Genomic DNA, 112,900 nt, shown 5'->3' with positions numbered 1-112,900 from the left:
TTGAAAATGCCAAAATGCATGATACCAATAAATTTAGATTCCTTGTGAGATGAGCTTTTATTTGATATATCACATGACATAAGTATTGACAAAATATCTGTGTATAATCATTTTAATGATATTGGTGGCCATCTTGAAAATGCCACAAGGTAGAATTTGCAGAACTTTGTACTTTACACATGGCAATGATGTTCTGAATGTTTCCTGAAAAATTCATCTTTCTACTATTTTTTTCCAATGTTACCTACTGTTTGTGTCTAATACTCCTGGCCTAGATGATGTGGTTGGAGACGACGAAAGTGTCCGCAGCTTCACTGACCAAGAATTTTGTACCCAAAATCCCCACATCGGGGCACTTCAGAACAGGAAAGATGTCTTCTTTTATTTCCTTCAACTGAATTATACAGGGAGTAACGAGCCATGGTACTGTGATTTGATTCATCAACCTGTTCCCCACTCGTCATCCAGTGTCAATATGGACGATGTTTCAGAGGAAAGAGAGAGATTACGACACTTGCCACGAGGAGGCTGATCTTCGCGAGTGTCTGGAAAATATAGGAAAAGCTAAAACAAGTCGATATTGGAACATGCAATTTACGACAAATGACAACTCCATCCGATCATTCCATCAACATTCTTTGAACATAGATTTTCAATATACTTTGTAACCGAATAAAAGGTAGATTTGTGGAAAGTATACTGCCTATCTGAATGCTCATGTCTAGTATTATAATCTCAAAAGTCACACTGACCAGAGATTAAACATTTCCAGTGACTACGTGCTGCCATGTTGCCACCTATTTCGGGCTTCTAAATATACATAGCGAGAAATCGTGCAGGAAACTGCAACAAATACCTGTAGAAGTCATTTCCGTGACTCCGTGGTCCACATTGTAGATATATATAACAAATATCTTCTGTACAAAAAAAATCGTGCTATTGTCACGAGCTACACTGTATAAAGGCAAAGGTAGTGGATACCTGGAAATTCATTCATCCGCAATGAAAGCAGTGTTTCTGATTCTCCTCGTCTCTGTCCTGCTCATTGGATCAGCATTTGTCGGTGAGTGCTCCAACAGTGCTATCTCCAGTGTACTCAATTCAATTCATTTTGTTAATTCAACATGTGTGGTCTCCGTCCCATATACAGATGAAACAACCAGCAGTTTGGAATGTGCATGTTAGAAACTTTTTTCATCGCAGATCGTAACGCCGTAGCATAATAGTAACGTTTGTATCATTAAATACCATAAAGTTCATGAAAGCCGTTTTCATATAGGATGTACAAATAAACGGTAGGTATTTAGATATTAAACTTTCATAAGTTGAACAAACACGCTCACAAATAAAAGTGACGCTATCTTATGTAGCCTTAGCATGCATATTAAACAGTCAAAGAAACACAAACTTAAGGTTCATGTTTATGTCTTCTACGTGAAAACTAGACAGAAACCAGAGATGCCCTAAAGTGGTTTAGTAAACCAACGGCGCCCGTGGAAGCATTCAGTCATTTCTCCCATGTTTACTTCACTTTTGTTTCTCTCCTGGGATCTACATCTACATTACTGCATTATAGCTGATGCCCAATGCAATGGGATTTGCAACAACGACGGTGACTGCAAGCATTGCAGCAGTTGTCACAATGGAGGTCATTGTGTCCACCATGCATCCGCGGCTGACGGAACATGTTCCTGTCGTTAGTAAGTACAGCAAATGCATGTGTGAGTGAATGATTTGACATCGAAATCACATCATGTCACCTAGAGTTACCCCAACAAAATAACTTTGGCATTTACTGTTGTTTGCTTTGTTTTGTTTCTTTGCGTGTGAATAAAAATATGCGTCACTCTTTGTTTTAATGTAAATTAAAATAGGAAATTGAAAGCAATTTAATTATTTTATAACTATGGGTCTTCCAGGGGCTTTCTTTAGTAGCTATGGTCCCAATAACTTATACGTGATTTGGCATTCATGAATTTTGCTCCAGATGCTGTACCCCAGGAAGGAATGCTGAAACAGCTGTTACCTTGTAATGAGGGCTAATAAAGTCATGAAATGTTGTTTTGTTTTGTTATTTTCAAGGGAGATTTTGTTTATTTAACGCATCACTAAGCAATACTGCAGCTGTATGGCGGTGGTCTGTACATAACTAAGCCTAGACCAGACGATCCAGTCTACAGCATGAACATTGGGATACGTTCACAGGCCCTCGTGTCTGTGCACTCCACCCTTTCTGCTTTGCCACTCCCTACGTTACCATTGTATGAAATCGATTAAAACTTAATGTAGCTGTAATCATGGATGATTGACCTATCGAGCACCATCCGTGACACCTACCAATTCTCAATTGCTTTTTCCGCAAGTCGTTTGAAACCTGAGGGTAAGGTAAATTAGCTATCTTGACCCCATGACCTATGACGAACTTGAGGACATGACGTAGGATTCATTAGTTAGATGCGACTATCTTTTTCCCATGACCCAGGGCCCATGGCTTGGTTTCATTTGTCTGATGGAAGCATTTCACGTTACCGATGGTCGTTGTTGCGTACTGAGACGTTGTATCGAGGTATATCCACAGGAGATGATCCTTACAACTGAACCCTTACTCGTAGTGGCTGACTGATGAAGTCTGCCCTTCATGACTGGATTTCGTTACAATACTTGGTACAGACAATGGTCAACGATATTCTAACCATCACGTTAACATCATGCATACAGATAACACTTCTACCACAACAAGTTTTTCAGTTATTCTGAAAATAGGTGTGTGTTTGTGTGTGTGCATGTGTGTGCGTGCGTGCGTACGTGCATACGTTTACCTTTCTGTGTTCTAAACTTCAAGAAGTCTGAAAACTAGCAATGTAGATAATATCCACAAATGTACTTCCCATCATAAGTTTACACTCATTAGTGTAAATGTAGTCTCTTACTGCAGTCAACTGTTCAAAGCTAGATTTTGCAAAACATCCCACACTGTTTCAAGGTTTTATTTACACAAGAACTGGTGTATTGTGAAGCATTTTTTAATGTTGTAAAGATTATTGTCGTGAGTTCAATAAATGATAAAAACCCACACTGGCAAAGTCTTAACAAACCTTTACACCAAAACGCAGCTCTTCACATGCACGATATTTGCACATGCTTTTCCGCAGTTTGATGCAGGATCCTCGTGTCATTCATCTGCATACGGTTGGCAGTTACTTCCCCAAAGAGAAATTCATCTTCTATGTAAGGATATGTGTATAGATAGCACACTTCTGTTGGGTAGTATATGATTCAAAGCTTTGTTTATATACTACGTTCCAGCCTATGTCCTCACGTTGTCATCGCCAGAAAACCATCGTCTAATACTATAGGAGTAATATACGGGGTAACTCGAGTCATACAGTAAATATGGCTATAACGAACGCAGAGGAACATTAAGTTTAATTCGCGGATTCATACCATAATATGTGATTACAAAATACATTTCATTTTCAACATTCTGAATTACATGATTAAAAGTGGAATGACTTCCACATTAGGAGCATGTATATTTTGATAAATCTGTGCATACTGAGTTTACACCCACAGTTATATGTCAGCAGAGACCAGCCTGATGTTAAAATATCAACAATTCCAGTGAATATATTGTGCAACCGTGAAACGTGAAGCCTAATTTTCGGGGTTATTGACATCAAAATCTATTCATCATTTCATAACTAAAAGCAATCAGTTTCTAAATGCTTAATCGAGTTTTGTATGATAATGACTGCAAAATCTAATAAGCTGGAACTATGCCCGAACGTTCACTTGCCTTCATTGCAGCACATATCATCATATTGTTATTTGCACCTTTCTGCGTTTAGTTTCGTTTACTTTTAACCATCACGATTTGGGAATTGGTATGTCGCTTGGGCGGTATTTACCAACCCCCGTTTCAGAAAAATATGTGATAATAAATGATTTGTGACCACGGCAACTTACAGACACCATCGGTCAGCAATGATCTCTTACTGTCAGTGTGGCTTCCAGAACAATAGATGTTTAGGTCGTAAAACATTCTCTGAAGCCTATCACTTATAACGAAGTTCCTCTAATGCATTGAGAAGTATCATGAGCATAAATACACGACACGTTTCCATGGATAACAACTTATTTTCTATGTTATACTGACTCCTTGTTGCAGCATAAAATCCTACTTAATGCTAAAAATATTCATTCAGTTAATACTCAAAACCTGTGTACATATTATTTAAGGAACAATGGCTTCTCGACCCTTCAGGTGTTAGGCAGTTTAACTGCGTAAAATATAACCTTTACAACTCACAAACATTTCGCAAGAACCTTAAAACCACGGAAATACGAGTGTACAATTATCACTTTACAGCTGATAATCACTTTACAGTCATTATAGATTACTGAGGTATGTCACCATCTGTCAATTAACAATTTTTAACAAACTGACATAAAAGATACACCTAGTGTTTTGCGAATATTTTCCCCTAAAGGTCACAACAAGACAGATATAATTTACATTGGAACATCATAGAAATCGCGATCTTGTTGAATCATTATTCGCCAACATTTGCTTTAGACATTCCTCTTACAGTTCAGCGTATTTGAACTGGATGTTGTAAAAACTCAAATGAGTCACCATGGTAGCAGAACAGTCAGGTAAAAAATAATGTGCTTTGTTGATATACGTTTTGACTTTGCTGAAATTCCCAGGATTTGATCAGGGCGACAATCAGTTTCTAATCCTAATTCAGCTAGAAGAAGGTAGTGGAAAACGGATTTGAGTATCGCTGATATGTTTAATTCAGGTTGTGTTGAAAATAATGACGTGAAGCTGTTTGTCTTAAAAACATATACACTACACATGCTAAAGCGCATTGCTGCACGAATGGCATGATCAAATTTGAATATAGACAAACCTGTAGTAGTCAGTGTCTTTCTGAAGTGACTGTCCGTGATAGATATCCTTAATAACAATGCATGTGATCGACTTGACGCGAACAGATTGCAATAGTAACAAGAATATAATCAATTAAGAGGTAAATATAATATTTACAAATCCGTATTTACAGATGGCTCCAAGGATGGTGGGGCAGGTGCTTGTGCCATTGTCTTTGGGTCCAAAACAATATTTTCTCGATTACCAGGTCACAGATCAATGGTTCACAGAATTCTTAACAATTCTAAGCATTTCTATCAATCTCTTAAAATCGATGTTTTGCCTCAACATATTCTAACTTTAGCATATTTTCGTGGTTGATGAGATTTGTAATACTGTTTGCCATAGTCAAATCGTCACCATTATGTTTTGGGCCCTGTTCAGTGCATTTGGCACTTTGACTAAAACCACCGAAATGGAAATTTTCAGTCTACGATATCTGGACGCAAAAAAATGTTTTTGAATAATTTGGTATCTTTGTAAAGCATGACATCTGATTTTGATTCTATCACATAGAACATGTCACTTGTTCTGCCTTAAAATCCGATGGAAATCGACGCAACCTTGTTGAATGTAATGAACACTTACTGGGTAGACCTTTGCTACACGTAGTGCTGTTCTCAGTAGACCATCGTCACTATCGTCGCAATACACAGTACTGTTCTCAGTAGACCTTCTTCACTATCGTCGCAATACACTGCACCGGTCTCAGTAGACCTTCGTCACTATCGTCGCCACACACACTACCGCACTCTCGTCGCCACACACAGTACCATACTCAGTAGACCTTCGTCACTATCGTCGCCACACACAGTACCGTACTCAGTAGACCTTCGCGGCTATCTTACTCAGTACCATACTCAGTAGACCATCGTCACTATCGTCGCAATACACAGCACTGTTCTCAGTAGACCTTCGTCACTATCGTCGCCACGCACAGTACCGTACTCAGTAGACCTTCGTCACTAGCGTCGCCACGCACAGTACCGTGCTCAGTAGACCTTCGTCACTATCGTAGCAATACACAGTACTGTTCTCAGAAGACCTTCGTCACTATCGTCGCAACACAGTGCACCGGTCTCAGTAGACCTCCGTCACTATCGTCGCCACACACAGTACCGTACTCAGTAGACCTTCGTCACTAGCGTCGCCACACACAGTACCGTACTCAGTAGACCTGCGTCACTAGCGTCGCCACACACAGTGCCATACTCAGTAGACCTTCGTCTCTATCGTCGCGATACACAGTACCGTACTCAGTAGACCTTCGCGGCTATCGTACACAGTACCATACTCACTAGACCTTCACGGTTATCGTACACAGTACCATACCCTGTAGACCTTCACGACTATCGTACACAGTACCATACTCAGTAGACCTTCGCGGCTATCGTACACAGTACTGCAATCAGTAGACCTTCACGGCTATCGTACACGTTACCATACTCAGAAGACCTTCACGGTTATCATACACAATACTATACTCAGTAGACCTTCACGGCTATCGTACACAGTACTGCAATCAGTAGACCTTCACGGTTATCATACACAGTACTATACTCAGTAGACCTTCACGGCTATCGTACACAGTACTGCAATCAGTAGACCTTCACGGCTATCGTACACCGTACCGCAATAAGTAGACCTTCGCGGCTATCGTACACAGTACCATACTCAGAAGACCTTTTGCACTATCTCAGGCACTACCATAAGCAGTAGAACTTCGCGACTATTATGTGCAGTACCGAACACCGTAGACCTTCACCACTTGTCGCGATAATGCAGTTTGGGTGTAAACTTGCGTAAATTTAAATGTTCGTGATGCGAACATCTGTTTGCTACTTGTCACGACGTAAGTAAAAGTGCATGACTGATAAGACTTGCCTCCTCTCACCTGTTGAACACACAAAGAATCACAACACTAATAAACAGGGATTGTTGACATGAAATCTCAAAGCTGCATTCAGATTCATAAATGCGTGTTCTCTGCTTTTCTATTTACCGTTAAACCTTAATTATTTTGAGGGTGGTGTTTGTTTTAATCATTTCGGGTTGTAGGGTAGCCAAATGGTTTAAAGGGTACGCTCGACCCGCCGAAATGGATGACATAACAATCTAATGTGCTGCAAAATGTTGTGTAGGAGTTAGCTCCAGGCCGTGTCACGATCCTAGGATCGTGTGTTCGAATCACAGTGAAGCGAAATGGAGCTTAACGTCGTACTTGAGAACATTTCACTCATATGACGACGTGCATGCGCGTGTATGTGTGACTGCTTGTTTTAACACAAACTTCAATTGGTTTTATAGTTTTATATCATCTGTCCTGCAGTAAGATATTTAGTATGACAGAGATTTAAACTTCTCAAAAGTCTAAAGCCTGATTATTTATAAACAGAATCCCCAGTTTCTGCCGGCTGATTACATAAGAAGCACAGGATCATGCTGCTTGTCTAATACCACTTAATATGAGGGTCCCATGTACAAGCACTTTTTCAGGGCATTATCATTTGTAGAAGCCCGAGGTCTTTTAATAACTGCATTAATCTTTAATAAAAGAAAAACAAACAAGGGTATCGGTTATGAAGTATGTATTACTAGCAACGAACGACTGAGATCACTGACACATTTTTTACAAACATGGATACGTCAATGAATAAAAGGATGACGTCACTGATGTGAGTGACATTTGATACTACCGGCAGCCGATTTTTTCAACAACATTAGAGATCCCGTCGCTATTTTCATTGCTGCTTGTTGAAATTTATGCCATAATTGTTAAGGTTGGCTCCTGCAAGACAGTATGTAATCGCGAAGGTACATGTGACGAATGTGAGTCAGACATATCGTCAATAATGAACCCAAGGTCAAAAGAGACGAATGTCATTGAACATCAAGAACTGAGCTCCTTATGACGTTACCTGACAACGGGCCTGCGAATTTCTGACTACGTTTTAATGATAATTCTATCCATTTTCGCTACGACGTTGGGTAGACTTTTATCAATTCCCGAAAAAGGAGCAGCTTTTAAGAAGGGTGTTCGGAATAATTGGGGTGGGTTACGAATCTACAAATAACATAAATACAAAACATGGGTTGTTTGTTGATCAAATTCAAGCTACATGCCAAGAAATAGAAACGAATGACACTGACAAACAAAACACTTTGGGACACCTGGCATACTAGAGTTGGACTTTAAAAATGACGAACCTTGCACCACTAAGATAACTATGAGTTGAAAAGCCCCAAACATTAAAACAAAGCTTTGGACTTATGTTACCATGTTCTACTCTTAGTATTATGGTGTACATCACAGATAGTGACAACACACTGTGCCAGACAGTGACAACCCACTGTGCCAGATAGTGACAACACACTGTGCCAGATAGTGACATAGTGACAACACACTGTGCCAGATAGTGACAACATACTGTGCCAGATACTGACATAGTGACAACACACTGTGCCAGACAGTGACAACACACTGTGCCAGTGACAACACACTGTGCCAGATAGTGACAACACACTGTGCCAGATAGTGACATAGGGACAACACATTGTGCCAGATAATGACAACATACTGTGCCAGATAGTGACAACACACTGTGCCAGATAGTGACACAGCGACAACACATTGTGCCAGATAATGACAACATACTGTGCCAGAGAGTGACATAGTGACAACACACTGTGCCAGACAGTGACAACATACTGTACCAGATAGTGACAACATACTGTGCCAGATAGTGACAATACACTGTGCCAGATAGTGACATAGTGACTACACACTGTGCCAGATAGTGACAACACATTGTGCCAGATAGTGACATAGTGACTACACACTGTGCCAGATAGTGACAACACATTGTGCCAGATAGTGACATAGTGACTACATACTGTGCCAGATAGTGACAACATACTGTGCCAGACAGTGACAACACACTGTGCCAGATAGTGACAACATACTGTGCCAGATAGTGACATAGTGACAACACATTGTGCCAGATGGTGACATAACAACGACACACAGTGCCAGATAGTGACAACACACTGTGCTAAAACAGTTATTGCAGTCACAAGCCACGGTGTATAAAGGCAAAGGTAGGGATACCCGGGCATTCATTCATCCACGATGAATGCAGCGTTTCTGATTCTCCTCGTCTCTGTCCTGCCCATTGGAACAGCGTTTGTTGGTGAGTCCTCTTATCTTTATTGTGTTTCTCACCATTCGTTGTGGGCGGTCATTTTTTGCACCAAACATAGAGTCATCAACCAACTATTGAACATTCTTAAATTTCTTAGAACTTCGTGGTGAATGCCTTAGTTATGACAATACCCGTAAGAACGTCGTTTACAGTGTTGACTTACCAAAACTAACACATGTGAACGTTTGTCATGCGCCATTATTTTACATCAACATTTACTATTTAGAATGGGCACTGAGAGTCATCAGACAACTAATGCAAATTCTCATAGACTTTATATTGCGGACTAAGGAGTGATCTGGTCGTTAAAGCGTCCGTTCTTCACGCAGAGGACCCGGGTTCGCTTCAGCGCGTGACGGATACATGCTGTGAAGCGCTTCTGGTATTGTCATGATATTGCTGCAATGTAGGTAAAAGCGGCTTAAAACCATACTCACTCAATGTACTTTGGAATGTTTCTTGAAAGTCGTTGACCAGATATCCACACAGGACATTTCCCATTTGTCTGTAATGTGATTTACAGTTTAAATATTACGTTGACATGAAATCTCTGCAGATACGAGCTGTGATTGTGCCATGCAAAACGCGTCCGTACAAATGATGTGGTGGAAATGAGTCTACCACTGGTAATACAGGAATTACGACATTTCACAGATTTTGAGAAAGGAATTTTGATTTTGCTAGTTAGTAAGAAAATGGCCATCGATCATTTCAACCGACTCTTACATATATACACAGATAGTTTGCACAAAGTTATGTTTTTATCAAAACAGATTGAACTATACTTTTTCACTGACAGTCTACTGTTTACAGAAAAAGATCAGAACTGCGCTCCAGACTTTCTACCATGACTTATAAATTTGTGACCTTTTCTGCATTTAAGCTGATGCACAATGAAACGGCTTTTGCCACAACGATCATGATTGCCAACATTGCAACTGCCACAATAGTGCCAACTGCGACATCGCCCAGGTTCTCCCGCGGGGGACTGTACATGCCATCCATAGTAAGTAGGGAGCGGTGGGGTAGCCTGGTGTTTAAAGCGTTCGCTCGTCACGATGAAGGTTCTACTCCACATATGGGTACAATGTGTGAAGTCGATTTCTAGTGTACCCAGCAGATATTACTAGAATATTGCTAAAAGAGGCGTAAAACTAAATTGCTTAGGAAGTGGACCAAGTGAATGAATGAATTTACGACATGACAGTTTTGAGTTGGTTCCGTTCTTATCTATAATTGCAAATCTTCGGAAGCGTATTAGGGCCACAGTGAAAATTATTTTATTGTGATTAATGACAAATTCTTTTCCACCCGGGTCAAGTCAACTTGTAGACAATTACGAAAAAAATCACAAACGAGCGTTATATCTTATCCAACCTAGACTCATATGAAGACAAGCAAAACTTTCGCAGGACGTGTCATAACGAGAGTCTCATAACTTCCCCCCTCCTCTGTGTGTGTGTATCTGTGTGTGAGAGAGATTGAGGGAGAATACACATAAATGCACTTAACTGCACACACACAAACACACACACAAACACAACATACACACACACACTAACACTAACGCTAACACCAACACTGTGTAGTAACACTGCGTTAATGTCATATGCATTAACGTGCATTTCTACTTTCTAACGTCCTGCATAACCAAACATTTCTCAATTTAATAACGACACTTCATAATCCGAACCTTTAAAAGGATATATTAACATGTCCTACGTAGCAGATAGTATGTCCTACGTAGGACATAGTGACACCCAAAAACTTTTCCACCGCGTCCCTACTACGCTTCCGTACGCCGCCGTATTTAACAAACGAACATACATTCAAATCGTTATTACTGACTTGTATCACAAGGGGTTAAGAGCAGCTGTTAGAACATTGAAACAGGAGCACGTGCGGTACGTGATGAGCGTTAACTTCGACCAACTAAACTTCTTCTCGGCGTTTTATATAATGTGCATACCACTTGTAATATAAACAAAAAAAGTAATTTGAAAGTATGATCGTTTGTTACACAACAACTTTCATCCTAAGTTGAATAACATTCTAAGAATCAGATGTTCAATTGACATGGTAAAATTATGAGAATTTGCAGTCTCAATTTCACTTTATTCCATTTACTTTTTAGCTTAAAGAGACATTCATCTGTGCGTTTTTACGTCAAACAGACTATAGTCCCAGAATAACACGTGAGTGAGTCACGAATGCGATGAGCAGTGATAAGCACATTCCCACCCACAGACGACAGTTTCTTTTAACTCATTTGCATTGAATGAGCCATACACCTATGTCACTTTGGATTTAACTTGTATTTTAAAGTTACAATGCGTCATACCTGTATTGTATTAGCCGTTGATTATGTTTCAATTATATTGTCCTACTAAATAAATCTGTAATTAATTAAAGAAATGTTTGTTTCCTTTTGTTTAAATAGAGAATATTGCCAGGTCTTACTTGGCTCACGCTAAATCAGAAAACATGTCTCTGTACAAACACTTGTGATTGAGGTGTTTTCATTAGCTTTAACCCTTTGTTTCGGATTCGGCGCCTGGGATTAGGTTGCGTAAGGTGGCTGATTTCCCCTTTGTCGTTTCCAGCTACACACAAAGCGCAAGCGACTGAAGCCCGCTTGGAGTCTGAGCACCGACTCACACAGACGTGAAATATTCGTCGTGGGGACAGAAAGTCTTGAAATCCTCGAGAGATAAGACGACTTCAAGGAGTCTTCTGAGGGGTGACAGAGGAACAGACAGGCAGGCACTTCCAACTCTATTTGAAAGAAAATATGCGCCTTCATGAATGTTTTGTTTAGTATACAGTGCACACTCATTCTCTCATAGTATACAGCCATTTAGGTATAGATGGGAAAGGTTTCTGCATGTAAACGGAGTGATAGTGTAGCCTAGCAGTTCAGTGCCAGTGTTCGAGTCCACACATAGATAATATGCCTCACTCCAACTTCTGACACCCGTCGTTGGAATATTGCCGAAACCGAGATAAAACCTCACTCAGTCGCTGTTGTTAAACCAATCTACATACGCGAGAAATGTGTTCCTGATGTTTATGCATGACTCATTTTCTTTCAGACGCAGGAACCCTGGCACTTTCTGGATTTGGTGTTGTGTCCCTCTAAACCCATCCATCCAGACTTCAGTACACTGGCTTTCCGAGGGACCGATGGGATGAGCTTTTGTCTCATGGTGGCTCCATAGTACATCCGCTCTCCGCGTAGCCCCCCGCCGACTGTACATGGAGTAGGTTCGGTGCTAGGGCCTGATTGTACAGTCAGGATGGTTGTTACAGCAACCCAGCTAGTTTAGGGTTGGCACACTCTGTGGCCCCAGTCTTTTCAGCATCCCCAGTAGACCCAATGCTGACTGCACTTGACTGGTAGATTTAGGTGGTAGTGTAGATAGGGCCCCCTTCGTGCATGCCCTGTACGATGCTATCTATAGATGGCATAACTTAGTGTTAACCCACCATTCCGTCCTTTACTAGGTAGTTCGAGACAAAGCGAGTCCCGGATGGTCAATTTGAGGGTCAGTGTACTGGCCATCTGCTGGTAAAGTATTTCAATATTTAAGTTTAAAATTTAGTTTAAATTTTGTTTTTCACGACCCGACATACTTGTTTTGCATTTAAATCTATGGCGATCGTCGGATAATCGAATGGTTAAAGCATTCGCTCATGGCGTTCCAAACAACACTAATTCTATTTCCCACATAGGAATGATGTGTGAAACATATATTTGTTGTTTCTCACCATGATATAGCTGGAATATTGCTCAAAGAGGTGTAAACAGTACACTCATGCAGTCAAATTCTGTGTGGGAAGCATAAATTCCGTAAAGTGTTCTTTGAAGTTTTAGTAGAACCTTCGCCCCTGCAAGCATCTGTTTCTTTCACACAGTCTTTTGAAGAAAACACAAAATGGAATGCATCCTTGTTTACCATGAGATCTACGGCAAAGTTACAACTTGAGGTTCAGGTTTGACCTTTCTTCACGTATAGGTATATAACTTCCATTTGTATATAAGGTGAGAACCGTTGATGTAAAATATATTCACTTTACTATTAGGAAGAGGGATACCATGGACCTGGGGGTGGAAATGGACCCTGAAGTCCCCCAGAGGTAGGACGACTGCCGAGAAGACACTCCATGGACAGAAGTGGACCACGGATTCTCCGGAAGGGCGACAGAGGACCATACAGGCAGGTGTTTCCAATTGTATTTAGAAGAAGATATGCGTCTTCATAAATGTCTGTTTAATATACAGTACACACTCATTCTCTCATAGTATACAGCCTTTTAGGTATAGATGGGAAAGGTTGATACTGGTTTCTGCATGTAAATGGAGTGATAGTGTAGCCTAGTAGTTCGAGTGTTGGTACGCCATTTTCACTTCCTTTGTTTGAATCCCCACTTAAATACTCTGTCCCACGCCCACTTCTGACACCCGTCGTTGGAACATTATCCAAAGCGGCATAAAACCACACTTACTCGCTTTTGTTAAGCCCGTCTACAGACGCGGGAAATGTGTTTCCTAATGTTTATGCATGACTCTTTTTCTTTCAGACGCAGGAACCCTGGCACTTTCTGGATTTGGTGTTGTCCCTCTAAACCCTTTCATCCGGACTTTAGTACACTGGCTTTCCAAGTGACCGATGGGATGAGCTTTTGTCTCATGGTGGCTCCATAGTACATCCGCTCTCCGCGTAGCCCCCCGCCGACTGTACATGGAGTAGGTTCGGTGCTAGGGCCTGATTGTACAGTCAGGATGGTTGTTACAGCAACCCAGCTAGTTTAGGGTTGGCACACTCTGTGGCCCCAGTCTTTTCAGCACCCCCAGTAGACCCAATGCTGACTGCACTTGACTGGTAGATTTAGGTGGTAGTGTAGATAGGGCCCCCTTCGTGCATGCCCTGTACGATGCTATCTATAGATGGCATAACTTAGTGTTAACCCACCATTCCGTCCTTTACTAGGTAGTTCGAGACAAAGCGAGTCCCGGATGGTCACTTTGAGGGTCAGTGTACTGGCCATCTGCTGGTAAAGTATTTCAATATTTAAGTTTAAAATTTAGTTTAAATTTTGTTTTTCACGACCCGACATACTTGTTTTGCATTTAAATCTATGGCGATCGTCGGATAATCGAATGGTTAAAGCATTCGCTTATGGCGTTCCAAACAACACTAATTCTATTTCCCACATAGGAATGATGTGTGAAACATATATTTGTTGTTTCTCACCATGATATAGCTGGAATATTGCTGAAAGAGGAGTAAACAGTACACTCATGCAGTCATAATCTGTGTGGGAAGCATAAATTCCGTAAAGTGTTCTTTGAAGTTTTAGTAGAACCTTCGCCCCAGCAAGCATCTGTTTCTTTCACACAGTCTTTTGAAGAAAACACAAAATGGAATGCATCCTTGTTTACCATGAGATCTGCAGCAAAGTTACAACTTGAGGTTCAGGTTTGACCTTTCTTCACGTATAGGTATATAACTTCCATTTGTATATAAGGTGAGAACCGTTGATGTAAAATATATTCACTTTACTATTAGGAAGAGGGATACCATGGACCTGGGGGCGGAAATGGACCCTGAAGTCCCCCAGAGGTAGGACGACTGCCGAGAAGACATTCCATGGACAGAAGTGGACCACGGATTCTCCGGAAGGGCGACAGAGGACCATACAGGCAGGTGTTTCCAATTGTATTTAGAAGAAGATATGCGTCTTCATGAATGTCTGTTTAATATACAGTACACACTCATTCTCTCATAGTATACAGCCATTTAGGTATAGATGGGAAAGGTTGATACTGGTTTCTTCATGTAAACGGAGGTAAGGTGGGGCAGCAGGGGGTTCAAACTATGTTTGATGCAATGCATCCTTGTTTACCATGACGTCTACTCCAATGTTACAACTTGATTTTCAAGTTTGAACGTTTTCCATGTGTTGGCATATAACGTGCATTTATATACACAGTAAGTACCATTGATGTAAACTATATTCACTTTACTATTAGGAAGAGGGATACCATGGACCTGGGGGCGGAAATGGACCCTGAAGTCCCCCAGAGGCAGGACGACTGCCGAGAAGACATTCCATGGACAGAAGTGGACCACGGATTCTCCGGAAGGGCGACAGAGGACCATACAGGCAGGTGTTTCCAATTGTATTTGGCAAGAAGATATTCGTATTCATGAATGTTTATCTAATATACAATGCACCCTCACTCTCTCATAGTATACAGCCATTTAGGTATAGATGGGAAAGGCTGATACTGGTTTCTGCATGTAAATGGAGTGGTAGTGTAACCTAGTAGCTCAAGTGTTGGCACGCCATTTTCATTTCCTTTGTTCGAGTCCCCACTTAGATATTATGTCTCACGCCCACTTCTGACACCCGTCGTTGGAATATTATCCAAGGCGACATAAACCACACTTACTCGCTGTTGTTAAGCCCGTCTACAGACGCGGGAAATGTGTTTCCTAATGTTTATGCATGACTCTTTTTCTTTCAGACGCAGGAACCCTGGCACTTTCTGGATTTGGTGTTGTCCCTCTAAACCCTTCCACACGGACTTTAGTACACTGGCTTTCCAAGTGACCGATGGGATGAGCTTTTGTCTCATGGTGGCTCCATAGTACATCCGCTCTCCGTGTAGGCCCCCGCCGACTGTACATGGAGTAGGTTCGGTGCTAGGGCCTGATTGTACAGTCAGGATGGTTGTTACAGCAACCCAGCTAGTTTAGGGTTGGCACACTCTGTGGCCCCAGTCTTTTCAGCATCAACAGTAGACCCAATGCTGACTGCACTTGACTGGTAGATTTAGGTGGTAGTGTAGATAGGGCCCCCTTCGTGCATGCCCCGTACGATGCTATGAACGTCCAGGAGTGTGGGGAGGAGCGGAGCGGGGTGGGGTGGGCAAGGGTAGAGTGGAGTGGAACGGAGCGCCTGAGGAGTGAAGGGGACTTGAGGGGAGTGGTGTGGAGCGTTGCAGAGTGAGGTGGGAGGGAGGGAGAATTGGTTTCTGGCCCTTCAAGGATACGCAATCCCCCAAGCGATTTCATAGTTTCTAATTTACTATCCAAAAGGAGAAACGCACAGACCATTTGTGTTTATTTAAATCTAGTAATTACCACTTGTGTTAACACAATCGTCAAAATATTTAACAAGTGTTGATAACATGATTTTACACACTTTACCTTCTATCAATAAAAGCATTCACTGTCTGGCAATAACAATCCACATCACTTTCAAAAATTGGCATTCGTTTTGAAGGAGTTTCAAGGTCAAATCACTACGTGACCTCTTGACTAGACATCGCCATTGAAAGAATGCATGCGGGAAATTACAGATCTTCTGTTGATATAATGACTTGTAGTTCGTTGCAACCAAAAAGGTATAACAAGTCACCGGTCCCGTGCAGGCAGACCTCGAGCTACCACTGCAGCCCCAGACGGGCACGTCCGGGTACTACAGTTGCCTGATCGTACACCCATTGGTGAGAGCACAACAGCCAGGATACCTCGACTTCAGACGATATCCGGTCAGACTGTACGGAACAGGTTGAAAGAGTTTGGTTTGAGAGCCAGAAAGCCTGACGTCGGTGTCGTTGTCATCATCGCGCTCAAGGTCTACGCTATCTAGAAGTATCCTCTTTGTGGTATAGACTTTACCTTCTAAATCCTTGCACTCATTACTCATGTACAATTTCGCGCACTAAAATCTATTTGTGGACGAGTTATACATGTTTTGACAATTTTCGCAGCAGATTTCTTGAAAATTCTCAAACGATAAAGCCTATGAAATTAACAAGTCCGATAACTCTTCATCACTTAAACTTTACCAACTGTTCAGTTGTTTTAATTCATGGACAAACACAACACATATACCTAATGCTACATAACAATGTTACACACGTGAAATGGGCTGTGATTAACTTAATTGTACCCGGCGCTGTTAAGGATTATTGTAGACCCCTCTTATCATTGCTGATAGTAGAACATGACACTGACTTCAGCTTTCGCTTGGGCTTTTTCAGAAACCCGATGTACTTGTTGAGGAAACTCACAGATCGCGTGGATATTTAGTGTTCTTAATTGTGAACTGTCGTACCCCAACAGGGATAATCGGCGATTTGAATATATGCATAAGGAAACAAATAAGGGATCACACGAAAGGACAAATGTTCCCTTATTTTTTCAAGTTTCTTCAAAAGCTATGTAATACAAAGATTGTGAAGCAACCTTGGGCAAATATAAAGGAATACTTGTCCTTTCGTAATCCCTTATTTTTTCCCTCAGTACATTTACTAGCTTCCATACAGTTGAATGTCTCTGAACGACAAATGTTATATCATTCAGAGTATTGACTTCGTTGTTAATGTGAAACATGAACACTGAAAGACTAATTTAATATAAAAACTGTGTTTATGAAAAGACCTCTTGAAACAACATGGATTAACAAACAAAAGATTACCAAAAGGTTCAATGTACTATTTTATACAAACAAGTAGACATCCTCACTTCCCGATTCGTGCCGATTCGTCTAGCATTGATTTTCGGTAACCAGAAAGCTGACAAAAGGATCGTGTGGTCAATACTCGCTGACACATATCATCGTATCCCATGTAGATCGATGTTCATGCTGTTGATCCCTGGATCGTGTCTTTCAGTGCCATAGAGCTGGTATATTGCTGAGAGTGGCATTAAACCACAAACCAATCGATGCTCATGATCATGACGCCTGCCTGTCAATATACTGCAGTTATCCTTCTGAAAAATGCGAATTACATACAAACAGCAGGTCCCCCTAAGTAATTGAAGGAATTACAGCAAATTTGAAGGAACTGCATCTCAAATGTAAACAAACACAGCCCACTCGTGAAACAATTGCAGCGATATTGGTAGTTTAGCAGTAATAACAGAAACACGTCGTCCCTACCGGAAGCAATATCGCTAATACTGGAAACACGCTCGGTCATCTTCGGAGATTTTTCGGTCGCGAGCGGAAACTCACGCAAAAAACATGGCGTCGTTGGAAGAAGCACCCGTCTCGGTGAGTTTGTTTTCAGTTCCTACTATAACATTTTTATACTTATCCATCTTTGACCACCCGTGTTGAATGCGTTTAGGTATGAGGTGTTGTCGGGGCAATAGCTTGTCTTTTTAGGAAAAGATTGTCACTGCAGAAGAGTGTCACAAGTCATGCCCCTGGAGGTTGTTTACATCTGAACATCGCAACAGGCATTCAAGTGTCAAGACTGTTTTGCAAATAAATAGCAGTAACTCCGTAAACACTGAAAGAAACGTCTGCTCAAGATTCTCGTGCACATTGATTATAAACGCCAGTTCTTTTTCGCTAAAACCAGTGGCATTGGTAAAGGTAGGCCGCTGAATAAGAATACGACAGAAGCAATGGACCAATGTGTCGATATGATACTTGTCTTAATATATTTTTACTAGTAACCGCAGGAGCCTTGATTGATTTATGTTGTTTGTGTGGGGACCGTCAGTACTTTTGGTACAGTCGAGACGATACATCTTGACTTCGTTGTATGCGGAGCCATGGTTGTGGTCTCCGGGTATTTGGGAAATAATGTCATTCGTTGTTGAGACTGATTCTGGTTCTTTCTGAATGGAGTTCTCCACTTTTCTCCTTGTTCACAATAAACATACAACCATTTACATGTATGTATCTTCCACCACGAGTAGTGTAAAGAAACCTGGTGTGCATTTGCCATGACTGAAGTTGTGGAACTGATAGCTCCAACATTCTTATAACATGCAAGTTTATGTAAGAAATCAAACCGGGTGGTGCATGGGTGCACACATTTTACATTTTGTAGAAAACCAGTGTCTTAAAATTAATCCTTTAAAACAAAACTATTTTCACAAAATCAAACATCAAAGGTTTGTTACTTTGACCAGGGAGCCTATGTAGATGGGGAGAAGAAACTCCTCGAAAAGCCGCTGAGCGTATATCTCGGGTCGTTGCGTAACCAGTGTAGCCAATATGGTGGCAGCGTAGTATTTAAGATTGAGACCGGTTTATTTTCAACAGCTGATTAAGTTCGCTAAGCGTTGTAACAACTGAAATCCTACATGTAGAAGATAGGTTAACTATTTTGTCACTTCTGTTTAAGTCAAATAATTGTTATTAGTGTCCGTATTAGGACAGTAGATTTGTAGTAAAGTTTCAAGTCGGTGTGTTATAGCTCACTGGCTTCTATTCTCGATTCACCGCGAAGATAGACTAAACTGTGCCGATAAAAACTTCTTTCAGACATTCGATTGATTTGTAGAAGGAAAACATACCTTTAGTTGAAAGGTATTTCCAAGTAAGAGTGACGATTTTATGACTTAAAAAATCGTGAGGATGTAATTGAGGTGTGTGAAAAATATGACATTTCGCCGATCTGCTCTGATCCGCCATTGAAATACTACACGCCGTTGTTTGAGTGTTTCTAGTTATTACTTCAAAAACATCTTTCACACACATTTAATTCATATGAGGGCAACATACTATCAGGTGAAATGTGTTTGCAAGCAATAGTGATAAGTTTCATAATCTAAAACAAAATGTTAGGGTGTGTGAAAAATAGCACAAATTGCCGATCTGATCTGATCCGCCGTTGATGCTTGTGGGTTATTGCGCCATAACTTCTTTCTTTCTTGTTGATCTTGTTATTTGACACAGCTGGAAAGGTGTTTTGAGCGTTTTGTGACACTTTAACACTTTATTTTTAGGGCAGTGTGACAGTGTCAGTTAACTTTGTGCTAATGTCCATTCCATTCCCCACATGCAATAAGATATCTGAATTAATTATTAATGTAAAGAAAAATGTCTCAAAGTAGATTTTTAAATGGACAGCTTATGTTAACACATGTGTAACACACGTGTTCTCGTGATACTTTTGTGTTTTTAACAGGTTTTGGGAGGGAAGGTCGCGGTGTATCATGTATTCTTTCATTCATTCACATATGTACTTCATTCTTTTCTCTTTTTCTTTATTTCTTTCATTCATTCACATAATTCTTGCTGTCAATTCTTACTATAATTCATCCATTGATTCATTGTAAATATATGGGGAGCAGAAGGTAGCGAGAAAGGGAAGAAGGGATCAACTTCTTGTACATGTTATAAGGTGAAAATTGCAATCGTATACAAGAAACGATTTATACATCTATCACTGAGATTTGCGGTTAGTTCGGCATAGCACCAATGCTATTACTATTGGGTAATATATTAAGGGATGGAAAAAGGAAATAAATGTCGAACAACTGAACAGAACAGATTCGTCAAGTAGCAATTAAGTCTGAGTCACTGATTAGAATTAAGGGAGATTTCCAATCATGAGGTACGACATGAGACCAGGGAATGATGTAACTTCTAACGAATCAGAGAGATGGTAGATGGTCATGTGACAAGGGTGGAGCAGGCTCGAACACCTTAAAAAGATACCGTCAGCACAAAAAGGTGCGCGGTGCGGTGCGGGTTGAAGAGACAGTAGAACGCTCACATCCCGAGAGCTTGCCCTACCCTGTCCAGGCCAAGACCAATTGTTATGAAGAGAGGGATCGAGTAAACCGATGTGAGTATAGAAACTTGTGTTGAGTTATTCATTGTATGCCTCAGTGCCAGTACACGAATGATATGCGCTAGTTAGGAATCCCGGTCGTCAGACCAGTTATTCCTAGATGTACCCCCCCGGACAGACCAAGCGAGAATGCCACCAGAGCTGGCAGCACCCCCAATAAGGCAGAACGGTCGTCGTAACAGGTAACTGGTCAGAGGGTTTACTAACACCCAAATCCCAGTTACGACATGGTGGAGATGGCGGGTTTTGTCTTGAACATAATGTTTAAGACGTTCCCCTGCATTTGTTTACACAAGACCGTTCATACCTTTTCATTCGCTCGTACTGACGTTTGACGACTGTAGATTTCTTTTCGCCGTTTGAATATGGTATCTGCAGTATTTTTTCCACCCCTCTTGACTTGTAATGTCTCAACCAAATGATTCTGACTTATCGACGTCATATGACAGTACGATCTTTCACCCCATCATTTCTAACATTTTTACTAATCCGGCCCGCCTAGGTTTAATACAGCCACCGTTACGATCTTCCACCCCCCAGGATCCCCAGAATCTGCCTCCATCTGACGCTTCGGGCTCAGTTCCACCTGTTCTTCAAAACTTTCCTTATTCTGTTTCTCAGGACTCCCTCTCATCCCTTTCTCAGGAGGATTTAGAATCTTCAAGTTCCTCTACACATTTGGCAGATGTAGACATTCTTGTAAGTTCCAATTCTGAATTCACGATGGGCGATTCCACTTTAATGCCAGAACATTTTACAGGTAAAGATAGTTCTCATGCTGAGGAATGGCTTGATCGTTTTCTCCATTTTGCTAATTTCAAACAATGGAATCACGCTCAGAAAATACAGGTTTTCCCACTCTTTTTATAGGATTCGGCATACTTGTGGTATAAAGACGTGCTGCAGACATCAGACAATGAATTCATTCTGTTTGACGAAGTCCAAAAGTTGTTTAAGGACAAATATGTCCACCCAACCGATCGATGGTCTCTGCTCGAAAAGTTTGGATCACGTAAATTATTACCAACTGAAACCATAGATGTGTATTTGGCAGAATTAACAGAGACAGCTAGTCTGTTAGGTAAGACAGAAACGGACATACTGGACGCATTTGTTAGGGGACTGGATGATAGTACACGGCAACACGTGCTAATGAAACAGCCTAAAACTCTCAATGACGCTGTTTCATTTGCGCGGCTTGCTCGATCGATATTACCTCAGGTAAAACAGGACCAGGGAGTGAGCACGGCAATCGATACTCTGAGAGAACAGATTGCTGCTCTATCGGCGAAACTGACCCCGTCGCCACGGGTCAATACTTTTCAGTACCAACAGGACAGGCGCTCCAAATCTGCCAGCCCACCCAACAGGTATCCATCAGGACCGCCCCAGCCACTACACCCTCAGTTTTGGCAACAGTCATCTCCAGAGCCATACTATCAACGGAGACAACAGCCCCTTCCCCAAAGAAACAACTTCAAACAGGGACGCAACATGGGCCGGAACCAGCAATGCTATCGATGCGGAGGTGAGTATGTTTTTTCTCATGCTGATAAGTGTCCGGCGCGAAATGCGAAATGTCATTTTTGTCAGAAAGTGGGACATTTTCATCATGTATGCAGAGCTAGGAGTCGATCAAACACTATCCAACGTCAATAGCAATTACAGTTTCGATCACGTAGGCAGTTTCCCCGTTCGGAAAGGCAAAGTTTCTCAACTTCGAAATTAAAGTCGCCACATCCTTCTGCCCCATCTTTCAATGAACGCCCATCTCCTTTTTTCCAAGTAACACCAAAGGTTGATAACAGGCATAGGATACATGTCATATTAGGAGACCAACTGATTTCTTCTATAGTGGATTCTGGTGCTGCTATTAGTGTCATAACCTTAGATGCATTTAATGCGTCAGGTTTAAGAAACAAAATTTCTATTCAACAATCAGATGTTATATCACTTCAAGGAATAGGTTCTACTATAGTCCCGGTCATAGGACAAGTTCTACTTCCCATCACAATTGGTAGTTTTCAAACAGAACACTGTTTTCAGGTTGTTACAACGTTAGCGTCGCCTATGTTCTTAGGTTTAGACTTTTTGACCCAACAAGCTGCAATTCTGAATTATCAATCTTTCACATTGACACTTCAAAATGGGTTAACAGTAGTTCCGGTTTGGTCACATAATAGAGAGCCCCTTCCTGTTTTGGACCATCCCAAGGAATCCGAACAGATACCGGTTCGTTCATTGACGGCTGTCACCATTCCCCCTCAATCTGAAATTATTTTTCCAGTTTATGTGAGTGGATTCCCGTCTGATCATGTAGGCATATGTGAACCTAACCCTCTCTTAGCAGAAACACATCAGGTCTTAGGAGCTCGTTGCGTTGTTTCCGCAACTCCAGGAAAATCTGTGTACCAAATAATCAATATTAATGCTTATGCTGTAGAGATCCCCAAAGGCCATGAAGTAGCTCATTTTACCATTGTCCCGTCAGAGGAAATTGCGCCTATGCAGTCCTCTGCCTCACACAAGGAGGAACCGCCCCTTTCGCAATCTGAAATTGATGCAAGGTTACGTGATTTGAATATTGATTTTTCGGCATCCCCTCTGTCCCAGGAACAACAGGTTAGGCTTGGTCAACTGTTAGCCAAGTATCGATATTGCTTTGCTATTAATCTCTCGGAGATAGGTTTGAATGATTCTGTACAACATGACATTGACACAGCAAATGCCCCACCGGTGAGACAACGGTTTTACCGTACTAATCCTGCAATGCGTGCAGAGATAGATCGTCAGGTTCAGGAATTAGTAGACTTAGGCATTTGTGAACCAGACCATACTAGCCCCTGGGCCTCTCCTGTTGTTATGGTACCTAAAAAACAGCCCAAAGGTTCCCCTCCATCTTGGCGACTAGCGGTAGACTACAGAGTTGTAAATTCACTCTGTCGGCCAGTAGTGTTTCCAATGCCCAGACTAGAAGATGTTCTTGATGTCCTAGGTACATCCCATGCCCAGTTTTACACAACTATTGATTTGGCATCAGGGTATTGGCAGATAGCTTTAAATGAGGATAGTAAGCCTAAAAGTGCTTTTGTGACAGCTAGTGGCACCTACCATTTCAATCGTATGGCCTTTGGTCTGGCCTCTGCACCAGCCACTTTTCAAAGATTGATTAATGACGTTTTCCGCAATCTAAATTGGCGTAAAACAATGTGTTATTTGGATGATGTATTGTGCTTTTCCCGAGATTTTGACACCCATCTGAAAGATCTAGAAGAGGTTTTCTTGTGCTTGCGCAAAGCAAATTTAAAAGCGAAGCCATCCAAGTGCCAGTTTGCGAAATCATCTGTTGCATATTTAGGCCATATTTTTTCACAAAATGGTGTACAAGTTGATCCAGAGAAAACTAGCGTGATAGCAAATTTCAAGACCCCCAAAACACCCAAGGAAGTCAAAAGTTTCCTCGGTATAGTAGGATTTTATCGCCGTTTTATTCAGGGCTTTTCAAAAATAGCTGCTCCTCTGCACATCCTGATACAAAAGGACAAACCATTTGTATGGACCGACGCCCAGGAAAACGCATTTCAAACCCTTAAGTCGGCTTTACTCAAACCGCCAATCCTAGCGTTTCCGGATTTTGACAAACCATTCATTCTGTACACTGATGCGAGTGATGAGGCTTTAGGCTACTTATTAGGTCGGAAAGATGGAAATGGCAAGGATGTAGTCATTACTTACAGTGGTCGTGCTTTATCTAAAGCGGAGAAAAACTATGGAATAACAGAAAAAGAATGTTTGGCAGTCGTGTCGGGAATTAAACATTTCCAGGTATATCTGACACACGCTCCATTTACGGTTGTGACAGATCACAGGGCTTTACAATATTTGAACGACAATAAGGACCGCTCAGCTAGGTTGAGCCGCTGGTCACTTTTGTTGAGTGATTTCACTTTCACCGTTCAGCATCGACCCGGCAAGAAGTTAGGTAATGCGGATTTTTTATCCCGTTTGCCGCATCCAGAATGCCCACCTGACTCAGATGACCCACTTTCTGATATTCCCTATCTATTTGCCACCGACGTGCATCGTGTATGCAACGCTGCCTCTCCCTCGCCGGACAGCGATAGCGATCATTCAGTTATCACTACACATGAGGATTCATCAGACTTGTATGACAAAGACATTAGCAATAATCCTCTTAGTGTAATTCCAGAGTTTCAGGGAGATTATTCAATAGCACAGAGACAATATGATGATCCTGAGCTCAAACCATTGATTGACTGCATTAAGTCTCATGCATTTACCAAGGATGACAAGACTACTCGTGCACTGTTGTTACAAAGTCAGGATTATGTCATTGATGATAATATACTATATCATTTGTATGCGCCGCCTGGACCCGGCCATAGAAAAGACAGAATTATTCGTCAGCTAGTGATTCCTAAATCTTTGATAAACAGTGTTCTTCAATCATATCATGATAGTTTGTTAGCAGGACATGTTGGTATTGATAGGACATTCAATGCTATTAGACAGAAATACTACAGGTCCCACATGTTGGATGACATAAAGCAATACATTATGTCATGTACTGCCTGTCAAGTCAATAAACGTGATTTTCACAAGAAACCTGCTCCATTACAACCCGTACCTGTCCCAGGTAAATTATTTGATCGGGTACAAGCTGATTTCTTGGGACCATTATCGACTACGAAAGCAGGACACAGGTACATCTTTTTATTGACTTGTGCATTTTCGCGATGGAATGTAGCCATCCCTCTTTCAACACTGGAAGCGGCAGAGGTGGCTCAGACATTCTACTCCAAGTATATTTGTGTTTATGGAATCCCAAGAGTGCTATTAACTGATAATGGTACTTCATTCACCAGTAAGCTGTTTACTGCAGTGTGTTCAATATTAGGGATCGAAGCTTTGAAAACTAGTAGTTACCATCAGCAGACTAATGGAGCTTGTGAGAGACTGAACTCATTCATTATGCAAACGCTCCGTATGTTTATCAATGATAATCAAGACAATTGGGATGATCTCCTCCCTAGTGTTATGTTTGCGTATAACACTAGCCCCGCAACACAGAGTGCGGGATTTTCCCCATATTTCCTCCTGTTTGGTCAAGAATGTTCAGTGCCCATTGATGTTGAATTACAGTCAAGTGAACCTCTTCCACAAACAATTAAACAAAGACTTGATGCTATTTTACATCATGTGGAGGTTACTAGACAATTGGCACGCACCAATTTACAACAAGCACATGAGAAAGCTAAGTGTTATTATGACAGGAATACTTCAAACCCTATTCTTCAGCTGGGAGACAAAGTGTGGCTCCACGCAACCGCGCGTGTTGTGGGTAAATGTCGAAAGTTAGGACAGATTTTTCATGGACCTTTTTACATTGCTGATGAATTGCCCCACTTTACGTACAAACTGCGTCGTTGTGATGACCATAGATTACTTAAAGTGCCTGTCCACGCGAACCGCTTGAGAAGATTTGTCAATCCTAAGGAGAGATTAACTAACGTCATTCCTCGTACGCAAACTGACATGCCCCTTAATCAGTCTCAGCTTGATGCGTCTGAGTCGGACACAGACGTGACGAACACCGCGTCACAGCAACAGTCAGCAAAACAGACAAAAGATTCTACTTTTGATTTACACGATGATGATGTCTTCATTGTTAAACGAATCTTGGCTCACAAACTGGTTAATGGAGAGAAATACTACAAAATCCACTGGGAAATTTTCTCGGTGCAAGAAGCAACATGGGAACCTGAATCCAATATCCCACAAAGCTTAATTCGCGACTACATGATTCATAAATCATTGCGGAAAAAGAAGAAGCGCAAGCATTAGCGTGTGCAATACAGTTTCGCAGCGCCTACAGTTTGTTTGATTTATTAATATATTTTGTTCCTTTTTCAGTTTGCCACAGCAATATCAAGTTGGAGAGGGCCCCTCTAATATTGATTTTTGCATGTGTTTTATTGCAGGAAAATACCTAGTTGATGCTATATGCATGGAGCACAGCTCATATCGATACATGCTATAGATCATTCATTCATTATAATGTTACATATGTCATTGTCCCAAGGTAACAAGACAACAGAAATGTTTCCATATATTGATGTATGTATTGTCTTGTCAAATGTCTTGTTGTGCACATTCAGAGTACTTGGACTACATACAGTCACATGTTGGTTGATGATGAAAAATATATTCCTGTACACGGATTATGATTAATGACCAAACGTTGTTAAGGTTTGGGTCACGTCGCATACTACTACTTGATGAATACATTCCCGAGTTACTGACCACAAACGTGTAGGTCAAGTTACATATAGTCCTACTATTTGTCCGCGAACGATTATAAATCGTGTTGTCCAGAAGAGACGTTGTACATATTCGCGGACTATTACAAAGCAATTCGCTATGTGCGTATACAGTTGCAAAAAGAAATGAACTACGCTATACAGAGCTCTGACGATAGTGCGTTGCGCGACGATTCAGTATACTGACAAATCCGATGATATTCCGTGCGAACTACAGTGAAATCGATGTTTTCAATGAAAAACGGTGCAGTACGTTGATGTGCAGTGAAATACAGTGGAATGCGTTGATATTCAATGAAATACGATGAAATACTATGTCGCTCAATGAAAGACGGTGATGAACACAGAATTACAGTTACACGACTCGAGAGAAGTCAAGAAAAGTCTGTGTTCAATGATTCTATTATGCTTACATACATATATTCTGTGATGAAGAAATATTTGCATGAAACAAAATGTTGTTTGTTCGCATGCATCTTGGTGGGACACTACTGTTACTTCTGTGTGACGATTATTAACATTTTAAATACTGTAACATTAGATTTACTATTCCTGGTAGCAGATATAAGGTGAACGTACTTTCACTGTGACTATTTTTCCAATCCATGGAATTTCCTAATAATACTATTAATAACATATATCATTTTCTTTTACATTTCTGTTTATGATTCGTGGTTGACTTTCTTTCTGGCGCTTGTCAGCATCCAACACCAAGTTGCTTCTGTTCATACAGAACTTCGACTGCCATGGGGAGTCGTATTCGTTCATACGTCGCGTATTGACATTGCCCAAAATAAATGGGTTCATGTATGTAAATACCAAATACCAGATTTAGTGGGTATGGGCAATGGACCCAACTACCAAAATCTATGTGGTGAATATTCATTACTGGCTCTTTTGGATTTTCTAGAACGGGAATTTGCTTTCCCTACCTGCCATTTTATTCGTCATATCGATACCACATTCCCGCTAAACCACACTTTTATCGGCCATCTGGTTGACAACACTCGCCGTGGGTACCAAAGATGGTCGCATCAATCCTCTTGCGTTTTCTGCAGAAAGTCTATTCCTTTCGTAGCAGGCCCAACTTTTAACATTTTACCGCTCCCCTGTTGCTATGCAACCATTCATAGGGGTTGCGCTGACCGTTTTCGGGCCTTATCGTCGGTGCCGGGAGATATCCCATACATATATTGTCTTGACTGTGGTACTCCGTACCTTAATGGGCGTGTGGTCCTCACCCACATTGTCAGGTCAATGCCACCTTTGCGTCTTCGTTGTTTAACACAACATCAGGTGGCTCCCCGCCCAGCCAGTGCACCGCCTCTAATTTCTTCTCCTTCAGAGCCCACTATCCCTCCACTTTCTCCTTCCAACCTTTCACTCATACAACCACCGCGGTCCCCACGTCACCACGAGGATTCCTCGGACGGTGGGTGGTTATCGAGCGGGTCAGACGAGCCTACCCGTCGCTCAAATCTACCTGCTCAACCGAATTCACCAGCAGTATCCTCTGAATCAGAATCATATTAAGACTATCCACACATGTCCAGAGCAGCCTAAAATAATGTCGTACATCATTTCTATATCTATATATATATATATGTATTGCAAACGTATTCCATTTTAACCTTTAGTATATGTCTGTATTTACAATTACTCGATCATATAACGTCCTATATCTTGTACATTTACATTCTACCTATTTAACCATGTAACAAGTAATCGATATTATCTCATTATTATACTCTCCATATTCTTTCTTAGATTAACCTTGTATATTGTCAGATGGTTATAATTTTATTGTTCATACAATATGTTACACGCATAGTCTGGAGAATTGGTAATTCTTTCACTTTCCTGTACCTGTACTTGTCTATATGTAGTGTTGATAATGTTTATCTGTCAATACAGATAACACTCGATTCGCATCTCTCTTTAACGTATTCCTATAATCCCTCACTCGAATTTCTATGTTGTTTGTTAAAGTATGTTGCACCACAAAGTATGTGTCTTAAGTGTTTATAATAATATCTTGTCGATGATTACAACCACATCAACGTATTCTCTTAACGTGGTGTGGGTCGCTCGTAAGCTTAAGCCCAGTACACACGGGTTAATGCGTCGTTTGTACCTTGTATCGTACTTTGTCTTCACAAGTTTCTTACTTGGCTACATACCTCCATGGAGCATAATATCCAATTCAGGTCGTTGTCATCCATATTACCATGTCTCTAGAACTTCACTACTGTTTACATTATGTCACAGAGGTTGGTTGTGGTTTAACACTTTTTCTCAAGTGTTGCAGCTCCATAACCGATCAACGTTCAGTTGGGACAGAAGTTACACACGTCCCCTACTGTCATCGGACCCCCGCCAACATCGATCATCTGACTCCACACTTCAGTGCGCTCACGTCACAGCCAATGCACACGCCAGACGACTTAACACACTACGTTGTCCATCATCGCCTAGCATCGCAGATGACATTGTTCTGCCACCCATCCATGGCACGATCGTTCAACTTGATCTGCTGCTCGTCGGGTAAACAACATGTTTGTCCAGGCCAATCTACTGATGTGCGGACATTTTTCAACTTCTCACGAGGTTGTCTAACAAGATCATCCTGTTGGATCTTACCACGCTGTGTGTTTCATAACTAACTCTTCGCTGTGTGTACAATCTAACATTCGTTGTGGAGTTCGGTAACAGTGCCGGGCAGTTTATGCTGAACTTTTCCTGCCCAAACTAGTGACAGTAAATTCGTTTGGGGACCGATGACCAGTGAACTTTGTGACATTTGAGCTTGATCAGAACATGTCTGCTCATACACAGTGACATTTAATCGTCGTTATTATTTTTTTAACTTTATCGGAATAGGACTTGTGCTGTTGTGTACATGCTTTTGGTGCTCGTTCGAAGTAACACAGGAGCCATTCTCTTTCGCTCGTCAGTTAGGTACCTTTGGCATACTGGTCGCTTTTGCGCTTCATATTAAAATTTCGTCAGAAAGATTCCACATTTACTCTTCGATTTACGTGCTCCTGTATTGCTTCGTCTCTATGTTATGTTATGTCTCCTTACATCCCTTCCATGTTCTCATGTTCACTTATTCCGAGCTGTGGGCAGCTCTTGTCCACAAGCGGAGGATGTTATAAGGTGAAAATTGCAATCGTATACAAGAAACGATTTATACATCTATCACTGAGATTTGCGGTTAGTTCGGCATAGCACCAATGCTATTACTATTGGGTAATATATTAAGGGATGGAAAAAGGAAATAAATGTCGAACAACTGAACAGAACAGATTCGTCAAGTAGCAATTAAATCTGAGTCACTGATTAGAATTAAGGGAGATTTCCAATCACGAGGTACGACATGAGACCAGGGAATGATGTAACTTCTAACGAATCAGAGAGATGGTAGATGGTCATGTGACAAGGGTGGAGCAGGCTCGAACACCTTAAAAAGATACCATCAGCACAAAAAGGTGCGCGGTGCGGTGCGGGTTGAAGAGACAGTAGAACGCTCACATCCCGAGAGCTTGCCCTACCCTGTCCAGGCCAAGACCAATTGTTATGAAGAGAGGGATCGAGTAAACCGATGTGAGTATAGAAACTTGTGTTGAGTTATTCATTGTATGCCTCAGTGCCAGTACACGAATGATATGCGCTAGTTAGGAATCCCGGTCGTCAGACCAGTTATTCCTAGATGTAGCCCCCCGGACAGACCAAGCGAGAATGCCACCAGAGCTGGCAGCACCCCCAATAAGGCAGAACGGTCGTCGTAACAGGTAACTGGTCAGAGGGTTTACTAACACCCAAATCCCAGTCACGACATACAGGAATTGATTTTCGAAGAGACTGAAGCACATCACCGCAACTTCTCCATGTGCTGTACAGACGTTTCGCACGAATGGATTTGAAGTCTCCTGATTGTGTTGACCTCCTTCAGAGACTATTTTACTTACTCAGGTCTTGAAGGAGTTGCTGCTGGACTCAACTTGAGATGTACTCGCAAGGGAAGATGCAGACTTCAGAGTCTATTCCAGTCAGAAGCGGAACATTTCCGAGGACTTCTTTAGTCCTTTCCGGTTTTGCTTGTCTTGAAATCTCTTGAGTTCAATAGGGCGGAGGGTTACCACCCCGGACCTCCTCAGAACAGATTCACTACATCGCTTACTCATCTCCTTTTCATGGATGACATCGAGCTCCTTGCAGAATCAAGACAAACTTCGGGCCGAGTATAAATCTCGCCTAAAGAAAATACGGAGTTCAGAGCTAAAGGTCTAAGCCAATACTTGTGTTGTGCCATTTCTTTCCTATTCCTTTGGAGGGGCGGTGGGGTAGCCCAGTGGTTAAAGCGTTTGCTCGTCACGCCGAAGACCCGGGTTCGATTCCCCACATGGGTATATTGTGTGAGGCCCATTTTCTGGTGTCCCCCGCCGTGATATCGCTGGAATATTGCTAAAAGCGGCGTTAAACCAAACTGACTCACCATTCCTTTTGAGCAGTTGTTTGGACAAAACAAGACATCCGGAGTCTTCACGGCCTGACCAGAAGGCTCATGTCTGATAACAAATGACACGATGGCACGGCCCATTTGACTTCCCTATCCGCCATGCCTGTGGGCCATCGATCGTATGTATGTATGTATGTATGTATGTATGTATGTATGTATGTATGTATGTATGTATGTATGTATGTATGTATGTATGTATGTATGTATGTATGTATGTATGTATGTATGTATGTATGTATGTATGTATGTATGTATGTATGTATGTATGTATGTATGTATGTATGTATGTATGTATGTATGTATGTATGTATGTATGTATGTATGTATGTATGTATGTATGTATGTATGTATGTATGTATGTATGTATGTATGTATGTATGTATGTATGTATGTATGTATGTATGTACCGGTGTTCAATCACCCATGCTTGCCATAAGAGGGAACTAAAGGGATGAGACTCGATGACTTGGTTGACACTGATCATCTTATCCCAACCGTATAGACTGATGCTCTTTAAGTAGATTGCTGGATTGTCTTGAATTATTTACACACCGCCGCCTTATAGTTGGAGTATTGATGAGTTTGTTACACATCCAACAAGTAAACAAATTAAACCTAATCGCATTTGGGATTAGGTGTTCATTTGTCGGACTAATATAAAGCATGACTTGATAAATGAACATCTGTGAAACTGGGAATGGAAATCGCCTTCATACATTTACGTCACTGCCTATGCTTCAGAGTTGTTCTAAATGTATCCGTTGCTCTCCTTAAATTGAAACAATTTAGCATTTATGGATATTTTTGTTTCAGATGTTGTAACCCAGGAAAAGGGACTGAACAAGCTGCAGCCTAGTACTGAGACATAATGAAAGAGAATTATATTCTGTGAAAATGAGTTATGTTTAAGGTCTATGTGTGATATTGTGTGACACTGTATATAAATGAAAGTACTTTTCGACACCGCGAATGTGTGTTCTGTGCTCACGGGTTCTAACCACACATTCGTCCCATTTGATACTTGCCCAGACCACCACCACACTTATGTTCATTCTTCACCACAAACCTCCTTCACACAAATATGTCTGTTCAAATCTGGGCGGTGGGGTAACCCAGTGGCTGAAGAGCAGTGGTTCGTTCGTCACGCCGAAGAGTCGGGTTCGATTCTCCATATGGGTACGTTGTGAAGTATATGCAGAATTGTGGAGCTATTTCCGGTGTTCCCTCAAGACAGGAAAAATTAACACAATAGGGCACTTTGTAACAACATGAACACACATTACTCAAAAGAGTGAGTGTTGTTTAACGCCGCTTTAGGCAATATATGGTAGAACGTTATTAACCACCGGGCAACCCCTTGCCTCATTTTATGTGACAATGTATGTGCTACTACAATACTGTTGTATTTGGGCCAACGATATAAGATCTCAACGTTACCCTTCATCTCCAGTAGGAACCTTCCTTTCCAACCCATGATATTTCCCGGATGAGCATATCAGTATTTAAACAACAATCAACGTTTCTAAACTAGAAGCAGTTATAATACCATACACTACCCATATACATGACAGGTTCTGGATGTTGACTGAAAGCCTTCATTTAGAACATTTTCCATATTTACATAAGCACATTAAAACATTATCACAATGAGGATATGCAGAAACGTGTGTTGAGACAGGACACATCTCCAGAGTTCATCGAACATCCTTTGTTGAAGTAAACAAGCGGTGTTACAACATTATCAGAGTACACCTGGCACGACCATTATGACAATGTCGATTTACATGCGAACTCACAATATTTTAGGTCAGAGGCTGCAGTTTTATGAAGCTTTCATGACACTTGTCTCTCAACTGTCGGAAACACGACGGATCACAATACAGACAGGCAGGGAATGCTGAGATAAGAAACTAGAGCAATCTTTGTATGACACAATCACTTCTGATACATATAGTTAATGTCAGTGTAAGTTCACGATGTTCAGATTCGTAGTAATCTGTTGTAATGAAGATAGCTGGATACAATCATGTGTTCACTGTAAGATCATGGAATTGCGCATTTCTGAACATATGTACTGAACAGCAAAAGTAAGGTTATTTTCTGAAAAATGAAATGAAAAGTAAGCGTTCATATTTATGTCTTCTATTTAAAAACTTGACAAAAATCCAGAGTTGCTTTTCTTTTGCTGGTCAGTCGATATTTATCACAGCGTCTTTATTTTTGTAATAGTCACCGGATTGCCTGGTCCAGACTCGATTATTTACAGAGCGCCTCAACATACCTGGAATATTTCTGAGTGATAAACAGCAAAGTGCTTTCTGTGCAGCAGTTCAGACATCTCCTATTTGAGATCATACGTAGAAACACAGAACAATAGTTAGTTCGTGGGACTGCAACATATACAAGCTACAAAACATGAACGCTGGTCTAGGTAAACTATGGCCCACATTTTCGATAATGATAACACCTGGGTAACCATATCTAGAGCAAATAGTGGCTGTTGACCACAAGCAACAATTTAAATCCAAATCGACTTTCACTGCCAAATTAAATTGTCAAACGCACATCACTAGGTGAAGATAAGTGCCACAAATTGATGGTTTGTCAACGCTACAGTGATGCAAGAACTGAACCACCGTACCTATATTAGTAACCCGTGTAAACAAAAAATTTTAGGTCTGGTGTCATGTATGGATGTAGGTGTTTTGACCAGTATTGCTAAATCCTGATACAGGCACTAGAACTTATAAAGGGATAAATTGCAGACAATATTTGGCATACTAAGGCACCAAATGCCTGTCTATTTCTTTAAAGGCACATGTTCTAATGAATTAATGCAACGTTGCCTTAAATAGACTTCAGCGCTCTCTACCAACCGATCATTATTTTAATCGGACCACAGAGACTGATGTCCCTTGGGGCGGTCTTTATGAATATTCAGCACAACACGGGAGTGAAACCAGTTGGACAAACACCGACAACACTGCGTGAGACAGTTTTCGGTCTGTGGAACAATTGTTTCCATTCCATATATGACAAGTGTTTTGAAGCTGGTCGCCTCGAAGCTTCAGTTATTGATTATTACAGGCAAATCATAAGGGTGAGTGAGTTTAGTTTTACGCCGCACTCAACAATATTCCAGCTATATTCCGGCGGTCTGTAAATAATGGAGTCTGGACCAGACAATCCAAATCATAAGGAGTAATAAGTCTTTTATTGCATCAATAGGGATGACTTGGTGGTCATCGTATCCCAGTTACGTGGATCGATGCTCGCGGTGTGTTTCACTGGACTGTTTGGTCCAGATCCAGCGATTTACAGACCGCCACCATGTTGCTGGAACAGAGCTTAGTGCAGCGTAAAACAACAAACAAACAAAGAAGTTCACTAAATACATCTCAACCCCTCTGTGTTCACAAAAAGTTTAATAGACACTATACAATGCAGGGCGATCATTGAGTCTTAAATTCAATACACATTTATCCCACAATTAAAACACGCATTGTTGGTTGTAAATGTGAGAATATGATAATTCACAACGCAGTGCAATATATGTTAATTGTAAGGGGACTCTTCTAAGCTGTTGAGGAAGCCTCAAGTTCCGTTACTATTCATATCACGTATCATTCAGATCACATATTCAGTGATTGTCACCATCCGATACGAACACAGAGCACGTGTTCACGAATCACTGTGATAGTGAAGATACTAGGAGTTAGCAAAAAGATGAGTGTATCCTGCCCCTCTGGTGGCACCCGTCATAAACATATGCTAAGGCTAGTCATTCGGAAAAGTCACTGAAAACGGGCTGTGATTTCATCATTGGCGTCAGCTGGAATTGCTTTGCAGATAACCGTTTATGCGTCAACCTGAGTGAATGTGTTTTTGAAACACCATCAGAGTATACTAATTGTCGTTTCTTGTTTCTGCCGAAATCTGTAGGGCTTCTAGAAATAGGAGAATGCTTCAACATACTCGGTAAATGCAAGAACTATATATCAAAATGATCCCCAGAATTTGCTTATTATGAATCAAAACGTTTCTGGCAAAACAGTTGTACATTATTGATTCAGAACATCTGAAAGAAGAGATTGTGGATGGATTCTGGTTACAAGGCCTTAACCTTGGCCTGTTGGTAACAGCTTTCTATGGTATTTGTGCAAAAGTAATGTTGTAGAAAGATTAGAAACGTTTTCATAATTTCATAGTCATTATTTGAGAAAAATCAAACATTTCACCAATTAATTTTTTCAGGGTGTTAATCATTACACGACCAACGATGTAAATGAAAAATTCAAAAAGAATGTTATAATTTTGTTTGGTTGAGTCGCATCTAGTATTCGAACGCACAACCTCAGAGTCAGCCGCCCAACCATCTATGCTGCTTATTTTAGGAATTACGTAATTACTGTGATTGATATAAATGATACGAATACATTTCATGTAAGTATCACATCAAACTGTCAAATATGAATGGCAATTGTCCCAATTTTCGGTCAGTTTCAGCTGTCGGAAAACCGATTTGATCAGACTACAGATATGATATTAAACAGTATTTACACTTTTAAAATACCTACAGCATGGAAAGTATGAGGCATTAGAACACATTACGTGGCATTATGTTGACGATGTAAATCTCAGAGTCAGAGTTTATTTCCAGTAAAAGTTACAAAGTACAGTCTCCCGGAGCACTATGTCCTTTCAAAAGTGTATATAACAATAACTCTTTTACCATGAAATAGATACGAAGCAACATTTCACACGCAAAATTTGAGTTAGAATTCTCTAAAAGATTAATGAACCAAAATGTATAAACTCTATGACTTTTTAAAGCATTTTGTAATGTACCCCTCTCTCATATGTGATTAGGATTCACAAATACACAATATATGGAATTCTTCTTGAAAATAGCTTATTAGATATGCATGATGCACAAAATCTTTGATTACAGTCATTGTTGATACAATGCCCTGTTTCCACAACTATCTTAAAATCAGTACACCTAAATCGCGTTAATGCAACTCTTAAATGGGCAGTAAGGTCAAACAACGATAAATAACATTCACCATTTAATACTGACTTAAAATACTGATAATAGTTACATTTTGAGGAGTTAATCAAGGAAGTGTACATGGTTCAAGCAAATATATCCAAAAAACAAACTATAAGAGAATACTTTAACTTTTGGTGCCTTTGTTGTTCTATCACTATCACCTAATGACTTAAGCACAAGGCAACTTTGGGTAATCTGTCATGGGCAGGTTGTTTACTCTACACCGATATTTGATTACATGGGTCATATAATTGACCTCCAGGGGCAATCTTGGCACCCAGTGCCATAGAATTACAATATTACCTGTGTATTTTAGGATAATTTTTGCAATAAGAAGGTCCCCTTGTTTTTGAGCCAAACGTGGTGTGATCAGTGAATATTTGTCTAATACATATGTAAATTAACGATTAAAAGTGTTTCTTGAGAATGATTAACTGTTAAAACTGCAAAGAGAGAACAGTTTTAGATTGATTGTAAAATACTAGTAGTTGGTTTTAAAAAAGAATGTTTGATGCTAGTAGATTGTATAACTGGAGATAATGTTCTTGTGTTCTTTTAGGAGCGTTAGGAAATAAAAGATTTGAGATCTGATCCATCATCAAGTATCAATTTGGCAAAAATGTGTTACCAAGCCTCTCAACTATTCGTTGACATGATTGTTAGAATGGTGTTTACAGCTACTAATTTGTCTTTCTATTTGTGTTGTAGCTGTAACCTTTTTTAATTGAATGTACATTTGAAGATTGTACGTTATCGAGAGTTTTCTGTTGTGTGTACATTAAACTGTGTGATGAAAGGAAGTAGTGAAGAACCTGACATGCAGTCAACAACTTGCAACCGTAATAAGAAACGCATATACACTGGGGTTATACTTCCGCACGTGTCCCCTCTAACATGCAGTCAACAACTTGCAACCGTAATAAGAAACGCATATACACTGGGGTTATACTTCCGCACGTGTCCCCTCTAACATGCAGTCAACAACTTGCAACCGTAATAAGTAAAGCATATACACTGGGGTTGTACTTCCGCACGTGTCCCCTCTAACATGCAGTCAACAACTTGCAACCGTAATAAGTAAAGCATATACACTGGGGTTGTACTTCCGCACGTGTCCCCTCTAACATGCAGTCAACAACTTGCAACCGTAATAAGAAAAGCATATACACTGGGGTTATACTTTCGCACGTGTCCCCTCTAACATGCAGTCAACAACTTGCAACCGTAATAAGGACAGCATATACACTGGGATTATACTTCCGCACGTGTCCCCTCTAACATGCAGTCAACAACTTGCAACCGTAATAAGTACAGCATATACACTGGGGTTATACTTCCGCTCTTGTCCCCTCTAACATGCAGTCAACAACTTGCAACCGTAATAAGTAAAGCATATACACTGGGGTTATACTTCCGCACGTGTCCCCTCTAACATGCAGTCAACAACTTGCAACCGTAATAAGAAAAGCATATACACTGGGGTTATACTTCCGCACGTGTCCCCTCTAACATGCAGTCAACAACTTGCAACCGTAATAAGTAAAGCATATACACTGGGGTTGTACTTCCGCACGTGTCCCCTCTAACATGCAGTCAACAACTTGCAACCGTAATAAGTACAGCATATACACTGGGGTTATACTTCCGCACGTGTCCCCTCTAACATGCAGTCAACAACTTGCAACTGTAATAAGTAAAGCATATACACTGGGGTTATACTTCCGCACGTGTCCCCTCTAACATGCAGTCAACAACTTGCAACCGTAATAAGAAAAGCATATACACTGGGGTTATACTTTCGCTCTTGTCCCCTCTCGATTTTAACGGTAAGGAAATATATCTCTGAGTGACATTCTTAGAAGTTCGATACAATCAACGACACATGTTAAAACGCATTTTTATCATATGAGGAATGTGCGTGTATATTCAGGTGATACGATTAGACTGGAAAGCACATGACGGTGCCAAAGATGCAACATAATTCAACAAGTTCTTTGAGGGAGGAGAAGTTTCTCTACCTTTTTGCAAACAGCCCTTGGCTTTTCATTTCAAAGCTCTTTGAATGCTAGTCTTATCACTAAGTGATTGGTGAAGCTTCAGATTGGACTCAGCTGTGCTTTTTTACACTAAATTAACTTTCTCATGTCGGTATTTTTCAGTGCCATCCAGTTTTTTATCTGTATTGCAACACATTCACTCACTTTTGCCCGCGGTATAACTGCAAATGGACGTAAATCAAAGATTATTTATCAGTAATGTGACGTAAACATGGCCCTGTGTAGTATCGCACAAACAGCTGCTTCCTTTGTATTCTGATTGGTCAAAAATACCTTGCAAACATGGTGACTCAATGCTTTAGAAGGGTTCTCCATTTCAAGGATTCTGAATAATTAATCTGCCAGTGATTTAAGAAGAAACGTTTTTAATAAGTTTTATAAATAACAAACTTATTCATAACACCCTAACTTTGTGTTCACCAGATATGTTGTCAAAGCACCATGGCACAATTGTGGGGTTCGGCTCACGGCCTACTAAAGTTTGGTGTTATTAACAAAATGAAACCAATAGCTGCAATCCTGTGGAAAAAATGTACTTTATGCTGTAGACAGAAAAAACAATACCCAGGAAGGTTTTAAACCATTTCTAGTATATTTGTGTTATTCTAGGTACACCGACGACATCGAGCGTGAAAGAGGAAAATCATGTTTTTTTTGGTGAAAACTGGTCTGGGATAACTATGGTCTACATTATTGAAAAAGATAGCACTGTGTCTTCGATAAAATATTATTGATGTCACGAGCCACGGTTCATAAAGGCAAAGGTAGGGGATACCTGGAAGTTCATTCATCCACAATGAAGGCAACATTTCTGATTCTCCTCGTCTCTGTCCTACTCAGTGTGCTACTCATTTCAGCATTCGTCGGTGAGTAAATCCTTTCTCTGTTTGACTCCTAAACTGTTGTACGTCTGGAGCGTTAGTAATTTTTTGTAGCCAGTATAGAGAGTGAGCCTGTCACTGGTAATTATTTTGTAATTACAGAAAATTCTTCAAATAATAAGGAAGCGAGAGAAGTCCTTTGCTTTGACATTACCCATTCGAACACTTCCTAAACAGTGTTAGCCAGTCAAATCTAACGATAATGTTAGTTATCTTTTACTTATTGCTTTTTAAAAAAAACTTACTAAAGAAAATTAGCATGATATTTTTTTTTTAAATGTGCTTTGTAAGTGGAAAAATTATAATTTATAATCGGTAAAATATGAAGGGGATTAAAGTAATAATTTGTTCTCCTGGGTGTCCCAAAACTTTCAAAATATCAGTTTTGCTCTGCCAAACTTCTCAATCGTTGAATATTTGTTCTTTCAAATTATGACTGAGTATCAGTGCACTCGCCAGCGGCTGAAGGAATGGTGTCAGTTCAGCTAAGATCCATGCAGGTAGCAAACGTACTGTAAGTCACTGGTATGGTGATCGACCTTCAGTTACTATGATCTATAGTCCGCTGTTATATTGTATTGTCCCATATAGGGAATAATTTCAAGTTCAATGCTTGTTTTAAATCTCTATCTGCGATATACTAATTGGTTTACTGTCCCTTGGTGATAGATTCTATAATTTATTAGAACATTATATAAGTATTTATGGTTGGACTGTTTTAGTTTATTAACTTACGATATGGATGAAATGCCAGTAACTATTTAGAATATTTGATCCATACTCTAGAAACACAACCTTAACCTATCATCTTCGTAGGCATAGAAACCGTGAAGATCCGGGTTAGAATTGAACTCCAGAGTAACACCCGATTTACACCTGATCTGCTAAAACAATCAATTCTGGACCAGAAAATCCAGTGATCAAACGCATGAGCATCATCTACGCAAATGGGATACGATGACATGTGTCAATCAAGTCAGCTAGGCTGACCACCCGATCCTGTTAGCAGTTTCATACAGGCAATTCTAACCAGGACATACATGATGAACAATGTCAGATGAACAATAACATCCAAATGACTTTAGAATTGATCTTTAGATTACTTTGGGATGTATTTTTGCTTTCAGATGATTCAGACTCATGAAACACATGCCAAAAGTGTGCAGAGAGACACTAGTTTCTCAAACCTGGTTAAAATAAGCTGTATGGTTGACTGTTTACACCTTGTCCTTAAAAGATTATTGAGCCATTTCTACAATAATTCCTTTGTGGCTTGTCACTCGTTACTTTCTGTTTAACTCTACGTTTTGAGTTGAAGCTGATGCCTAGTGTTACGGCATTTGCCACAACGACCATGACTGCAAAGGCTGTGACCATTGTCACAATGGACATCACTGTGTCCGACAACCACATGACGTTGCTGGAACCCGTTCGTGTCGCCATTAGTAGGTAGAATATAAGAAGTGGTTAAGTTATAGGGCAACCAGGAACACACGGTCTAGGTATTGTACCACACACCTTCACCGTGGTACTGAAAGACCTGTCCGTTTTCTCATCAATATATTAAATAAACTACATTTCATTTGGTTATTATGCATTTCATTTGGATGCTTACACAGAGCACATGTCCACGCAACTAGTGTATGAGCAAGGCGCTGGTATTTTCCCCCTCGATCATTTGATGCCAGTGTCAGCTGCACATCGTGTTGTCAGCCTCAGCTCTTCAAGCCGCCAGTGTCAGCTGCACACGTGTTGTCAGCCTCAGCTCTTCAAGCCGCCAGTGTCAGCTGCACACGTGTTGTCAGCCTCAGCTCTTCAAGCCGCCAGTGTCAGCTGCACACGTGTTGTCAGCCTCAGCTCTTCAAGCCGCCAGGCGCACCTGGTTATTGGGACTTTCCAGTTCTTACGAGGTACCCATTCACAGCTGGATGGACTGGTTAACAATCACGGCTTTTTGTCCCGGTTTACTGCACGTACAACTAGGTGTTTCCTCGTAATCATGTAGCCACCATCTTGTTATATACCAACGGAATCGTAGGTTCTTTTAAGTGCTCCTACAAAATGAAATTATATTTTTGTTTTCTTATTTATGTATTTATTTCTTTTTGTGTTTGTTTCACGTGCTCTATCCCAGGAAGAAACTGGTGAAACTGCCAATACATTGTACTGACAGTTAATAAATGATATAAATGGGAATTGTGTCCCGTGAAAGAGTTATTTGAATGTTTTAGTTGAGTGTTTTTATTTGAGACTTTGAGGGCAGTTATGTTACTGTTTGTTATGAGTGACTTTCCACTTTACATAAGAAGGGACCCCAGGAGACGCCATGACTGTACTGGTGAAGGTGTATGCCTTCGCCTGGTCTTGTGCTGGAGTTTCAGCATCTCTTACACCACGTCAGGCTGACACCAATGAACACATCGTACCAAATGTCATTTACATCTTCTCCGTGTCAGATTCACTCTAATGAAAACTTGATGTGTGAAGATTTTGTCATCATACAAAACTGCAACTATGCCAGACTTGACTCACGCACATTATCGTACTCTTCAAAGTTGCAAACCAGTGTTACTGTATCACCCAAGACATAAGAAGCTAGTAAGTTTCTAGGGCAATCGCGGACTGGCCACCAGCTTTAACACGCCATTCGGGACCCTGTGTATTGGTATACGATAGTTCTGTACTTGAGTCAGTAATTCAAGGCATCTGTAAAATGCACCCTCCATCACCAAGCAAACACCGTTCCCATTCAACTCATGGACTTATATTTCTATCTCTAGAAACAGGGAATCCTTGTAATCTACGAGAATTTATAACGTGTGTAAGTACAAAGATATTTGGAGGTAGGGTAACTTCTGACCAGGAAGCAGAAATGTTTCATCTTTTGGATTGGGTAGTGTTGAAATATACACCTGATACACTAGTTACACACTAGTAGTAAACAAATAGCACACCAGTTAGACATCTATAGATTTTCCGTTTCCATTTATTTTGTATTTGGGTACAGTGAGTAAATACATAGGGAAGAGCTACACGTCAAACCTTGTCTACCCAACTAATTCACGTATCATTGTAGAAATACAGTAACTGTTTATATTAACCATTTTGAGCGTGAGTAGGTGATACGGACAGAGGTAGAAACAAGAACAAAGAATTCATCAGTTGAAAACATCTTCTTCAGGTTAATTCAACGGGACACCTTTGATGCTTTGCCTTTGGTGCAAGAAGTACATAGAAACGAATACTTTTGCCTCACTCTTTAGCACGCGTTGACTTCCGTTCCTCCATCACGGTCAGATGATTTTCTGCAAATTGCCGCAGTCAGACTCTCGTTCCTGTCCTTCATTAAATACAGACTCTAATTCCTGCCCTTTGTCATACTCTGTCCTTCACCACTTCCTGACTCTCTTTCTTTCCTCCATCAAAACCTACTTACCCCGTTTTTCATCATACCCAGACCCTCACGAAGAGCACCCTCCTCGTGGTGGGTCAATTACAAACGCATCTCTCTATCATCATTGACCACGGAATATGTAAAAAATATTGCACTTAAACTGTGCTTGAAATACTCTATGACAGATAAACGTGCCGTAAACCACCAACGCCTCTGTACGTCCACGTGACCAAGCATTTGCTTATATTTTGAACAGAATACTTTACATACTACCATGTTTAACAACAGTTTAAAGAGAAAGGACTGTTTCATATCTTGAGGCTACTCTGTCTACGGGTAAGGGACTGCAAGGTTTGATTGTCACAATTCAAATGTCATGTTATCATAACGCCTAGGTCGTCCTCACTCATGCAAGGAACAGGTTCATGCCATCGTCCACAACAGCCACGATTCGTGGGGTTGTCATCTGTCCGCAGACACCGATTACATCAACTAGGACTACATGCATGTAGGTGTTCTTTCCCTGACAAGTCTACTTTACATCACAGCCTTAGTAACGCTGATTAGGGGTGGTAACGTTATGATTTGAGGAGAGATTAGTAGTCATAGCAGGACACTGTTACGGTTAAGAATTTGCCGTGACAAACGATGTAAAAAATCGCCCGAGAACCAGCAAAACAGAACAAAGACAAGTCATAAACGTTCAAATACTGTATTATTATGCAAAGAGAGCAAGGTATACAAAATCACAAGTCAATTTAACAATACTGATTTCAAATGCAAGTGAGACAAAATCTAAGATATAATATAGCAAACTCACCAAAGTCTTAGTGCGAGAGAGAATATGCAGAATGTAAACACAGCGGTCTGACAGCGGGTAATGTAGATTCAGGCGTTGACGGATTGTTGGCGATGATGTATATCCTCCAGTGAATATGAATGTGTGTGTCCACCTCTCAACACGGCGACTAGCCTTTTTAGATAGATTCAGGCATTTCCCGAAAGTTCGGGCACATACGACCATCGCCAACACTGTGGAAATCTCTAGCAGTCTCCCGGAAGTAGCAAATAGAGATTGACCATCTATTGTACGAAATGTGACCATCATAATTATTATAAGTTGCTTGTGTCCTGTGATACGCCAGACACTACAGATCTACCCGTGCCTGATCCAGCTGACGTGGACGAGATGACACGCTCTATACTAGACTCTCCAATAACACAAGATGAACTTTTTGCTGCTATCAAAGTGATAAAGTGCGGCAAGTCCGCTGGAGCTGATTTATTAATTGCTGAATTTTTTAAATATGCTTCAGATATCCTAGTACCTTACCTTACAATGCTATTTAATATTATGTTTGAAAATGCATATTTTCCTGAAGCCTGGTGTGTCGGTGTTATTGTGCCCTTACATAAAAGCGGTTGTATCCATACTCCATCCAACTATAGAGGTATATCTCTGCTGAGCGTTATGAGCAAACTGTACACTTCTATTATTAACAATAGGTTAACCTACTGGTGTAATGTATATGGTAAAATCGTAGAGTCTCAGGCTGGGTTTCGGCGTGATTACTCCACTATTGATAACATTTTCGTTCTCCAGTCTGTTATACAAAGGTATCTTGGGAAGAGTAAAACTAAAATATATGGTCTCTTTGTGGATTTTGCCAAAGCTTTCGATAGCGTTAAACATATGAAGCTGTGGTCAGTTTTAAAACAGCAAGGTGTTTCTGTTAAAATGATTAGGCTAGTACAGTGTATATATAAATCTGTCAAAGCTTGCGTTAGACATAACAACGCCTTTTCTGAAAGTTTTCCATGCTCAGTCGGTGTTCGTCATGGCTGTGTCCTTAGCCCCCTTCTATTTTCTATTTTTGTTAATGAGTTGGCAGTTGAAATTGAGCAGAATTCGGGTCCTGGTATACAGCTACATCCTGATATCACACAGTTGTTTCTGTTACTATTCGCTGACGACGTTATATTGCTTTCAGACTCCATCATAAGGCTACAGAGACGTATCGATGCATTGGAGAGGTTTTCTGTTGAATATGGTCTTAACGTTAATTTAGATAAAACTAAAGTACGTAGTTGTCTTTAAAAGGGGTGGATCTTTATCTCGGAAGGAAAGATGGTTCTATAATGGGAAAAGGGTAGAATTCGTCAATTCCTACAAGTATCCTGGCATTACATTTACTAGAACTTTGGCTTGGTCTAGGCACTTTATAAGTGCTTCTATTCAAGCTAAAAAGGCTCTGTTTGCAATACTACATTCCCTAAAGCATGGGTGTATCTTCAGATTTATTCTTTCGCATTGTCGACGCTAAAATTGCTCCTATCCTCCTTTACGGTGCAGAGGTGTGGGGGTTTTATCAGAATGACTATATTGAGTTTGTTCATACTCTGGCGTGCAAGAAGTTCCTAGGAGTAAAACTAGCAACATCCAATAATATAGCTCGGGGTGAATGTGGTCGTTTTCCTACGTACATTCAGGTGTATGAAAGGTCAATTAAAATTTGGTTGAAATTAGTGTCTATGCCAAATTGTCGTTATCCCAAAAGGTGTTATAATATGTTAGTGCAAGCTTCTAAATCCGGTAAAGATAATTGGGCTACTAGGTGTAAGAATTTATTGTACAGTTTAGGTTTTGGCTATGTTTGGGAACAACAAGACGTTATTAATCCAGGTGTATTCTTATCGGAGTTCACTTCTCGCTTGAAATTTGTTCATGAACCGAATTGGCGAAATTCACTCCAAACCGGTAGCACAACTTTCATATATTCTTGTTTTAAATCGTATCTTTCAAAGGAGTCTTATATAGAGTGTGTAAATGTAAAGAAGTTCAGATATGCATTAGCTCGTTTCAGGTGCTCCTCTCATCAGCTCCACATTGAAACGGGGCGGTATTCAGGTATTAGTAGAAATAATAGGGTGTGTAACATGTGTAAGCTTGGTTATGTTGAGGACGAGTTTCACTTTCTTTTAGTTTGTCAGTCTTACAAGGAGTTGAGGCAACAATATATACCTTGTAAATATTATACCTTTCCAAATATGGAAAAATTTAACATTATAATGTCAACTGCTAATGGTGATCTGATAAGGAACCTATCTATCTACATCTATAAAGCTATGCTCTTTAGATCAGTATCCCTGTGTTAGCTAATGCAACATTTTATTGTATGTACGCCTTGACATGTCACAGCATGTACTGTAGTCATGGACCGATGGCCTACACTATTGGAAATAAATGAATTGAATTGAATAATTATTATTCAAAAGACTAAACTTTGTGACCCCATAATAATTATTACTTAATTAATAACAAAAATATACAAGAAATACACACTGGGAACAACACATCTAAGCATCTGTCGAGGTCCAGGTGCAGATCAAACTTATTGGTTTGAATATGGTAAGAAGTAAGCTAGGAGTTCTTCCAAAACCCATAATGTAATGAAACACAATCTTGATAATAAATAAACAGGGGACACATTGGCATAACATTTTGACAGAGTCTCAGACCTAATCATAAGGAGTGAATGAGTTCGGATGTCCTCCGTTTTTAGCTATATTCCAGCAGTATCACGACAGGTGACACCAGAAATAGGCTTCGCACATTGTACGGACGTGGGGAATAGATCCCGGGCTTTCGGTGTTACGAGCGAACTAGTATACCCAACCACCCCTGGGACATTTTTAAAGTATCGAAAATATTACTTTTTAAGAAGATAAACATGGGAATTTAGACACAGAAAGTAAAGAAGATGTGCAATTGAACTACGGCTTGAAGAGGCTTACATGCATGTTTTACATCTATATCAGTGATATTCTAGCTGGTTTACTGTCCTCCGTTGACGGGTCTACAACTTTATGTGTTATGAATGTGGTGCTTGTTTTAGTCACGATATGGCAGGAATACTGCCGATATGACGTAAAATTGTAACTCACTCACTAACCAGTTAATGTTTTCTGGATTATCGCTTGATAGTCGATGGATGACTTTTATCATATTAGTAACCGAGAATGTATCCTCAAAAGGGGGTTAAGTATTGTAAGGTATTGCACTCCATCTACGAACACCCCTCACTATCTATTCTTATTCCCTCACCCGCATCCAATCTGCCAGCACCCCTCACTATACTCCCATATTCCCTCACCCGTACCCCATCAACCGACACCATTCACTGTTCACCCCTTTTTCCCTCATACCCCCATCTACCAGCACGTGTCACTGTCCACCCATATCCCCTCACTCATACCCTGTTTACCCACGCGCCTCACCATCCACCCGTGTTCTCCTCCAAGGTTTCACATGTCTGCTGTTCGGGGTAGCATGATATTGAATAACGTGTATATTTATAGCGCCAAGTCAGTACCACGTGTTTGCCTCAGTGAAGGCACTGACCTAGACATCTTCAACCTTTCAGCTTTTGTTTCACGCGTAGGCGTGACTATTGTTCTTCGTCTGTAAGAGTTTGGACGTCTTGTTCACAGATTCACCTGTGTCCCCGCAAAATGACTGTCATTCAGACAGCATATGACAAATATGCGTCTATTTAAAGCGCCAAGTCAATGTCACGTGTTATCAGTAGTGAAGTTGGGGATATCAAATTGTGTGTCATTTCAACCTTCTGTTACGAGTAAACGCGACAAAAGACACAAAAGACGGGTATATTTTGCAGGGGGGTTGTCCGGACAATCGTAGTAGCTGACTGTCGCTTTACCTTCCTTACGCCATGGACTCACGAACAGTAAAATATGTTTTCACCATCGTCCTGATGTTGTCTATCCAAGGTAAGTTATATATTTATTTTAAGTGTGCTCTTGGGTTTTTCGTCGAATGTAAATATTCTCAGATTTTACTTCATTCTCTTCGACCCATGAAGGTTCTGGGTAGAATAGGCCTTCAACAACCCATGCTTGCCATCAACGGCGACTATGCTTGTCGTAAGAGGCCACTAACGGGATTGGTTGGTCAGACTCGCTGACTTGGTTGACACATGTCATCGGTTTCCAGTTCCGCAGATCGATGCTCATGTTGTTGATCACTGGATTGTCTGGTCCAGACTCGATTATTTACAGATCGTTGCCATATAACTGAAATATTGCTGAGTGCGACGTAAAACTAAACACACTCACTCATTCTCTTCACATTTGAATATTTTATCGATGATTAGGGACAATGATGTAGTTCACAATGTACGGACTGAAGATGTTTTGATTTACTAAAGACGTAAGCATAGAGTATCATGATTCAGTATGTGCTCAGATTCCTTGAAATATGACTATATGTCATGACAGTAAATATCGTTTCTGGGACGTTTCTGTTCGCCGGTACATGATTATCTTCATGTGTTTGTGTGACGTCCGGGCTAACTCTTTCGTTGTTTCACGTCGGGAATGACGGATATATCTGTATATGCATTTAAACCCGTGAAGATCCGGGTCAGAACTCATCTTTAAGAACCCATGGTTGTCGTGAGAGGCGACTGCTTGGATCGGGTTTCGTTTGGATGAAACCCGCACAAACTGGTTTAGTGCTCAACACATTGACGTGCCCAAACAATGCAATTCTCTACCCTCGTACCCCCGAGCTCAAAAAGCCACTTTGTGTCTAGTGGTCACACATGAGAATGTTTGATATGGAAGACATATACCATCCAAACGCATAGGCGATTTGTATTTTTGATAATTTATTCATTACCTATTGTGTTCAAACAAGCAAGATATGTAACAAAAGCGTTGATAACATGACTTTACAAATGCAAAGCCAAGGGAAGTTGTCCATTGAACAAATAGAACATACCCACAGATAATATGTGGGTTTTCATCCAATGGTGCGATTTTATACAACTTCAGACCTAATCATAAGGAAAGTGTGAGTTTAGTTTTATGCCGCCTTTATCACTATTCCAGCAATAGCAAGGTTTGGGAAACCAGAAATGGGATTCACACTTAGTACCCATGTGGGTAATCGAACCCAGTTCTTCGACATAAGGAGCGAACGCTTTAACCACTAGGCTAAACCACCATTTCTCTAATCAGAAGGCAGCATCTTCATATTCGTTCATATTTATATTCGTTTATGTTTCAGTTCGGAATGGAGAATTCCGAACTGTGAGGAGAAAACGACTGGTCCCGATTATAAAGTTCATCACCACATTTGCCGTGCAGGAATTGATGTCCTTTGGTATCGATTCTCTGATAGATCACGTGGAACAGCCCGGGACGACTGAGAAACTGGAAAACATTTTGCAGATTCTCAAATCGATGCAGGTATTGTCTCTTCAACAGGCACCATGACACAGCGTTACTAACTGTGAAATACAATCGCAACAAACATTGCGTTATTTGGGCTAGCCAAGAGTCTGAAGCAGTCGCTCGTCATGCGAAGACGAGATTTCTGTTCTCAAGTCTGTGACGTCCATTTCTGATATTGCAGGAATGTTGCTAATAGGGGTGTTTAAAATCAATAACTTACTCTTTGTTACCAACCATAGTCCAAATTTGGTTTAGCTTTTCCAAATAACTGATTTTTCATTCATTTCAGGAAACACATAAAGATTTCCTAAAAATACTTAATGAACTGAAGGAACTGCCAACTATACAGGATGCAGAAAGGGTCGAACGAAGTCTGCATGTTATTTTTCAACGTTTTGACACATTCACTAAAGCTTCTAAAGCGTGTTTGCAGGCAAATGCAACCAACAGCTGTACCCAAACCCTGGAGAACGAAAAAGAGACCCTGGAAAACGATCTGAGAACAATACCAGACTTGTTAACAGAACTGCATTTGTTAATCAAGGGGATCAGCGTAGTATCTGCAGGACGAAACTCTGGCCTAGCATGTGGTTATGTTAGACACGTTCTCAGGGAACTTGAAGCAGCCACGACACAAAATTACAATCTTGCAAGAAGTCTGACCGATATCAGCAATTATAAAGAGAAATTGATGAAACTTCAGGTTAACTCTTATCAGCTGTACAACCTAACCTGTACTTCAAACAACCCAACCTGTGGTGTAGTGAGGACAAAACTGGAGGAACAATTGCGAGTTCAAGCTGAAAGATTTACGAGATGCACGCCTCAGTATTTCTCACAGCGGCGGAACATAAATATCGTCCACCCTAAAATCGGCACTGTCTTGTTTACCAATCAGAAGAGATCTATTGTAATTGGTGGTACTTTTGATTGGGATAAAATCGACAAAGCACAAGATGCAGGATTGCGATGTCCAAAAGGAGATTCTAGTGAGGTATTTTCGTGGGAGGATGCGTCGCCCGATGGTAAATCTGGCTTTTACTTGAGACAGAAGAGTGGATGCTATTTGAGTGTCGACAGACCATTTCTGCACTATAAGAAAGCGTTTCCAACTTTATGGGCAGACAAAGACAAAATCGACAGGAAGGAGTTCCTGATCTGTAAACCCTCCAAAGAAGATGCAGTAACATTTCTAATAACAGCTGCTGAAGCAGACATAAACACAACATACAGCTTCAAAGAAGTAGAAACTGGAAAATACTTGAACGTTCACACTGAAAAAACAAGTGTTTATGATGAGATTAACAAGAGGCTGAACTTGGTACTCTTTCTCCACAAAGACCAGTTCTACTGGAAGCTGGCACAGAGTGGATCAGATAAGAGAACATGTGATGGTAAGATATCACAAAAGGAAGACTTATAATTCACATGATCGCAGGAAGTGAAATCACCAAGTATATATTATCATAATCGTTTATACATGCGTACTTGACATCTACAAAGATTGCAACACATGATATTATGCATGTGCAACATAATCTGGATAGTCTCGCTGCCTACCCACTATATTAATCAATAATCAAAAACGACCAAATGGTACAATCATTTATGACTCGTTTGTGCTGATTGTTTCAGAAGCATCAGTTGTTGAAGCAGCAGACACATCTGATGGAAGTTACCTCGGTCTCATCATCGGAATACCCATCGGAGTGGTTGCTCTCATTATAATAGTCGTGACCTGCTGCTGTTGCATTTACAACTAACAGACTCCAGACCCCAACAATATGATGATAGATCCAGCTTTTAGTTTCAGCAATTAACGTAAGAATGCATTGTAAAACGCAAACATTACATATTTTAACTTTGATCCTAAATGGTAGGTAGGTTAAATGCTGATGCTATTTGTATCCCTGAAACAAGAAGGACTGTCGGCTTACATTGTGGGCGATTATTAGGCTTAAGCAGACTACTTGTTGCTGAAATGTTGAAATGTATGTCAGCTGGCTTCAAGGCATTAGTAAATTTATGTTTTCCGTCTTTTGTGCGTCCTGAATGTTCGTTTAAAGTTAACACAATGATTTTGGATCTGTTTCCCGTTTGGGTACATCTTGATGTGACACACGCGTAAGAAACAAAGAGCTAGGTCAGCTTCTTCGGCTACATCTGCAGACGCAGAGCGACTTGATCTACATCACTATTACCAAGCGATCAAAGTTTTAATATTTCAAAGACCATATTGCACTATTGAAACGTTTATTCGCCCACTCGCTCTCGTTATTTGAGATTAGACACAAGGAGCGCAGGAAGTATAAATGGTCCAATGTTGTGGATCTACAGTTGCACCCGCGGTGTCACAATCTGATTGATCCCCGAAAAATGTCCTTTTTGGAACACTATACACTAGCTCATGCATATATTCAGAGTAGGTCACACTGTTGAAATTTGAAACTCTCATCAGCTTATATATTCCCTTTGTGTTTACACATGATTCTTCAGGATTTCAGACGTCACTATCGGTTTTCTAAACCGTGTTTAAGCTCACTACCCTTTGTCATGTGTATTCACGATCCAACTCTCCAGATACCTGCAAATGTAGACTCTTCTTTGTTCGGTTAGTTTACAGTAGTCTGTAAAAGGGAATGTCTTTGCCTTTGTAGAGATTGTAAAGCAAATGTATGCTCATGCTAGTGACCTTTGCTTTCATAACGTTTGTACACAATACTGTGACAGTGCACAATTTATCATTATATTATACATATAGGTGTATTTTTCTGTATGTATGTATTTTGTATATATGCTTGCCACAGTTGCCACTTTCTTTGTAAAGAGTTGCTTGTGTTGAATGTCACTTTAATTATCCTTCAGGTCATGGCTCAAGCTGATGTAACGCGCATCGCAAGGATAATTAACAAGATCCATGTGATATACATGTAACATTTAACGTGTCAGCTTAAAACTCAACCTACTTTTTATTGCACCAGTACAATATACCGCTGTATAGACGTGCAGACAATTAAACTATAATAAATCCAGTCTGATTAACCCTAATTGCTATTGTGTCACGGTCATGTAACATCAGATATAGGAACTAGTTACAGACTGATCTTGAGAAACAAACCGTAATTAAGCTGGTGTAACAGTCCTGTCCTGTAATAGTCACGTGACTACACCCCCCCCCCCCCCCCCCCCCCCCCCCACGGCTTGTTTTGGCTTGTCTGATCATATGATGCTCATATGCAATAAAGAAGTTGCTATCCATAAAGACTCTTACCCTCTTGTCACTCACAGCTTCTAATAATGCCAATCAAACAAATTGTCCAATCAGTAACTATACTTAAAACATATTTGATCCATGTCAAGCTACCAAAATCGTTGTTAAAAGACCTATCGTATATTTTGGACAATCGCAAAAGAATACCAACAATATTAATGATCAGTGAACTTACGGACACAAAAAGAGGTCGGTGATTTCCAACCATCACCTGTCGAATACCCCCATTGTGCGTGCGACGTTAAATCAAGCAAACGACTAATTAACCTATTAGCACACTTGGCCTCACAATAAAAGTTGACACATCTCCTTGACTAATCCTTTATCTAAGGAATACTACATTCTATTTTAAGGATTTAATCCTGTTGTCCCAAAACGAGCAGGGTAACGATATGATTTTGAGTGTATGTTATGTATCCCGAAAAATAAAAAGAGGTTGTTTCCGTGAAATGTTTGAGTGAAACAATGTTATCATCATAGAAGAAGGCCAATTCAACATTTTCCCTTAAACAATGGGCAATGTGCAATGTTTGAGTGAAACAATGTTATCATCATAGAAGAAGGCCAATTCAACATTTTCCCTTAAACAATGGGCAATGGGCAATGTTTGAGTGAAACAATGTTATCATCATAGAAGAAGGCCAATTCGACATTTTCCCTTAAACAATGGGCAATGGGCAATGTTTGAGTGAAACAATGTTATCATCATAGAAGAAGGCCAATTCGACATTTTCCCTTAAATAATGGGCAATGTGAAACTGCTTCAGTTTTAAAACTATCGCTTAAATCAACATGCAGGAAAGATCCAGTAGTATGTTCAGTTAGTTTAGTCGGTAGTCGATAATATTTTTTGCCAGTTTTCACAGTGGAAAAGCAAATCCAAGTCTTTGTTTGTGACCTTTTTATTTGATAATGTTTCCACGACACCACCGTTTTATCTCCATCCGATGTAAACGCACTAACCTTTGCCATGTGCATTTACAGGGAAATACCCCAAATACTTCCAAGTATAACTCTGACATATTCAAGTAGCTCTCCAAACTGTTCAGTTTGTTTTCCCAGTACTCGACACAATGGAAGTTGTTTGCAAATTTATGTTGACAGTAGAGCAAATGCATGTTTATGCTTGTGGAAACACTACGGACCGCGCTAAGCAATCATCATAGATGAAAATCAATTCAACATTATTTCTGTGAACAACAAACAGTGTGAACCTTTACAGTTCGTGGGATAAATCGATTTGATCACCATTCATTAGAGATCCAGTTGTATGTTCGGTCTATGAATGTGATCTTTTGCTTTCATAATGTTTGCACATATAGGTGATATCATTAGCTAAACATGATTTTATTTTTAGACTTGTACAGTTTTGAACTTGTGACATGTTACGTCTTTGTTCTCATAAAAGTTATTGTTTCAAAAACTTCAGTGGTTTGTGGTTACTGCATATGGACGAAATGCATAAACTATATGTCACGTGTTTGAATGCCTCTGAAGTTTCACAGTATGCTTTAACGTTCAGGTTCTCAGGATGTGTCTCGCCTGTTTAAATGGCTGCAACACAACTCCTGGTTATACCAAAACAGTCGAACTGAGTGAGTTGGGTTTGCCTCAGTTTGAGCAATAACACCATGATGGATACCTCAGATGGGCTTCACACATCTTATCCACGTCTCCGGCATGGCGAGCAAACTGTTTAGCCGCTACTGTCTCCTCGTGCCCACACAACAGTCTCAACTGTGAAAGAGCACAAACGCGTCTCTCGTGGAAATGAATTATTGGATTCTTTATAACTGTAGTGAGTGAATGAGTGAGTTTAGTTTTACGTCGCACTCAGCAATATTCCAGCTATATGGCGGCTGTCTGTAAATAATCGAGTCTGGACCAGGCAATCCAGTCATCAAGAGCATTCTGCGTAGTTGGGAACCGATGGCATTTGTCAACCCAACTGACCACCCAGCCTATTCACCCGATCGCGTTGGTTGCCTCTTACGACAAACATATTCACCTTTTGTAGCAAGCATGGGTTGCTGAAGGCCTATTCTATCCCGAACCTTCACGGGTCCTTTATAACTGTAAATAGAATGAGTATATATACATCCTACAGCAGAAGGATTTAGAAGAGGTTAAACAATACACGTTGCAAATGGTTGCGTAAAATTATCATTTGTTATCAAAGTAATCTTTTACATATCAAAGAGAAAACACTACTGATCTCGTAAAGTAATCATCACAGAAGATATTTATATCAGCATTATATTCCTGGGACAATGAATAATGTGAAACTACTACTCTGCGACGAAATGTCGATTATGCCAACATAAAAGGGAACAAAATATCAGTTATGTCAAGAAAACGGACAGATCTTTCAGTACCATGGTAAAGGCCGTGTGTATCGGCAGAGTGATATAATACCTAGACTCTGTGTCCTGGGTGCCCTATAACAGAACTACATCTTCTTTTCTACTTATTAATGGCGACATGAACAGGTTCCAGCAGCGTCATCACAGTGATGTCCATTGTGACAATGGTCACAGTCTTGGCACTCGTGGTCGTTGTGGCAAATGCCGTAACACTGGGCATCAGCATCAAAGCAAACGGTAGAGTCACACAGAAAGTAACGAAAGTAACGAATGACAAGCCAAAGAGGAAAAAGGGTTCTATAGCGCAATCAATCAAATTGGTCCGTGAGTTGAATAGGAATGATATCAGCTGAGTGGTACAATACCTTGACCCTGTGTCCTGGTTGCCCTATAGCTGAACTACTTCTTCTGTTCTGTTTACTAATGGCAACACGAACAGGTTCTAGCAACAGCATCTGGGTGTAGGACACAATGAATGTCCATTGTGACAATGTTCACTCGTGGTCGTTGTGGCAAATGCCGTTACAGTGGGCATCAGCTTCAATGTAGAAACATAAATATATAGAGATAACAGATCACACGGTAATAAATGAAAGGGAAGTCACACTTTTAAGAATTATAGTACAAACTGAGTGAGATAGTGAGTGAGTTGGATTTTACGCCGTTTTAGCAATATTCCTGCAATATCACGACGGGGAACACCAGAAATGTGCTTCACACATTGTACCAATGCAGGGAATCAAACCCGGACCTCCGGCGAAGTGAATGCTTTCATCGCTTTTCCTACCCCACAGTCCCTAAAAGAGTTGAGAGGTCTCATAACTTCTTTCCGACAAGTGCATCTGTGCACACCCTCACAGACACGGTATTTTAATCGGTCTGAAAATGTATATCTTGTAGCAAACTATCTCTGTGTCATCCATTCAAAGCGTTTGATAAAACTATCTATGATCAAAAGTGCATATTATCCCTAAATAGCCAAACCATAAATATTTTAACTTCATTGAGTGGCATAGGGGGGATTTGGGAGGTACAATATAGACACACTTTATAGATAACAACTTCTTTGCTTCGTGGGTGCGACGTTTCAAGGGAGATTTTGTACCGTTGTCCTGTTCATACTTTTCTCCAAATCATGAATGTATTGTCATCCCTCTGTTAACAATGAATGATTCATTCCATTACACCTATGGGATGTTTCATGACACAGTCACCAGTATGACTGGTGAGGTCATATGTTAAGGAGCGGGGTCGTAGCTTAGTGGTTAACGCGTACGCTTGTCATGATGAAGACAGCTAGGTCTATTCCCCACATGGGTACAACGTGTGAAGCCCATTCATGAGTATTGCTGAAATATTGCTAAAAGCGGAGATAAGCTTAATCACTCACTGTACCACACATTCCACGTGAAGACAAATGACTGGAGTGTCAATAACGACCAAGACGCTTTCTAACGGGTAATGTGAAAGAATTGGATCTCTTATTCCAAATAGTCAACGATTCAAGATAATTTAGTATGGCACTTATGACTTAGTATGACTGAAATAGTCGCCACGTCCACAATACATACGAGAGGTGTCCCATGAAACTCCAGGTTTAAATTGGTCGTCAGTAACCCATGCTTGTCGTAATGGGTGACGAACGGTATCGGGTGGTCAGGCTTGCTGGTTTGGTTTCAAAGTGTGATATTGCTGCGATATTCCTAAAAGCGGCGTAAAGCCACACCAGAGACCCCAGAATTTATTACATGGTCTCTGGCCATACTCAGACAATGGTTCTCCACAAAGACCTCGGAAAATTACGAATTTTAACATTTCATTGATGATTCTCTATACCTATTACAAAATTGTACTTGCGTTCCTGAAGCACAACGTTGTATGAGCAGAGTCAAAGAAAGAAACAAGGATTTACTCACCAACAAATGCTGACCCAATAAGCAAGACAGAGACGAGGAGAATCAGAAACGCCGCCCTCATTGTGGATGACTGTATGTCCAGATGTCCCCACAGACGCTTTTATGCACCTCGGTTCGTGACAACAATCATCTGTCCTTGTACACAACGTGATATCTTTTTTTCAGAAATGTAGACCATAGTTATCCCAGACCAGTTTTCGCAAAAACAGGATGTATTTCTCCCACGCTCGACTTTTCCTCTGTTTTTCTTGGAATGACCTAATTAAATCACAGTAAATTAACATTTGTTTAATAATATTTTTGGCTTATGCTTCGAGTATTATCACCTAAAGAAAGAGAGAGAGGGAGAGAGAGAGAGAGACATGTGACAAAACACACCAAACATTTATTCCGATTTGGGAACTACACATTTTCCTAGACAGGTTTATGTTGAATATTACCTTGAATCTGTTCATTATAAACATATCTTCTGATCTGTATTCTGCACGTCCTGGTAACGGATCTGTTCTGTGTTCTACACAGACTGATCACGGGCCTTGCCAGCGATCTACACATCATGATGGGCTGGCCAGTGTTCTGTGTGGCCTGATGACGGGTCTGGTTAGTGTTCAACACACCACGATGACGGGTCTGGTTAGTGTTCTATACGTCATGATGACGAGCTGGTCAGTGTTTAGAACACGTCATGATGACGGGGTGGTCAGTGCTGTGCAAGTCCTGTTGACTCATCTGATCTGTGTTCTACATGGACTGATGATGGGCCTCATCAGTGTTCTGCACGTCATGATGACGGGTCTGGTTAGCTTTCTAAAAGGCGTGATGACGGGTCTGATCAATATTCTGCACGTCATGATGACGAGACTGGTCTGTGTTCTAAAGGTCCCGATGACGGGTCTGGTCAGTGCTCTGCACAGTCTAACGAAGGGTCTGGTCAGTGTTTTACACGGCCTGATGACGTGTCTGGTCTGTGTTCTGCACATCATGATGACGCGTTTTGTCAGTGTTCTGCAAGTCATGAAGAAGAGTCTGGTTAGATTTCTAAAAGTCCTGATGACGGGTCTGATCAGTATTCTGCACGGCCAGATGAAGGATCTGGTGTGTGTTCCATATGGCTAGATGATGGGTCTGGTCGGTGTTCTACACGGCCTGATGGTGGATCTGGCCAGTGTTCTGCACTTCATGATGACGGGTCTGATATGTGTTCTACAAATCCTGATGGCGGGTCTGATCGGTGTTCTACACGTTATGATGATGGATGTAGTCAGTGTTCTGCTCAGTCTGATAACGGGTCTTGTCAGTGTTCTACACAGCCTGATGACGGGACTGCTCTGTGTTCTACATGGCCCGATGATGGGTCTGGTCAGTGTTCTACATGTCATGATGACAGATCTGCTCTGTGTTCTACATGGCCTGATGATGGGTCTGGTCAGTGTTCTACACAGCCTGATGACGGGACTGGTCTGTGTTCTACACGACCCGATGATGGGTCTGGTCAGTGTTCTACATGTCATGATGACAGATCTGCTCTGTGTTCTACACAGCCCGATGATGGGTCTGGTCAGTGTTCTGCATGTCATGATGACAGATCTGCTCTGTGTTCTACATGACCTGATGATGGGTCTGGTCAGTGTTCTACACAGCCTGATGACGGGACTGGTCTGTGTTCTACACGACCCGATGATGGGTCTGGTCAGTGTTCTACATGTCATGATGACAGATCTGCTCTGTGTTCTACATGGCCCGATGATGAGTCTGGTCAGTGTTCTGCATGTCATGATGACAGATCTGCTCTGTGTTCTACATGGCCTGATGATGGGTCTGGTCAGTGTTCTACACAGTATAATGATGGATGTAGTCAGTGTTCTACTCGGCCTGATGACGGGTCTGGTCAGTGTTCTACACAGGTTGATGCTGATGTTGATGTTGATGTTGATGTTGATGTTGATGTTGATGTTGATGTTGATGTTGATGTTGATGTTGATCTGTTCTGTGCTCTACATGGCCTGTCGCGATCGATGAGTCTGGACAGTGTTTTGCATGTCATGATGACAGATCTGCTCTGTGTTCTACATGGCCTGATGATGGGTCTTGTCAGTGTTCTACACAGGTTGATGTTGATGTTGATGTTGATGTTGATCTGTTCTGTGTTCTACATGGCCTGTCGATGAGTCTGGTCAGTGTTCTGCAAGTCATGATGACGGGTCTGGTCAGTGTTCTTCACGTCATGGTGATAGATGTAGTCAGTGTTCTTCTCGGCCTGAGAATGGGTCTGATCAGTGGTCTACACTGTCTATTGACGGGTCTATTCAGCGTCTTACACAGCCTGATGATGGGATTGGTCACTTTTCTGCACGGCCTGATAAGCTTACGAAAACCGGCAGCCCTCCCTCTCTCCTCTACCTCAAGTAAATGTGTAGATTTGTTGCAACAGTATCAGTATTAGCTACGTTTCATTCTTGGAGTCGGAGACGATATATGCCATAAACATACAACATATAAATTTTGTCATCATGTTTGTACCATTTTCGGATATTAATACAAACATTTTAAATTCAATTTGTGATGAGATGAACCTGTGTATTGTTAATTTCAATTGAATTGTATACAGTGTTTGGCTTATTAGACAGAAATGATGTGCATAAGGTACACATTCACCCACTCACAGACTTATTTCGCTCACAGACGGGATACATTGCATAGTAAAGATCGTGTAGATAACTGAGATCAGGTCATATCATTGTAACAAGGAAGGCGGCATCATAGAGTGTTAAGTGTAAATATTATTCCTCGACAATGTAAATCAAATGTTATATTAATTACAAATAAACCACAAACAAATAGCGATATATATTTAGTATATCCAGATGGGGAATTAATTTAGAACATAAAATTAAATTTAAAATACACGGAAATGAAAACACACCTCTTTGAAAACACGTTGAGGTTGGTGCCCAGTATAAACCCAGTTTGACCAATTTCAGTCGGGGTGGTGGCAAAGCTTGCGTTAGGGGCTACATACGAGCACTAGTTGCTCCCTCCCTGCCCGTGGGAAGGTCTGAGAGACAAGTCGTAAACCCTCTAGCAGGGGGCCTCTGTGATCAGAGGGTGGGTCACCAGAAATAGGTTCGGTGGGGTGTGTTGAAGCAGGCGAAGCCGAGGCTGATGCTGTACACCTTCGCTGTGAATGAGAGCGACTCATGGCTGGCTGAACTAAGTTCAATATGCAAGGTGGCACATCGTGCCATACCTCAATTCAGACTACTCTGCTACCACTCATTTTACCGATGACAATTTTAACCACCATTGCCGAATCGAGCTCAAACATGACATTTATTTGGATGTATTTACTCTCCATAGGTGTATTCATCAGCCTTAATCTTATGGTCCGGTGTGTCAAGACGATCCCAAACATTTCAGTTTGTGAGTGAGTGTTTTGGGTTTTACGCCACACTCAGCAATATTCCAGCAATATGGCGGCGGTCTGTAAATAATCAAGTGCCTAGGCCAGACAATCCAGTGATCAAGAGCATGAGCATCATTCTGGAACATCATTCATAGGGAACGGATGGTATTTGTCAGCCAAGTTGACCCTCAACTGACCACCCAATCGCGTTAGTCGTCCCTGACGACCAGCATATTCGCCTTTTTGTGGCAAGCATAGGTTGCTGAATGCCTATTCTACCCCGGACCGTCCCTGGTCTTTTATAAGTATAAATAGGATGAGTATACACCCTTCAGCAGAAGGATTTGGAGGAAGTTAAACAATACACGTTGCAAATGGTGTTGCGTAAAATTATCATTTGTTTTCAAAGTAATCTTTTTAATATCAAAGTGGAAACACCACTGACCTCGTAAAGTAATCATCACAGAAGATAAGTAAATCAGCATTATATTCCTGGGACAATGAATAATGTGGAACTACTTCTCTACGACGAAATATCGATTATGTCAACATACAGGAGAACAAAATATCGATGAAGTCAACGTACAAGTCAACATACAAACGAGACCCACTAGTATTAGTTACAATGGTCCATTGGTTTGGGTGAGTAGCGTGGATTTGCAGCTGTGAGCAGTACTGAAATATGTGTGAGACAAGTCTGATGTGGTGCAGGTTTACGCAATTTGGTATGATGACATTTTCTTCACAAATCAAGTGTTAATTAGTGTGAATCTGGAGTGGTGCAGGTAGAAATGCAATTTGGCATGGTGACATTTTCTTCACTAATCAATTGTTAATTAGACCAGATGAAACGGTACTACAGAACCAGTACGGTTATAGTCTCCACGGGTGTCACAGCTATGCATAGTGTTGTTAGTGTGCCCATCATACAGTGATCAGTTGAAGACATAAATAAAGCCATTCTTTTTCCAGCGATGAACATAGTAAAAACACAGGTAGAGTCAACTGCTAAAACCTTTGAAGAATATGTGACCCTTTCCTCTAAAGTTACACGCCTTATTACAAACAAGTCATAATTATAGCATGCTGTGTATCTGAATCATGTTTATAAATGTATATTTGGCCAGCGGTCGTATGCTGAAATAAAACTCTGTCTATCTGTTTGTCAAACAAAAGTAGTTGAAAACCAAGAACATCCTAACACACTGTCACACAACGGCTCGCAGCGTCTCGCCCAAATATAACAGAAGAATATGCTCAATGATATCATTTATTAACTCTCAGCACAAGGTGTTGGTATTTTCGGCACCTCTTCCTGGGATGAAGCATCTAAGATAAAACATTAAATAGAAAATTGAAATTTCATTTATTAGGATAACTGTTACCAACGAACGATTTGACAGAAGTGTCTTTAGTTATTTAAATGTATGACCTACTTTCCGTTTTCTGTTTCGACAGCATTCGAAAAACGACTGAAGATTTCATTTCTCCAATAACTGTAAACAAAATGCCCCAAGCAATGCACTTTAGTAAATATATCAAGAAGAAAACGGACAGGTCTTTCAGTATCATTGTGAAGGTCGTGTGCATCAGCAGAGTACATAGACTCTGTGTCCTGGTTGCCTTATAACTGAACTACTTCTTCTGTTCTACTTACTAATGGCGACATGAACAGGTTCCAATAACGTCATCTGAGTGTTTGACACAGTGATATCCATTGTGACAATGGTCACAGTCTTGGCAATCGTGGTCGTTGTGGCAAATGCCGTTACACTGGGCATCAGCTTCAGGGTAGAAACATAAATATATATAGATTACAGATCACACGGAAATAAGCGAAAGGGAAGTCATAAATATAACAATTATAGTACAAATTGAGTGAGAAAGTAAGTGAGTTGGATTTTACGCCGTTTTAGCAATATTCCTGCACTATCAAGACGGGGGAACACCAGTATTTGTTTCACACATTGTACCAATGCAGGGAATCAAACCCGGACCTCCGGCGAAGTGAATGCTTTCATCGCTTTTCCTACCCCACAGTCCCTAAAAGAGTTGAGAGCTCGAGGTCTCATAACTTCTTTCCGACAAGTGCATCTGTGCACACCCTCACAGACACGGTATTTTAATCGGTCTGAAAATGCATATCTTGAAGCAAGCTATCTCTGTGTCATCCATTCAAAGCGTTTGATAAAACTATCTATGACCAAAAGTGCATATTATCCCTAAATAGCCAAACCATAAATATTTTAACTTCATTGAGTGGCATTTGGGGAATTTGGGAGGTACAATATAGACACACTTTATGGATAACAACTTCTTTGCTTCGTGAGTGCGACGTTTCAAGGCAGATTTTGTACCGTTGTCCTGTTTATACTTTTCTCCAAATCATGGATGTATTGTCATCCCTCTGTTAACAATGAATGATTCATTCCACTACATGACACAGTCACCAGTATGACTGGTGAGGTCATATGTTAAGGAGCGGGGTCGTAGCTTAGTGGTTAACGCGTTCGCTTGTCATGATGAAGACACCTAGGTCTATTCCCCACATGGGTACAACGTATGAAGCCCATTTATGAGTATTGCTAAAAGCGGCGTAAAACTAAATCACTTACTGTACCACACATCACATTCCATGTGAAGACAAATGTCTGGTGTACCAATAACGACCAGGACGCGTTCTACCGAGTATTGTGAAAGAATTGGATCTCATATTCCAAATAGTCAACGATTCAAGATAATTTAGTATGACACAGTCGCCACGTCCACAATACATACGAGAGGTGTCGCGTGAAAATCCAGTTTAAAATTGGTCGTCAGTAACCCATGCTTGTCGTAATGGGTGACGAACGGTATCGGGTGGTCAGGCTTGCTGGTTTGGTTTCAAAGTGTGATATTGCTACGATATTCCTAAAAGCGGCGTAAAGCAACACCAGAGACCACAGAATTTATTACATGGTCTCTGGCCATACTCAGACAATGGTTCTCCACAAAGACCTCGGAAAATTACGAATTTTAACATTTCATTGATGATTCTCTATACCTATTACAAAATTGTACTTGCGTTCCTGAAGCACAACGTTGTATGAGCAGAGTCAAAGAAAGAAACAAGGATTTACTCACCAACAAATGCTGACCCAATAAGCAAGACAGAGACGAGGAGAATCAGAAACGCCGCCCTCATTGTGGATGACTGTATGTCCAGATGTCCCCACAGACGCTTTTATGCACCTCGGTTCGTGACAACAATCATCTGTCCTTGTACACAACGTGATATCGTTTTTCAGAAATGTAGACCATAGTTATCCCAGACCAGTTTTCTCAAAAACAGGATGTATTTCTCCCACGCTCGACTTTTCCATAGTCCATAGACCTAATTAAATCACAGTAAATTAACATTTGTTTATTTTTGGCTTATGCTTCGAGTATTATGAGAGAGAGATAGAGAGAGAGAGAGAGAGAGAGAGTGTGTGTGTGTGTGTGTGTGTGTGTGTGTGTGTGTAAGTGTATGTCATCTTTTTTTTATACGAAAATTGTGACATGTGACAAAACACACGAAATGTTTATTCCGATTTGGGAACTACACATTTTCCTAGACATGTTTATGTTGAATATTACCTTGAATCTGTTCATTATAAACATATCTTCTGATCTGTATTCTGCACGTCCTGGTAACGGGTCTGTTCTGTGTTCTACACAGACTGATCACGGGCCTTGCCAGCGATCTACACATCATGATGGGCTGGCCAGTGTTCTGTGTGGCCTGATGACGGGTCTGGTCAGTGTTTAGAACACGTCATGATGACGAGCTGGTCAGTGTTGTGCAAGTCCTGTTGACTCATCTGACCTGTGTTCTACATGGACTGATAACGGGTCTGGTCGGTGTTCTGCACGTCATGATGACGGGTCTGGTTAGCTTTCTAAAAGGCGTGATGACGGGTCTGATCAATATTCTGCACGTCATGATGACGAGACTGGTCTGTGTTCTAAAGGTCCCGATGACGGGTCTGGTCAGTGCTCTGCACAGTCTAACGAAGGGTCTGGTCAGTGTTTTACACGGCCTGATGACGTGTCTGGTCTGTGTTCTGCACATCATGATGACGCGTTTTGTCAGTGTTCTGCAAGTCATGAAGAAGAGTCTGGTTAGATTTCTAAAAGTCATGATGACGGTTCTGATATGTGTTCTACAAATCCTGATGACGGGTCTGATCGGTGTTCTACACGGTATGATGATGGATGTAGTCAGTGTTCTGCTCAGTCTGATAACGGGTCTTGTCAGTGTTCTACACAACCTGATGACGGGACTGGTCTGTGTTCTACACAGCCCGATGATGGGTCTGGTCAGTGTTTTGCATGTCATGATGACAGATCTGCTCTGTGTTCTACATGGCCTGATGATGGGTCTTGTCAGTGTTCTACACAGGTTGATGTTGATGTTGATGTTGATGTTGATGTTGATGTTGATGTTGATGTTGATCTGTTCTGTGTTCTACATGGCCTGTCGATGAGTCTGGTCAGTGTTCTGCAAGTCATGATGACGGGTCTTGTCAGTGTTCTTCACGTCATGGTGATAGATGTAGTCAGTGTTCTTCTCGGCCTGAGAATGGGTCTGATCAGTGGTCTACACTGTCTATTGGCGGGTCTATTCAGCGTCTTACACAGCCTGATGATGAGATTGGTCACTTTTCTGCACGGCCTGATAAGCTTACGAAAACCGGCAGCCCTCCCTCTCTCCTCTACCTCAAGTAAATGTGTAGATTTGTTGCAACAGTATCAGTATTAGCTACGTTTCATTCTTGGAGTCGGAGACGATATATGCCATAAACATACAACATATAAATTTTGTCATCATGTTTGTACCATTTTCGGATATTAATACAAACATTTTAAATTCAATTTGTGATGAGATGAACCTGTGTATTGTTAATTTCAATTGAATTGCATACAGTGTTTGGCTTATTAGACAGAAATGATGTGCATAAGGTACACATTCACCCACTCACAGACTTATTTCGCTCACAGACGGGATACATTGCATAGTAAACATCGTGTAGATAACTGAGATCAGGTCATATCATCGTAGCAAGAAAGGCGGCATCATAGAGTGTTAAGTGTAAATATTATTCCTCGACAATGTAAATCAAATGTTATATTAATTACAAATAAACCACAAACAAATAGCGATATATATTTACTATATCCAGATGGGGAATTAATTTAGAACATAAAATTAAATTTAAAATACACGGAAATGAAAACACACCTCTTTGAAAACACGTTGAGGTTGGTGCCCAGTATAAACCCAGTTTGACCAATTTCAGTCGGGGTGGTGGCAAAGCTTGCGTTAGGGGCTACATACGAGCACTAGTTGCTCCCTCCCTGCCCGTGGGAAGGTCTGAGAGACAAGTCGTGAACCCTCTAGCAGGGGGCCTCTGTGATCAGAGGGTGGGTCACCAGAAATAGGTCCGGTGGGGTGTGTTGAGGCAGGCGAAGCCGAGGCTGATGCTGTACACCTTCGCTGTGAATGAGAGCGACTCATGGCTGGCTGAACTAAGTTCAATATGCAAGGTGGCACATCGTGCCATACCTCGATTCAGACTACTCTGCTACCACTCATTTTACCGATGACAATTTTAACCACCATTGCGGAATCGAGCTCAAACATGACATTTATTTGGATGTATTTACTCTCCATAGGTGTATTCATCAGCCTTAATCTTATGGTCAGGTGTGTCAAGACGATCCCAAACCTTTCATATAAATCAAGATGAATTATAATCACTTGAAATGATTAAAATCTGTTGCAATTCCTTATATGCGGCATGCAACATATACAGCGGGTTGTTTCCCTTGAATGACATGCCTCACTTCCGGTGTAAACATCATGTGGTTGTTTCTTCCTGGATTTCATTAGTAAACATCCATTGGGCGACTTACTTGAAGGACTTGAGGCGACATCGGTGATGGAACATCATCTGCCTTTATCACCGCATCAATGGCTGAAATAAGACTTGGCAACAAACACGGTAGCTCATTTCTGCTCAGCTTATCACCGTGTACAGTAATAATACTGAAAGTATGCGCGAGTTAAAGTCATGTATTTCTGTCATCTGGAAGCAAACAAGGGCTGTAATATGGCTGATGACTCATATTACTGCTCATGGCCATTTCGGGAATATTTCAAATATGGTGCAATTGCTTTTCTGGGTTTTCATACCTCAAACATGCAGTTACAGCATTTATCAAAACTTACTAGCGAAGAGAAACAGATCAGCAGCAAGCAAATTAAATATTGGTTATTGATACTTTTGATTGTCAACAGTAACACATTTTTTATCATTTTATTTCGTGAAGGTTATTATTTACTTAGTTGATACACTACGATAGTTTGGGGGGTTGGTTAACATGTTTACGCCAGGCACAGCAACATTCAAGCTATATGGCGCGGTCTGTAGATAACCAGCCCTGACCAGACAATCCTGTGATCAACAGTATGAGAATTGATGTGGCAGCTGCAGTACAGTGATCTATGTCAACCAAGCTACGGCTGTTGATCGATAGATTGTGTGATCCAGACTTGATTATACAGACTGCAGCCATATAACTGGAATATTGATGAGTGCAGCATTTAACAACTAACCAACCAACGTAACTTCTGAACATAACTTGAAAATCTTGCAAATTATTTCTTTTTTAAATTTCATCTTATCTGTCTTCATTCAATATAGATCCGTGAAGGTTCTGGGGTAGAATATGCCTTCAGCAACCCATACTTGCCATGAAAGGTGACTCTGTTTGTCGTAAGAGGCGACTTACGGGATCGGGTGGTCAGACTCGTCATCAGTTTCCAATTGCGCAGATCGATGCTCATGCTGTTGGTCACTGGATTGTCTGGTCCAGGCTCAATTATTTACAGACCGCCGCCATATAGGTGGAATATTGCTGAGTGCGGCGTAAATCTAAACTCACTCACTCACTCACTCACTCACTCACTCACTCACTCACTCACTCACTCACTCACTCACTCACTCACTCACTCACTCACTCACTCACTCACTCACTCACTCACTCACTCACTCACTCACTCATTATAATCTGGTGTTCTTGCCAGGAGGGGGAGATGAGAGTGATTCTAACATCCGGAGGATCACCGTGCCACACGTACAGCAGTGCTTCCACTGGGACTGTGGACTTGCCTGTGTATCCATGGTGCTCAAGTGAGTTCAACAATGGCAGAGAATGCATGATGATTTACTACATTATCATGATTATATATCATGGAAACAAATAAGGGAACACCTAAAAGTACAAGTGCGGCTATATTCTTTTCCAAGTTTCTTCAAAAGCTTTGAATTGCTTTTTGGGTGAAATTCCTGAAAGACTTGTACTTTTAGGCGTTCCCTTATTCTTTTCAAAGAGTACATTTCACATCACTGTACCCATGAAGATCAGAGGTAGAATTGGCCTTCAGCAATCCATGCTTATATGCTTGTTGTAAGAGACGACTAATAGGATCGAGTGGTCAGCCTCACTGACTTGGTTGACTCATGTCATCGGTTCCCAATGGCACAGATCTATGCTCATGCTATTAATTAGTGGATTATCTGGTCCAGACTCAGCTATTTACAGACTGCCACCATAGAGCTGGAATATTACCGAGTGCGGTGTGAAACTAAACTCACTCGATTTAGAGCGGTGATGTACTTCATTATGGATTAACTATAGCTACAGAAACAATGACCTGAACATACTTTACAAGCAGCTGCTAAGTACAGATCTAACCTTGAGCATTATATGTGTGAATATAAACTAGAATCTTCTCAATGATAAGTACAATATCAAGAATAATTTTCATGTTCGCGTGATATTTTTGATAATTGCTCATCAATCAAAAGCTTCATCTGAATACAGATTCGGCATAAATTAGGAGATAAACATCATGTGTTGGCCAATTTCCGGGTGTTATTGAGTATTTGAAGCACGTGAATGCATTTGGAACCGACGGCGTCAGCCACTGTTGATGACACAACAAAACAATTGTTTACGTGTCAATACGCGGTGAATAGTCTTTCAGTTTCCGGGCATCTAATACCATTTAATCATGTTTTTCAACCAATCAGATTACAGAACACAGTAACTTTTGGTTTACAATGTACCTTGAACTTTGATATCTTCTGACATTAAATATGTGGCAGTGCTGTGCATCAAACTATTGATGAATTGCAAGTGTTGAGTGTCCCGTAGCAATTAAGTGATTGTAAACTATCGATGCATCGATAGTATGTTTGACTGTCGATAGTTTAGTAATTGATTTCTGTTGATGAACATGGTAAAGGTGCAGTACAAAACTTTTATTAAAGATTTATGTTGTTTTGTATCTCTTTATTATTTGGTTGCAGACTTGTGGTTTCATTTAGTTTATGCTTTAACTGTTTACTTGATCTGGGTTCCAAGATCCTTGTCAGTTATTAAAAGAGACTGAAACTATTTAACCTGTTTGTTTATTACAAATTAACAATAAATTTATTTGGGAAATGACATCAAGTGAGACAATTCAAGGAGGGAAAAAACTTGTGCAATAGTGTGTTACGATAGACTATCATTATTGTAATAGTTGTGTCCCCCCTCAACAGTCACCTTTGTTATACTCTCAACATGTTTAACTTACTCAGGAGACTGTTATACATGAACTACAATGTGCTTACCTTCAGGGAGTCCTTGTACGTTCGGGTTTGTATTTGAGATGTTCCTCAGCATTTTAGTCAAGAACTGGTCGGAATATTGCCTCCATGAAGGTCCATGTTAGAATGGGTCTTCAGCAACCCATTCTTGTTATAAGAGGTGACTAATGGGATCAGGTAGTCATACTTGCTGACTTGGATGGCACATGTCATCATACAGTAATGCAGGGTGTTGGCTGCCAGTCGCAATCCAGTTTATTTCAGCAGCGAATATCAAACATTAAACTTATATCTAAAGTATATCTTTGGTCGGTTCATAGGTTTAACTCCATGGTTTTATTTGATAAAGTAAGCTCTGGCTTAGGGAAATTGAGTGTAGCCTTTCATCTCTACACAAGTTCCCTCTGACGAGTATTTGATCCTTCACAAAATATGGACTTGCTTATTTAGGGCTTTAGTGGTACAGAAAGGGCTGAGCACAAGATACTGCTGTTCAGAGACTTGCGAGACAGACTAACACATGCTGTGCCTGCTCCTGACTTGAATATTTACTGGACACTGTGGCCTTGTCTGAACACTTCTGTCTGTAGTGTCAGCATTCTAAGGATGTTATGCATTTAATCTCAGCTGTGTTGAGGTGACTGCTCCACATCTATCAAGAGAGGAATGCTGTGATTAGATCATCCTTGATTACTTTAAAAACATCTGTCAATGGCTGTGGGGCACAACGATGCTGTCAAATGGATGATTCTTTGTGCTTTTTCACAGAAGCCTTGTTAGCCATGTTGTAATATTATAATCAGCTTATGACTTTCATTTCTTTCCTTGTCCTTACATTATATATTTTCTTGAGGAAGCATTGTTATGGTGACCTTGTTTTAGTACATTAGATATCCTGCTCACATCTCAAGCAGGGCAGTATATAATGAGGTGAAGATTCTATTATTGCAGTACTTTCATTAACATATCTTTATTTTCATCCTTCCTTTTTGTAACGCTAAGGTTATATGTGTTCATTCTGAAGGTTGTCATGGTTACATATTTTGAAACTCCTGTCTCATATCTAACAGCAGTGTTTTCCCAACTATAGTCATGTCAGCATGGTATCGTATGTAGTCTGAGTAGAGCTGCCACACAAAAGCCATACAGGAAATGCATACTTTAGATTCTTGAGAGAATTTTGATTATCAAGTGACATCCTCTAATTAATACTTGTGCCAAAAAGGACCTGACATACAAAATGAAATATCCCAGTCCCATCCCATGGTATTGATGGTTTAATAACTGTTCTTGTATATGGATAGATTATATAAGAATATTCTCATTACTTAGTGCTTACTCTGACATTAAGATGCTTTTTGGATTTTTTAAAATTGTTTTAGCTGCTGGTATTTGTCATCTGGTGTCGACTTTGTTGTTTTTGCAGGTACTTTGATATTCCCAGTGACCAGGTGTACACCTCGGACCTTGACAGCCTGCAGTGTGGGGAGAGGTAGGCCACACCACCAACTCCACTCAGTGATGTAGTTGTTGCACCATGAATGTTGTGCAAACCTGGATGTGATGGTTGCACTATAGATGCTGTGTAAACCAGATATTGATGGTTGCACTATATGAATGTGATTGGGAAAGAGAGCTTTCATAATGGGCCATTTTCTGAGTTTAGAATGGGCCACTACTATCAATAGTAAACTTCAAAATTTTCATGGACTATTTTCTATTCTGTTGTGCAAAATGACCCATGGCCCCTCCCACTCCCTGTGAATGCTGTGTAAACATGGTAGTGTTGTGGTGATGGTGGCACTATGAATGCTGTTTGTATTCACAAAGACCCTCCTGTCGGTATTATGCAAGTGAGTGATGATAATGATAATAATTCACTTATATAGCGCCTAGTATCCATCTGACTAGTTGCTCACTGGACACTGTAATCAGAATCTGATTATCATTACCCCGGCTACCCCAAGCTGCCTCTTAGGCACTAGAAGGTTATAGTCACAGGACTTTATCTCACCGGGTACCCATTTTCTGCTGGGTGAACAGATGCAAATTTGAACAAACTCACTTGCCTAAAGTGAGACCACATGTTTCCCATGTCCGAAATCCTAGAAACTCTCAGGAGTCAAACTGCCAAACATGGTGACCCATCCAAGGACTGTCCAAGCTTGACAGTGCTAAACTTCAGCTGATGGTGGCCTGAGCTCTAAGCACAGGACCACTCGCCACTAAGCTGTACTTAGCTACACACCAGAAACAACTTGACTGTAGCTCACTGCAGAACATGCGCTTTACATGCTGGAACCATACATGGATTTGAACCTAGTTGCAGCTCATATGAACAAACAGTTTAACCATGGGACCAGCCTTACTAAGAAGGAAATCAAATATTGTTTGATTCATTGTTTGATTAATGCTGCACTCAACAATATTCCAGCTAAATTGTAGCAATCAGTATATAATCAAGTCTGAACCAGACAATCCAGTGTTCAACATCATGACATGAGCATGGATCTACACAATTGTCATAGGATGACATGAGTCAACCAAGTCACGCAAGTCTTACCACCCGCTTATGTGTGCATGTGTTGCTGAAGATCAGTTCTATTCAGGATCTTCATGGGTATGTTTCAGTGTGTGGACAATTGACCTGGCATATCTGTTAAAGCGGTATGCCATCCCTCACCGGTACTTCACCACCACCCTGGGGGTCGACAAGAACTACAGCAAACAGGTGGGTGGGATTCTCTGTCAAATTAGGTCTTTCTGGAGACTTCAGCCAATCAGATGTCTTCGGATCATTGTCACCTGAGAGCAGAAGTTTCAAAGAAATGAAATGAAAACCACACAGGGCATTAAGAGTGCTAAAAGAGTCAGCATGGGTAAGAAAAACAGGAACCAAATCGGAACAGAAGATTGTGGGATATTGATGACCATGTCCTCTTGTTATAAAATATGATGAGTTACTTACTGGGCTACAGTTACCAAGGGTACAGGTATATTCCTCCAGAAATATGGAACATCATTCCACATATTTCCGCATCGCAGAATTGTAATGTGTGTTATTTGGAGGGTGTTCGAAAGCAAAATAAATAGGACCTCCTGTGAGCATTCTGTCTAATGCAATAATCATGATGGCATCACACGTTTTTTCAAAATTATAAACAACTTAAATGACCATGTGATGATGTCACTGTTTATCATCAACATTTAGAGCACGGAAATAGTTTTGTGATGCTGATCAGAGCGTCCTGACATGTCCAGTCCATGGTCAGTAACATCTCCATCTTCTCCATGCAGGCCTACTACTGCCGGAACTATGACAAGGAGTCTGTCCGGGTCAACAAGGCGTTTGATGATGCAAAGGCTAATGGCATTGATGTGGAGCAGAAGTAAGTCATGTGGGAGGTAGCGGCATATTTCTTATAAGGGGAGACAACTTGTGCAAGTTTCCTTTACATTTATAGTGCAAGGTGTGACTTGACTGCAGTTTTTGTGTCTCCAGTCCGTTTGATTACGCTTTAGGTGAATTGCTCACCAACACAAAATCTAATATTTGCAGCAAAACCAAAGTTTTGCTGTCACATGACATTGACAGACCAACACTGATGATAATGATCTCATAATTATGGACACTCAAATGAAAAAGTTGTCATTATTTTCACCATTTCTTACTTATTACTAGAACAGCCAGTTGTGCAAGTTCGCATGTGTGAAATTGAAATTTCACTACACATGCTTGTTTATTATTAAAGGGGCTCTGATGCGGAGCGAATAATGTTTCTCACCAATGGTCTTATTACGAAACCAAGCAGCAAATTGGTCAGCACTCGCTCCCTGGACCGTAACGGACACGGGGACTGGGCTCCTGTCCACATTAGCAGAATTTCTTCACCCTAAAAAGTGAAGATTCCCAGATGCCCATCACATTTTGTTATTTAAAAATATCCATGGTATCCCTTATCTGATTGTAACAAAATATCCCAGCAGTGTAGTATTTTTCTGATGCCTGGATGGTATAGTGACTGATCCAATTTGATCCTATTTCTGTGTTTTTTATCTCGATATTTAAGCATGTCATGTGAAAATATGACGTCTACATACACGTAGCAAGCCATTTGTTTCATATAAGACCGAAAGATTGAAAAGCTTTTCATTTAGATAGTCTTGAGGGTTGGCCCAGCTGTCATAGCAAACATCATACGTAAATATTGGTAGCTCCGACCCTGGTTTGTTATCTATGATAATAAAAACACACAGTTGATTTATCTGAATTCGTAAAATAATAACAATGATTTTGCCATTTTCAGAAATCTGAAAATTTTCTTGCATAAAAAAAGTGATTATACCCACTTACCCAAGTATACAGCAAATGCCTATGTGTATTTTTTATGAAGTTCCATTGGTATCCTCAAAACGGTTTCAGCCCATAAGTGTTTTCAGGCTACATGCGACACAGAGATTACATCTTTCTTGCTGTAACTAGCGTTTGATGGTGTAAACCTACACATGTTATTTGTCATCATTCACTTGATGGTCAGTTAATTAATTTATAACAGGTATAATTAGTGGTAACACCGCTAAAATTAATCGACATAGGTTCCCATTTGGCATTTCTCCTGTCTGGAGTAAATACTCAACATTATAAATAAAGGTCTGTATAGGCAAACGTATTGCATGTGATGCAATATGTGCCTGTAGGTGATGCAAGAGGGTTTATCAGCTGAGTTACTAAAACAAACATTGATCAAAGGATGAACCGATAACAGACTGATTGATTGATTACTTCCACAGCGGATTTGTCAAAAAGGCAGTGTTTATGAGGGTAGATTTACTAATCTATACTGAATACACCCTGTTGTAAAGTACGAGTGTTAAAACAACATCCTTCCTACAAAGAATTAACCATCACTGCCTTGATTGATTGATTGTCACTCATTATTGGCTAACTAATGGCGGACATCATACAGTTAGTTGCGGGGTGGGCTGTCCTGGGTGACCAGTGAGATTATGTATACACTAGTGTGAAATATTATCAAATGATGTGTCACTTTTTCGCATATTAAACTGTTGAAAGACACAAGACATAAAGCAGGATTATTTACCAGCTGCAGATGAATGGAATATCGTTCTGTTATGTGGATATTGATGGATACATTCCTGAACAAGGTAATAGCGTGACATTGTTGCTATAACTTTCGTCTGTCTTAAATGTAATATTAGCATTTTGTTTTAATTTATTTCTTGTAGCATTCTGCAGAATCTGTATTACAGAAAACATGCACTAGGTCGCGAATAGAGTGTGTGTGAAATATGATTCATGTTGGTAATGTATACAAGGTTTAGATATTGAAATCATGTTAGAAATTCACTGTAAGTATAAGCAGACTGTGTGGATTTTTTCATAAACTTTCAAAATGCATACAAATGCGACAAAGAACTAATTAGGCTTATAAGAGAAAGTATAAAGACGTACACTGACTTCGATATTTTTCAGTCCTAACGTTTTTTATACCACTGGCAGATGAGTAAGCTTCAAGGTGTTTGATTTGTTGTCATAATAACAAAGTAAAATGACTTCATTTTTGTTGATCAGTATACACATAAACTATCAATTGCGCATAGGGGTGACGCAGCAGAGATCACGAACCAGTCATGAATTCTGGGATATCATCCGGGTACTCACAGGAGAAAAACAATAACAAAAGAAACAACCAGTCCATGGAAATTGCTCCGCATAAGTGCCCCTTTAAGGAAAGAAACTTTGAAACTATAAACCATGACAGAAGTTGTTTTATGTGCAGGACACTGGGCATTGAGGACATCGTCCGCCATCTGAAGACAGACAATCTGGTGATTAGTTTGGTGAACTGGACACAGATGGAATGTATTTGGTGTGACTCTGTGGTTAGTATTGATTGTCACATAGTACATGTACAAAATCTTATGCCCTATATCACAAGGCAGTCCTAGCGCTAAGGTGCTCGAACTCCAATACTTAAACGTAGGATTGATAATCATGATGCTAAGATGATCATAAGGCCCATACTTAAACATAGGCCTATGATCTTTGTAGTGCTAAGATCACTTTGTCCAACAGGCCGGAGGAAGATTAAATTTATCCTGCAAGCTGGTTTCCATGTTGACATTATGAGATGCTTGCAGGTCATTGTGCCATCATGCATTACAATCAAATGACTTCACTGTCAGCCACTGAAGCAGGTCAGCTGTATATTTTACGTACAATACCTGTGATCGAGGATCTCATTTAGAATTGATCTTCAGCAACCCATTCTTGACTAAGGTGATCGGATGATTAGTCTAGCAGACTTGGCTGACACATGTCATCGTATCCCTATTGCTTAGATCAATGCTCATGCTGTTGATCACTTGGTCGTCTGGTCCAGACTGTATTACATACAGACCTGCTAAAATGTTACTCCACTAACACAAGTTGGTTTGAATGGAGTAGAAATTTGACCTTTATTGTCAGTTATCTCCCTTTCCTTGGGAGGATAAGGTGCAGTGATATAGAGTGAAAAACTGCTGAAAGTGACATTTCTATAGCAAGTACATGTGCTCAGTATCAGATACATTCAACAGAACCAGATCCATTGGTGATAATGATGAAGGATTTTATTTCAGTTTTTTGTGAAATAGATGAATATACCTTTCTCATTCAAGGTTAGCAAAATTAAAACTTCAAATGATATTAAAGATAAAAATTACGTTTTTGTCTTATACCGTCGAAAACCCCTAAAACTGGGATATGCAGGATTACTGAGTAAACAAATGTTTATGCTTGCAACAAGCCTTGTTACTGTTAGTCACTTTCTTCCCAATTAAAACACACAATGACAGCTATAAGATGTTGGAGGACTTATTGTTACCTGCACCAGGTGAAACATGTTACTATCAGTAATGCACAGCCATTACCCATTTTGAACACAATGTAGGTTGTAAATAGCAAAATTACACCCTACGAAAAGTATATACAATTCCAGAGTATGTGTAGAAAACAAATTTTACAGACTTGAAAGAGATTGAGGCGTAATAATTCTGTTCATGTCTTGTGGATTTACTGAATCATTGTGTTGTTTCAGCGAAAGGGTTGTTTGTGTTGCTTGGACCTTTGTGCTGGATACCAAGGTAACAATCACCAGGCCCCTAAGTAATGGAAGGAATTACGTCAAATTTGAAGAAATTGCATCTCAAATGTAAACAAATGTAGCCCACTCGCGAAACAATTGCAGTGATATCAGTAGTTTAGCGGTAATAACAGAAACACAATGCCCCTATTGGAAACAATGTCGGTAATACTTGAAACAAGCTCGGCAATCTTCGGAGATTTCTTGGCTCTGTTTCGTGATTTGTCGGTCACGTCCTGAAACTCACACATCAAAACATGGCGTCACTGGAAGGAGCACCCCTCTCGGTGAGTTTTGTTTTTAGTTTCTACTGTTTTCATTTTTATAATTATCCATCTTTGACCACCCATGTTGAATGCGTTTAGGTTTAGGCTTCCTAATTTCTGACGTAAACAACCTCCGGGGGCATGACTTATGACGTTGTTTTGCAGTGACGATCTTTCTCTTTAAAATATTCTATAGCTCCTCACACCTAAACACATTCAACACAGGTGGTCAAAGATGGATAAATGTAGAAACTGCATACAAAACTCACCGAGACGGGTGCTCCTTCCAGTGACACCATGTTTTGATGTGTGAGTTTCAGGACGTGACCGACAAATCACGGAATGGAGCCGAGAAATCTCTGAAGATTGCCGAGCTTGTTTCAGGTATTACCGACATTGTTTCCAATAGGGGCGTTGTGTTTCTGTTATTATCCCTAAACTACCGATATCGCTGCAATTGTTTTGCAAGTGGGCTGCGTTTGTTTACATTTGAGATGCAATTCCTTCAAATTTGCCCTAATTCCTTCCATTTCTTAAGGGTCCTGAATCACAGTGTACTGCATTTGTTGTTCACAGATTTCATAATGTATGTATATTTGTTTGTATTACCCATGAATTACTGAAGAATTGTTATAAGAGGCAACCAACAGAGTCGAATGGTCAAGCTCTTTTACTTGGTTGACATGCATCTGGTCCAGACTTCATTATTTACAGACCAGTACCATATGGCTGGAATATTGCATAAGTCGTAAGGGTTAACAAGTCTTTCATTGCATCAATAGGATGCTAATGTGAGTGCATATGCATCAGTATGTATAACATACGTCAAAATATGGTTGAAAAGTGTGGCAATGTGCCTCTAACAGTTTAGAATCAGCTTGATTACCATGGGAGCATGCATCAGTATCATACAAGTCGCTGGAGTGTCAGACTCACTGACCTGGTTGATGCATATCATCATATCCCAGTTCTGTAAAGCAATGCTCATGATGTCAATCACTGGATTGTCTCTCAGTTATTTACAGAGCGCTATCACGTAGTTGGAACATTGCAGAGTGTTTTTTTCACTAAACTAACATGCCACAAGTAACACAATAAGATCATGATGTTATTATCATTTCAGGACATTACATTGTGTTGTGTGGGTATAACACAGACAAGGGTCACATCTACTACAGAAACCCAGACCAGGGGGGCCCAGGTTAGTACAGGATGATAAGACAGGGATGATCAAGCATGTTTCTATACATAGAAACTTGTCTAAACCGGCACCCCACAGGACAGAAATAAAACTCTGATTCAGACAGGGTGGCGGATTAGACAGTGACAGATCATTTGTGCAACAAGGCCTCCACTTATAATGTTCAATCTGTGTATCTCTATATTGCCTTTGATCTTTTGTAATTGTGCAACAAATTAGAACAATGTTGATGACAAATTGAAGAGACTTTTCTTGCAGAATGGGACCAGAGATAAGTATTGTTTTGCTGGAGGCAGTCAAAAACCATTCATGAGTGAGAGAATTATAATTAATCTTATCTAATTTGCCACTACCTTATAGATGTTTTGTCTGTGAATAATGGTTTTCTTCAAATTTGAAATGTAAAACATCATGCTTTTTCACAATGTCTGAAACAGTTTGCCTGCCAGTTTGATATCTAGCTGCAAGTTCTTTTTGATGGGCAGAGGGCAAGTGTTAACCCCAAACATGCCTGCTTGGCTGGGCTAGCCATCATGACACACAAAGTGACTGAGAAGTCAATAACATCACTGCCTGTTTATTTACTCTCTAATCTTCATTTTTGATAAGAAGATCAAGTGGTCTGGATGGCCGACTTGGTTGGCACAAGTCATCATATCCCAGTTGCATATATCGATCACTGGATTGTTTGGCCCAAACTCCATCAATTAATGACCTTATATATTTAAATAAATATTATTGTGGTTCATTGTTAGAAATGGTATTCAGAATAACCATGGTGTTGACGATGATGATGACGATGATGATGATGAAGAAGATGATGATGATGATGATGATGATGATTGTTGGCAGACATTTGCTGCAGCCGATTCAGCCAGTATGACAAGGCAAGGAAGAGCTTTGGCACAGACGAAGACTTGTTGTTCACATTCAAGAAAACAGAGGTCGAGCAGGAAAAGAGTGGGATTGAATAACTCACGGACTTCAGATGACAATCAGATCAAGTGCAGTCATGGCAATGATCGTACCTGTGATCCATAATTCTATTAGCAGAATTTATTATGATCAAAGTTGTGTATCAAACCATTCTTACCAAAAATGGATAACTTTCTTTGTGATTTTTTTTGTATATTAAAGCCATGAAAACATCAAACCTGTCAGATGTTTTGGGGATTTTTGCCTTTTTCATGACATATTTAATGGGTTTAACTTGCGTAGAATTTATGGGATGTGTGAATGGTAGGTGTGGACAGCAGGATGAGTTATCTCCCTTATTTTGGGGACCAGCTTCTAACAAGTCTATTGACAGACACAGTCCCCACTTGGCTGTGCCACCTTTGTGTTGTGTTAAATTGTAACTGAATTCTTTATTTTTTCATTTTATTTTTTTACTTGCATTTTGACAAAAAGACTGATAAATATCATTCAGTTTTATGTGTTGACATATCCATCACACTTTGGCTGTATGCAGATAATCTTTTTCCTTGAGTCTGTCTGTGGCTTTTTACATCATAATGTGATTGTAACATTTGTCAAACTGTAACGTTTACCAAATACACAAGTCATCAGCCCCCTAATGTGATCCTAGGTTAGAGCTTGTGAAAATCTGTGTTATAATTTTTATCATAGAATTGGTCAACCCATGCTTGTTGTAAGAGGCAACTAATGGGATCTGGTAGCCAGGCTTGCTGACTTGGTTGACACATTGGCAGTCCCAATTGCATAGATAAGTGCTTAGAAGACTGATCACTTGACTGTCTGGTCTGAACTCAACTATCTACAGACAGCTTGACTGTCTGGTCTGAACTCAACTATCTACAGACAGCTGTCACATAGCTGGAATATTGCTGACTACTGCATTAAACAACAAGCAAACTAAACCCCGATTACAACATGGCCTAACAGCCTTTGCTGGTGATAAGAGGATTGGATTATATTATCAGATTCTGTGATTGGATCGATAGGCTTAGTATCAGTCACTGTATTGTCTGCTCCAGACTGGAATAGTGCTAATTGTGATGTTAAACTTCAAACACCAGTATGAGTCTGTAATGCCTGGATAAGAATACGATTTAGTGACTGTCAGCTTTTACATATACATTCATCATATTCATCATAATTTTGTAATATTAGAACTTTGCTCATGTTGTTGACCACTGGATTATCTGGTCCAGATTCGATTATTTAGAGACCACCACCACATAGCTGGAATATTGCTGGGAATGATGTAAAACTAAATCCACTCACTGACTCCCCAGAAATTTGAAACCAAGTCTGTTTGAAAAGGGAGAAAAATGCCAAAGAAGAAACCATATATGTTTTGCAGAAATACTAGCACAATATTATGAAACGATCAAGACTGTAGTGTTGTATTTTATTTGAGAGACTTTAGCCTCTTTCAAGTGCTGTATTGACTGAAGCAAAATATACTCCCACTGTGATCAATCATATGTCAACTATGCGCCTTGACAATCATGACCCATGGGTCACCCAACTACATCAGACAGAGGTTACTTCTGTTTCATCCAAACTGTATTTGATGTGTGTGGTGAATAAGTACCGACTGCCATGGAATGAATTCTCATCGACAGATCATTCTGGGATCGATTTCCCAATATCCAGTCTGCACCAGTGCAGATAACTGGTATTGTCAGGTTGCACATAGTGCAGGTGACTTGTATTGCAATGTTGCACCCAAGGCAGGTAAGATCTTTTCCGCCACAAGTATGGCAGCCTTATAATTTGTATAAGTTTCCAGTATCAAATAAATTTTCTGTCAGCTTACTCAATTAGCAGAACCCGCAAACATCTGAACAAGTCTGTTTTCATGATTGTAGTACTGTACACAGTCTTATGATACACAGTGTAATACATCACTTGTAATGATGAACAATTTAATTTGGAAAAAACTCAAAAGAAGTTCAAGTTTACGATGAAATGTCACTTTAAGCAACAATGTATCCTTTCATACACAGCCTTATGTGAGTTTTGTCAGAGATCATGTAGCTGGTTATGAATATTCCTCTGGTTCTACTGATAATGAGCGGTAGGGAAGCGTAGGGGTTCAATTGTTCGCTCATCACACCGAGGACGCCAATTTGATTTTCCACATGGGTACAATTTGTCATGTGTCATCCACGATGGTGTGCAGGGACTATCTGCATCATGTAAACAGAGTTATCCCATGTCAGATGTTTCCAGCTGATTGTGTGTCTGCTTGTGTGTCTGATTGTGTGTCTGCTTGTGTAAATGCTTATACACCTCACACAATGACCTGTTTTGTTTACTCTGATTGTTAAATATATGATCATCTGAATATGTTGGTAATGTTATTTGAGGTAAGTAAATTCTGGTCAATAATTTGTTAAAGTTTTTGTGAATATTGTTGAATATTTGTGTCTGTTCGAATGTTTCTAAAGTTAAATGATGCAAATGTATAGTTTTTGCTAGCATGTCAGTCTGATTACACTCTATGTCTTATATGTTACTACAAGGACGTAAAATTGCAATGTATTGTCACTATTTGTCTTGGGATTGTTGTTGAACTTTGCACCAAATAATAATTAGGAAATGTATAGTGCCCCCTTTCTAGGCTAGACATCCTGCTCAACGCACTAAAAGCTGATCATATCCCAAGGTGCCTGTCTGTCTTTTGTTGGGTGAACAGAGGCAGTTTTGAACAAACTCTCTTGCCTTTGGTGAGACCACATGTGTGCTTTTTTGTAGGGCAGGACTGGAGTCCTAGAAACTCTCATGAGTCAAGTTGTTACATATGGTCACCCTTCCAAATGATAGAGACCTGAGCTCTACACAGGACCACACACCACCACCTGGGCCAGATGAAGTGTTCTTGCAAAGTTATCTCCCTTTAATAGGATGGCCACATCAACTGTGGACACTCTAAGATCTAAGCACTGTTTTGCATGTTAGTAATACCTAGTAATACTCTGAAACCTTTTCTGTCACCCTTCTTTTCCTTCTCTGTCAACATAATGGTATTGGTGAGGGGATGAGGTCCAATGCTTGTATGGTTAAAAGTGAATGATGATATTGAAGATATGGCAGTGGAAGGTAGTGTCTTGGGGGAAAGTGGTCGGAGCATATGCCTGTTAAACACGTTCAATGGCATGTAGGTGATGGACGATAAGAACCTTTCTTTGTCTTGTGAAATTCCACACTCTCAAACCTCAGCAGTTTTTTAGTCTCTGAAAATGAGGAAAGTCTCTTAGATCCTTTGGATTATATTTTACGAAAAACATCTAGGGACTGCTTTAAAATACGTTCATTTCTGGGACTAGATGTTAGTCTCCAGATGGACCTGACAGTGAATATACATACTGACAGATGAAGCATTGAGATATTTGAGTCCTTCTGGTTCTCTGCCTGGTTGAATTGTGTGTGCATTCTAGCCAACACGGTAACACCGTATATTTTAGATTAGCTTTATCTAATGACCTTTATGTCTTATCTGATGGACATACTCGCACCTCTTACTGTCCTGACTGGAATAAGAATTGGATGGTCAGGTTATGTGCCTTTTCCTACTGCTTATCATTGTACCCTATAGGTGTGGTATGTTATTTGTGCTGTTGACCACCGGTCTGTCGGAAGATCTGGCTTAGAACTGGTACGGTCAGCACTATTTTATGCTTGTAATTAGAGGTTAATTGTCCAGGTTACACACGAGAGGTTAGTAATGAGAGGTTACTTATCGAGAGAGGTAGAGTGTGAGCAGCCAGTTACTGCTGTTCTCTGCCATGACATTACTGGAATATTGCTGAAAGCAACATATAAGACTAAATTCAATCACTCACTGATAGCATCAGGTGCTCAGATTTTCTGGATGGGTTGATTCATGTCATTATACATACTAATTGTGAAGATCAGCTTGTGAAGATCAGTGTATGATGGCCAGCTTGTGAAGCTCAGTTTTTTAAGATCAGTGATCCCCCACTGATATAAGTCAGACATCCGGGGTTGCCATTGTGCCCAACTAATCCACATTCAATATGATTTTTATGAGGGAGTTATTCTCACTCAGAGTCTAAGCTGGAGGTCATTTGAGATGCTGAGCCATCAATCTATTGATTACCTTGTTAGCTTAAAATGATTAACATGTATAATCAAATATAATATATATATAGTCTATTTGTCCAATTCAAAAACATACGTTATCCATGAAAACAGTTCTAAGTTTATCTTTCAGATTCATGATTGTTGTAAAGATACATTTTAGCATTAAATATGGTGTTGGTGTTGGTGTTGGTGTTGGTGTTGGTAAGCATATTTGTAGCTTTCCTTATGAGATGGTGGGCAAACCTACACTGGTGAAAGTATCATGCTCAAGATTGCCATATGTGGTAAAATGTTTGATACAGAATAAACCCAATTTTAATGTAACTGTCACTATCCAAAGACAAGCTGTGCCAAATCTTGAAGATCCAAAATACCTGTATTATTTTTAATCATGACAGCTTTAAATCATACTTTTTCACTGACATGTGACATGCAGAACAGGGGCAGGCAACACACGAAAACCAGTATTGTGCCAATACGCCTTGTGTTACAGATACAAATATACATTTTGGGGGGAAAATGGACAAAACTTGATTTTGACCAAAACCAGAAAGAATGGCAGTGTGCTACCTAATTGTTATCAATAATTGTGTGAGACAGAGCGTCAATGCTAATGTTTGCTTTATGATCAGTATTCTGTGGACGGTTTACATCAAGCATATCTGTAAAAAACATTTTGTGGTTTGACATTTTGGGTAATAGTTAACATCATTGTTTTACGTTTTTGTTGCTAGATTTGTATGACATTTTGATACCATTTATGTTTTCTTTGCGAGAAGTTGAGCGTTAGGCATTATATCACATAATGTGCATCAGTCCATATTTGGGCTTAAGGAATCATGTCATACTTGTTTAATTGGCTTCAGACTTCAAAATTCAAACACAATGCATGAATACATCTGGTTTCTACCGATAACTACACATTGTATTGTGTTGTACAGTCATGGTGCGCATGCAAAGTATATTCATGATCATTCATCGACGCTGGCCTCGAAGAAGAGGGCTTGTCCCAGCTGTGACCAAGTTGTGTTATTCTGGGACAGGTCCTTTCTTGGAAGTTATTGAAAGGGCCTAGTGGTGGCGAATGGCATTTCTTTTCTTCACAAGTACAATGCATTTATTTATAAAAGTTAGCCTAAACTGAATCTTGAAGTTTCGTGATATTTTTAATAGAAGTGCAGTATGAAGGATTCTTGTGTAATGTAACAGTTAGGCAGGCACCAGAATCACTTGTAATGGTGGCTCAGGTTGTTTTTCAAGAATTAATGTTTGATTAGGGTAGCATAATTGTTTTGCTGGACATTGAGTCGTGTCCGATTTACGATCCCACCGTTCGAAGTTTTCTAAGCATCCTTTTAAGCAAGCCAATTTCACTAAATACCATGTCTTTAATGACTCATAGGTCGTGTGAAGATAGTTCCCTCACAACAAGAACTTTAGGTCAAATCCTTTTGTAACTTAGGTTATATCCTGGCATAAAGACCCTGATACAAATATATGCAAGAAAACCCATGCCAGCCTAGAATATGTGGTCAGTCTAGATTTCCATTGTTTTGAAAATGAAGTAAGTCTCAGGGTTTCCTTTTATTTCATTTACTTGGTTTTACCCTGAACTATTTTTCTCTGCAAAATATGTTAATGTCAAATACTAGAGGTTAGGTTTCTTAGATTGCATCAACGTTTGATATGAAAAAGAGAAAATAGGTAGAAATAACATGTGTGAGGTAGAAATTTCATGTTAGGGGTAGAAATATCATGTTTCAAAACATTATTTAGTGCTTTTAAAAGTTTCATTATAACTGAGTGAAAAAATGTCTTAAAATGACTTCACCTCAGATGCGTTTTTCTCTTAAAACAAAATAGGACAAGGATGGAGACGTTTTGGCGCTTATGTCAAATTCCTGAGGGTTTTGTTTGCATTTCAGAGACTAGACATTAGTCTGGGGTCTGTGTAGTATTCCTGTTTGGTCTTCAATGGCCTAATTTTAGTTTGCAGATAAATTTCATAGTACTATAAGAAGTGTAAAATACCAGGACATGTACTAATTCAAACAAATAAGGGAACACATGAAAGTACAAATGCTCCTTTAAACTTTTCCAGAATTTCACCCCCAGTGCAATACAAAGCCTGTGAAGAAAGCTCAGAAAGAATGAAGGAACACTTGTATTTGCAGGTGTTCCCTTATTCATTTCCATGTGAAAAAAGACAACATAACGAACCAATATACATGCCTATATTAAGCATCTTTGGTACATAATACCCATAACTTTTGTATATTGGCAGTATTGTCATATGTATAGATGTATACTTGTATTTATCATTTTCAGAAACACTATCTTTTGTAACGTTTATAGAAAATGGTTCTGAGAATATTTTGTTAATATTCATGAATGTCTTTCCAACCACAGCAACTAGGGAAGGTATCATTTATTATAAAATTATGTTTTGTGTACCAATGGCATTTATATGTTGTTTATGTCTTAAATATGGTTGAGGTGGTTATACAATTGGATTTGTAATAGTGATCAATACAATCATGTCTGGATAGTGCCAGCTCAAGCACAATTTGATGAGAAGTTTGGAATGGGAAAAGTATTGACCACATATGGTCGGCAGTCAATTAACTCGTTTTGGCAACAGGGACATCATGTTTGTATTTTGATGTACGTGTACACAAGTCAAAATTGTGGCATCGGGTTATCTGGAGTTTGACATTTCAGTAAGTGAGTATGTTTCGCCCAGGTTGGTTCTATCTGGAGTACTTGAGATGTCACGACTCACCAATGTATGCATTACAATTGTGGTCTGACAATGCCTCAGACCATGTATCAGTTTATGTTTTGCGATGGTAACTATGTTACCAAACATATTAATACTTGTGACATTGCCTTGTGTCTGTGGCAGAATAGGCTGTGGAATTTAAGTTAGAACAATTGAATGACTTCAACACATATTGATTCATAGCAACAGTCTCTTTTAGGTGAACCACAATGGAATTCACACAAAAACATGAAAATTGAGATTTTGCATCATGCAAGTGGTATGGTATGTACAATATGAATGGTATTGTGCCAATAATATACCGATGTTTAATGTATCATTCCACTGGTGTCACGATATGCATCATATCGTGCAATTGATGTCATAATATGTATCCTGCGATCAATGTCCTACTATGTGTTGTATCCTGTTGAGAATAGTGAGATATGTATTGTTTCGTGCCAGTTGTATCACATTACATATCGTATCCTCACCATGGCATCACGATATGTATGTTATTGTGAGTTTGGTGTATCGTGACACCTCTACTTACCAGTATGCTCAAGGCTTTTTGGGAGCGGATGCATGTAGGTGTTCATTGTGATCACATTGTGTGTTATTTCTTATGTAAAACGTATTGTTTCTAATGTAAGACGTTATTGGATGATGTCTTTTCTAGTGTTTGGGAAGAGACTAAACATCATTTGGATCAATTATGAGGATGTTTACTTGACTAAGAGTTCAGTCGAGTCCCAATTTGTATTGGCAGCTGAGAAATTAAAATAATTCTTGTTCGTTTCTTGTTTATTATTGAATACATGTATTTTTGTATATTCTCGTGAATGATGACCATCAAACCATATGTTTCCGGTTAAGGTGATATGCTGTTGTCTTTATCGGATTCCCAGATTCCGATTCCATGATTTATATTTGCAAACTAATTTCAATGGAAATCTTGTGAGATTCTAGGTTTGTCCTAAATATGAGAAAATAGTTGGCATTAGTCATTGTGCTTACATGCCAATGGAACGTAAGTCATCAAAAGTAAGACATGTCCCTAGTCACTGATTGGCCATCCTGTGTATTTTTAGGGCCAGCAATTTGGTGAACACGTGGCCTTGGTTTCAGATAGTACGAGTTAACCCCCTTACAGTTTTGCCTTCCGCCATGTCGATGTTTGAGTGGTCGGTCAAATACTACTGAAAATCAAGGGCTAGTAATTAACAATCGCAAATCACTGGACTTGATTGACGGTTTAGACAAGGTGTGCCTAAATGCAAGTTCTGGTGTTATAAAGGACAATACATTATTCATGAACGCGTTCTTTTCAACTATGGGAGACAACTCTCCGGCCACAGGGGCTTGTAACGCTAAAAACTGCCATCAACTGCTAAAAACCGCCATTAAGGTGTATATTGTCCCTGAATGGGGTCTTATAATACCCTACCAGGGACAATATTTACCTTGATGGCAGTTTTTAGCATTACAGGCCCCCGTGTCTCCGGCACGGCATGCGCAATTCCAATTAGTCGACTTGGACTCCTTATGTGTCCAGTTCGAGATGCACATAGAAAATTGCCGCAGCTTCCTCCCTCAGATTGCATTTTATTTATCAAGTTGGTGAGATGTGCAAAAGCAGGGATAATCTACAACAATATATAGTCTCCCTGGTAAAAGTGAAACTGACATCAGTTAAAACATAGCTAAGAGCTGACAATCACCACTGTAAATGCTTGATGGGCACTGAGAAGTTGGAAGGTAACATTACGTATGGAATGGATCTAAAACTTCTTTAATGTTTACAACAAATCGTCATTGTAAACACTTTTGTGACACTATGATTCCTTGGCAAAATGGTGTTGATATTTACTTCTGTATTCCATTTATATGTTGTAAATAAACAAATGCATCACAGTTCTCATTTCCTCGTTTGTTGTTACTGTACATAGTGGCGATCATATTGCCCCCATTTTGACACATGGCATGATGCATACGGTGGCGGTCTGCAAACAATCGAGTATATATGTTTCAGACAATCAAGTGATCAACAGCATGCGCGTCGTTTTACGCAACTGGGCTAACTAGCCTATACAGCCAGTCCCTTTAGACGCCTCTTGCGACAAGTATGGGTTACTGAAGATCAATTCTAAACGGATATTACATGTTCGTGGAAACTGGAAACAGCTTCCTGTGACAGCTGAAGATGACAAGTCTTAGATATAGAAATACTGTCTTTGGTGTCGATAAATATTTATCAAGTCAAAATAAGACACCAATGCGACGTACAATTTAACACGTCTGCGATCCTGAGTTGAAATATTGTCTCTAGGTTTGATTCTACAACTTTTTACACACATTTCATAACAGTAAAGATTCGGGTCAGGATGGGTCTTCAGTAACTCAGGCCTGTCGGAAGACACAACTAACACGATCGGGGGGGTCAAGCTTGCTAATTTGTTTGACCCGTCATCATACCCCAGTTGGATAGATTAATACTCTTGCTGTTCAGACTTTATTGTTTCAAGTCCGCTGTCGTGCAATTGCTGAGTGCAGTGTCAAACAAGAAAGAAAACACATTTGAACTATCAAGGGCGGATACAGCTTTTTGAGAAGGGGGAGGCACACTATTGATATGGGGGTTTCACATATGGTCATCACACACACACACACACACACACACACACACACACACACACACACACACACACACACACACTGGATCCGCCATATGTCTATGACTTATGACAAGTGTCAGGGCGACAAAGCTTAAGACCTCCTTTTCGGTCACTTTTATGTGAATCTTCAGGTGTATATGGAAATAATCGAAGACAACATATTTTTATGTCGTTGGCTTTGGATATGATCAGACACATAGTTGAATCAAAATGATTGAAAACAGTCCATGATAAAGTGTGCATTGATTACCGTCAGTCCAGTAGTATAGATTGTCGAAATCTATCAGTGACTGAGAACAACTGCAAAAAAAGTATTTATTTATTTATTTATTTATTTATTTATTTATTTATTTATTTATTTATTTATTTATTTATTTATTTATTTATTTATTTATTTATTTATTTTCATACATACATTTATATTTTTTATATATTCTTTTATTTCAGTCATTCATTTATTGTTATAAGTCCCAAACATGCAAGTGTTGGGATAAATGCTTGAGTTTAGTTTTACGTCGCTTTTAGCAATGTTCCAGCAATATTGGCTTCACATATTGCACGTTTGTGGAGTCTAACGTGACGTGAGCGACCACTTCAACTACAAACCTAGCTACTTCACGCCCCTGTTGAAATAAAGTCGAGTAAACATTCAAAAGAACATACATTTTGTATCTGGTAACTAAAAACATATTTTTAGGGTTTTGCTTATATTCGGCACATATATGTCATGTAGCGTTTCCTTTGCAAAAGCTAGGAAGAAAAAAGTACGTCAACTCGGGCTACAGGTTTTCAGTAAATTTAACTGGAAATTGCTGAATAGGCAAATGTCACTGTCTGCTGTTATCAGCATATCAGCAATGAAAGTAATATTGAAAAAAAAAGCATAAATGTTTTATATGCAACTGATTTGTGTATCAGCAACCTGCCACATTGTTTATTTGTCCATGTCAACTATTGATCTACTCTTTGCACAGTCCATAAAACGATGCGAGCCTTTGCTACCACAATCAACTGCTCACTCTTTGTCAATGAATGCTCACGAATACGCTGCCGGGAGCTTACTTGAAGGTCTCCTGAAAATAAATAGGCTGTGTTAGTTCGAACGACCAGTATGATTTGTGTTCAATCACATTTCCAGCATACCAGCCATGGCCGTAAATAGCCCCGAATACTAGGCACGTCAGCTCTGCCTTGCTTCACCACAGGCGGGAATTGTTCCCTAACGGCTGTTGTTGATTCAACATGACTGAAAATACCGTCCCAACTCTTGTACATATAGCTTGTTGTTTGGCCATTTCGACCTTATACGGATAGTCGTTACAAAATCCGACTTACGGTTAAGTGATCACGTGACGTGGCCTGTTTTGTAGATTCATTTTACATCACTTAGTAATCTCATGCCTGTTGATTTTTCACTCCAAATGTAAACTGTCTTCCTAAAATACATAATTATTATGGTAACCGGGGTAGTATTGGACATATTTCACGCATTTACGTGTAAACAGCAAGATTAAAAATGGTTGTTTAATATTTAACAAGTTAAAAATACTGAAACTGATATATTTCCTGATTCTGAAAAACGTGTAAGAAGGATGCAGGTAAATGTAACGACAGAGAGCACATGGTGTTGTAGCATTCAGAGCACATGGTGTTGTAGCATTCAGAGCACATGGTGTTGTAGCATTCAGAGCACATGGTGTTGTAGCATTCAGAGCACATGGTGTTGTAGGAGATGCTACACGCGTAAAGGACGTGGCTCAGGGGTTTTCGTTGTGTTTAGCCTGTAAATGATTGTACAATTCTGCACGTTATTTGTATTTGCAAACCAATAGTGTGTGTTTCCCGGAAATTGAACAAACCAAATTATTTATCTTCTAATTATTGTTTCAATGCACCGTTTCCACCGTTGTTTTATCGTAAAGAAACGGTTCTATTTCCCTAAGTGCATTTAATTGTATTAATTTGTCATTAAAGCCTTGAATAAACGTGTACATATTTGACCTCCCTGCCATTTGAAGCTCTGACTGCTCATCCTTGAAATGTAAGCGGAATGTTCTTGCTTCTGTCCCCCTCCAAGTCAGAAGACGAAGATTAGTGGTTAAATGTGTACCAATCACCGCTCAGTTTATGAACATTTACGATAAACCGCCACTTGGTATCACAATGGCCAAGTGTTTTTACGCCGATATGTGCTCCGACTAGTACATACACACACACTTTCTTGACAAGTTAATATTGTTTGTTCTTTACAGTTCCAAACGGAACGCTACAAATTCGCCGACATTTAAGCAAAACCCCAACAGATAATTATTTACTTACCAAGTATCTGCATTTGTAAGTTTGCCTGACTTCATTTCAGTAACTGCGTACCGCAGTAACGCACACATACACACACGCACACACGCAAGCAAGAAAATGCACGCTCGCGCACACACAAACAAACCCAGTCCCCATCTCATTGCACCAGTGTTAGTAGCAGTAGTATGAGTAGCTGTCGTCGCAGTGACGAGCGAAAGCTTTAACCTCAAAACTTCTGGGCTACTCCACCGTCCATGTTACACACCGAATGATAACAAAAGATTAGAAACGATGTGGGCTGGACTGTAATCTGTCTCTACATCGTCAATATATTAATGGTATGTTAATCTCTGTCAGCTGTTGCAACCTTTGTATTTGTAGGGACACTGAAACAGTTGTGACAATTATGCAACGGAAGTCTGGTCTTATCGTAGGATTTCCGTGCACTCTTCCCATTTCATGTGGACACTGGGCAGTGGACAAACACAGCAGGTGACTGTAGCGACTCAGAACGAAAGCCGGGGATTACCACGGACCTGAGAATATGTCCGTGTTTAGCAAGTAGGTTCCTACGATGATCCCCTGTTAGTCGACAGCCAACAAACGGCAACAGGCAGGACTTGACTTCTGGCTTGCCACCGACTCCTGGCCCATCAGACAAGTCGACTCAGCCTTACACAGACGCCGTACCGGCAGCGTGAGGAGACTTGTGCTAGTGGGGTCAGAAATGGCTTAATCTGTACCCCTTGCAGCATGGCAGGGACGCACTCAGAAGCTAATGCTCTCATCTGTGACCTCACTGACTTGTAACTTTGTACCGGGAGTTGATGAAATGGCGACCTAAGAAGATAAGGGTTAGGAATGGTCTTCAGTAGATCATGCTACGGCTAACGGAATCGGGTGGTCAGGATCGCTCCCTTGGTTGACACGTGTCATCGTATCCCAGTTGCGTAGATCGATGCTCTTGCTGCTGATCACTAGATTGTCTGGTCCAGACTAGATTAGTTATACACTGTCGTCATGCAGTTGAATTGTTTCTGAGTGTAGCCTTAAAGAACGAACCAACAGACAGACTGCCAGGTGTGTTGGTGACAGTTTTGGCAATACGGACTCAGCGGTGTTTACACTAAGTCTTGAGTTTTCCCGGGATTGGGTACACGTACATGCATGAATGATCAATATTCCTGTTCACCCTTTCAACTGTTGACATTTGACCCAGGGATATACTCCCACATACCAGACAAACCCCGATGCATTCTATAAACGCTCTGAGGATGAAGAACATGACATCAGCACATGTCTAGGTCACATTCATTTTGTTTCGCCATAGTTACTGACTCTACAAGGACACACCTAAAAGCAAGAGGTGGTGGGGTAGCCTCGTGGTCATAGCGCTCGCTCATCACCCGACAGACCCGGGTTCGATTCTCCTCATGGGTACAATGTGTGATGTCCAGTTCTGGTGTCCCCCGCCGTGATATTGCAGGAAGTTTGCCAAAGGCGGCGATCACACCTGAAAGATTGAGCTACATATGAAAAGATGATAACTACTTGCTGGTTTGCTGTATTGAACACAGTCATTCAGGTGTTGCATGGAATACAAAACCTTTCAAAACCGTAGTAAACCAGCAGTAATCAATTCGATGCTTTAATCGGATGGCTACCTTACGTGGCATGCTGCCCAGTGTTTGGAGTACTGTTAATGGTTTCAGAAAAAGGTGTAGGTGGTCCAAATTCCAATATTTCAAGGTCCTCATCAATATATAGTCTGGTTCATAATTATTGAGAATTTTTCTTCTTACTTTGAGCTATCCTAACACCTCAACTGATTCACTGATACTTAAAACTAAGTAATGGTATAAGGGAGGTAACTCATCTTGGCCCACTGAGTATAGTACAATTAGAGTTACCTCCCCTGAATTTGTAGCAGACGTCATTTTCCTCAGCACTGTCAACAATGTCTGCTGAAGATAAAAGAAGGTTGATTTTTGAGTTGTGTAATCAAGGAATTGATGATGTAAATACATTGGCAGAGAGAACAGGAACTCCTCTTTCTACTGTGTATAGGATTAGGAAGAATTTTAAAGAGGGAAAGGATTTTGGGCACCAGAAAGGAGCAGGGAGACCCAGAAAATTGGACTTCTCAGATCGCGACCGGCTGGGAATTTTAGCGTCCAGAAAGCAAAGGGCAAGCATCTCCAACATCAGGTATGAAATGCTAGAAAGGGGATCAACAGTTGTATCAAAATCTACAGTTAGAAGAAATTTGATTGATCTTGGATGGGAGAAAAAGACTGGAATTCCTTCTCCTCTCATGAAACAAGAACATAAAGACAGGCGTGTTGAGTGGTGTTTGGCACATGAAAACTTTGACTGGGAAAATGTGATTTTTACTGATGAAAGCTCAATATGGGTATATCCCAATAATGTGAAAATATGGACAAAGTCTGCGTCAGCACCGTTGTATCGACGACCTAAATACAGCCCAAAGTTTCATGTATTGGGAGGGATATCCTTATTAGGAACGACCCCGCTGTGTGTGTTTGAGGGAAATCTGACAAGTCAACGCTACACTAACATATAAGATAATTTTCTCCTTCCAAGTGCACATGTGTTTTATGGAAATGACGGGATTTTGCAGCAAGATAATGATCCTAAACACACCGCAAAACATGCCAAGCAGTGGTTTCAGGAGAAAAATGTGACTGCATTACCATTTCCTGCATATAGTCCTGACTTAAATCCCATTGAGAACATTTGGGGGATGATGAAGGAATGTGTGAATCAAAAGGGGTTGACAAAAATTGAAGACATGAAGAGAGAAGTGGTCCGATACTGGGACAGCATAACTCACGAGACACTAACCTCTCTGATAGGAAGTATGCCTACCCGTCTTAGACTGTGCCGTGAAGCTCAAGGAGACTTGATAAAATATTAAATTGTTACCTACACAACATGAAAAGGTCAGTTCACTTTCACAATACATTCAATTTTATCTGATTTGTTCTCGTTTAATAATATGAAATGCTTTAGCTATTCTCAATAATTTTGAACCATACTGTATTTGAATTTGGTCGATAACAACATTCATTACACATTCAAGTGACCGGATGTTGTCCTCATTGACATCGTAGCAGGACTCCATATCTCTTTCCTGAATGTTTATGTTGTGAATGGTGATGGCGTGAACGTGTGATAGTTTGAACTGCCTTGGACTGAGATTGTCTGAAAAGGCTAACCCTGACACCGACACAATGACCCAGACACCTTGTTTCACATAGCATCCTATCACAACACCACAAGGGTGTGCAGCAATTGTTTCACAGTTACTTGAGTTTAACAGTCACATTCAACGCTGCACCAAGCATGGCGACACGTGGACACGATGTCGTAATTCCCCGGTGTTCACTTCCGAGGATGTCTCCTAAGTTGAATCATTATCAGCTGAGGTTGGTTCAGCTGTCCTTGATGAACACAATTGTCAGGTTTGGAAGTGGTAGATATAAACATGAATGCTTACTTTTATGAGATTTCACTTGCGTTTCCTTTGCTGTTAAGTATATATGCATTGGTTGTGTAATTGAGAAAAGGTTCCTCGGTGCACTGAGCTGGATGTTCACTTGAACTGAGATAAATATACATTTACTGATGGCTTTGAGGTCTAATAGTCAGTCTAACAGAGTTTAGTTTTACACCCCTTGAACAATACTCCAGCAATATGACGGCGGGGAACACCAGAAATGGGTTTCACCACATTGTACGCATGTGGGGAACCGAATCCGGGTCTTCGGCGTGACGGGCGAACGCCTTAACCACTAGGCTACCCCACCACCCCTGGGGAATAACACTTTCATGGTATTGTACAGTGTTAATATAATTATATGAGGTATAAGTCTATGGTGTTTTGTGATAGCTGAATGAATGAGTTATGCCAACGAATGTGTGTGTGCTCGCGCGCGTGTACGTCTGTGTGTGTTCCTGTGTCTCTCTGCCTGACTGTCTGTTTCTCTGTGTGTGATCATCCATGCTTTGGTGTCTGTGTCAATATATACTGTTATCATATTAACATTTTAACATTACATATACTCTTCGGATTTGCATGAAGTTTTGCACCTGAGAGACGAAAAAGTTAACGGTGTTAAAACGTTGCGCACCACAATTCCACACAGAAAACTTGAATAATTTCATTTCTTGGGATAGAGATTCAATTACGATAGCTTTTCTTTATAATTGTAACAAACGAAGGAACGATTCAGGCGGTTTTCACTATGGACCAGGCACTCTTCCAGTGCTCATCATCTATAGTCCAAACAGAATTTGATAACCGCTGGTGTGTTTGGCAAATTATTTTCATTTTCAGATAGCAGGGGCCACATTTCACAAAGCTATCGTAGCGCTACGACAGTTTATCTAAATACGGTATCATAAACTTACGACATTCCTAGAGCTACGACAGTTTATCTAAGTACGGTGTCATAAACTTACGACAGTCGTAGAGCTACGACAGTTTATCTAAATACGGTGTCATAAACTTACGACAGTCGTAGAGCTACGACAGTTTATCTAAATACGGTGTCATAAACTTACGACAGTCGTAGAGCTACGACAGTTTATCTAAGTACGGTGTCATAAACTTACGACAGTCGTAGAGCTACGACAGTTTATCCAAATACGGTATCATAAACTTACGACAGTCTATCCAAATACGGTGTCATAAACTTACGACAGTCGTAGAGCTACGACAGTTTATCTAAATACGGTGTCATAAACTTACGACAGTCGTAGAGCTACGACAGTTTATCTAAGTACGGTGTCATAAACTTACGACAGTCGTAGAGCTACGACAGTTTATCTAAATACGGTGTCATAAACTTACGACAGTCGTAGAGCTACGACAGTTTATCTAAGTACGGTGTCATAAACTTACGACAGTCGTAGAGCTACGACAGTTTATCTAAATACGGTGTCATAAACTTACGACAGTCGTAGAGCTACGACAGTTTATCTAAATACGGTGTCATAAACTTACGACAGTCGTAGAGCTACGACAGTTTTGTGAAACGGGGCCCTGCTCTTGGCCTCAGACTTTTCCAAAGTTGTCTGATAGGTAATGATTGAGAAACAACAATATCATTATCTGTGATGCCTTACATTTTATACAAGATAATCGTTTCCGCTATGTCACAGTGTTCCAGGAGTTGGAGTCTGTGGTGTCCGCATTTTCTGTTAATAGACTCGATTGATCATAATGTTTCTATGTTGATTTCGAAGAGGTTCGAGTTTCTGCTCAGTCGTGTGGTTAGGATTGCAGTGTTCAAGTGTGTGTGAGTTCATTTTACCCCTCAATATTCAAACAATATCAGCTGTGTTTCTTTCGTTTTCAGTATAGATATCTACAACAAAGGGAATATTTTCTTCGCATAGGTTTACAGAAGAATTTTATGTAAGGCACACACAAGCAAACGTAGAAATTCTGCCGAGTTCTTTTTCTAAATTCTCCTATAACATGATCCTGACCTTTCTGACCAGCCAGATGGTGTGGCCACACGTGGGGGTCAGTCCATGGATTGAGAGTCCATGGTCCTCAGAGACGTGACAAGGTACAACTTCCAAATATTCAGGATGAAGGCCTTTGTCAATATCAGATTCTTTATCAGATTTATATCTGGCTTTCGCGCTCTGTTCTTGGTGTATGTCAACTTCGAAAAACTTTTAAAATCGTTATTTTCTTTTCAGCAACTGGTATTGACTGCTAACAAAGTTAAGATACTGTATGGATGACAACTGGGTGTATCGTGTCGGTGAAGATCTGGCCTGACAACGTATAAGAACCTATACCGTCACGTCGCAACATAATACATAAGCTGTCACCCATAAAGTATCTTATCTTCCTTATTATTCATCTATTAACACATGTAAAACATATCGTGGTATCGACTGTTGTGTATGTCTGTCCTATTGTCTGCATTCAGAGTTCAAGTCATAAAGGTTACGTTCCGTGTTGGGATGATATGTGTGATTAATAATAAATCTCTGACTCAATTAACATTTAAAAAGCATTGCTTTACTATGAGAAATAAAGGTTTGACATTACACGTTACTTGTAATTACCCGGACAAAACGACTTAAATCATGTACGGATTAGTTGTAGGCAGTTTTACGTACCAATCCTTAGTCATATTTTCCCTTCTCCATTCCAGTTTTTACATGTAACCCCAGTGCCAGGGGACGTCAGCACAAAATAGGTTTAGCTCCAAGTCTCTAATGCATATAACAAATTTGTTCAACGTACGTTTGCTCAAGAAGGGTAAAAACGTAGCGTTATTTCAATACCTTATCCAGGAGTATGCACTCACGTCAACACAAACACTACACAGCCCCGTAACAGGTGTCTGCAATGTCAACCACAACGAGAATCTCGGCTATTCGACCACTCAGCATTTTAACAAGTGTAAGGATTTACAGAGAAGGGATTATTTTGGAAGTTGCTAAAATAAGTGCTACGACGTCCGCTATCGGCACGCTGTGCGGAAGACGTGCGAGGGAGGAAGAACCCGGACTTAGCAGTAGGTTTCGCTGTGGTATGACGCAGTGTGCCGAGCAACAGGAAAGGCATCGCGGACTGTTCGGCCAGGTTCGTCATTCGGGCTACCTCGCTCACTTACACCGGATTGTATCTCGTCGGCTCCAAGCTTCGAGCATCATGCAGCACTCAGCACTGGGATTTACTATAACAATGTGTTTTCTATTTCAAGGTGGGCAAAAAATCTATTTTTTCTTCTCTTTTTCCATACTTATCAAATCATTAAAAATCATTAATTTTACGTGGTGTGTGACAGCTTTCATTGCAGGTTGTTATCCGAAGTCTTATACACCTACCTCAGTGATGATGTGATTCAACACGCATTTCTTCTGACAGTAAAAGAGACAGATTTTATTTCTAAATAACGCATTCGATATTCAATTACACGGAAAGAATTGATTTTAAATGAAGATTTACTCTTCCAGCAAGTTTTAGTCAAATGCACCTCCACTTCAATAGTTCACCAAGAGTTCCTCGAAATATTCCAAAAAAATATGTCTATGGTAAACAGACTGAAAAATTATTCTTCATAATGAGTGAAAAAGCTCATGGAAATTTACCGTAGATATGAATTAATCACTCTCATCGAATCTATGGTATAATGTAGTATGAACTTATATCACTGAGAGTCATTCAGGACGTACTTACTGGAACATACACAGCTATCTGGAAACATCAAAGACAGTCTCAGTATAATCTACATATGAGTTAAGAGGAAGACAAGGAGTCTGTGAGGACGTAGATCTTTCCGTATGGGATTACCGTTGTTATATGACACCTATGGTGATGTCACAACAGACCTATTCTGCGTGGATTAAATATTTGCTTTGCCCTTTCAAGGTTCGAGACCTGTGCAGTGACCTTTTGTGGAAATTAATTTTTACGTTTATTTTGGCAGCTCTCGAAGGTAACATATTTTTGTTACGACTGTTGGTTCAGTTTTGCTGTTTTCTGTGGGATATTGTTGAGAACAAATTGGCCTTGAATGTTTATTCTTTGAAGAAATGCCACATATTTTCAGACGATTTTACATATGTCCATAATTTACAGCATACCTGATTGGCATTTGTAAAGTAAAGTTCCTTTCTACAGATCGACTCTGCCGTGAGATGTTAGATTCAGGCAACGGAAATATGATGATTTACCGTCTGCACCTACCTAACAAATAGTGAAAAAAAAGTGAAATATTGTCTTTTTTAGTGACGTTACTCTCTGAACATAATGTCATCCCGCCAGAATCCGGGTGAGATTTTGATCCCAACGAAGTGCATGTAGAATGCTTGACGTAAGAGGAGGCAATTGCAACGGGTAACCAGGTTCTATAATGTGGCTAATTCCTTGTCATCGTAACCCAGCGACATAGACCCTTGCTCATAATATCACTCATCGGATCGTCTTGTCCAAACTCGAATACTAACACACCGCCCTGACAATAATTGTAAATATCCTTAATTCTACGATGACTTCAGTAAACACTGGATTCTGATTGTTTAAATAAAGCATCCAGATGTACATTATCACGAAATAATAACTCTAGATGTATGTTGATCCGAAAGCGTAACTTGGGGTTTTAGATTTTTTTGTTTAAAACTATTATTGTTTCCTTATATACCTCAGATTTTCCAACATAGAATGTATTCTTTAAATTTTGACACCGTTGTTATGGTAGGATGGAAATAAACATATAGTGTTGGAAAAACAGACACGTATAATGAAATTTTAAAAGTTCTAAAAGTGTTTGTTTAAGTTGCGCTTTTGGATTTACATCAAATATAGAGTTATTGTAATTTCGTCATATACCTCTGCGTTTTCAACGCAGTATGTGTATCTCCTAAGTGAGACACAGAAGAACAATGAACGACAACCATTTGACATGACCATTAATCGTCCCCGAACAGCTGCAAAATTGAGGCGTTAAGCAATACCTACTCACTCACCGAAGACGAAAAGGCTGACATCTGGTGTGTTTTTATATTTACTTACAATATTCCTTTTGTTACTGTCACGGCTTTCGTTTGAATAGAATGCAAAAACACTCACAGACCGCATAAAGGGTGCGAAAGGGGCGTCTGTTACGTCCCTTTCTTTTCAGCATTTAACATTAAGACATTCAATTCCTGTTCGTATCTGTTAGAGTGGGCTCAGGTTTACACTGTGAAACACTGTACTGTTTCAGTGGGCGTTCTCCATGATAAACTGACATAGTTACACTCAATGTATTGTTCCCAATGTTTTTATTATTATATTGCACGAAAACCATCCTTGTCTGAGTCAGTATTTGTACTTTTATCCTTCGCATAATCATCTCTGAGCGTCTCTTACGGTAGCTGTTTTGTTTCCAGAGCATGGAGTTTTTTGTCTTCAAATTAATACGGCCTTGTCCTCGTTTTGCAAATAAGTTCAATTTTGACGACTTACTATTGTATGAATTTAATTACATCTATATTATAGAAATGTAATATATGTTGTAGACGTTGAAATTTGTATCTGGTAACTTGATTTTGCCATTTACATATGTTTTATTTTTTGGAGCCACAGGCTCGGCGTACATATTTGTGTGAAACACATAACATGTGAAGGGCTGAACAACTTTCAAATAATCTCTCTTTTAGAGGACACGAAGAGAGCGAAGAGTTAATTAACCTAGGGACTTAAGGAGCTTTTAGTGACATTTTAATCGTCTGAACTGTCTGAACTGTCAGGCGACAAGTAACGCAGATCAAACAACATCAGCGACGGGAACCCCAGTCTCATTATTTACATCCATGGCAAACTTTGCCTCCTGTTTTCAAATCGAGAAAGTATCGCTTTAGTTAAACCGACTTAACGAGTCCACATAGTTTTCTGAACATGCAAAATAGTTTATCGACATTTTTCACTCGATTTGGTTTACAAAGAGACTCCGTAGTCAGAAAAGCCAACTTACACAATCAGGGAGATTATTTGGCATTGTAAAATAGTGACACTTTAGAACATTGATTGAAGGCCAAGAAAGCTGTGGATTTAAGTTAAAAGGGAATGTTGACACCCATACGATCAGCGTAGGAGGAACTCGGCTGTTGGTGTCTGTACTGTGGCACAGCAAACAGCATCACTGCGCATGTCAGTTGTCACGTGCTTGTTGACGTCTATCGACGGCCCCAGTGAAGTGTTCACACTCAATATGATACTGATGAGTAAGGAGTGTTTTTTTATTCTTCAAGGAAAAGGTTTCGTGTCATTGCAATTGAAATTTATTGTCTTTAAAGTGAGTGTTGTTTTACGCCGCTTTCAGCAATATTCCAGCAAAACCAGTGCGGGGGTCACCAAAAATGGACGTCACACATTGAGCGAGTACAACAGTCTCTAGTTTGACATTGCCTTTGAGAGCGAGTACAACAGTCTCTACTTGACACTGTCTTTGTGAGTTTGTACAACAGTCTCAAGTTTGACACTCTGTTTTGAGCCAGTACAAGAGCCTCTAGTTAGACACTGTCTCAGTGAGTCTGTACAACCGTCTCTAGTTAGATACTGCCTTTGTGAGTCAGTACAACAGACTAGTCTCTAGTTTGACGTTGCCTTTGTGAATGAAAATACAACAACGTCAGTGAACAGTCATGTCCAATCACTAGACCAATATATGTGGCTGGTATTTCTTGTTATCTACTCCCACAAATATTATGCTTCAGGGCACGTGCTTCCGGGCACGTGGTGCATTTGCCTGCATGTCTTACACTGTGTCTTCGTGCATTTCTTCCTGCACGTCTTCCTCTACGAGTGTCTCTATGTCGTATACGATGTGTGTTTCCGGAGTGAAATGTGACCGTCAAATCAAATAGTTATACTAGTATGACTATCAGTGTTGTACTTTACCAACTGATTATGGAAGGGGTGAATAACTTAGCTGACGAAGCCTTGGTTCAAAAACCTGGGTTTGATGTCCAGCTTGTGTGAAGACAAAGTCTGGCACACGCTGTCGATATGTGAAAAGGGATTAAAGGGTATAGGCCCGCTTCCTCAGCTACCGAAGATTATAAATATACAGCGACCATGTGTTAATAGCCCGTAATGAATTCTCAGTTCCAGACTATTATTTACAGGAAACTGCCATATAGTCGGAATGTTGCTGAATGCGGCGTAAAACTAAACTCACTCACACCACCCGTGGAAGTGGACCACACAGGTGACAGAAGCGTTTTCCAGGAAAAATAAAGTTATTATGACATCACATGGGACATGAAAAAAATGTATTTTCTGTGAACGTGCTTCGGGAGATAGGCAAGTGACTGACGGAAATGCTGGAATCGTTTCGGGATGGTCCAGACACAGATTTCGGAGAGACGCGACTGTGACGAAGCCATCACGAAACAACCCATCTCGTCAAACACTCCAAATATAACTGAGTGTAAACAACACTTATCCGTGAATGAGCATATGTACAGCGTCGGGGCGACTGCGCCAGGTCGATGTCATGTGACTCGCGACAGCGCCACCTACTGTTGTACTACTGCTTGTTTGACAAGAGGCTGCCTGGAGAGGCATCCTGATTCTCTGAACAAAAATTAAACATGTGTTTACATCTGCTTATTCACCTCTGGTTTTAGAATGGAGATAAGGTGACCGTTTGTATTATTTTCACAGTTAAGCGTAAATGTAACTTCTGATATACGTGTGTTATTACAATGAATATGTTTGTGATCTAATCTGTTTCATAAGGACATACGTAACTGATGCTGTCATTTGATACTGACAATATACAGCTGTTCACTGAAGCAACCTATGCTGAGATGAGTCAGTTAGGTTATTACGCCGAGTTTAGTTATATTCCAGCAATATCACGACGGGGAACAACAGAATATAGTTATATTCCAGCAATATCACGACGGGGAACAACAGAAAAGAGCTTCACACATTGCACCTATGTGGGCAATAGAACTCGGGTCTTTGACGTGACAAGAGAATGCTTTAACCACTAGGCCACCTTGTCGACCCTCCTATGCTGCAGATCACTGTATTGTCTGGTCCAAATGGCATATAGCTAAGTGCGCCATTAAATACAAACATTCTCTGATTTCACAGAAACTTACAGCAGCAGTGAGCAGATATTTGAATACTTATGCCTTAATGCGTAATGATGGTCAGTGTAATCGTTGCGTATTACATTGTATCTCGATGAGAAGCTGAAGTCAGGGCTAGTACAAGCAGCTGCACATACACACGCATGCGTCATTTGAGAGACATATTCAAGTGCAACGTTACACCTAATTTCACCTCACAACACCTGACATTACCTCACCTCACACACAAGCGCGAATATTCAATATGAGGCTTTAAAATAAATTTGTGTTATTCCTATTTATTTTATCATGTGGTTCAAAGCAGTATTACTCGCCAAACAGCATAATACCGCTTTTGATACTGCCCAGTCCACATAGGACACTGATGGCTCAGACAAACACACTAATTACCCTCTAATCCCAAAGCAGAATACGGCAATTAGATTGCTTTGCAGAAAGAATCCTACCCTGTTTACTGTCGATACATGGTGTGACCCACCCAGGCTGGTCCTACGTACACACGAACGACCCACATTACATTCTCCCAGTCAAGAAGGCTTTAAATTAACTCATTTGCTGTATCTATCCCAGTCAAGAAGGCTTTAAATTAACTCAGTTGCTGTATCTATCCCAGTCAAGAAGGCTTTAAATTAACTCAGTTGCTGTATCTATCCCAGTCAACAAGGCTTTAAATTAACTCAGTTGCTGTATCTATCCCAGTCAACAAGGCTTTAAATTAACTCATTTGCTGTATCTATCCCAGTCAAGAAGGCTTTAAATTCACTCATTTGCTGTATCTATCCCACTCAAGAAGGCTTTAAATTAACTCAGTTGCTGTATCTATCCCAGTCAAGAAGGCTTTAAATTAACTCAGTTGCTGTATCTATCCCAGTCAAGAAGGCTTTAAATTAACTCATTTGCTGTACCTATCCCAGTCAACAACGCTTTAAATTAACTCATTTGCTGTATCTATCCCAGTCAAGAAGGCTTTAAATTAACTCGTGTGCTGTATCTATCCCAGTGAAGAAGGCTTTAAATTAACTCGTGTGCTGTATCTATCCCAGTCAACAAGGCCTCGGCCTCGAACACGAGCAGCATGACTACCACTGAACACGATACAACACAACTCATCACAACACAACGCATCTCATTGTTAGGGGGCGGTGAGGTAGCCTGGTGGTGAAATCGTTCGCTAGAGCACCCCGTTTCGATTCGCCACATGGGTACACTGTGTGAATCCCACAACGTGAAGTTGCTTGAATATTGCTAGAAGCGACCTTAAACTCATTCACTCACCCACTCACTTAATGTCACCGTCATAATGAAGCTGTACATGTATATCAAAGTATACCTGTTATATATCACTGGTATTTAAAATGCTAACCTTTTAAGGTTATAAAGACCTATATCCAGTCTTATGTCACGGTAATATCTGACATGTATATCAGTGTTATAGCTAGATATGTTATTAATATAGCAGTTAGCCTTGTCATGATGAACATCATACACACCATACACACCTATTTCAGTAAATATCAACACAGTCTGCACAATTCCAGACACCAGTTTATATCAGAGTCTTTCCAGAAAACACTTACTGTTCACAATGAATAAAATAATGTGAACTGGGAATTTTTGACGTGCCTCTGCTATGTAAAAGGCACATTTTCTAGGCGATAACACACAAACTGAATATTATTACCGCGGATGACCCTGTGAGGCGCTTGAAGGTTAACATAGTCCCAACTTATCCCACCGGGTACCCATTTTTAACTGGGTGAACAAAGGCAAGTTTGAACATAAAACTTGTGGACAATCTAATATCCATTCTGTAGCCGAATATGAAAAGTGAAAATATTTTCCGTTGCAGGTTCCAGACTGTTCAGTTGTTTGACGGTTAAACACTAGCAACTGTTACACTGACTGTTGATTTTGCTCGTGTAGGTGTGACGTCACAGACGTGCAACACGACGCATGCGGAGGTGTGTGTGCGGGAGATGGAAGGAGTGCTGAACCAGGTGATTGAGACGGCGGCTGGCGAGGGGGCTGCTGTCGGCACACTCGAGAAAATATGTCTGTGAGTAGAAAACATATTTCCAATTAAATAATAACAACATGTTGTTCCGTCTTTCAAATGACTACCGTTAGTGTCTGTACAAAATGGGCACTGGAGAGTGAGCATGGGTTTACGCCGATTTGGGCAATATGCCAGCGACGTCACGGCGGGGGACAGTAGAAACTGGCTTCACACATAGTATACATATGGGGAACCGAACCTGGGTCTTCAGCGTGACGAGCGAACACTTTAACCACTATGCTACCGTACCACCCGGGCGCTGGATACTAGTAGCGGTTAGAGCGTTCGGCATGGGCTCAACGTTTGACGTCACTTTTTATGTAAGCCTCTGCCATTATGTGTCTCACATACGTCTTCATTGCTAAACGTGTTTCCAAGTTAACTTATCTACATCGTAAAAGAGTGGTAGTGAGGTCGTCAATATTGGTTAACACCTTACGATTACACAACAAGGTCTGTGGAGATGGAGAGACTGAGACTCTGCCCTCGTATCTAATATGTATACAGTCGCTGTAGCTTTATAAAACCAGTCCAGGTTCACCCAAACATTTACACATGAGGGATCAATTATTTGATATAATGGGCCGGTGGGGTTATATTTTAAAATACATATTGACACATAAAACTGAAATGAAAAAAGTATTTGCCCTTAGGTTTTACGTACACAAAAACTGTGCTCCGGATTTCCTGAAATGTTTTCTTGTGAAATTGGTTCATTGTACCGGCAATTTTACAGCCACCTTTTCAGTGTTTCGCTAGAAAGTTGGGTTTTTTACGCCCGAGGAACGAACATTTATTGGCTTCTTTATCGAACGATATGAACTACGAACATCGCCCCTGTCGTGGAGGGACATTTGGGTAGTCTATAGGCTAAAGCGTTCGCTCGTCACGCCGTCGATGACCAGGATTCGTTTCCCAACAAGACATCAGTATAGCGTTCAGGACGTTTTGTGTGTAGAAAATTTCCAAAGTTTATGCATTTTGTTTTACTTCATGGAGTTTGAATTATGAAGTGACTAGACTTTGAATACGTTTACGACAGGTGTCATCGGTTTGGCAGGATACGCTCACCTAAACAAATGCTCTGACACCGTATGGCATGGTGAAAATCACTGGATTGCCTGGTTCAGACCCAATTCGCTTAGACACATCATGCAGCTGTAATACTGCTCAATCAGGTATCTGCTCATGATACATTCACTATACTGTACAATCGACTCTGCTTTTGGCATAATATTTCTTATGTATATGGGAAGGCCTTTTCGCTTCTATTCCCATCGTCCCAATCTGTTAGTCGTGCCTGTGTTGTTTATACGGCATGTATTTGTTAATCTTCTCGTTGTTCAGTGACACCATCAAGGGCAACAATCTGACACAGTGCTACATCGACGCCACCGCCGGCTGTAACATCCAGGGTGATGAGGCACCCACGTGGACCATGCAGAGATGGGAGCGAGTCATGCAGGACATCTACAAGCTGTGTGATGGGGGTGAGTGGTCAGGGCAGGGCAGGGCAGGAGAGAGGAAATATAGGAGAGAGATATAACTGAGGAGGGAGTGAGTGAGTTAAAGTTTACACCGCTTAGCAGTACTCCAGCAATATCACAGCAGGTGACACCAAAAATATGCTACACTTTGTTCTCATGAGTGAAATCGAACCCGGGCCCTCAGCGTGAGGAGAGAAAGCTTTAACCACTAGGCTACCCACCGTTCCTTGTCTTTGGGTGCCGCTATGTAGATGGAATGGTATAATCATAAGATGAGTCAAGTTGAATTCAGATGTTTCTGTGCATTCTGCCATTGGATCGTCCGTCCGTGGATGAATGTTACGTCTCTGAAATGCCCTATCACCTCTAAACCATCCCACCCCAGTTTCCTGGGATCTCAGCAGATTGGTTCCTAACCAAGACGTTGTTGTATTGTTGCAGCCTGCCCGAGCTTCTTGGAGAGAACCATCAACATCACCCAGTGCACCAGCCTCATCAGGTTCGACTCCCTCTACGAGTCGTCCTTCGGCAATTTCTGCAGGTGAGTTGGATCGGACCAAAAGTGACTTAACAGACCAGGGCCTGGATTTTCGGAGCTCTCTTAGAATTAAGGCAGTTGTGATGTTAATCTATGACACTTTAAACCACCGTAGGGCTAAGAGAGCTTTGACAATCAGGACCATATCGATAAAACAAGTTGTTCACAGGGTCGGGGAGGGTGAACAGGTTGGAAGAAGACTTGATATACCCATTTCACAGGATCGAGGAAACATCATCGGTCCTTCTGGTCGGGCACAGGGGAAGCTGGTAGAATCGGTTGTATGGTGGAGGTAATTGATACTAGGTGGTCTTGAAAGAGGTCGAGTGCTCAGTCTCCATGACAGCATGGATTGGTGCCTCTATCACTGGATTGTCTATTCTAGACTAGAATATCTATAGCTGGAATATTGACAAATGATACGTTCAACGACAGCACAATAAATGTCAGTTGAATGAGTTGCAATGTTGGCAACAAAGGTGGATTGTTCGGCACAGAGCCGACAACTTCCATTGTATACAATTAAGCTGCAAGCCCTAAGGGCCCGGCGTCGTGGACCCTCATCAGAATGTTTAGGCCATACATTTTTTGTGGAAATAGTACTCTTAGTTACTGGGGATGAAAAATTCTGTTGGACACAAGGAGCTGCAGAAAAGAAAAGCTGTAGGTCCGCGTGGTTTTCAGTCGACTTGGGGCCACAGACCAGCGTTAATTTCGACCGCTGCTTCCTTCCACAGGTCTCTCAACGACAGTCTAGAGTGTGCGGCCCAGGTGACTGCTGACTGCCCCATGTTCGCCCGTCTCTTCTACGACCTTCTGCCCCAGGGAGTGGACCAGACCGCCAACACCATCTGTACAGCCGGTAAGTGGGGTCCTGGAGAAGTGGATGGCAGTGAGTGAGTTTAAATTTACGCCGCTTTTGCAATTTACAAAGCAATATCATCAGAAATTGGCCTCACATAGTATACGCATGTGGGAAAACGAACACTGGTCTTTGGAGTGACGAGCGAACGCTTTACCCCCGCCCTGATTGAGTAGAGTAGGCCCTGGAGAAGTCTTCATGGCGTGTTAGTAAGAGAACGATTATCAGAGGCATCGACGACAGTTTAGTGTCTGTGTGTGGGTACACTGCCAACGAGTCTGAGCAGTAGGGTGAACAAACAATTCTGATAAAGTGTTGATGAGTATGAGTAAACCTGGTGTTGCATGATACAGTGTATTATAACGGTAACAGACCCATTTGCACCTCCACACACCATGATGTAAGTCCTTTCAACAGCCTTTATGGCAGCATCTCAGTTATCTTCAGCAGATACACTTTCTCCTTCTCCCAGGTTGTGCTAACTTCGACGAGGCTATGGAAGTGCTGGAGACATGCAAGGCGCACGTGATGGACCTGCCGGAGGACCTGGACGCCGCGTGCAAGTGAGTCATGTCAAATCAGGATGTCCATTTAAGATCAAATTTACTGAGATAAAGAATGAAAGCTAGTGTCAGGTGCATTCAAAGCATCCCAGCACAATTGTGTCCATTCAGAGCATCCCAAGACAATTGTGTTCCATGCTATCAGGGCATCCCAGAACCAATGTGTCCATTCAGGGCCTCCCGCGACAATGGTGGTCCACCAGGGCATCCCAGAGTATTCCATGACAACTGTACCGATCGTGTTGTGACCACACTGGACGTCTCATGACATTCATGTTTATCCACGTCACTCATGATGCCATCCAACAAGAAAGTCGACTCAGGGTAGTCGATGGCAGTCAAATCCACACAGGACACGTGGGCGGGCCTTTTCCGACTGCAGCGTTATAATTAAGGCCATTCGGACCACCCCCATGGCCCACGGGTCCACTTCAGTCACCCATGACAATCAAGTCTATCCTGAGCGTCTAATAACAAGCAAGCCCCGTTGAGGCGTACCATGATAATTAAGCCTACTCCTATAATATCAAACAGCTGGGTGTGATCAACAGCAATGCTAACGGCATGTTGGATAAATGTTGTCGCTTGGACGATATAGGTATATGTAATACTGATCGCTATAATCATTCACCCTCCAGGTCGTATGTACAATTCAAGTCGTGTCTCCACACGTCGAGGGTGCCGGTGACGTGTCCGATGTTTGGGGCGTTGCTTCAGGTGCTTTACCCCCAGCACATCTTCGGGCTGTACGAACAGCAGTGCGGGACTGGCAACAACACATCTGAAACAGAACCCGAAGGTACATCACATTCAGATCACGTCTGGTAACATTGGTACATCGGGAAGAGTGAGTGAGTTTAGTTTCAGGCCTCACTCAGCAATATCCCAGCTATATGGCGGCGGTCTGTAAATAATCGAGTCTGGACCAGACAGTCCAGTGATCAACAACATGTGATTTACACAGCTGTGATACGATGGCGTGTATCAACCAAGTCAGCGAGGTGTGTGTGTTCATCGGGGTTCATCGAGTTTGTACAAGACTAGCAGGGTGTTACTTACTTTGTACATTCATTTTACGGGGGTCATTCACATTGTACATACAACTCCATAGAATCATCATCACCCCCACCACTACCCCTTAAATTGTGAACGGTCCTTTCGTTGCCTTTTACGACAAGCATGGGTTACTGCAGTTCAGTTCTAACCGATGTACCCGTGAAAGTCCCTTGGTAGAATAAGCCTTCAGCAACCCATGCTTGTCATAAAAGGCGACTATGAATAATCGAATCTGGACCAGACAGTCCTATACTTGTCGTAAGAGGCGACTAACGGGATTGGGTGGTCAGGCTTGCTGACTTGGTTAACACATGTCATCAGTTCCCAATTGCGCAGATTGATGCACATGTTGTTGGTCACTGGATTGTCGGATCCAGACTAGATTATTTACAGACAATCGCCATGTGGCTGGAATATTGCTGAGTGCAGTGTAAAACTAAACTCACTCACCCACTCTAACCGATGTCCGGTAGGCTTGAAGAATGGTAGGGTAGCCTAGTAGGTCGCCATCGCTCGTCACGGCGAAGACATGGGTTCCATTCCCAACATCTGAATAATATATGAAGCTCATTTTCTGATGTCCCCAGAAGTGATATTTCGGGAATACTGCTACAAGCCGCGTTTAGTCATATTCTCACTAACGTTTCTGACTGTCACCCAGTTTTAAAAGCGTCATTTCTGAATCTGTAGCACTGCTATGTCAGAATGCCTGAACACAGAACATACAGACGTTAATCTGAAATATTGCAACAACAGCTATCAAAAAATGCTTATTGACTCTTCCACCTTCCAGGAAACGAATGTGGCACACGGGGCCAAGCGAGAATTCAGCACTGCATCCGGGTACTTGCACTGTCATGGCCGATGACTGTCAGCCAACCGGAAATTACGGAACAGCAGTGCAGGTGAGAATGTAGTGCCACAGCTTTAGCCATCAATCCCCTACCACTAACAAAGGTTGCCTTTCACGTGTTGTAAAATGTGAAGAAACCTACCTAAACTAACTGCCACTATATGTGCGATATTCAGTATTGAGGTGAAATGGGTCTTTGTCATGTAATTTACGACAAATTACATACGGATAAAATCGAAATGGAAAAGCAACCACATACACTGAACCTTAAAAGAAACGCAACTCGGTTTTTTCTGTCACGTTATTAAATAGAAGACATGTTTAAAGAAGACAAACAACTAAACATGAACGCTTATATTTATAACATTTTATTTTGTCTATATTTCCGTTTGTTTTGCTGCTCAGTATATTTTCTTGGAGGGTACGTTTTGGAACACATATATCCCCTATGCACGTCGGTAGTTCTATGTCACAAAGAATATGTGATTTCTCTTTGGTCATAATACAAAAACATTTCTGTGTTACTAACTATGTTAGCAGTAGTCAAACTTTGGGTTTATTTGATATCTTAATTTCATGTACATTATTCTTAGGTGAGCGTAGGCTGGATATATCTGCTAATTCCATAGGATCACGTGTACATTACGCATATATGCCTGATTCGATACCTCTGATTCACAGGGACTACGAAACAGGACTTCGTTGCCTTGACAACGCCGGATTCCATCGGTGCAGCGTCTTGCGTCAGTATTTCCACAACATGACGTCCAACCGACGTGACCACATGGACATTCTGCAGGACGAGTGCGCAGATTTCCTCACGCAGCAGCGACAACTGGATGGGAGCGGGGCCTTCCCCATGGCAGGTATGCATCCGACAAATATTACATCTTGACGTTCGGCGTACTGGTGCGATATTTCCCGGAAGTAGATATGTGTTGACCAGCATATGCGTATCGTGTTTTTAATATAGCAGTCGCCAAGGAGAGATAACTCACGTTTGGAAAGAGGACAGTACTCTCTCTTTTCGATCCAGTCCGTTCACTGCTGCCGATCGTGATTTTATAAAACACGGTGGAAGGGAATTGAGGCAATACAAATAGATGTTTTCTCACAACCAGCTATACCAGTTATCGCTTTTCAGATTTCCTCATGTCATTTGTGAATTAATATATATTCATATCATAAAGTAACCTGGAATAGTTGATTGTAAGACAAATATCACATGGTTTATTATGTTTACGTTTGATTTTTCACTTCTGTTACATGCCGTTTTTTTGTTTTGTTTTGTTTTTATTTTTTTATTTTTTTTGTTTGCTGTCCTTTATTGTTGTCAAATACAGTGGGTAAAAATACCGGAAGTGTCAGCACGGTGAAACTAATGTATTGGCGATAGCTGTTCGTCAGCCACTACTTAATGCGGGTGTCTTACCTGGGTTTTCAGTGTTTCCATCCTTGTACTGTTTTTATCAGTTTTGTAGTTGTTGGCCAAACTGAAATTTTAAGAATATACTTCTCTTGTTTGACGTTTTGAATATGCATTTGTCCGTGAATGAGATAGACGTTGTTATATTTATAGATTCCTATTAAAATCTGTTTGATTATTTCAGCGAACATCCTGCAGGTATTGAGTATCGTGGTAGTATCCTGGGTAGTAAGTCTGCTCTGAGGCCTTATGAAATCCAGTCTACCGGAAGTGCCTTCAGTCTACCGGAAGTCCCTACCTGACCTGCGCTGTACATATGTGAATAGATGGCTGTACACATAGCTTCGTTAAAAATATTTGTATATTTTATATAAACTATTGTATATATTTTTGCATAATTTATTGTATGCCCTTAGAAGTCACATTTTCATAATTAAATAATATCTTTCTATCATTGTTAAACTTCATTTCATCCGCCACTTGAGTGAGTGAGTTTAGGTTTACGCCGCACTCAGCAATATTCCAGTTATTTGGCGGCGATCTGTAAATAATCCAGTCTGAACCAGACAATCCGTTATCAACAACAGGAGCATCGATCTGCGCTAATCGAGCCTGACCACGCGATCCCTTTAGTCGCCTCTTACGACAAGCATAGTCGCCTTCAAGGCAAGCATGGGTTGCTGAAGGCCTATTCTACCCCGGACCTTCACGGGTCCCGCCATTTTGAATAAGGTACACTAGTGTGCGATAGCATGGGCACCAATTATGCGGAAACAAAACCAGGCAGGTTATACACTAACACCAACTGCTTATAAATATTTAGGAGGAGTATCCAAGCACAGAGCTGTTGAAATGTTCCATCCTGCAGAAGTGACTTTTGTCAGCTGAAGCCGTGAAAATCCGGGTTAAAATTGTTCTTCAGAAACCCTTCCTTGTCGTAAGGGGCGATTAACGGGGTCAAGCGGTCAGACTGGCTGACTTAGGTAATGACAAGTCACTGCATGCCACCGGCGTACATCGATGTTCATGATGTACATCATTAGATTGTCTGGTACAGATTCGAATACAATACAGACTTCCGCCATATGGCTGAAGTGTTGCGGAGTGTGGCGTGAAACAACACACAAATCGTCATCTGAAGCAGATTCACACCCACAGTCGCCCACGAAGTAACCGTACGCATTCTATCCATAAACGGAAATGTGGCACAGAGATTATGTAGCTTATCTGAGCCGTCTTTCGTATCCCTAAAAAAATAACTGCATAACTGATACAAGCACAGGGGTATGCACAGTTACGTGATCTTGTGAGTTGGGTTTTACGCCGCTTTTGCCATTATTCCAACAATATCGCGTCGAGAGACACTAGAAATGAGCTTCAGACACTGTACCCATTTGAGGAATTGAACCCGGGTCTTCGGCGTGACGACTGAACACTTTAGCCACCGCACCGTCGATCCCGACACATTTCAATCTTGCAAATGTCAGGCATGCACAGTGTCTAATGGTATTGTAGTAGCATGACACGCTGAGCACAGGGCCGTCTAAAAATAGAACAGCATCTCAGTTCAACCATAAGTGTTGTTTGCATTTAGATTTGTAAAATTGCTTGAGTGAGATGACTGAACGGGTTATGCAAGTTCGAAAATATTTGTCGGAGTTTCAAGAGGCGACATCTGTGACCATAGCAGCAACCACGTGTTTGGAACAAGGATGGTGATTTTGTAAGAAGTCCACTGTTTGAAGTCTTGAATCGTAGGTCTGAACCTGCAAGGGGTACGCGGTGAAACAAGGTTTCGATACAAGTTGGTGGACAGGTTTCCATTAGGTAGATTATATGCTCATGGAAACTAAGGAATAAGGGAACACATGAGGGGTAAGACTTCCTTCGTTATACCCACTAAACATTTCTTCGAGTGGCATTTTTAGAAGTCTTTCAGTATGTTAAAATACAATGTTTAAAAATGTGTTTCAAAAGTGTTGTCAGATAAGGAATATATATTCAGGTATTATAATTTGGCTAGAATAAAATTCAAATGGGTCTTTCCGTACAAGTGTACATTTATTTATTCCCAGAATTTCGCCCACACACTTGAAATCTGGAAA

At 40.6% G+C, this 112,900-nt stretch overlaps 3 protein-coding genes and 1 pseudogene across 4 annotated transcripts; all 4 read left to right on the top strand.

The window, feature by feature from the left end:
- The first annotated feature begins 20,453 nt into the window (after positions 1-20,453).
- LOC137296022 (uncharacterized) lies at positions 20,454-26,014 on the top strand (annotated as a pseudogene).
- A 21,590-nt stretch (positions 26,015-47,604) lies between these two features.
- LOC137296008 (uncharacterized) lies at positions 47,605-53,856 on the top strand. Of its 2 annotated transcripts, XR_010957618.1 has the most exons (5): positions 47,653-47,791; positions 49,092-49,273; positions 49,548-50,652; positions 50,894-51,079; positions 52,124-52,435. XR_010957618.1 is itself a non-coding variant. In XM_067827638.1 (4 exons), exons 1-4 carry the CDS (start codon positions 47,734-47,736, stop codon positions 51,019-51,021), a joined length of 1,473 nt encoding a protein of 490 aa, XP_067683739.1. In that variant the 5' UTR covers positions 47,605-47,733; the 3' UTR covers positions 51,022-53,856. The 2 variants fall into 2 exon arrangements, 1 of the variants encoding a protein (XP_067683739.1); XM_067827638.1 differs by having other exon boundaries at positions 47,605-47,791; positions 50,894-53,856.
- Positions 53,857-66,040: 12,184 nt separating this feature from the next.
- On the top strand, positions 66,041-81,140 carry LOC137296001 (protein GUCD1-like). Its single transcript, XM_067827627.1, has 9 exons — positions 66,041-66,237; positions 67,323-67,428; positions 70,319-70,384; positions 71,524-71,623; positions 72,190-72,281; positions 74,694-74,796; positions 75,993-76,038; positions 77,427-77,504; positions 78,357-81,140. The coding sequence occupies exons 1-9, from the start codon at positions 66,207-66,209 to the stop codon at positions 78,476-78,478; spliced, it is 744 nt and encodes a 247-aa protein (XP_067683728.1). The 5' UTR covers positions 66,041-66,206; the 3' UTR covers positions 78,479-81,140.
- Positions 81,141-96,945: 15,805 nt separating this feature from the next.
- LOC137281979 (uncharacterized) lies at positions 96,946-111,217 on the top strand. The gene is made up of 10 exons (XM_067813731.1): positions 96,946-97,069; positions 103,878-104,010; positions 105,358-105,500; positions 105,939-106,038; positions 106,773-106,897; positions 107,370-107,460; positions 108,099-108,259; positions 109,310-109,421; positions 110,051-110,235; positions 110,980-111,217. Exons 1-10 carry the CDS (start codon positions 97,018-97,020, stop codon positions 111,036-111,038), a joined length of 1,161 nt encoding a protein of 386 aa, XP_067669832.1. The 5' UTR covers positions 96,946-97,017; the 3' UTR covers positions 111,039-111,217.
- Positions 111,218-112,900: the final 1,683 nt, after the last annotated feature.

This window comes from Haliotis asinina, chromosome 1, assembly GCF_037392515.1.
Source record: "Haliotis asinina isolate JCU_RB_2024 chromosome 1, JCU_Hal_asi_v2, whole genome shotgun sequence".
Lineage (NCBI taxonomy): Eukaryota > Metazoa > Mollusca > Gastropoda > Lepetellida > Haliotidae > Haliotis > Haliotis asinina.
Note: the sequence above shows the minus strand (reverse complement) of the source record. Positions and strands in the feature narration are given on the sequence as shown.

What these genes read in the sequence shown, in the direction of transcription:
- LOC137296008 (XM_067827638.1), top strand. Translation starts at nt 47,734, where the DNA reads ATGGACTCACGAACAGTAAAATATGTTTTCACCATCGTCCTGATGTTG. An exon ending in CCTGATGTTGTCTATCCAAG is followed by an intron (nt 47,792 to 49,091) that starts GTAAGTTATATA and finishes TTTATGTTTCAG; the next exon opens with TTCGGAATGGAGAATTCCGA. An exon ending in AGATTCTCAAATCGATGCAG is followed by an intron (nt 49,274 to 49,547) that starts GTATTGTCTCTT and finishes CATTCATTTCAG; the next exon opens with GAAACACATAAAGATTTCCT.
- LOC137296001 (XM_067827627.1), top strand. Translation starts at nt 66,207, where the DNA reads ATGGCTGAAATAAGACTTGGCAACAAACACG. An exon ending in TGTGTATCCATGGTGCTCAA is followed by an intron (nt 67,429 to 70,318) that starts GTGAGTTCAACA and finishes TTGTTTTTGCAG; the next exon opens with GTACTTTGATATTCCCAGTG. An exon ending in AGCCTGCAGTGTGGGGAGAG is followed by an intron (nt 70,385 to 71,523) that starts GTAGGCCACACC and finishes GGTATGTTTCAG; the next exon opens with TGTGTGGACAATTGACCTGG.
- LOC137281979 (XM_067813731.1), top strand. Translation starts at nt 97,018, where the DNA reads ATGCAGCACTCAGCACTGGGATTTACTATAACAATGTGTTTTCTATTT. An exon ending in ATCTGAAACAGAACCCGAAG is followed by an intron (nt 108,260 to 109,309) that starts GTACATCACATT and finishes TCCACCTTCCAG; the next exon opens with GAAACGAATGTGGCACACGG. An exon ending in CGGGGCCTTCCCCATGGCAG is followed by an intron (nt 110,236 to 110,979) that starts GTATGCATCCGA and finishes TGATTATTTCAG; the next exon opens with CGAACATCCTGCAGGTATTG.